Genomic DNA, 126,012 nt, shown 5'->3' with positions numbered 1-126,012 from the left:
CTGAACGGTCTCTCCTCAGTGTGAGTGCGCTGGTGGGACACCAGATCCTGAGAGCTTCTGAATCCGCTCCCACAGTCAGTGCATTTAATGGGTTTCTCATTGGTGTGAGTGAGATTGTGTCTGCGCAGGTGGGATGAATGAGTGAATCCCTTCCCACACACAGAGCAGCTGAATGGTCTCTCCCCAGTGTGACTGCGTTGATGAATTTCCAGTGCAGATGGGTATCTGAATCCCTTTCCACAGTCCCCACATTTGCACGGTTTCTCCATGGTGCGGGTGTCCTTGTGACTCTCCAGGTTAAACAATCAGTTAAATCTCACACAGAACACGGGTACAATCTCTCCCCGCTGTGAATGCTGTGATGTATTTTCAGGCTGTGTAACTGGTTAAAGCTCTTTCCACACTCAGTGCACTGGAACACTCACTCGGGTGTGTGTATCTCAGTGCATTTCTAGTCACACCGATGTTTACAATCTTTTGAAGCCAAGAGGCCAAACAAACATTTCTCCTGTTAGATTCAAAGGCCGATGATATTCAGGTCCCAAGAAATCGAGTCACTCTGTCAGATCTCGATGTGATGTTGGAGATTTCTGTCTGATTTCTCCTTGTCTAATATCCTGTAAGTCAAATTGGAAAAAAAAAAAATCGCAATTCAGAATATGATCGAAATTCAAATCTACATTTCTAGTTTCTATGGAGCATTCATTAAAGACACAGTCATGGAGCATTAAACTTGCCGAGCAGGGCCTCCCGTATCAGCACACAGGCAGCTGCTTTGTGAGACTGCCAGCAGTACAGACAAGTCAGAGATAAGGGTGTCCTCAGAAGTGGGATTCATTGTGAAAGCTCAGGGACGGTTGATAAGATGCAGCAATTCTATGATTCCAATGAACATTCTTTCCTCTCTCATTCCCCAAAAGCTGTAAATCTCCATCCCACTCACTCTCCCTCCATTCTCACTCTGCTGTATCTAATATTCACCCTCCCAATTCTCCTGAAGGTGCTGATTGAGGCTGATTGACAGATCCATGCTCACTGCTTCCTGTCCAGCACAGAAATCAGAACAAATAGGAGCTGCAGTCAGCATTCGGCCCATCGAGTCTGCTCAACCATTCATTGAGATTATTGGTTGATCTACCTCTGCATTATTTTCCCCACACTGTCCCCCATATCCATCGATATCTTCAATATCTAGAAACCTATCAATCCCTCTCTTGAAAATTTTTGATGACTGAGGCTCTATAGTCCTCTGGGGTAGAGAATCCAAAACATCACCACATCCTTGAGTGAAGAAATCCTCATCTGAGCTTTCTCTCCATTTTCCAGCCTGTTCCCAATAATTATTGACTCCCTTGTCATTCAAAAACTGTCTAACTCATCCTTGAATATATTCAATCCCTCCACTGGTCCCTATGGAAGAGAAATCTAGATACTAACAATTCTCTGAGGGAAGAGATTGTTGGAAATATATAATATAGCTGCAGTCCAAAATTACACAGCCAGATATAACAAGTGTATTTCATTACAGGGCTATAAATAATATATCTAATCTGTACCATATAACAACAGGGGAGTGGATAGCCTCGCGGTATTATCGCTAGACTATTAATCCAGAAACTTAGCTAATGTTCTGGGGACCCGGGTTCAAATCCTGCCACGGCAGATAGAACATAGAACATAGAACATTACAGCGCAGAACAGGCCCTTCGGCCCACGATGTTGCACCGACCAGTTAAAAAAAAAAAACTGTGACCCTCCAACCTAAACCAATTTCTTTTCGTCCATGAACCTATCTACGGATCTCTTAAACGCCCCCAAACTAGGCGCATTTACAACTGATGCTGGCAGGGCATTCCAATCCCTCACCACCCTCTGGGTAAAGAACCTACCCCTGACATCGGTTCTATAACTACCCCCCCTCAATTTAAAGCCATGCCCCCTCGTGCTGGATTTCTCCATCAGAGGAAAAAGGCTATCACTATCCACCCTATCTAAACCTCTAATCATCTTATATGTTTCAATAAGATCCCCTCTTAGCCGCCGCCTTTCCAGCGAAAACAATCCCAAATCCCTCAGCCTCTCCTCATAGGATCTCCCCTCCATACCAGGCAACATCCTGGTAAACCTCCTCTGCACCCTCTCCAAAGCCTCCACATCCTTCCTGTAATGTGGGGACCAGAACTGCACACAGTACTCCAAGTGCGGCCGCACCAGAGTTGTGTACAGTTGCAACATAACGCTACGACTCCTAAATTCAATCCCCCTACCAATAAACGCCAAGACACCATATGCCTTCTTAACAACCTTATCTACTTGATTCCCAACTTTCAGGGATCTATGCACACATACACCTAGATCCCTCTGCTCCTCCACACTATTCAAAGTCCTCCCGTTAGCCCTATACTCAACACATCTGTTATTCCTACCAAAGTGAATTACCTCACACTTCTCCGCATTAAACTCCATCCGCCACCTCTCGGCCCAACTTTGCAACCTGTCTAAGTCTTCCTGCAAACTACGACACCCTTCCTCACTGTCTACCACACCACCGACTTTGGTGTCATCAGCAAATTTGCTAATCCACCCAACTATACCCTCATCCAGATCATTAATAAATATTACAAACAGCAGTGGCCCCAAAACAGATCCCTGAGGTACACCACTTGTAACCGCACTCCACGATGAATATTTACTATCAACCACCACCCTCTGTTTCCTATCCGCTAGCCAATTCCTGATCCAATTTCCTAGATCACCCCCAATCCCATACATCTGCATTTTCTGCAGAAGCCTACCATGGTGAACCTTATCAAACGCCTTACTAAAATCCATATATACCACGTCCACTGCCTTGCCCCCATCCACCTCCTTGGTCACTTTCTCAAAAAACTCAATAAGGTTAGTAAGGCACGACCTACCTGCCACAAAACCATGCTGACTATCACCTATCAATTCATTACTCTCCAAATAACTATAAATCCTATCCCTTATAATTTTTTCCAACATCTTGCCGACAACAGAAGTGAGACTCACCGGTCTATAATTCCCGGGGAAGTCTCTGTTCCCCTTCTTAAACAATGGGACAACATTCGCTAACCTCCAATCTTCTGGTACTATACCAGATGGTGCAATTTGAATTTAAAAACAAAATCTGGAATTAAGAATCTACTGATGACCATGAAACCATTGTCGATTGACCAAAAAAACCCATCTCGTTCATTAATGTGCTTCAGGGAAGGAAATCTGCCGTCCTTACCCAGTCTGGCCTACATGTGACTCCAGAGACACAGCAATGTGGTTGACTCTCACCCAGCTTCTGAAATGGCCCAGCGAGCCATTCAGTTCAAGGGCAATTAGGGATGGGCAATAAATGTTGGCCCAGCCGGCAATGCCCGTGTCCCAAGGATGAATTTTTAAAAAATCAACATCAGACACGTCTCTGTCCTATATTAGTTTACTGTCCCCTTTAATATATTTCAGAAATTAGATGGGCACATGAATGAAATAAACTTGCAGGGGAAAGGGAATATAGAAAGGGAATGGGACTGACTGGATTGTTCTATAGAGAGTCGGCATGGATTCGAGTTACTGAATGGACTCCTTCTGTGCTGTAATGACTCAATGAGTGAAAATATATAACATAGCTTCAGTGTTACATTACAAGATGAGAAATAATAATAAATGTACTTTGTTACAGAACCATAAATAATATATCAAATCTACAATATAACAACACTAGGCATATCTCTGTCCTATATTAATTTATTGTTCTCTTAAATGTCAGCCATCTCCTGGGGAGACCTGCCCTTTAATTGTGAACATTCGGAAAGGGACCATCCTTTTAGCCAGACAAATCAATGTGTCAAGCTGAGGGAGCAAAGGATGTCAATGTCTTTAAGAGAGAGAGAGACCTGGGCCAACCTTTCCAGAGTCTGCAGCCTCCCTGGATTCACTTCCTTTCCCTTCAGTTGCTGCAAGTCTCCAATTTCCCCCAGAATGAGAAAAGAATTGGAAAGGGGATAAAAGAAAGTGTTTTACTCACAGATGTGGGAGACAGAAAGAAGTTTGAGTCTGTGTCTGAAGCTCAATCTTCATTCGGCGAGAACAGCAGCAGCAGCTTTGCGGGTGAACAAACTCATTGTCTGGTTTCCGCATTCAGAAAATGGGGGGCTCTGGTTGGCTGCAGGAGAAAAGTACTTCCGGTCCTCCAACTCTTCCCATTGGTCAATACCTCAGCGTGCTGGTGGGAAGGGGCGGGCAGCCCTCCGCACATGCGCAGCTTCCCCTCTCCCTTGGACATGCGCAGTCCTTGGCCGGGGGGTGGGGGAGATCACCGAGCGGCTTCCCGCTCTGGCCGGAGCCGCCAGCCGGTTGCCTGGAAACCTTGGCTCGAGGAGGTGCAAGGGGAGGGGAACAATGGGTGGGTGCGGGTCTCCCGCGTCCGCTCGCCGAGCCTGCGCACTGGAACCCCAGGACGTCATCGCGGAACAGGCTGATGTCTATTGGCTGATTCAGGTAGGGCTCCGTTGTGACGTCACCGTGCGGAAGTTGTCCAATGAGCTTCAGAGTGAAACTTCCTCCTCTGCACGCGAGGGGAAATGGCGGCGCAGATCTCCAAGAAGCGAAAGTTCGTGGCAGACGGCATCTTCAAGGCCGAGCTCAACGAGTTCTTGACCCGCGAGTTGGCCGAGGACGGCTACAGCGGTGTGGAGGTGCGAGTCACACCCACCAGGACCGAGATCATCATCTTGGCCACCAGGACTCAGAATGTGCTGGGTGAGAAAGGACGTCGAATCCGTGAGCCGACTGCTGTTGTTCAGAAGCGGTTTGGTTTCCCAGAGGGAAGTGTTGAGCTCTATGCCGAAAAGGTTGCCACTCGAGGGCTTTGTGCTATTGCTCAGGCAGAGTCCCTGCGTTACAAGTTGCTCGGAGGCCTGGCTGTACGTAGAGCCTGCTATGGTGTTCTTCGCTTCATTATGGAAAGTGGAGCCAAGGGCTGTGAGGTGGTAGTTTCCGGAAAACTCCGAGGCCAGAGAGCCAAGTCCATGAAATTTGTTGACGGTCTGATGATCCACAGTGGTGATCCAGTGAACTACTATGTTGATACAGCTGTGCATCACGTACTGCTAAGGCAAGGTGTGTTGGGAATTAAAGTTAAGATCATGCTTCCATGGGACCCAAGTGGTAAAATTGGACCCAAGAAACCTTTGCCTGATCATGTCAGCATTGTTGAGCCCAAGGATGAGATCTTGCCAACTACACCCATTTCAGAACAGAAGGGAGGCAAACCAGAGCAGCCTGTGATCCAGCAGCCTGGACCAGTTCCAACTGCATAGTTGGTATGTCAGCGTCTAAAGAAACTTTTAATTTTCTGTATTTTGTTTGAATAAAACAAAAGAAAAACCATCTGGGAGGAAATCAATGTTTCCCCCTTTCCATTTCATTTCTCACTCTGGGGGAAATTGGGGACTTGCAGCAACTGAAGGGTAAGGAAGTGAATCCAGTCTGTACATTCCACACATTGTTACTCCAGTCAGATAGACATATATCTGTCTGGCCGCCTGCATGGAGATTTCCAGCTCTCTGTGTCCAGGACAGGCGATTCCCTTCTTTTTGAGGTCTGCCCCTTTTGATCTATCCCTCATTTAATTTAATTTGGTTTACTTGTTTTGCCAAAAAGATTAACAGAATGTTTATTTGTCCCTCAGTTGATTTGATTTAGTTTAATTGTTTTACCGAAAAGATTGACAGGAAGCCGTGAGCATGGATCTGTCAATCAGCCTGAATCAGCACCTTCAGGAAAATTGGGAGGATGAATATTAGATACAGCAGAGTGAGAATGGAGGGAGAGTGTGTGGGATGGAGATTCACAGCTTTTGTGGAATGAGAGGGGAAAGAATGTTCCTTAGAAACTAGAATTATCTGTTCTGAATTTCTATCTTGTACTGAGTGATGACTTTTGTAAACTTCTTTTACAGGATATCAGGTGATGAGGATTTACAGACAGAAATCTCAAACCAAACGTCCTGTCCTCACTCAATTCATCAGGATCTGATTATCATTGGCCTTTGAATCCAGAAGAAGAAATGTTTCTCTGTACCGTCTGCTGCAGAAAGTTTTAAACATCGATGTGAGTGGCAAATCACCGAGACACACACATACTCGAATGAGAGTGTTCCAGTGCACTGACTGTGGAAAGAGCACCTTCAGGAGAATTGGGAGGGTGAATATTAGATACAGCAGAGTGAGAATGGAGGGAGAGTGTGTGGGATGGAGATTCACAGCTTTTGGGGAATGAGAGAGGAAAGAATGTTCCATAGAAACTAGAATTGTCTGTTCTGAATTTCTATCCTGTACTGATTGTGATGACTTTTGTAAATTGTTTTTACAGGATATTAGAAGAGGAATCACACCGATAAATCTTATCTATCACATCTCGATCTGACAGAGTCACTCGATTCCTTGGATACTAAATATCCTCAGCCTCTGAATGGGAAGGAGAAATGTTTGACCGGTCTGTCCACTGCAAGATTTTAAGCAGCAGTGTGACTGGAAAAACACCGGGACACAAACACACACCCGAGTGAGAGTGTTCCAGTGCACTGACAGTGGAAAGAGCTTTAACCAGTTACACAGCCTGAAAATACATTGCAGCATTCACAGCAGGGAGAGACCATACCGTGTTCTCTGTGTGGACAAGGCTTCAAATGATTGACCTGCAATGATACAAGGAGACCGACAATTTGGAAAAACCGTGGAAATGTGAGGACTGTGGGAAGAGATACAAAGCACCCTCTCTACTGGAAGCTCATCGGCGCAGCCACACTGGGGAGAGGCCGTTCACCTGCTGGGTGTGTGGGAAGGGATTCACTGATTCATCCACTCTGCAGAGACACCAGCAAGTTCACACTGGTGAGAGTGCATTCACCTGCTGTCAGTGTGGGAAGGGATTTACTCAGATATCAAGCCTGCAGACACACCAGCGAGTTCACACTGCGGAGAGGCCATTCACCTGCTCTCAGTGTGGGAAGGGATTCACTGAGTCATCCAACCTACAGAGACACCAGCATGTTCACACAGGAGAGAGGCCATTCAGCTGCTCTGCATGTGGGAAAAGATTCACTCAGTTATCTCAATTGCAGGCACACCAGCGAGTTCACACTGGGGAGAGACCGTTCACCTGCTCTCAGTGTGGGAAGGGATTCACCCAGTTATACAACCTGCAGACACACCAGCGAGATCACACTGGGGAGAGGCCATACAGCTGCTTTCAGTGTGGGAAGGGATTCATTCATTTATCAAACCTGCAGACACACCAGCAAGTTCACACCGGGGAGAGGCCATTTACCTGCGCCGTGTGTGGGAAGGGATTCACTCGGTTATCCACCCTGCAGTCACACCAGCAAGTTCACACTGGGGAGAGGCCATTCACCTGCTCTCAGTGTGGAAAGGGATTCACTCAGTTATCTAATCTGCGGAGACACCAGCGAGTTCACTCTCAAGAGAGGCCGTTCATCTGCCCCGTGTGTGGGAAGGGATTCACTCGGTTATCCACCCTGCAATCACACCAGCGAGTTCACACCGAGGAGAGACCATTCACCTGCTCTCAGTGTGGGAAGGGATTCTGTGATTCATCCACCCTGCTGACACACCAACAAGTTCACTAGTGAATATGGGGATTAGATTCTGCTGTTATTGTTTCTGCTCTCAATTACATCCAGGACTGCATTTTGTTCATTCTTGGCCAATGGGGAGGGTCGGAGGGTTTCTTTCTGCTGGACTGGCCGGTCTCATGACTTTGCCTCCAGTGGGCTGATGCTCTTCGAGTCTTGTTGCGAATCCCTGGTTTCAAATTTCACAAGGGTCACAGAGTGACAGGGTGTTAGGAAATTCAGAGATATTTCATCAGCATTTATTTTTGAAATCCCCCAAATGCCCATCCAATTTCCTTTGTAATTGTTTATAGTCTCCACTTCCCCCACCCTCGTAGGCAGCGAGTTGCAGGTCATTACCATTCACTGCATCAAAATATTCTCCCTCACATCTCTTCCTGCATCTCTGACCCAAAATCTTCAATCTATGTCCCCCTCGTCCTTGTCCCGTCAGCTAATGGGAACAGCTTTTCTTTGTCCACCTTATCTAAACCTGTCAGAATCTTGTCTACCTCTATCAAATCTCCCCTCAACCTCCTTTGCTCCAAGGGGAACAACCCCAGCCTGACAGCGACAATAAAGAACAAACTAACAGAATATGTTTAAACCTGAAATTAACTGTGGAGGTCGAATTTCTGTTTTAAAAATATTGCAAACATATTGTCCTGGACAATAAAGGAATTTGAATAACTCACCTTGAATGTGGGTGAAATGTGTTATGATCCAGGTCAGAAATCCAAGGTGTTTTAGAAAATCAGCCTCGCCATAAGATTTGCACTCGAGTGAGTGTAAGGTGTTTCACTCCAGGTACGATTCAAGTGACCCACTAGGAAGCTTTTATCAAACAAAGTTAATTTAAGAACACAGTTAAAATATAATTAGAAAAAATAGCATAACTTTTACCAATTGCAATAAAAAGCAACCATGATCTTTCTTATATCAACCAGTGCAGCTTAGTGTTCCAAATCAAATAATCCCTACAAATATACACCCCATTCTAGGTTTTGCACAGAAAGCAGGTATGCTCACGTGATGCTGGATTTGGCAGCTTTTTAACACCTGCTGTGAATTAGCGCTTAAAATGTTGAATTCAAACTCTGCCTTCCCTGTCCTGGAACTTCCAAAACCGAGAGAGAGAGAGACTGCTTGCTTCTATCTTCCAGCTGGCAACTCTCAGGCAGCGGAATCTTCATTCTAGAGAGAGAGACGACAAACACTGCTTTCAGTTTGCAGTCCAGACAGCTTGTGACAAAATGAAACTAAAACTTTCTCCTGTTAAAAAAAAACTGTCCAAAGACAGCACTGACCTTTCAATCAGGCTCCACCCAACAATTCCAAAAGGATCATAAAACGCCAGGTCACTGTATTAGCCCAGGCTGAAAATAAACAAGATGCCCATTACATTAGCTTCATTATATTCATAGAATAGAATCCCAACAGTACAGAAGGAGGCCATTCAGCCCATCAAGCCTGCACTGACAATAATCCCAGCCTTTCTCCGTAACCCCACCTGTTCACCCTGCTAATCCCCCAGAAACTAGGGTCAATTTCGCATGGCCAATCAACCCAACCCACACATCTTTGGACTGTGGGAGGAAACCGGAGCATCTGGAGAAAACTCACGCAGACACAGGGAGAATGTGCAAACTCCACACAGACAGTGACCCAAGCCAGGAATCAAACCTGGATCCCTGGTGCTGTGAGGCAGCAGTGCTGACCACTGTGCCACCGTACTGCCATGTTGTTCTTTGTATTAGCTGAGTTGTAAATCAGTGAAGGCCAGCATAATATTTGGTCTGTGAAACACTCCGACATCCATGAACTTTGTTTTAAAGAAATCCACATTTGAAAGCCTGGTTACTGCATGAAATATCAGACCATAACAGGGGGAGATAAGAAAGACAGACACTCACTTTGATCCTTTCGTCAGCACATCTGAGAGTTAAGAATGTGCGACATGATTTTGGGATACCGGAGTGAGTGTACAGATGTGATTTGTTACATGTGAAAAATAACAAGCCTAAATTCATGGTGAGATGGAGTGAAGAGCGGGTCCCAAACACACACACAGCTACTTGAGACACAGCAGGAGATGAAATGGTTAAAGTGGCCAGGGGATTGAGACAACATTGTGACATCATCAAGGCACTGACACACACTCCAGAGAGAAACTGAGTTCAAAACAATCAGGATCCAATTAAACACACTGCACAGGGACACAAAGTGAGGAAAATTAAAATAAAATGGATAATATTATAGATTAGGACAATTAAGGGCTTGGAAGAAATAATACTGAGTAAGAACTGTCCACAACTCGGATAGGGGTAAAGAGAGAGTTGGAGAATCTTTTACATCCATGCTTGATCTGTTGCTTGAAGCATCTGTCCTTATGTACGAGTAACCTAGAACTCACAGTGCTCCTTCAGAAGAAAAAAAGATCGATCAGATGTTACCCCAGGCGGGGCCAGAACAGAACTGGAAAATAACGGAGTGAAATTGAGTGAGGAGTCAGCGACATAATTTTCCTCCCCTTCAAGGTGTGGACTTTAAGAATCCTGGGAGATCCCCTACTTGGGATTTTCTTGCTAATTAGTGAATCTATGACTGGCTGTGCATTTATATTGAATTTGATTGTTACACTTCTCCTGTTTTTATTCCTGTTGTGATTACGCTCTGGGTAAGGATGGTTGACAGGTGACAGGATGGGAAATTGTGGTTTGGGTCATTGACCAAATGTTTTATTGATCTGAAAGGTGTAAAAGGGGCCAAACTTCAGCAGAAATCCAGCAGAGCTGAGAACAGATGACTTGCTGTGTGGGAACAGGGAGATAAACAGCTCCCAGAGGACAGAGAAAACAAGAGTGCCTTGAATCCTGGATGACACCTGGGTGTCAAGGCCACCATGTTTTCACTGTTTGGCATGGGAATGCTGACTCCCTGTACCAGGGACGGAGCGTGGGAAGACAATTGTTTGAGAGTTTGACGTGGCTTGGGTAGGTACAGATGGTTCAATGACAGGTTTTGTAATTGATCCGTTCAAACGTTGGCTCGGCAATGATTGGGTTAAATCAGTCTTCATAGTCTTTGTGATGTAAAAAAGTATAAGAAGGGATTCCCCGAGCACAGAGATTTGTCGAGGTTTTACATATTGCATTGACTGGTGCCATGGCATCTGGGGCAGAGCAGGGAGCATTTCCGTGGAGATGCTGCTTCTACCCAGAGTGTAATGGTAATGCTGCTGCACTTTGATACGACTGCTCAGACATTAGCCTGTGTCAGCTCTTATTGATACTGAATAAAATCTAACCACTGTCACCAATAAGGGTTATCACTGGGAATCATTTCAGAGTTTGGGAAAAGGGGAGAAAGGGTTAATTGACTCCCTGAACCCCATTTTCTAACATCACTGAGTCAAAAATAAAATCCCATCTCCCCCTCTGGCTCCTTTGCCAATGACCTTAGAGGGACTCACTTTCTGTTAAAGAGCCTGCCAACCCCTCTCACCCACTTTCCCTAAAGTGCATCAATCTCATCAGGAAAAGTCCAGAACAATCAAATATTTTTACTGATAAAAGTTTATTAATGAAACAGAACATGGTTAAAACAAACAGAAAATGACTTGAGGATCAAAGACAACCAGAGTAAAAGGATATTCACAATGTTCTGGACACAACTGGATTCTCTTCAGCTCCTCTGTCCCCTGTTCCTGTGACTCCCCGCTTTGGACACAGGGACACTGAACCCTGGGGGTTCCGTCACCATCAGCCCCGGTCACCCCCTCCCGAGCCCCGATTGGTTGGAGGCCCATTTCCCAGTCAGTCCTCCAGCAGCTTCCTGTCTATTAGTGCGACGCCCAGGGCAGTTTCCCAACTGACATGCAGGCCCGTTAATCTCAGCTCCGTCGCCTGGCTGTCATTGACACGAGCAATAGGGAGACAGAAAGGAGCCCCAGGCTCAAATGGAAAGTCGAAACTTGTGGCTCTAAACCTTCAACATTTGTCAGTCAAATCCATCTTATTTATACTGGAGTCGTTACGATGAGATTAATTGAAGTGTTCGGCCAGTCAGCAAGCTCGAGAAGCACTGATTCCAGATTGTTCAATACTTCTACCTTGAATCACAAAAGCTTCTCACTTTATCCCCTTCCTGAACTGAATTCCATCATCCTGAGCAGCTGTGGGTGTCACCTCTCTGTGTAAACTCCTGCCCCTTTTTATAAGGCTCTCTCATTCCTTATTGTGGGTCAATTCTTTAATGGTTGAGGATCGCTCTGTGATGCAGTGAGTGTTTATCCGGTCAATCAATGTTTCTGATGTCAGTCGGAACGTCCATCGTTACTTTTCACCTGTTTCTTACTCTGTGTTTTATAAAAATAAAGTTTATAAACTTTTACAGAATGGTCAGCTTTAAGTTTCTGTAGTTGGTGATGAGGTCATCCAAAGGTCAAAGCCTTTCTCTTTTCTCCTTCCTGTTTAACTCAGAGTTATCTGGAATATTCCATTCGGGGGGAGGTGGTGGGAATGTCGCTGGCCAAGTAATGCAGAGACACAGCAAAGGATCCGGGGACAGGCAGCTGGTGGGATTTGAATTCAGTGAATCAATCTGGAATTATATAAAGTTAGTCTCAGAAACGGTGACCATGAAACTATCGACTGTTGTAAACACCTGTCCAGTTCACCCTCTTCATGCTCCCTATTAGGGAAGGAAATCGGCCATCCTTACCCGGTCTGGCCTACATGTGAATCCAGACCCACACAGCGATGTGGGTGACTCTTAACTGTCCCTCTGAAATGGCCGAGCAAGTCACTCCGTTCAGGGGCAATTAGGAGCTGAGCACCGTGTGCTGGGGCTTTGCCAGCAGTGTCCACATCCCAGGGAAGAATAAAGAATATTCCACGGAAAGTGATGGGTGATTTGAAATGAATTGAAAGTAGGTCAGGAGGTGCTCGTATCGTCCAGAGCTGCTTTTCAATGGATCCTCCTGTTTAAAATAAAAACACATCAGTGTGCCCCTTTCCCAGACACAGTTGACCTCGGAATATCACAATGCTGTTTTTAAACATTCCTTTGTTAAAGAATCAGTCATTTAGAATTGTGAAACAGACAGAAATTAAATGTTCCGTTTTTCCTGGGATCCTCCTGTGCCTGGCACCGGTGTCCTGAACAAGGTTATTAACATTCTCTGGGTTAAAGGTTCCTCCTGGTTCTTGCTGTCTGTTGTGTCCTTTGTCACAGTCGGTACCAGGACATTTCTATTGAAAGGTTGTTAAGAAATTCCAGTGAATTCCAGTCCCTTGTGTAACGTTCCATTTGGTGTGTGTCAGATTCAGAGATGTCCACGTGTGTGTGAAAAGGGTTCTGGGTAAGGGTTTTAACCCTTCTTTCCCCGTTAGTAACAATGAGCCCTGTATTCAATTCTAAAGTATAAAGTCCTCATTAGATATCAATTCTACCTGTTATCTACATTTCACCAACCAGTCTATATTTTCATCACAAGACTGCAGTGGGAGCACCGTCAACATCTTACTGACTTGATTGATTTTATCGAGGTGATGATGAAGGTGATCGATGAGGGTAGAGCAGTGGATGTTGTGTACATGGATTTTAGTAAGGCTTTCGACAAGGTCCCTCATGGTCGGCTCATCCAGAAGATTAAGATGCATGGGATTCACGGTGACTTGGCCACTTGGATTCAGAATTGACTTGCCCATAGAAGTCAGGGAGTAGTGGTGGAGGGTGTTTTTCTGGCTAGAGGTCCGTGACCAGTGGTGTTCTGCAGGGATCCGTACTGGGACCTGCGCTATTTGTGATCTACATAAATAACTTGGTTGAAAATGTGGATGGGTGGGTTAGTAAGCTTGCAGATGACACAAAGCTAGATGGAGTTGTAGATAGTGTAGAAGGTTGTCAAAGGATACAGTGGGATGTAGATCAGCTACAGATATGAGCGGAGAAATGGCAGATGGATTTTAATCCAGACATGTGTGAGGTGCTGCACTTTGGGAGATCAACTATTAAGGATAAGTGTACAGTTAATGTACAGAGGGATCTTGGGAATCAAGAAAGTTCAAAGGAGATGTGAGGGGCAAGTTTTTCATTTACACACAGAGAGTGGTAGGTGTCTGGAATGCGCTGCTCGGAGTGGTGGTGGAGGCAGATACGATAGGGGCGTTTAAGGGGGTTTTAAATAAGCACATGAATATGCAAGGAATAGAGGAATATGGACCAAGGCAGGCAGAAAGGAATAGTTTAATTTGGCATCATGTTGGACACAACATCGTGGGCTGAAGGGTCTGTTCCTGTGCTGTACTGTTCTATTTGTGATAGTGTCATAGTTGTCATAGTGGCGGCTCGTTGGTCTAGGAGTATGATTCTCACTTTGGGTGTTAAGATTCGCGAGTCTGCGAGAGGTCCCGGGTTCAAATCCCTCATTTCTTTGTTGTGCACACGGCAGGATTAGTTTGCTACGGTTTGGTGCGAGAACCTGACAATGCAGGTAATTTAATGGGCAGCACAGTGGTTAGCACTGCTGCTTCACAGCTCCAGGGACCTGGGTTCGATTCCTGGCTTGGGTCACTGTCTGTGTGGAGTTTGCACATTCTCCTCGTGTCTGCGTGGGTTTCCTCCGGGTGCTCCGGTTTCCTCCCACAGTCCAAAGATGTGCGGGTTAGGTTGATTGGCCATGATAAATATTGCCTTGAGCATCCTGAGATGCGTAGGTTAGAGGGATTAGTGGGTAAATATGTAGGGATATGGGGGTAGGGCCTGGGTGGGATTGTGGTCGGTGCAGACTCGATGGGCCGAATGGCCTCTATCTGTACTGTAGGGTATCTATGATTTCTATGATCTCTATTTAGAAAAAGGAAATAGAGGCACTGGAGAAGGGGCAAGAAAGATTCACAAGAATCATCCCAGAATTGTAATCACTTGTGAACTCACTGGTGTTTCACCAAGTTTGCTGACCGAGTGAATCCCTTCCCAGTCAGAGCAGGTGACCAGCCTCTGCCTGGTGAGAACTCACTGGTGGGACATTAGTTCCCGAGAGCATTTGAAGCCACGCCCACATTTAAAGGGTCTCTCCTGGGTGTGATGATGTTGTGTCTGGGCAGACTGGATAACCGAGTAAATCCTTTCGCACACACCAAGCAGGTGAATGGTTTCTCCCCGGTGTGAACTCACTGGTGTTTCAGCAGTGTTGATGATATTCTAAACCTCCTTGAACAGTGAGAGCAGCTGAACGGCCTCTCCCCGGTGTGAATGTGCTCGGGGATCATCAGTTCCTGAGAGCTTCTGAAGCCGGCCTCTCGGGTAGAGCATTTAAAGGGGCTCTCCTTGGAGTGAGTGGCTTTGTGTTTCTGCAGGCTGGATGAAGTAGTGAATCCCTTCCCACACACCGAGCAGGTGAATGGTCTCTCCCCAGTGTGAGTGCGCTGGTGGGACACCAGTTCTCCAGAGCTTTTGACTCCGCTCCCACAGTCAGAACATTTAAAGGTTCTCTCATTGGTGTGAGTGACATTGTGTCTGCGCACGTGGGATGAATGAGTGAATCCCTTCCCACACACCGAGCAGGTGAACGGCCTCTCCCCAGTGTGAACTCGCTGATGTTCCCACAGGCTGGATGACGTTTTAAACCTCTTTGAGCATTGAGAGCAGCTGAACGGTCTCTCCTCAGTGTGAGTGCGCTGGTGGATCATCAGTACCTGAGAGCTTTTGAATCCGCTCCCACAGTCAGAGCATTTAAACGGTCTCTCATCGGTGTGAGTGAGATTGTGTCTGCGCAGGTGGGATGAATGAGTGAATCCCTTCCCACACACCGAGCAGGTGAACGGCCTTTCCCCAGTGTGAACTCGCTGGTGTATCTGCAGGTTGGCTGATGTTCTAAACCTCTTTGTGCAGTGAGAGCAGCTGAACGGTCTCTCCTCAGTGTGAATGCGCTGGTGGGACACCAGTTCTCCAGAGCTTTTGAAGCCGCTCCCACAGTCAGAGCATTTAAAGGGTCTCTCATTAGTATGAGTGACTCGGTGTGTCTTCAGGGTGGATGACTGAGTGAATCCCTTTCCACACACAGAACAGGTGAACGGTCTCTCCCCAGTGTGAACTCGCTGGTGTATCTGCAGGTGGGATGAAGTTCTAAATTTCCTTGAGCAGTGAGAACAGCTGAATGGTCTCTCCTCAGTGTGAATGCGCTGATGGGACATCAGATACTGAGAGCTTTTAAAACCAATCCCACAGTCAGAGCATTTAAATGGTCTCTCATTGGTATGAGTGAGATTATGTTTCTGCAGGCTGGATAACTGAGTGAATCCCTTCCCACACATAGAGCAGCTGAATGGTTTCTCCCCAGTGTGACTGCGTTGATGAATTTCCAGCCGAGATGGGGATATGAATCCCTTCCCACAGTCCCCACATTTCCACGGTTTCTCCATGGTGTGGGTGTCCTTGTGACTCTCCAGGTTAAACAATCAGTTAAATTTCACACAGAACACAGGTACAGTCTCTCCCCGCTGTGAATGCTGCGATGTATTTTCAGGCTGTGTAACTGGTTAAAGCTCTTTCCACACTCAGTGCACTGGAACACTCTCACTCGGGTGTGTGTATCTCAGTGCATTTCTAGTAACAGTGATGTTTACAATCTTTTGAAGTGAAGAGGCCAAACAAGCATTTCTCCTGCTAGATTCAAAGGCCAATGATACTCAGGTCCCAAGAAGTCGAGTCACTCTGTCAGATCTCGATGTGATGTTGGAGATTTCTGTCTGATTTCTCCTTGTCTAATATCCTGTAAGTCAATTTAGAAAAAAACATCACAATTCAGAATATGATCGAAATTCAAATCTACATTTCTAGTTTATGGAGCATTCATTAAAGACACAGTCATGAAGCATTAAACTTGCCCAGCAGGGCCTCCCGTATCAGCACACAGGCAGCTGCTTTGTGAGACTGCCAGCAGTACAGACAAGTCAGAGATAAGGGTGTCCTCAGAAGTGGGATTCATTGTGAAAGCTCAGGGACGGTTGATAAGATGCAGCAATTCTATGATTCTAATGAACATTCTTTCCTCTCCCATTCCCCAAAAGCTGTAAATCTCCATCCCACACACTCTCCCTCCATTCTCACTCTGCTGTATCTAATATTCACCCTCTCAATTCTCCTGAAGGTGCTGATTGAGGCTGATTGACAGATCCATGCTCACTGCTTCCTGTCCAGCACAGAAATCAGAACAAATAGGAGCTGCAGTCAGCATTCGGCCCATCGAGTCTGCTCAACCATTCATTCAGATTATTGGTTGATCGACCTCTGCATTATTTTCCCCACACTGTCCCCCATATCCATCGATATCTTCAATATCTAGAAACCTATCAATCCCTCGCTTGAAAATTCTTAATGACTGAGGCTCTATAGTCCTCTGGGGTAGAGAATCCAAAACATCACCACGTCCTTGAGTGAAGAAATCCTTCCTCATCTGAGCTTTCTCTCCATTTTCCAGCCTGTTCCCAATAATTATTGACTCCCTTGTCATTCAAAAACTGTCCAACTCATCCTTGAATATATTCAATCCCTCCACTGGTCCCTATGGAAGAGAAATCTAGATACTAACAATTCTCTGAGGGAAGAGATTGTTGGAAATATATAATATAGCTGCAGTCCAAAATTACACAGCCAGATATAATAAGTGTATTTTATTACAGAGCTATAAATAATATATCGAATCTGTACCATATAACAACAGGGGAGCTGATAACCTTGTGGTATTATCACTAGACTATTAATCCAGAAACTCAGCTGATGTTCTGGGGACCCGGGTTCGAATCCCACCACAGCAGATGGTGGAATTTGAATTTAAAAACAAAATCTGGAATTAAGAATCTACTGATGACCATGAAACCATTGTCGATTGACCAGAAAAACTCATCTGGTTCATTAATGTGCTTCAGGGAAGGAAATCTGCCGTCCTTACCCAGTCTGGCCTACATGTGACTCCAGAGCCACAGCAATGTGGTTGACTCTCAGCCAGCCTCTGAAATGGCCGAGCGAGCCATTCAGTTCAAGGGGCAATTAGGGATGGGCAATAAATGCTGGCCCAGCCGGCAATGCCCGTGTCCCAAGGATGAATAAAAAACAACATCAGACATGTCTCTGTCCGATATTAGTTTACTGTCCCCTTTAATATATTTCAGAAATTAGATGGGCACATGAAGGAAATAAAGTTGCAGGAGGAAGGGGATATAGAAAGGGAATGGGACTGACTGGATTGTTCTACAGAGAGTCAGCATGGATTTGAGTTACTGAATGGACTCCTCCTGCGCTGTAATGACTCGATGAGTGAAAATATATAACATAGCTTCAGTGCTACATTACAAAATGAGAAATAATAACAAATGTACTTTGTTACAGAACCATAAATAATATACCAAATCTACAATATAACAACTGATATATTGTTCTTTTAAATGTCAGCCATCTCCTGGGGAAACCAGCCCTTTAATTGTGAACATTAGGAAAGGGACCTTTTAGCCAGACAAATCAATGTGTCAAGCTGAGGGAGCAAAGGATGTCAATGTCTTTAAGAGAAATTGCAGTGTTAATATAAGCCTTACTTGTGACTAATAAATAAACTTTAAACTCTTATATACACCCACCCAATTCTCCTGAAGGTGCTAATTAATGCTGATCGACACTCACCATTTCATGTTCCTGACAGATCGTAAGAAATAGTTAGAAATTCAGCCCACCAAGCTGCTCAAGTGAATTTTTTTTATTCATTCAAGGGACATGGATGTTGCTGGCTGGCCAGCATTTATTACCCATCCCTCGTTGCCCTTGAAGGGCAGCTGAGAGTCAACCACATTGTTGTGGTTTTGGAGTCACATGTCGGCCAGACCAGTTAAGGATGGCAGATTTCATTCCCTGAAGGACATTAGTGAACCAGATAGGTTTGTCCAACAATCGACAAGGGTTTCATGGTCATCAGTAATTTCTTAATTCCAGATATTTTTAATTGAATTCAAATTCCACCAGCTGCTGTGGGGTGGGATTGTTGTCGGTGCAGACTCGATGGGCTGAATGGCCTCCTTCTGTACTGTAGGATTTCTATGATTCTATGACAGGATTCAAACCCGGGTCCCCAGAACATTAACTGAGTTTCTGAATTAATAGTCCAGCAATAATACCACAAGGCCATCACCTCCCCATCAAGATCATGGCTGATCTGATTGTGATCTTAACTCCACTTTTCCTCCTGTCACCCTTGACTCCCTTTTCGATCAAAAATCTCTGTGTTTTGAGTATATTTAATGATGCAGCCTCCACTGCTCTCTGGGGAAGAGAATTGCAAAGACTAACGGCCCTCTGAGGGAAGACATTTCTCCTCCTCACCATCAGAAATGGGGGACCCTTTATTTTGACAATCTGCCGACTAATTCTAGATTCCCCAACATTGGAAACATCCTCTCTTCATCTATACTAATCACTACCTCACAATCTGATGTCAATACTATGGTCACCTTTAAACTCCAGTCAGTACAGGCCCAACCTTTCCTCACAAAACAATCCCTTCATCCCAGCTATCAGCCTGCAGATCCTTCTCTGAACTGACAATGACAGAGAGGTGATCAGGGAGGGCAGAGGTGAAACAAAGCAATGGATGGACATGGATTCAGATCCACAGTAACGGAGTCACACCAGCCCCAGAGACGTGGAACCAGAGCACAGATAAGAGCACAGTACTGAAACTCTAAATTATAGGTTAATACTCACCTCTGGAACAATTTCACAGTTTTCAAATTTAAAACTTCCTGCAGCTGGAAAGATGTCAGAAGCACTGGAATCAGAGAAAAATCGCAATCTTCAAATATTCTAACTCCCTGTAAATGGAGATTGCAAGAGTCATGTGTCAATTGTGGTTTGAAATTAAGAGATACACATTTTTTGGGGGGGGTTTGAGATTGCTGTGAAAATCCTCCTCTTCTAACCCCCTGTAAAAGGAGATTCCAAAATCACAGAATCCTTACAGTGCAGAAGGAGGCCTTTTAGCCCATCGAGTCTGCACCAAGTTTCTAACAGAGCACCTTTACCCAGGCCCTATCCCTGTAACCTGATGTACGTACACCACTAATTCCCCCTTTCATTCTCCCTCATCTTGGGACACAAAGGGACAATTTAGCATGGTCGATCAACCTAACCCGCACATCTTTGGAGTGTGGGAGGAAACCAGAGACCCAGAGGAAATCCACACAGACATCGGGAAAATGTGCAAACTCCACACAGACAGTCACCTGAAGCTGGAATTGAACCCGAGTCTCTGGCGCTAGTGGTTTGAACCTTAAAACGTTATCCTGATCCTTCTCAGTGTGCAGGTTAAGAGGTGTATGTGAGAACCATCACCTCCAAATTCTCTCCAATTTTACACACCATCTCCCTGTTGGAGCAAAATTAAGACTGTGGCTTTTGAAAGCTAATACGTGCGTGACTGCAGGACGAACTGCAGTCCTGCAGGACGAACACTTATCTTGTGGTTAGCAAAGAACATCCTGTTGTTGACTTAAAAAAACGAACTAGAGGAACAAGATAAGCAGATGCATCCGGAGCAATAGAAGGAAGTAAAACTACGGAACAGACAAAAAACCAGACCGTGAGGTCCAGATGGTCAACTTAGCTTAAGATAAAGCGAAACCGAAACAATAGGTTTTTGTTAACGGTTGTTTTTGAAGGAATGTGATTGGAGGTCAATTGTTGCTCGGGGGGTATAATTGGCGAATGTGTAATTAACCAAGGCTAATGATATAATAACTGCTCATGTCTGTACTTGTCGACTCTTTGAAATGTATAAAAGCTCAGCTGCCATTTTAAAATTGAGAAGTTGACTGCGAGCGTGCGGGGTGTGCCAAGCACTTCTCCCAAAGCTTTGTTCAATAAGCTGCACGTTGAATCTTTAAGTCTGACTCCGAGTGATGATTTCCCACAACACTCCCTTGTCTGACACCCAGGACTGGATGAGTAGTAATTGCCTTCGTTAAATATTGGAAGATGAAGGCTATCGTCTTCAGCTTTGCAACAAATTCCACTTCCAAACCACTGACTCCATCTGTCCCCATTGCGACTGTCTGAGGCTGAACCGGAGTATTCACAACCTCAGTAACATGTTTCACTTCAAACTGAGCTTCCAAACATATCCTCACAGAATCTACATCACGGAGACAGGCCCTTCGGCCCAAACTGGTCCATGCCCACCAAACATGCCCATGTAAACTAACTCCATTTGGCCCATATCCCTCTAAACCTTTCCTATCCATGTATCTGCCCAAATGCCTTTTAAATGTTGTCAATGTCGCTGCCTCAACCACTCCCTCCGGCCGCTCATTCCACATACGTACCACCCTCTGTGTAAAAAAGCTGCTCCTCAGGTTCCCATTAATTCTTTCTCCTCTTAACTCTTCTGCCCTCTAATTCTTAATTCCCCAACCCTGGGAAAAAGTTTGGGCCGAAGGGCCTGTCTCCATGCCTCTCATGACCTTACACACCTCTATAAGATCACCCCTCAGTCTCCTACGCTCCAAAGAAAAACGTCATAGCCCGTCCAATCTCTCCCTGTAACTTGGGTACTGGCAACATCCTTGTAAATCTCTTCTGCACTCTCTCCAGTTTAATAACATCTTTCCAAATCAAGCTGACCAAAACTGAGCACAATATTCCAGGTGCAGCCTCACCAAAGTCCTGTACAACTGCAACATAACTTCCCAACTTCTATACTCAATGCCCTGACTGATAAAGGCCAGCATGCCAAAAGCCTTCTTCACTGCTCTATCTACACGTGACTCCACCTTAAGAGAACCGTGCACCTGAACTCCAAGGTCCCTCTGTTCCACGATACTCCCTGAGGTCCGACCATTCACCGTGAAAGTTCTACCTTGGTTTGACTTTCCATGATGCAGCACCTTACACTGATCTGTATTTAACTCTATTTGCCACATCACCACCTACACTACCTATTTCCACCTCAGTGACACCGCCCCACTTTGTCCTGTCCTCAGCTCACCTGCTGCGGAAGTCCACATCCATTCCTTTGCTGCCTCGAGATTTAACTCTCCGAACAAACTCCCAGCCGGCCTCCCACATTCAATCTCCCTGTAATCTTGGGTTGATCCAAAACTCTGCTGCCCGGGTGCTTATTCACATCAAGTCCGGTTCATCCATCACCCTTGTGCCAGCTGACTTATAAAGGCTTCCGTTTAAGAAGCAACAAAGCTTTAACATTCTCATCCTTATTTTCTGCATGGCTGCAATCATTGCTCTCTCTGGAATCTCCTTCAGGCCTCTTCAACACTCCCAATTTTGATCACTCCATCAGTGGTTGTCATTCTTTCAGCTGCTTAGACCCCGGGCCCTGCAATTTCCTCCTGAATCCTCCCCACTTCACTTTCCGCCTTGAAACCACCTCTTTGACCAAGCTGTCACCTGGCCTAATAATGTCCTTATGTGGCTCAGTGGCAAATGTTTCTTGGTAACATTTACTGTGAAGTATCTGAAAGTTTTATTGTATTAAAAGCAGAGTATAATTACAAACTATTGTCACTAAACTGGACATTATATCACTGTTGCTTCATCCTCACTGGGTGAGTAACCTGTAACTCCTTACCTAACAGTATTGTGGCAGCACCTTCACCACACGGACTGCAGCGGTTCAAGAAGGTCAAACATCATCTTCCCCACAGGTACCTGGGGATGGGGAATATTTGCTGCTGATCCAGTTAATGACACCCAAATCCCTGGGTATTTTTAAAATGTGCATAAGTACAATAGATAAAAAGCATCTGCAGGAATACTTATTCCTTAAGCAATACCCTTTTACATTATAAGGGTATTGTTTTCAACCTGATCTCCCCTAGAATCTGGCTCCCTTGACAATTTTACATTGTGAAACTGAGTGGGTTTTGAAGCCCTTAACGTTAAATCCAGCAGCTTCTCCTCCATCTCCACTTCAGCTCAAACTGATACAACAAAGGGAAGGAAATTGGACAAGACCCTGGAGAGAAAGAAAGCTATGAGAATAGGGCAGAGGAGTGAGACTGATTGGTTTGTTCAACCCAGAGCAAAAGCATTGGCCTAACAAGCTAAACAACCTCCTGTATTGTAATCATTCGATGGCTGCGTGACAAATGAGTTACACAAGATGCCATCTGCAGCTTTCAATTGGTCCATCTCTCTTTCTAGAATTCCTTCTGTGAGAGACATAACAGTGGCAGAGTGGTTAGCACTGCTACCTCACAGCACCAAGGACCCAGGTTCGATCCCCAGCTTGGGTGACTGTGCGGAGTCTGCACGTTCTCTCTGTGTCTGTGAGTTTCCTCCGGATGCTCCAGTTTCCTCCCACAGTCCGAAAATCATGCTGGTTAGGTCCATTGGCCGTGCTAACTTCTCCCTCAGTGTACCCGAACAGGCACCAGAGTGTGGCAACTGGGGGATTTTCACAGTTATTTCATTGCAGTGTTAATGCAAGCCACCTTGTGACACTAATAAATAAACTTTAAAAAGACAAAAGCAAATACCATTGTGATCACACTTCTGACAGGTCATAGGGAGAAGGCAGGAACATGGGGATGAGGAGCATATCAGCCATGAACGAATGACGGAGCAGACTCAAGGGGCCGAATGGCCTAATTCTGCTCCTATATCTTATGGACAGACTTCTCTCCATCCTTCTCAGACCAGGACATGAAGAAATGGCTCCGAAAACATGGATAACTTGTCAAGTCAACACCTCTGTGTAGGGCACAGTGGTTTGCACTGCTGCCTCACAGCATCAGGACCTGGCTTGGGTCACAGTCCACAAAGCCTGCACATTCTCCCCGTGTCTGTGTGGGTTTCCTCCGGGTGAGAACAAAGAACTAAGAACAAAGAAAATTACAGCACAGGAACAGGTCCTTCGACCCTCCAAGCCTGCACCGACCGTGCTGCCCGACTTAACTAAAACCCCCTACCCTTCCGGGGACCATATCCCTCTATTCCCATCCTATTCATGTATTTGTGAAGACACGCCTTAAAGTCACTGACGTAACCGCTTCCACTCCCTCCCCCGGCAACAAATTCCAGGCACGCATTACTCTCGGTGTAAAAAATCTGCCTCGTACATCTCCTTTAAACCTTGCCCCTCGCACCTTAAACCTGTGCCCCCTCGTGATTGCCTCTTCCACCCTGGGAAAAAGCTTCTGACTATCCACTCTGTCCATGCCTCACATAATCTTGTAGACTTCTATCAGGTCGCCCCTCAACCTCCGTTGTTCCAGTGAGAACAAACCAAGTTTCTCCAACCTCTCCTCCATACCAGGCAACATCCTGGTAAATCTTTTCTGTACCCCCTCCAAAGCCTCCACATCCTTCTCGGAGTGTGGTGAACAGAATTGAACACTATATTCCAAGTGCGGCCTAACTAAGGTTCTATAAAGCTGCAACATGACATGGCAATTTTTAAACTCAATACCCCGGCCGATGAAAGCAAGCATGCCGTATGCCTTCTTGACTACCTTCTCCACCTGCATTGCCACTTTCAGTGACTGTGTACCTGTACACCCAGATCCCTTTGCCTATCAATACTCTTAAGGGTTCTGCCATTTACTGTATATTTCCTATCTGTATTAGACCTTCCAAAATGCATTGCCTCACATTTGTCCGGATTAAACTCCATCTGCCATCTCCCCGACCAAGTCTCCAACTGATCTATATCCTGCTGTATCCTCTGATGGTCCTCATTATTATCCACAAATCCACCAACCTTTGTGTCATCCGCAAACTTACTAATCAAACCAGTTACATTTTCCTCCAAATCATTTATATATATTACAAACAGCAAAGGTTCCAGCACTGATCCCCGAGGAACGCCACTTGTCCCAGCTCTCCATTCAGAAATGTACCCGTCCACTGCTACCCTCTGTCTTCTTTGACCGAGCCAGTTTTGTATCCACCTTGCCAGCTCACCTCTGATCCCATGCAACTTCACCTCCTGCACCAGTCTGCCTCGTACACCTACACGGGTGCTCCGGTTTCCTCCCACAGTCCGAACGACTTGCTGGTTAGGCGCATTGGCCATGCTAATTTCTCCCTCAGTGTACCCGAACAGGCGCCTGAGTGTGGCAACTATGCGATTTTCAGAGTAACTTCATTGCAATGTTAATGTAAGCCAACTTGTGACACTAGCGCATCAAGGTAGATAAATCCCCGGGACCTGATGAAGTGTATCCCAGGACATTGTGGGAGGCTAGGGAGGAAATTGCGGGTCCCCTAGCCGAGATATTTGAATCATCGATAGACACGGGTGAGGTGCCTGAAGATTGGAGAGTGGCAAACGTTGTGCCTTTGTTTAAAAAGGGCTGCAGAGAAAAGCCTGGAAACTACAGGCTAGTGAGCCTCACATCTTGGTGGGTAAATTGTTGGAAGGTATTTTGAGAGACAGGATCTACAAACATTTAGAGATGCAAGTACTGATTAGGGACAGTCAGCATGGTTTTGTGAGTGGAAAATCATGTCTCACAAATTTGATCGAGTCTTTTGAAGGGGTAACCAAGAAGGTAGATGAGGGCAGTGCAGTTGATGTTGTCTACATGGACATCAGCAAGGCCTTTGACAAGGTACTGTATGGTAGGTTGTTGCATAAGGTTAAATCTCACGGGATCCAGGGTGAGGTATCTAAATGGATACAAAATTGGCTTCTTGACAGAAGACAGAGAGTGGTTGTAGAGAGTTGTTTTTCAAACTGGAGGCCTGTGACCAGCGGTGTGCCTCAGGGATCAGTGCTGGGTCCACTGTTATTTGTCATTTATATTAATGATTTGGATGAGAATATAGGAGGCATGGTTAATAAGTTTGCAGATGTCACTAAGATTGGTGGCATAGTGGACAGTGAAGAAAGTTATCTCCAATTGCAACGGGATCTTGATCAATTGGGCCAGTGGGCTGACGAATGGCAGATGGAGTTTAATTTAGACAAACGCGAAGTGATGCATTTTGTAGATTGAACCAGGGCAGGACTTACTCAGTTAATGATAGGGCGTTGGGAAGAGTTACAGAACAAAGAGATCTAAGGGTACATGTTCATAGCTCCTTGAAAGCGGAGTCACAGGTGGACAGAGTGGTGAAGAAGGCATTCGGCATGCTTGGTTTCATTGGTCAGAACATTGAATACAGGAGTTGGGACATCTTGTTGAAGTTGTACAAGACATTGGTAAGGCCACACTTGGAATACTATGTACAGTTCTGGTCACCCTATTATAGAAAGGATATTATTACACTAGAAAGAGTGCAGAAGAGATTTACTAGGATGCTACCAGACTTGATGGTTTGAGTTATAAGGAGAGGCTGGATAGACTGGGACATTTTTCCTCTGGAGCTTAGGAGGCTGAGGGTGATGTTATAGAGGTCTATAAAATAATGAGGGGCATAGATGAGGGGCATAGATCAGCTAGATAGTCAATATCTTTTCCCAAAGGTAGGGGGAGTCTAAAACTAGAGGGCATAGGTTTAAGGTGAGAGGGGAGAGATAGAAAAGTGTCCAGAGTGGCAATTTTTTCGCACAGAGGGTGATGAGTGTCTGGAACAAGCTGCCAGAGGTAGTAGTAGAGGGGGGTACAATGTGGTCTTTTAAAAAGCATTTGGACAATTACATGGGTAAAATGGGTATAGAGGGATATGGGCGAAATGCGGACAATTGGGACAAGCTCAGGGGTTTAAAAAAAAGGGTGGCTTGGACAAGTTGGGCCGAAGGGTCTGTTTCCATGCTGTAAACTTCTATGCCTGTTTGCCCTGGATCAAACTGACACCCAGGAACTCCCAAATGCTGCAGCTTGAATGTGTACTAATAAACTATTTATTTTATCCAATGATAATTTATTTTTGTTTTTAAGTATTCTATTAACCTTACCACCTATACTATTTTGATCTTTAGGAACAGAATAAATCTTAGTCACTTAGCAGATACTCACCAAAAATCTAGCCTCTTCTCCTGTAGAAGAGTAAGATCACTTCCTAAAGGCTGAGAAAGTTAGAAAGTAAAACAGCACCTCTTTTCCTTCCTTCCCTAACTCCCTTAATTACCCAACTCTCAGCACTCTATTCTAAGCTGCTCAAGTGATGCCGGTTCAGAGCTGCTTCTGAGCTGTCGATCCAAGACAATACTCACTTGCTGACAAGGCCTGTATGGGTCTCCAGGCCATCATGCACACCATCATGATAGGGAGGATGGAGATGGTGTTGCCAGCCATGTACATGATGAACAGATTCATGGGCAGCTGTTTCAATGGGCCCAAGACAATGTCTCAGCAGCGCTGAAAACAGAAAGTGAGCAGGGTATCAGTAAAGGGGGCCGGTTAGGGGAGGCCATATGCTGATCTTATACCCAGGCCTGGAAGTAAGGATGACGATTAACCCTTTATCACACAGGCTGCTGTGGTTCACCAAGGTACTTCACCACCGTGGACAATCCAGGGGCATTGTCAGCCACACACTAAAGACACATTCAAATCCAACTTACTTTCTCAACCAGGATCCGGTCTGTTTCTTGGACGCAGATGTCCGGTAGCTGTTTGTCCGAATATGCGACTGGGTACATGGAGTCTCTCTGGCCACACTGTTGATCACGGCTCCTGTGAGAAACAGAAAACACAAATTGGTCACCCTTTCAAGACCTTCTTTAAGGAGGGAGTCTCTCTGTTGAGGACCCCAACGTGGTGGCAATAGTGCCAGCATGAACTAAAGCTTGGGCAAACCTCAGACACACGCTGCCGTTGTGTCCACTGAACTGCCACGGGAATGGAGGATGGCAGAAGTGGATTAGTGTCAATTGATAATCAGGGTGCCAATCCACTTGCCCTCCATTTAGGGACAAAGCAAAAAATCACCTAATGTACCAAATTATATCTTGAAAACGAACACTGCGGGACATTGAGAGAGATCCAGTTCAGCACCCGGCCCTGGAAACGAGCAATCGTTCCTCCAACCAGCACCGCAGTTGGCACCTGATCAGGTGGAGGGGCTGAAACCAAAAGGGCATCTCAGGGTCATGACCTGGGGAAAAGATGCCAAGTTGGGTCCGAGTGGTTTCTGGGGGATTTGAGGGGCTGCTTTGTGATGAGGAGTGTAAGAGATAATCATTAACATAGAAAAAGATAATCACTCCCTAAGAAGCCCTCACATATCATCACATATCTTATTAAGCATACACTTGTACCCTTTTAAGTGCACATTATCTTACCAGGCCAATACACATGGATACTCACATGGATGAACATGAAGGCTAAAAGAAGTCAAGCAAACACACAGAAGCTGAAAGTAATTTCCTAAATGAACCTAAGATAGTCAAACAAACACACATCTTCAAAAAGGACTGAGCTTATCAGGATGCCCCACAATGGTTGAGCAAACGACAACCTTGGAAATGGATAACAAACTTCAGACAAAAAGGCAAGATGAAACCACAATGATATCATAGCACATTCATGAGTGACCAATCAAAAAGAAGACAGATAAGGTAGGTCTAGTAAACAATGGCGACTGACGAAAAGTGGCCTTGGGTCTGCAAAGATAGCCTTGAATGTAAGATAAGAATGATGAGATATGAAGCTAAAAGGTGTATAAAGAGACTGTAAGCACGCTGGTTCTTTGGATTCATCCGGAAATCCCGGCTTTGTTGACTTGTATTAGAAAATAAAGCCTTGCTGCCTGGAAGATCAAGACTCATAGAAATAGAAACCCTACAGTGCAGAAGGAGGCCATTCGGCCCATCGAGTCTGCACCGACCACAATCCCACCCATGCCCTACCCCCACATATTTACCCGCTAATCCCTCTAACCTACGCATCCCAGGACTCTAAGGGGCAATTTTTAACCTGGCCAATCAACCTAACCCGCACATCTTTGGACTCAGACTCTCTATTCTGATTGGCGCACTCTCCTTGCCGTCCACGGGGAACCACGGCAGGAGCTCGGTGAGGGGTAAAAGAGACGTGAAAAACCCGGGGTTGGGGAGTTTTGGGTTGGTTCCACATCCCCAGGTCAGTGTGCGGTGGCCTCCCCTCAGGAGAGACGGGCTGACCCGGCTTGCCTCCTACTCGAGCCCCCGGCTTCCCGCGCGGCCTCCGCACCTGCTGCTGCTGCTGCCGCTCAGGTTGAGCTCGAGGGTCCACTTGTGCCAGCGCGCGCGGTTGACAAGCCCCGCCCCTGCCGCCGACCGTTAATCGTCCCCGCTTTCAAATCTGATTCCGATCAAGAGAAGAAGCCGCGCGCTTCCGTCAACAAAACACTCCCGCTCCAATGCGCGTGTGCAAGCCCAGCCGCCTTCGCGTTCTGCCGGCACCGCCTAAAGTCCCGCCCCACACCGTCGCCATCTTTGTTAGGGGCACATCTGTTCCGACTCTCCACCTTCTGTCCAAATGGAGCACATTTGCCCCGCACAAAGATGGACATCACTTAATGTCAGAGATATTTGCAATATTGAGTCCAGATGACCTTTTGTCAAAGCAAAAAGACATAGAAAGTGGGATATATTTATACTGCAGGGTGAGGGAATGAAAGATGAGCTATAGCCACAGAAACCAGGGGAAAATACTGCTAATGGCCGTCACATTCTCTCTTTGGACAGCCATTACAGCACCAGGGACTCAGGTTTGTTTCTCGGCTTGAGTGACTGTGCGGAGTCTGCACGTTCTCCAGGTGCTCCTGTTTCCTCCCACACACCACCTTTTTCTTCTCATGAAAATCCAGTATTTCCGATCGCCCTGAATGAATTTTGAGGTTCAGGTCAGAGCGAATAAATAAAAGCAAAAATCTGTGGATGCTGGGATCTGAAACAAAACTGAAAATGAACCACTGTGGTAAATGCATCATTCTCAATCTATTTTACTAGGTATTTGTTTCATTATTCAACATTTAACATCGATACATTTATTTATTCTGCATCTCCTGATTCTGAATTGAATATCTCTGACATATGCAGCATTGAATTGCAAATATGACTGACCAACAAAACAGATCGAGTCACTGGTTAATGCACATCCCATGATGCTCATTTGAGATTGACCACAATCAGTTTATAAACAAAATCAAATATCTTTAATGGGAAGAGATTTAAGAATGACCAGTTAGTTTATTCTGGGTGTGAAATATCCTGGTGCCTAAATCCCATTCATCTATAGGAAAGTCCAGTAGATCCGCACTGAGCCTCGATTTCCTCATCAGCGTGAATGGCTTTCCCGATATCTTTATTATGAAAACCGATTTAAAAAAGATGTTTCTGTGCAATGTGCACCAATTCCTCGAGTTCAGTTACAGTATCACTTGTGTCTGTCTTTATGAGCACACACTACTATTAGACATGTTTCAGATGGTGATTAACTATGTTGATCTACATCTATAAAGCCATGCATTGAACAAGTTGCTAATATATGCACGGTGTCAAAATACAAACATTTCTTTCCTGCAACTGCATCTAAACATGCAGCATTTCTGATTTTCCTGAAAGCATTTGAGACCGAGGTCAAAACAAACATAATATGGCAACATCGAGAATTGGATAATGTTCAGCAAATAACCAACATTATGCATACTTCCTGAAATGATAAAGTTTCTGTCTGGTTTTGAACCAGGGACTGCTCACGCGTGAAGCAAACACGATAACCACTACACTACAGAAACTACCAGCAGTTAGGTGCAGCCAATCGACCTGTTTGCAAGGTTCAACTCTGCTGTGTTGCTGCAGGTTCTCATGGTTAGACTATCCACCAGTACCTATTACAAGCCCACCGACTCCCACAACTATCTTGGCTGCAGCTCTTCACACCCCACATCCTGAAAGGACTCCATCCCATTCTCTTCATTCTTTCACTTCCGCCGCATCTGTTCTGATGATGCCACTTTCCTAAATAGCGTTGCAGATATGTCTTTCTTCTTCAACAGTTGAGGTTTTCCACCCACTGTTGTTGACAGGGCTCTTGACCATGTCCGACCCATCCCCCCGAGCCACTGCTCTCACTCCCTCCCCTCCCTCCCAGAACCAGGACAGGGTTCCCCTTGTCTTCACTTTTCACTGCATTCAGAGGATCATCCTCTGCCATTGCTGCCAATTCCAGCATGATGCCACTACCCAACACATCTTCCCTTTAACCACCCCCCCCCCACCAGCACTCCACAAGGATCGTCCTCTCTGGGATACCCTGGTCCACTCCTCCATCCCACCCAACATCCTATCCCCTACCCATGGCACCTTCCCATGCAATAGTAGAAGGTGCAACACCTGCCACTTTACCTCCTCCCTGTTCACCTCCCGGGTCCTGAACACCCTTTCAAGTGAAGCAGCGCTTCACATGCACCTTCTTCAATCTGGTCTCTTCAATTCACTGCTCCCAATCCAGTCTACTCTACATTGGAGAGACCAAACACAAATTGGGTGACCGCTTTGTTGAACACCTTCAGTCCGTCCGCAAGCAGGACCCAGAACTTCCTGTCACTTACCCCTTCAACACACCACCCTGCTCTCCTGCCCACATGTCCGTCCTTGGCCTTTTGCAATGTTCTAGTGAACCCCAATGCAAATTGGAGGAACAGAACCTCATCTTCCGATTGGGCACTTTACAGCCTTCCAGACTGAACATTGAGTTCAAGAACTTCAGACCATGATTCTCCCCTCCACCTTCACCCCATTTCCATTTATTTTATTTCATTTTGTTTCTTCTTTTCATCTCATTCATCCATTTTATCATACTGCTTTCTCACGTCCATTTTACAACTTCTTCATTCGTGCTCTCCTTCTCGCCTGCACCCGGTGTCCTCTCCAACCACTCCCCTCTCTCCGCCCCACCAACCCCCCTCCTCCCCCCCCACCAACCCCCCTCCATTCAGGGCAAACCATCTGTACCTCTGCTGTAACATTCTGATTAACACTTTTCACACCTCTCTCAGCCTTCCGCATTCTGCTTTTCATTCCCTTTGTCCAATTACAGCACCCCCCCTTCCACCATCATAATATAAATCTTGTCTGATTTTCTTTGCCCTTAGCTCTGATGAAGGGTCATCCAAACTCGAACCATTGGCTAGTTACTCAATATTTGTTTCGTTATTCAATATTTCAGATATGTGGATAATTGGAACACATTCTGGGGAAGGTGGGACCTGTACAAACAGGATGGGGTGCACCTGAACCAGAGGGGCACCAATATCCTGGGAGGGAAATTTGATACGGCTCTTCAGGGGGGTTTAAACTAATTTGTCAGGGGAGTGGGAAAAGGAGTTGTAGTCCAGAAGTCAGTGTTGAGGGTGGTGAGGTATTGGGGAAGATATCAGGGTCAAGGGTGGGTACCGGTAGACAGGAAGGTGGGTTGAAGTGTGTCTACTTCAATGCAAGGAGCATCCGGAACAAGGTAGATGAACTTGGGGCGTAGATTGGTATTTGGGACTACGATGTTGTGGCCATTACGGAGACGTGGGTAGAACAAGGACAGGAATGGTTGTTGGACGTTCCGGGGTATAGATGTTTCAGTAAGTGTAGGGAAGCTGGTAAAAGAGGTGGAGGAGTAGCATTGTTAATCAAGGATAGTTTAATGTCTGCGGAAAGGCACTTCGAGGGGGATCTGCACACTGTTGTAATATGGGCTGAGGTTAGAAATAGGAAAGGAGTGGTCACGTTGTTAGGAGTTTACTATAGGCCCCCAAATAGTAATAGAGATGTGGAGGAAGAAATTGCTAAGCAGATTATGGATATGTGTGGGGGTCACAGGGTAGTTGTCATGGGGGACTTTAACTTTCCAAATATTGATTGGAACCTTTGTAGGTCAAATAGTTCGGATGGGGCAGTTTTTGTGCAGTGTGTGCAGGAGGGTTTCCTGACACAATATGTGGATAGGCAGACAAGAGGTGAGGCCACATTGGATTTGGTACTGGGAAATGAACCGGGCCAAGTGTTAGATTTGGTTGTGGGAGAGCACTTTGGAGATAGTGACCACAATTCGGTGTATTTTGTTATTGCAATGGAGAGGGATAGGGCCGTACGGCAGGGCAAGGTTTACAATTGGGGGAGAGGTAATTATGATGCGATTAGGCAAGAATTAGGGGGCATAAGTTGGGAACAGAAACTGTCAGGGAAAGGCACTAATGAAAAGTGGAACTTTTTCAAGGAACTAATACTGTGTGTCCTTGATAGGTATGTCCCTGTCAGGTAGGGAGGAAATGGCCGAGTGAGGGAACCATGGTTCACGAAAGAGGTGGACTGTCTTGTGAAAAGGAAGAGGGAAGCTTATGTAGGGATGAGGAAACAAGGTTCAGATGGCTCGATTGAGGTTTACAAGTTAGCAAGGAACGAGCTGAAAAAGGGGCTTAGGAGAGCGAGGAGGGGACATGAGAAGTCCTTGGCGGGTCGGATTAAGGAAAACCCCAAGGCTTTTTACTCTTATGTGAGGAATAAAAGAATGACCAGGGTCGTTAGGGCCGGTCAAGGACAGTAGTGGGAACTTGTGTATGGAGTCAGTAGAGATAGGCGAGGTGATGAATGAATACTTTTCTTCAGTGTTCACCAAGGAGAGGGGCCATGTTTTTGAGGAAGAGAAGGTGTTACAGGCTAATAGGCTGGAGGAAATAGATGTTCGGAGGGAGGATGTCCTGGCAGTTTTGAATAAACTGAAGGTTGATAAGTCCCCTGGGCCTGATGAAATATATCCTAGGATTCTTTGGGAGGCAAGGGATGAGATTGCAGAGCCTTTGGCTTTGATCTTTGGGTCCTCATTGTCCACGGGGATGGTGCCAGAGGACTGGAGAGTGGCGAATGTTGTTCCTCTGTTTAAGAAAGGGAATAGAAATGACCCTGGTAATTATAGACCGGTTAGTCTTACTTTGGTGGTGGGAAAATTGATGGAAAAGGTCCTTAGGGATGGGATTTACGACCATTTAGAAAGATGCGGATTAATCCGGGATAGTCAGCACGGATTCGTGAAGGGCAAGTCGTGCCTCACAAATTTGATTGAATTTTTTGAGGAGGTAACTAAGTGTGTTGATGAAGGTAGGGCAGTTGATGTCATATACATGGATTTTAGTAAGGCGTTTGATAAGGTCCCCCATGGTTGGCTTATGATGAAAGTGAGGAGGTGTGGGATAGAGGGAAGGTTGGCCGATTGGATAGGTAACTGGTTGTCTGATTGAAGACAGAGGGTGGTGGATGGAAAATTTTCGGATGGGAGGCAGGTTGCTAGCGGAGTGCCACAGGGATCAGTGCTTGGTCCTCTGCTCTTTGTGATTTTTATTAATGACTTAGAGGAGGTGGCTGAAGGGTGGATCAGTAAATTTGCTGATGACACCAAGATTGCTGGAGTAGTGGTTGAGGTGGAGGGCTGTTGTAGGCTGCAAAGAGACATAGATAGGATGCAAAGCTGGGCTGAAAAATGGCAAATGGAGTTTAACCCTGATAAATGTGAGGTGATTCATTTTGGTAGGACTAATTTAAATGTGGATTACAGGGTCAAAGGTAGGGTTCTGAAGACTGTGGAGGAACAGAGAGATCTTGGGGTCCATATCCACAGATCTCAAAACGTTGCCACTCAAGTGGATAGAGCTGTGAAGAAGGCCTATAGTGTGTTGGCTTTTATTCACAGGGGGTTGGAGTTTAAGAGCCGTGGGGTTATGCCGCAACTGTACAGGACCTTGGTGAGACCACATTTAGAATATTGTGTGCAGTTCTGGTCTCCTCACTATAAGAAGGATGTGGAAGTGCTGGAATGAGTGCAGAGGAGATTTACCAGGATGCTGCCTGGTTTGGAGGGTCGGTCTTATGAGGAAAGGTTGAGGGAGCTAGGGCTGTTCTCTCTGGAGCGGAGGAGGCTGAGGGGAGACTTAATCGAGGTTTATAAAATGATGAAGGGGATAGATAGAGTGAACGTTCAAAGACTATTTCCTCGGGTGGATGGAGCTATTACAAGGGGAGCATAACAATAGGGTTCATTGTGGGAGATATAGGAAGGATATCAGAGGTAGGGTCTTTATGCAGAGAGTGGTTGGGGAGTGGAATGGACTGCCTGCAGTGATAGTGGAGTCAGACACTTTAGGAACATTTAAGCAGTTATTGGATAGGCACATGGAGCACACCAGGATGATAGGGAGTGGGATAGCTTGATCTTGGTTTCAGATAAAGCTCGGCACAACATCGTGGGCCGAAGGGCCTGTTCTGTGCTGTACTGTTCTATGTTCTATGTTCTATATTAAATATGAATACATGTATTGAATACATGCATCTTCATTCTGAGTTGAATATCTCGGGAATATGCAACATTGCATTGCAAACATGACTGACCAATAAAAGAAATCGAGTCACTGGGTAGTAAACATCCCATGGTGCTTATTTGAGATAGTCAGCTTTTAAACAATATCAAATAACTTTAAAGGGAAAAGGTTTAATAATGATCTGCTAGTTATACTTGATCCCTCTTTATTCTGCGCGTGAAACATTCTGGCGCCTAAATCCCGTTCATCTATAGAAAAAAGTCCAGCAGATCTACACTGAGTTTCGATTTACTCATCTGCCTGAGTGATTTTTTCCCATTTCTTTATTCTGAAGAACAATTTAAAAAATATGCTTCCAGGAAATGTGCGCCATTTCCTCTAGTTCAGTTACAGTTTCACTTGTGTCTGTCTTTATGAGCACACACTACTGTTCGACATGTTTCAGATGGTGATTAACTATGTTAGTCTGCATTTATAAATCCATTAAATTCTGTTATGGACTGAGCAAGTTGCTAATATGCGCACGGTGTCAAAGTACAAACATTTATTTCCTCATTGCGTCTTAAAATACAGCATTTCTGATTTTACTGAGAGCATTTGTGGCCGAGGTCAGACCAAAGATAATATGGCTGCAACATCGAGATTCGGAGAATGTTCAGCAACAACTGAAACCATGCAAAACTTCCCGCATACAAAATGAATAATTTCAATAAATGTTTCTGCCCGGTTTCGAACCGGGGACCTTTCGCGTGTGAGGCGAACGTGATAACCACTACACTACAGAAACAACTACCAGCATAGCGCCGCCAATTGGCCTGACCACAATGTTCAACTCATAAGAACATAAGAACATAAGAAATAGGAGCAGGAGTAGGCCATCTAGCCCCTCGAGCCTGCCCCGCCATTCAATAAGATCATGGCTGATCTGACGTGGATCAGTACCACTTACCCGCCTGATCCCCATAACCCTTAATTCCCTTACCGATCAGGAATCCATCCATCCGCGCTTTAAACATATTCAGCGAGGTAGCCTCCACCACCTCAGTGGGCAGAGAATTCCAGAGATTCACCACCCTCTGGGAGAAGAAGTTCCTCCTCAACTCTGTCTTAAACCGACCCCCCTTTATTTTGAGGCTGTGTCCTCTAGTTTTAACTTCCTTACTAAGTGGAAAGAATCTCTCCACCTCCACCCTATCCAGCCCCCGCATTATCTTATAAGTCTCCATAAGATCCCCCCTCATCCTTCTAAACTCCAACGAGTACAAACCCAATCTCCTCAGCCTCTCCTCATAATCCAAACCCCTCATCTCCGGTATCAACCTGGTGAACCTTCTCTGCACTCCCTCCAATGCCAATATATCCTTCCTCATATAAGGGGACCAATACTGCACACAGTATTCCAGCTGCGGCCTCACCAATGCCCTGTACAGGTGCATCAAGACATCCCTGCTTTTATATTCTATCCCCTTCGCAATATAGGCCAACATCCCATTTGCCTTCTTGATCACCTGTTGTACCTGCAGACTGGGCTTTTGCGTCTCATGCACAAGGACCCCCAGGTCCCTTTGCACGGTAGCATGTTTTAATTTGTTTCCATTGAGATAGTAATCCCATTTGTTATTATTTCCTCCAAAGTGTATAACCTCGCATTTCTCAACGTTATACTCCATTTGCCATATCCTCGCCCACTCACTCAGCCTGTCCAAATCTCTCTGCAGATCTTCTCCGTCCTCCACACGATTCACTTTTCCACTTATCTTTGTGTCGTCTGCAAACTTCGTTACCCTACACTCCGTCCCCTCCTCCAGATCATCTATATAAATGGTAAATAGTTGCGGCCCGAGTACCGATCCCTGCGGCACGCCACTAGTTACCTTCCTCCAACCAGAAAAACACCCATTTATTCCGACTCTTTGCTTCCTGTCGGATAGCGGCACGGTAGCACAGTGGTTAGCACTGCTGCTTCACAGCTCCAGGGTCCCGGGTTTGATTCCCGGCTCAGGTCACTGTCTGTGTGGAGTTTGCACATTCTCCTCGTGTTTGCGTGGGTTTCCTCCGGGTGCTCCGGTTTCCTCCCACAGTCCAAAGATGTGCGGGTTAGGTTGATTGGCCAGGTTAAAATTGCCCCTGAGATGCGTAGGTTAGAGGGATTAGCGGGTAAATATGTGGGGGTAGGGCCTGGGTGGGATTGTGGTCGGTGCAGACTCGATGGGCCAAATGGCCTCCTTCTGCACTGTAGGGTTTCTATAGCCAGTCCCCAAACCACTTTAACACACTACCCCCAACTCCGTGTGCCCTAATCTTCTTCAGTAGCCTTTTATGGGGCACCTTATCAAACGCCTTTTGGAAATCCAAAAACACCGCATCCACCGGTTCTCCTCCATCAACCGCCCTAGTCACATCTTCATAAAAATCCAACATGTTCGTCAAGCACGACTTTCCCCTCATGAATCCATGCTGCGTCTGATTGATCGAACCATTTCTATCCAGATGCCCTGCTATCTCCTCTTTAATAATGGATTCCAGCATTTTCCCTACTACAGACGTTAAGCTGACCGGCCTATAGTTACCCGCCTTTTGTCTCCTTCCTTTTTTAAACAGCGGCGTAACATTAGCCGTTTTCCAATCAACTGGCACTACCCCAGAATGCAACGAGTTTTGATAAATAATCACTAACGCATCCACTATTACCTCTGACATTTCTTTCAATACCCTGGGATGCATTCCATCCGGACCCGGGGACTTATCCACCTTCAGTCCCATTAGTCTACCCAGCACTGCCTCTCTGGTAACATTAATTGTATTAAGTATTTCTCCTGCTGCCAACCCTCTATCGTTAATATTTGGCAAACTATTTGTGTCCTCCACCGTGAAGACCGACACAAAAAACGTATTTAAAGACTCAGCCATATCCTCATTTCCCACTATTAACTCCCCCCTCTCGTCCTCCAAGGGTCCAACATTCACTCTAGCCACTCTATTCCTTTTTATATATTTATAAAAACTTTTACTATCATTTTTTATATTAATTGCTAGCCTAGCTTCATAGTCTATCCTTCCTTTCTTTATCGCTTTCTTAGTCTCTCTTTGTTGTTTCTTAAATTTTTCCCAATCACTTGTTTCTCCGCTATTTTTGGCCACTCTGTACGCAGCTGTTTTTATTTTAATACTCTCCTTTATTTCCTTCGTTATCCACGGCTGGTTCTCCCTTTTCTTACAATCCTTGTTTTTTGCTGGAATATATTTTTGCTGAGAACTGAAAAGGATCTCCTTAAAAATCCTCCACTGTTCCTCAGCTATCCTACCTGCCAGCCTGCTCTCCCAGCCTACCTTAGCCAATTCATCCCTCATCCTATCATATTTCCCTCTGTTCAAACAGAGGACACTGGTTTGGGACCAAACTTTCTCCTCTTCCATCTGAATCAGAAATTCGACCATATTGTGGTCACTAGACCCAAGAGGGTCCTTCACAATAAGATCCTTAATTCTACCTACCTCGTTACACAATACCAGATCCAAAATAGCTCGTTCCCTCGTCGGTTTCGTAACATGCTGTTCAAGGAAACTATCCCGACAGCATTCTAAGAACTCTTCCTCCATTCCACCCTTACCGACTTGAGTCTGCCAGTCAATGTGCATGTTGAAGTCCCCCATGATTATTGCCGTTCCGTTTTTACATGCATCCCTTATCTGCTTGTTTATAGCCCTCCCTACCTCAACATTATTATTTGGGGGCCTATATACCACACCTACTAGTGTCTTTCTCCCTCTACTATTCCTCATCTCTACCCATAATGATTCCACGTTTTGTTCCTCAGAGCCTATGTCATCCCTCAGTACTACCCTGATATTATCTCTTATTAATAGCGCGACCCCACCACCTTTTCCTTCCTGTCTATTCTTCCTAAACGCCTGATACCCCTGGATATTCATCTCCCAGTCCTGGTCACCTTTCAGCCACGTTTCTGTAATGGCCACTAGATCGTACCCACTCGTGCTGATTTGCACCATCAACTCATTTACCTTGTTCCGAATGCTTCGTGCATTCAGGCAAAGTGTCCTTATTCCAGCTTTTATCTGGACCCGCTTTGATGAGTCACGAACACCCTCTCCCTCTACTCCCTTATCCAAATTACCGCCTTCATTCACTTGCACCCTCTCCTCTACCATTAATTTTGTAATTCCCCTTACCCCTGCATCCTCCACCCCATCAATTAGTTCCTTGATCCTAGTCAACTCTTCTAGCTCCCCTCCCCCCAACCTATCTAGTTTAAATTCTCCCCAGTAACCTTAGCCAACCTACCGGCCAGGATATTGGTCCCCGTGTGATTCAAGTTCCACCCGTTTTTTGTATACAGATCACCCCTGCCCCTAAAGAGGTCCCAATGGTCCAGGAACCTGAATCCCTGCCCCCTGCACCAGTCCCTCAGCCACACATTCATCTTCCACCTCACTCCATTCCTGCCCTCACCTTCCCGTGGCACAGGCAGTAATCCTGAGATTACTACCTTTGCTTTCCTCTTTCTCAGCTGTCTCCCTAATTCCCTGTGCTCCCTTTTCATGACCCCTTCTCCCTTCCTACCCACATCAGCGGTACCAATATGTACCACTACCTCAGGTTCCTCTCCCTCCCACCTCAGGATTTCCGGGACGCGACTAGCGACATCCTGGATCCCGGCCCCAGGGAGGCAGACCACCATGTGAGAATCCCGCCTACCTCCGCAGAAACGCCTGTCTGTCCCCTTCACCATCGAGTCCCCGATTAATACCGCCTTCCTCCTCTTTTCCTTAGCCCTCTGAGTTACAGGGCTGGACTCCACTGCGGAGACACGGCCACTGCTGCTTCCCCCAGGCGGGCTGTCCCCCCCAGCAGTACTCAAGCAGGAGTACTTGTTGTGCAGGGGCAAATCCACTGGGGTGCTCTCAACCACCCTAGCCTTACCCTTCCTGGCCATCACCCACTTGGCCTCCTCCCGTTGCCCTGGTGTGACCACCTGATGATAGCTCTTGTCTATCACCTCCTCATTCTCCCTCATCAGCCTAAGATCCTCGAGATGTAGTTCCAGCTCCCTAACACGGTCCCTCAGGAACCGCAGCTCGACACACCCCTCACAGATGTGGATGTCCGGGAGGCCAGATGCCTCCAGGACCTCCCACATCCTACACTGGGAACAACACACTGGTTTCACACTCATACTGGACACTTTATGTCAAGTAAGACAGTGAAAAGTTAATAAGAGTGTAAGGAAACAAAAACTCACCCCTGCTCGTCCAAGCCCTGTGAGCCAAAGCCCTGACAGCTCACTCAACTTCCCACTCACTGTGCTGCCGGCTACGATGCTGCCCGCTGTATACTTTGGTGCGCTTTTAAACCCTCCAAAAACTTCCCCAGGCCTCTCCTGGCCCGACTTCCGGTTTTGAAAAAAACCTCCGATTTTAAACCCAAAATTAACTGAAAAAATAAATAATTAATTAAAGTCAGAAAACCCACTCTCTTACCCTCAGCCTGCTCCTGGGAACAAATCCCTGATATTAACAACTGATATTAAACCCAAACAACTGAGATTAAACCCAAACAACTGAGATTAAACCCAAACAACTGAGATTAAACCCAAACAACTGATATTAAACCCAGAACAACTGAGATTAAACCCAGAACAACTGATATTAAACCCAAACAACTGAGATTAAACCCAAAACAACTGAGATTAAACCTAAACAACTGATATTAAACCCAAACAACTGAGATTAAACCCAGAACAACTGATATTAAACCCAAACAACTGATATTAAACCCAAACAACTGAGATTAAACCCAAACAACTGATATTAAACCCAAACAACTGAGATTAAACCCAAACAACTGAGATTAAACCCAAACAACTGAGATTAAATCCAAACAACTGAGATTAAACCCAAACAACTGATATTAAACCCAAACAACTGAGATTAAACCCAAACAACTGAGATTAAATCCAAACAACTGAGATTAAACCCAAACAACTGATATTAAACCCAAACAACTGAGATTAAACCCAAACAACTGATATTAAACCCAAACAACTGAGATTAAACCCAGAACAACTGATATTAAACCCAAACAACTGATATTAAACCCAAACAACTGAGATTAAACCCAAACAACTGATATTAAACCCAAACAACTGAGATTAAACCCAAACAACTGCTATTAAATCCAAACAACTGAGATTAAACCCAAACAACTGAGATTAAACCCAAACAACTGAGATTAAACCCAGAACAACTGAGATTAAATCCAAACAACTGAGATTAAATCCACAACAACTGGGATGAAACCCGAACAACTGAGATTAAACCCAAACAACTGAGATTAAACCCAAACAACTGAGATTAAATCCAAACAACTGAGATTAAATCCAAACAACTGAGATTAAATCCAAACAACTGAGATTAAATCCAAACAACTGAGATTAAATCCAAACAACTGAGATTAAATCCAAACAACTGAGATTAAATCCAAACAACTGATATTAAACCCAAACCACTGAGATTAAACCCAAATAACGGAGAGTAAACCCAAACAACTGATATTAAATCCAAACAACTGAGATTAAACCCAAACAACTGAGATTCAATCCAAACAACTGAGATTAAACCCACAACAACTGAGATTAAATCCAAACAACTGATATTAAACCCAAACAACTGATATTAAACCCAAACAACTGAGATTAAATCCAAACAACTGACATTAAACCCAAACGACTCGACTGTGTTGCTGCAGGCTCTAATGGTTATACTGAGAGCCCATGTCACTTAATACAAGACAAAAATAGTTTCTTTCAACCTGATTTCTCAACTCATCCTGAACTTCAACATTTATAAGCGGTCGTCCGGCAAATATCTAAGGGATCAATGATTTCTGCTCAATAATTAATGCATCGATAAGTCGCCTGGGCCTGATGAAATATATCCGAGGATTCTTTGGGAGGCAAGGGATGAGATTGCAGAGCCTTTGGCTTTGATCTTTGGGTCCTCACTGTCCATGGGGATGGTGCCAGAGGACTGGAGAGTGGCGAATGTTGTTCCTCTGTTTAAGAAAGGGAATAGAAATGACCCTGGTAATTATAGACCGGTTAGTCTTACTTCGGTGGTTGGTAAATTGATGGAAAAGGTCCTTAGGGATGGGATTTACGGCCATTTAGAAAGATGCGGATTAATCCGGGATAGTCGGCACGGATTCGTGAAGGGCAAGTCGTGCCTCACAAATTTGATTGAATTTTTTGAGGAGGTAACTAAGTGTGTTAGAACATAGAACATAGAACATAGAAAGCCACAGCACAAACAGGCCCTTCGGCCCACAAGTTGCGCTGATCATATCCCTACCTCTAGGCCTATCTATAGCCCTCAATCCCATTAAATCCCATGTACTCATCCAGAAGTCTCTTAAAAGACCCCAACGAGTTTGCCTCCACCACCACCGACGTCAGCCGATTCCACTCACCCACCACCCTCTGAGTGAAAAACATGCCCCCCAATCCAGGCAACATCCTTGTAAATCTCCTCTGCACCCTTTCAATGGCTTCAACATCTCGCAGGTGGAGGATGCGGTCAAGAAGGCGTACGGCGTACTGGCCTTCATTAATCGAGGGATTGAGTTTAGGAGTCGGGAGATAATGCTGCAGCTTTATAGGACCCTGGTTAGACCCCACTTGGAGTACTGCGCGCAGTTCTGGTCACCTCATTACAAGAAAGATGTTGAAGCCATTGAAAGGGTGCAGAGGAGATTTACAAGGATGTTGCCTGTATTGGGGGGCATGCCTTATGAGGATAGGTTGAGGGAGCTTGGTCTCTTCTCCCTGGAGAGACGAAGGATGAGAGGTGACCTGATAGAGGTTTACAAGATGTTGAGAGGTCTGGATAGGGTAGACTCTCAGAGGCTATTTCCAAGGGCTGAAATGGTTGCTACGAGAGGACACAGGTTTAAGGTGCTGGGGGGTAGGTACAGAGGAGATGTCAGGGGTAAGTTTTTCACTCAGAGGGTGGTGGGTGAGTGGAATTGGCTGGCGTCGGTGGTGGTGGAGGCAAACTCGTTGGGGTCTTTTAAGAGACTTCTGGATGAGTACATGGGATTTAATGGGATTGAGGGCTATAGATAGGCCTAGAGGTAGGGATATGATCAGCGCAACTTGTGGGCCGAAGGGCCTGTTTGTGCTGTGGCTTTCTATGTTCTATGTTAACTTCTTATTGTCCTGATCACAGGACGGTCATTTTGAACCTTTGACTGAAATCCGCCAATCACCATATTCATTGCCCATTTCCATCTCGAGGTGATTATTCCGTTGTTGTTACTCCTTCTAACCCGCTGCGTGTCTGTTGTCTATTTTCAGAGATGAGTAACGGTGACTCAGTGTCCCAGTCAGAACCAAGAGTTGAAGCAGCAGAGGGTGAAGATTCAGCAATACCCTGCAGTTACTCTGTATAGGGTTTAGCGACAGTCTATGTCCTGTTCTGGTATCGCCACTATCCACACCGAGCTCCTCAGTATCTGCTCAGAGCCGAGAGTTATGGATTTACCGATACGGCTCCCGGCTTTAAGCATTTCAGCTGGAATCTCAGCGAGACACAAAGCACTTTTCACTTGTCCATGAAAGATTTGAAGATGACAGATAACGCCGTGTATTACTGTGCACTGAGACCCACACTGAATGAGGATCCCGCGGGCTTCGTACAAAAACTGGCGCAGGTCCTCAATCAATGGTTCCTTGTCCGCAAAACACATTGCATTGAATTTCAGAGAAAATGTACAGATGATGAACCTGACAATGCAGCCCCAGCTGAGTGGCTTTCCCTCCCTAACGTCAGTGATTGTCACTGTTGGGGAAATGTGACATTTGGCGCTCAGATTATTCCTGGATAAATCCAATCATTTCCTGGTCCCAATCACAAAACCCACAGATGTCCCGAGTGAATAACTTAATAAATCAGTACTTCCAATCTTTCTGTATCAGATGCCTATCTGTCAGGGGAACCTGTTAAATGTGATCCAATATTAAAGGCACACTGAGAGTTGTCACATTTTGAAGTTTCTGGACAGAAATAATGACTGATTGAATCAGTACTTTCCCAGTATAAGAGTAATCCCAGTGGAAACGCAAGTCAATGTGGACTTGGGTGATTACTTATCCCCGGTATAAATAAAGCAGTAACTACTATTATGTTCATGCAGTGGATGCACTCATTAATACCCGCAGAGTAAATGAGGGTAAATTATTTATTTCACTTTTAACTTTATTTAGAAAGATAATCTATCTATAAAAAGGGGGACATTGAGTTCGAACGAAAGAGGGTTAACCGAGAAAGAGACAGTGTAACTGATAACGTTATTCACCTTTCATGGAGAGAGAAGGAGAGTGAGAAAAACACACACAGCCCGGGATGGAATGTGTTTGGAGGGAGCCAGCTGTGTTTAGTCCACCACTAACAGTGTTTGGTCCACAGCTGACGTCATCTCAAGGGGACCAGCCAATTGCAACACTGAGAAAACCCCCCAATTTGCCAATTATTGAAGCTGCCTCTGATCTGAGTTTACTCCGTGATATAAGACTAGAAGCAACAACATATTTGAAACAGTGTCGCTGTTCCTCTCCAGTCAGGAACCACATGTTCCCTGCGTGTTCTACTGATGATAATGGACATGCTGCCCCGTGAGTCTGAGCTCAAATCCTCAGTGTGTGTTCAATGGGTTATATTCACTCACAGATTTCTCACACAGTCTATATGTTGTTACAGGAACTAATGGCCAAACTTCAGTTTCCCAGGAGCCGCCTGAATGAACGGTTCAGGAAGTACAGACGGTAATTTTGAACTGCAGTTATAAAGATAAATACATTGACCAAACTCTATTCTGGTACATCCTGTATCCCGGAGAAGCTCCGAGATATTTATTGAAAAGTTACGGCAAGGGGAAGGGGGATAAGTCTCCTGATTTTTCGGACCAGTTTTCTGCTAATTTGGACAGAGACAAGAAAACAGCTCCATTAAATATCACCGGGGTCCGTGTCTCTGACTCTGCCGTGTATCTGTAACAGTGTGCGCTGAACCGCAGTTACAGAGACACAGTTAGTCCGTACAAAAACCAGCAAAGGCATTCTCACCTCCTCTCACTGAATCCGATCTCTGAGCTGGATTGTGAACAGTTAATAGAAACAAAATCATCTCATTAAAACCAATTAAACCGAATGATCAGGTTCTTTGTGCTGAATGTCTGTCAGTGTATGTAAAATCCCTCTTTATAGTAGTTTCTGTCGTTTACGAGCAACTCTGAATAGGAGACTCTGGTGCTGTTATTACAACATGAAATAAAACTCATCAGAGTCATATCTCAAAAATCATCTCAGTCAAAAACCATACATTCGCTTTAATGCACTCTATGTGTCAAAGAGAGCAATGATTGTACAGTCGTTTGATTTCTTGATTTGTGGATATTCAGGGAAATAACGGATATGGAAGTAGTCATAGAGTCATAGAGGTTTACAGCATGGAAACAGACCCTTCTGCCCAACTTGTCCATGCTACCCTCTTCTAACCACTATGCAAGTCCCAATTGCCCGCGTTTGGTCCATATCCCAACAAAATATTTGTCTGAGCATAAAGACTTGTCCCGCGGATTCGATTTCCCAAAGCACTTCTGGTGATTACAGCAGACCTTTAAAGAAAGACTTTCGGGCATGTGGGCATCGCGGGCGAGGCCGCTATTTATTGTCCATCCCTAGTTGTCCTTCAGGAACTTTCTGACGCTCTTCTCAATTAGGTTTTTGCATTCAGTCGATTTTCTTACCAAATGTTCCAGTGTCTAGAGTACACCAAACCTGTTCTTAGAGATTATTAATAGAGATATTAATCATTGTTCATTGGATTCTAAGCATGCATTGAAATAAACTTTTGTACCTTTACTGTAAAGAATTCTTAGTTTTAACATGTGTCAAGTGTTCATTGTGTTAATATGAGTCACATTCTTCCGAACTCTTTCCAATGAAGTTTCTCTTCGATTCCCAGTTGATATTTTTATTTCATTACTGTAACATTGAGAGATGTTTAATCAGGCTGTTGTGATTATGAGGATTTGCCGCAGCAGGCGGGCATCAGTTTACACTATTGACTGACATATCAAACCGAACAGTATTGGTTTCTTTGCCCCGAGTGTTCTTTGAAACATCAGAACAAGGGTACAACTAGTTCAAGGCTACCCTGCAGCATTTTGAATTCTCAATATTAGTGCCGATTTCCCGGTGATTCCAAATAAACAACAGCTAATTCTTCCCTCGCACAGCGAATGTAATAATCAGACGGATTCTGCGAACGATTTTAGATGGTGTTTGTGTGAATTGTGGTCTGGTTTGCGTTCACAGGAATGTATTGACGTGTTAGTGTATAACCCGCTGTTAGAAACAGCTCTCGACAGACAGCAGCTGTGACTCAGAAACTTGCGGCAGTTTTTGTACGAGGAGTTCACTCGTTCTCATCACTGTGAGACTCTTTGCACAGTAATAGACCGCAGTGTCAGACAACCGCAGCTCCGAAATAGTCACTCGGTACAAATTGTCTGACTGCTGGACTGAATCAGAAAACCGGGTCCGAGCGAAATCCGCCTTTAATTCAAAACCGCCGTTCTTGTCTCTCCGGACTGCAAACTCGGGCTGTTTTCCTGGGTATTGACGATACCAAATAAATAATAAGCATCGTCGGTAAAGGTGCAGTTTAAAGTGACATCTTCTCCCTCTGTCCGTGTGAGTGAGGATTCCCGCTGAGTAACAGAATCTCCATCGTTCAGATCTGAAACACACGGTTAAAGAAAGGAAAAACATTGATTAAAAGTTCAATTGAACTAAGGGAGAAAATTCACTGACAGTGTAACGTAAAAATATGTATTGAATGTATTGAATCATACCACATTCTCTCCAACTGATCTATGTTCCCGTTTACAATCCCCTGGAGATTCCTCCCTCTCGCCTCTTCTCAATGCATCTGTCCCTTTCTTCCTCAGCTGTTTAGTTTAGTTTACCTTTAAATTAGTCTTTGCTCCTCTCCTCAAATGTTCATTGTGTTAACATGAGTCACATTCTACCCAACTCTTTCTAAAGCTGTTTCTCTCCGATTCCCAGTTGATCTCTTTGTTTCATTGGAATTGTGGGACATATATTTGGATTCCTCCCACAAGTGGAATCATCCTCTCCCCGTCCACCACACCAATCCTCGTTATCATTATAAATAGATCAGTCAGAGTTGCGTTAGTTTCCTTGGTCAGTCGAGAAAGTAATCATAATCTTGTATTCTGATAGCTCTCATCTCCCAATCCGAGTACCATTTCTCGAAATCGCCTTTTCAGTGTGCTTTTCGAAACTATTTTCAAAAGACTAAAACCACTCGCAAGGATTCATTTGTGTTCTACGGCATGTCCAATGCCTGTGTAACACGAATGTCCTGCTTTTCAACTTTATCTCTCCAGAAAATAACTCATTTTTAAAGTGTTAAACTTACCAACAATGAATGTCACCCAGATCAGAGTGAAAACGAGGAGCCGCATTGCTGTTGCTCCTGGATTCCAGGGACCTGTGTCTCCGACAGCTGCAGAAGATCGAACAAGATAAAGCTGAGAGCATTGGCTGTGGCCGGTCTGACGTCACATCCTGCAGAACCGATGGTCGGAAGAGTGGAGATCACTGAATAGAGAATAAAGTGCTGATTGGATATCACAATCCACAAGTTGATTTATTCCTGACAGCGTCATCAGGTGATAATCCAATAAGCTCCTGGGCTCTTTACTCTGGATTCATCCAATCAGCCGAGAGCTCCTTTCGGCTCTAATTCATGACAGTAAGAAGCCTCACAACACCAGGTTAAAGTCCAACAGGTTTATTTGGTAGCACAAGCTTTCGGACCGCTGCTCCTAGAATCAGACAAACTGTGAGCACCAGCTCAGTACAATATATTTTCAGCATTCTTAATATCGCAATCCGTCATCATAGTTTAAAATTTAAGAAAATGCTAATTAGAATGAATGCCTCTATTTCAGGTTTTATTTCTCTCATTGTTTTTCTGAATTAAATAACTGAATATTGTTTCAAAAGATGTGAAGGAGGAATTGTCTTGGGTTTGGGTAAATTTGATTTGATTTGATTTATCATTTTCACATACACTGGTATACAGTGGAAAGTATTGTTTCTTGCATGCTATACAGACAAATGCTATACACAGAGAAAATAGGGGAGAAGGACAGGAGAGGGTGCAAGATGCTGTGTTACAATTAACGCCAGGGTGGAGAGAAAGAAAAGCTTAATGTATGTTAGGCCCATTTAGAAGTCCGATGGCCGCAGCGAAGAAGCTGTTCTTGAATCGGTTGGTATGTGATCTCAGACACCTGTTTCTTTTTCCCAACGGAAGAAGGTGGAAGAACGTATGTCCGTTGTGCGTGAGGTCCTTGATTATGCCGGGCGCTTTTCCGAGGCAGCGGGAAGTGTAGACATAGTCAATGGATGGTCGGCTGGTTTGCGTGATGGACTGGGTTTCTTCAGAACTCTTTGTAAAGAGCAGAGATGTGGAATTATTTGGATAGCTCATGCGAAGTCCTGGCACAAGCACAATGGGCCAACAGACCCCTCCTTGTCTGTACGGTGCACAGATCTCCGTCTGCAACTGAAGTGACTGAACTAATAACTGCTGCTGGTGCAGACCTGGCTCAAGATCGCTGTGTTGATATTAATTTGGATTAACCTTTCCCGCACAAGTGTCAAGAGCTAAAGGGTAACAAAATGCATCGAAATAAAGAGATGTAAAATACTGACAGGTTTCAAACGGCCCGAGTAACAATTTTCCTGAGGAATGGCTAGCACCATAGAGTCATAGAAGTTTACAACATGGAAACAGGCCCTTCGGTTCAACTTGTCCATGCCGCCCTTTTCTTTTAACCCGGAAGCGAGTCCCAGTTGCCCGCATTTGGCCCATATTCCTCTATACCCATCTTACTCAATCAACAGTCCAAATGCTTTTTAAAAGACAATATTGTATCTGCCTCTACTACTACCTCTGGCAGCTTGTTCCAGACACTCACCAACCGTTGTGTGAAAAAATTGCCACTCTGGACACTTTTGTATCTCTCCTCTCACCTTAAACCTATGCCCTCTAGTTTTAGACTTCCCTAACTTTGGAGAACGATATTGACTACCTAGCTGATCTATGCCCCTCATTATTTTATAGACCTCTATAAGATCACCCCTAAGCCTTCTACGTTCGAGAGAAAAAAGTCCCAGTCTATCCAACCTCTCCTTATAACTCAAACCATCAAGTCCCAGTAGCATCCTAGTAGATATTGTCTGCACTCTTTGTAGTTTAATAATATCTTTTCTATAATTGGGTGACCAGAACTGTACACAGTGTTCCTACTGTGGCCTTACCAATGTCTTGCACAACTTTAAGAAGACATCCCAACTCCTGTATTGAATGCTCTGACCAATGAAACCAAGCATGCTGAATGCCTTTTTCACCACTCTGTCCACCTGTGACTCCACTTTCAAGGAGCTGTGAACATGTACCCCTCGATCTCTTTGTTTTATAACTCTCCCCAACGCCCTACCATTAACTGAGTAAGTTCTACCCTGGTTCAACCTATCAAAATGCATCACCTCACATTTATCTAAATTAAACTCCACCTGCCATTCGTCAGCCCACTGGCCCAATTGATCAAGATCCCGTTGCAATCCGAGATAACCTTCTTCACTGTCCACTATGCCACCAATCTTGGTGTCATCTGCAAACTTACGAACCATGTCCCCTATATTCTCATCCAAATCATTAATATAAATGACAAATAACAGTGGACCCAGCACTGATCCCTGAGGCACACCGCTGGTCTCAGGCCTCCCGTTTGAAAAACAACCCTGTGCAACCACCCTCTGGCTTCTGTCATCAAGCCAATTTTGTATCCATTTAGCTACCCACCCTGGATTCCATGAGATTTAACCTCATCCAACAACGTACAATGCGGTATCTTGTTAAAGGCCTTGCTAAAGGCCATGTAGACAACACCAGCTGCACTGACCTCATCTACCTTCTTGGTTACCCCTTCAAAAAACTCAATCAAACTTGTGAGACGTGATTTTCCACTCACAAAGCCATGCTGACTGTCCCTAATCAGTCCTTGCATCTCTAAATGCCTGTAGATCCTGTCTCTCAAAATACTTCCAACAACGTACTCCACACAGGTGTGAGGCTCAGTGGCCTGTAGTTCCCAGGCTTTTCCCTTCAGCCTTTTTTAAACAAAGGCATAACATTTGCCACCCTCAAATCTTCAGGCACCTCACCTGTGACTATCGATGATTGAAATATCACTGCTAGGGGACACACAATTTCCTCCCGAGCCTTCCACAATGTCCTGGGATACACTTAATCACGTCCCGGGGATTTATCTACCTTGATACGCTTTAAGACTTCCAACACCTCCTTCTCTGTAATATGTACACTCCTCAAGACAGCACTATTTATTTCCCCAAGTTTCCTAACATCCATGCTTTTCTCAACAATAAATACTGACGAGAAATATTCATTGAGGATCTCACCCATATCTTGTGGATCCGCACATCGATGACCTTGTTGATCCTTAACTGGCCCTACTTTCTCCCTTGTCACTCTTTTGCTCTTTATGTATTTGTAGAAGCTCTTTGTATTCACCAGTAGTTCACAACTTATTGAAGGGAGTAGCGGTATCTGTGGGGATTGTGTACTCGCAATGACTGGGACGCTGTGTTTTTTGCAAAAAAAAACTTATTTATAAAATATCTGAAAGTACATTACACGATATTTCAAAATGGCCATAACAGCAAGTGCAATAACATTCAAGTTTTCGACAATGAAGCTGTTGCACTCTGTGTACAATTAAAGGAACATTACAGAACGTTTCAGAATAGTCTTTACAGAAAGTACATTGACGTTCAGGTTTCGTACACAGATAATTTTGCACGCTGACGTGCTTCAACACATTCAATGAAACATTACAAAACTTTGCAAAATGGTAATTTCAGAAAGTGCAGTGATACTGAAGATTTCTGCAAAGGTATTGTTGCGCATTGAAGATGTTCAGTGGAACATAATACATATTTTAAGATCGTCAATACAGGAACGACGTTGTCATTTAGGTTGTCTACGTTGAACAATGTGCACGCTGAGGTGCTTCACTAGAATTGCGAGACGTGTAATATTCACTGCATTCCTTCAATGTGAGTCCTACAGCAAGAGGGGCTCAGAATGAGTTCTGCTCCCCTCAGTTCACAAGGGCCGAATGGTCTCAGTCAGCGGGTTTTCCCCATTGCGCCTTTGCAGCAACTGCCCCAAGGTTTAGTGCGTCCCTCAGCAGGTAGTCCTGCGCCCTGGAATGTGCCAGTCTGCAACACTCGCTCGAGGACAATTCTTTGCACATGAAGATCAACCAGTTTCGAGAAGGCAAAGAGTATATTTTACCGAGTTGAAGATTTTCCAAACAGCAATTGGTGCTTGTCTCGGTTTGTGTCCCTGGGAACAGTCCGGAGAGCACAGAGTCCTTCGTCACAGAGTTGCTTAGGATGAACATATACAAATAAAAAACTTCTCATCACCTCGGGATATAAATGGATAGTTTATCTGCTACGTTCGGGTTTGATGTCTCAGTGACTCACAGCCACAGTAATACACCCCAGCGCCTGATACCGATGTGCTGTCTCCATTAGGACTGGTCAAAGGTCTTGTTGAGTGAATGAAGAGTTTGAAGAGTCTGTGGCGTTTCTGCTAACAGATGAAATGACAAATTTCAGGCCACGGTCCTGTGGCATGTTGAACGAGCGGATGCTCTCAGGGCATCAGGTGATTGTATTTCATTGGATTTCAATCGATTGTCACTCTTGTGTTAATATGTGCTGTCATTGAGAGATTTCAGACGCTCAACCGATAATTGTCCATGCAAAAGAAAGTTATTATATTCAACACTCTCCTTCAAAAAATACGCACTTAAAATCAAAACGTGAAGCTGCAATTCCACTGATTGCCGTTTCCTGGTTTCTGCATTCCCTGGATCCAGAATATTAAAGGAGAATGGCGTCAATTAAGGTTTAATGGAATACGTAATCATGTATATAACTTCCATGGTAAATACCTTGCATATCGTCACCGAGGACAAAGTAGAAATGCAACACTGATGTGCGGTTTTCGATTAGTTGCCTTGGGACAGAATTTTCATATATCCTTTTCAGTAAAAGGCAGAATTATCTCCTTTGCTCAGCCAACTCGGAGCTTCAACGTCGCAAAAGTTTAGCTCAGTTTCTCTCTCCACAGAGTCTTTACAGCAATTTTCTGTTTTTATTTCAGATCTCCCCTATTCCCGGTATTTTATCATATGTACACATAGACATCCATTATTTCATATTGGCACCGAGAACATTCCCGTCGGTTTAATGTTGCAATTCCTCCTGTTTTTCATTATACCCAAGGAAATTACTAATAACGGCTTTTGGTGTGGAAATTAATATTTGATATTAACGCGGGAGTGTTTGAAGTCTGTCGATATGTTGGGCGTTGGATATACATGATTTGCACGATGTGTATTGGTTGCAAGTTGTTGATTAATCTCATTCCTTACAACAGCAACATGCATCACATTCTGGAGTACTTCCATGGAGTGGAATGTAAAATGACCACTTGGATTTTTTCAAAGTATCAAAACATTACGGTGGACCTGAGCACCAGCTGATGGCCCATTATGCGGGATATTTGTTATTGAAACCTGTAAGGGAGAGACAAGGGAGAAATGTAGGTGGAGATATGGGAAGAAAACAAGAGGTATTGAATAATTGGAAATGGAGGCGAGACCTGGAATTAAGCAGAGCAAGAAGCGGTGATATAAATGAATGAGACAGGAATAGATTTAGAGGAAGTTATAATCAGAGAAACAGCTGCAGCAAAACAGACAAATACGAACTAAAACATGGGGAATATTTGTTCCAAGTGTTATTTTCACTCCCAGATATTTGATACATTCTGTGTTTTGTTGCAGAAACCAATAGTGATGATTCTGTGTCCAAGGATCAATCTGAAGATAAAGAAACGGATGTCATGGGAAGATAAAGAAACGGATGTCATTATACACATTGGTGGAAATGACGTAGATAGGAAGAGTAGGGGGGTCCTAAGAGAGCAATTCAGGGAGTTGGGAAATAGGTTAAAAAGTAGGGTCACTAGGGTGGCCATCTCTGGGCTGCTCCCAATGCCTCGTGCCAGTGAGGATAAGAATAGGGAGTTGGTTCAAATGAATGCCTGGCTAAAGGACTGGTCCAGGAGGGAGGGCTTTATTTTCATAGACCAATGGGAGGTTTTCAGGAGAGGATGGCACCTGTACAAGAGGGAGGGGTCACAACTAAGTTGGAAGGGCACAAATATCCTGGCTGGGAGCTTTGCTAATGCAGTTCGGGGGGGTTTAAACTAGTATGGCAGGGGGGTGGGGATCAAACTATTAGGTCTATAAGTGTGGTGGCTGGGGACGAGCTTGGGGCTGGGACAAGGCTGGCAAAGAAGAAGAGCACTCTGGGGGAGGACGACCTCACTGAGCCTGGGGGTCTGGAGTGCTTATACTTCAATGCAAGGAGCGTAGCAGGTAAAACAGACGAACTTGGGGCCTTAATGCGCACGAGGAATTTGGATGTGGTTGCGGTGACAGAGACTTGGTTGAAAGAGGGACAGGACTGGCAGCTGAATATTCCAGGGTACAAGTGTTTTAGGCGAGACAGAGGAGGGGCCAAAAGAGGTGGGGGAGTAGCGGTATTGGTTGGAGAGCATATTACAGCGGTGCAGAGGGAGGACAATTCGGAGGAGTCGTGTAGCGAGTCACTCTGGGTGGAGCTTAGAAACAGGAAAGGCGCAGTCACTATGTTGGGGGTGTACTACAGGCCCCCCAACAGCCCAAGGGAAGTGGAAGAATGGATATGTCAGGAGATACTGGATAGGTGCAGGAAATATAGGGTTGTTGTAGTGGGAGACTTCAATTTCCCTGGTATAGACTGGAAATCGCTGAGGGCAGGGACTCTGGATGGTGAGGCATTTGTAAAATGTGTACAGGAGGGTTCGTTGGAACAATATGTGGACAGCCCAACTAGAGAGGGGGCTATACTGGACCTGGTGCTGGGGAATGAGCCCGGTCAGGTCTTCAAAGTTTTGGTTGGGGAACATGTGGCAAATAGTGACCACAATTCTGTTAGCTTTAGGATAGTGATGGAAAAGGATGAGTGGTGTCCCAAGGGTAAGGTGTTGGATTGGGGGAAGGCTAACTTTATTGGGATCAGGCAGAAATTGGCAGCTCTTGATTGGGAGAGGCTGTTTGAGGGTAAATCCACATCTGGTATGTGGCAGTCTTTTAAGGAACGGTTGTTAGGGCTACAGGACAAGCATGTGCCTGTAAAAAAGAAGGATAGGAAGGGTAGGATTAGAGAACCATGGATAACCAGGGAAATTGAGGGACTGGTCAATAGGAAAAGAGAGGCGTATGTTAGGTCCAAGCAGCTAAAAACGGAGGGAGCTCTGGAGGAGTATAATGAAAGTAGGAAAATACTCAAACGGGGAATTAGAAGAGCAAAAAGGGGTCACGAAATGTTCTTGGCAGACAGGATTAAGGAGAATCCCAAGGCATTTTATTCATACGTTAGGAACAAAAGGGTTGTTAGGGAAAAAATCGGACCTCTCAGGGACAAAAGTGGGGACTTATGCTTGGAGCCCAAAGAGGTAGGGGAGATCCTAAATGAATACTTTGCGTCGGTATTCACTAAGGAGAGGGATGTGTTGACTGGGAGTGTCTCGGAGGGGAGTGTTGAACCGTTGGAGAAAATCTCCATTACAAAGGAGGAAGTGTTAGGTTTGTTAGAGAATATAAAGACTGACAAATCCCCAGGGCCTGATGGAATCTATCCAAGGCTGCTCAGGGAGACGAGAGGTGAAATCGTTGGGCCTCTGACGCAAATCTTTGGCTCGTCACTGGACACAGGTGAGGTCCCAGAGGATTGGAGGATAGCCAATGTGGTCCCGTTATTTAAGAAGGGTAGGAAGGATAACCCGGGTAATTATAGGCCGGTGAGCTTGACGTCTGTGGTGGGGAAGTTGTTGGAGAAGATTCTTAAAGATAGGATGTATGCGCATTTAGAAAGGAATAAACTCATTAACGATAGTCAACATGGTTTTGTGAGAGGGAGGTCATGCCTCACGAACCTGGTGGTGTTTTTTGAAGAAGTGACCAAAATGGTTGACGAAGGAAGGGCCGTGGATGTTGTCTGTATGGACTTTAGTAAAGCATTTGACAAAGTCCCTCATGGTAGGCTAGTGAAAAAGGTTGGATCCCATGGGATAAAGGGGGAGGTGGCTAGATGGGTGGAGAACTGGCTTGGTCATAGAAGACAGAGGGTGGTAGTGGAAGGGTCTTTTTCCGGCTGGAGGCCTGTGACTAGTGGTGTACCGCAGGGCTCTGTATTGGGACCTCTGCTGTTTGTGATTTATATAAATGATCTGGAAGAAGGAGTAACTGGGGTGATCAGTAAGTTTGCGGACGACACAAAACTGGCAGGACTTGCAGATAGTGAGGAACATTGTCAGAGGCTACAGAAGGATATAGATAGGCTGGAAATTTGGGCAAGGAAATGGCAGATGGAGTTCAATCCTGATAAATGCGAAGTGATGCATTTTGGTGGGAATAATGTAGGGAGGAGCTACACGATAAATGGAAGAAGCATAAAGGGTGTAGAGACGCAGAGGGACCTGGGTGTGCAAGTCCACAGATCTTTGAAGGTGACGTCACAGGTGGAGAAGGTGGTGAAGAAGGCATATGGCATGCTTGCCTTTATAGGACGGGGCATAGAGTATAAAAGTTGGGGTCTGATGTTGCAGATGTATAGAACGTTGGTTCGGCCGCATTTGGAATACTGCGCCCAGTTCTGGTCGCCACACTACCAGAAGGACGTGGAGGCTTTGGAGAGAGTACAGAGGAGGTTTACCAGGATGTTGCCTGGTATGGAGGGGCTTGGTTATGAGGAGAGATTGGGGAAACTGGGGTTGTTCTCCTTGGAAAGACGGAGGATGAGGGGAGACTTAATAGAGGTGTATAAAATTATGAAAGGCATAGATAGGGTGAACGGTGGGAAGCTTTTCCCCGGGTCGGTGGTGACGTTCACGAGGGGTCATAGGTTCAAGGTGAAGGGGGGGAGGTTTAACCCAGATATCAGAAGGACATATTTCACACAGAGGGTCGTGGGGGCCTGGAATGTGTTGCCGGGCAAGGTGGTGGAGGCGGACACACTGGGAACGTTTAAGACTTATCTAGACAGCTATATGAACGGAGTGGGAATGGAGGGATACAAAAGAGTGGTCTAGTTTGGACCAGGGAGCGGCGCGGGCTAATTGTTCCTGGTTTCTCGTTTCAAGGCTTCATTCTATGATCATCTTGCTGGTGCCAGTACAGAGTGAGACTGCGGATAGTTGGGAACCTGTCTCGGGGGCAGGGAATTCATATGGTGTTCGTGGAAGTGGAAATGACTAGGGTTGGGAAGCATTTTCCGATCGGGGCCATTGTGATCTCCTGGACTCGTTTCGATCACCTCAGGGGGTCGGAGAGGAATTTCCCAGATTTTCTTACCCCAAATTGGCCCTGGGGTTTTTCACTCTGGGTTTTCGCCTCTCCCTGGAGATCACATGGTCTGGAATGGGGGGGTGGGGGTAAGTTAATAGGTTGTAATGAACAAAGCATCGTAGCTGTGAGGGACAGCTCGGTGGATAGGATATTGGTATGTAGATAGGCTGGAAAATTGGGCGGGGATCCTGGATTCAGGATTCAATCCTGGACCGGGGAGCGGCGCGGGCTTGGAGGGCCGAAGGGCCTGTTCCTGTGCTGTATTGTTCTTTGTTCTTTGTTCTTTGTTCTTGAATTTAGGGTTCTCCAAGTACAGAGCATAATGTTGGATTGTAAATACTCGGACAGCGATTCTCCCTATTCTGTTCTGGTATCCGGGCGAAACTCCGAGATATTTAATGAGGATTTATAGCTCGGAGGATGTGAAACAATATTGTCTACTTTGTACAAAGGAACACTGTTCCTCAAATGTCACCAGGACGCTTCTCTCCGGTACCGCCTTATGTTTCTGGTGCAGAGATAGAGCGGATCACCGCACTGATAGTTCCAGTTAGTGATCAGCAGAGGGCGCGCTCACTCCGAAAAGCAGAAATAATAAGTGAGAGTAACAGAAATGTATTATAATTTCCTGTATAATTCCGACATGCATTGGACCTTCCAAAATGCATTATCTCACACTTGTCCAGATTAAACTCCATCTGCCATTTTCCCGCTCAAGTCTCGAACCGTTCTATATTTTGCTGTAGCTGTATCCTCTAACAATCCTCTTCACTCTCCGCAACTCCACCAGTTTTTGTGTGGTCTGTGAACGTACCAATCATACCAGCTACATTTTCCTCCAAATCATTTATAGGTCCCAGAACTGATCCCTGTGGATCATGGCTAGTAAGAGTTTTAACAACACCAGGTTAAAACTCTTACTGTGTTCACCCCAGTCCAACGCCGGCAACTCCACATCATGACGATCATGGCTAGTCACAGCCTTCCAGTCAGAAAATCACCCCTCTACCGCTACCCTCTGTCTTCTATGGCCAAGCCCCAGTTCTGTATCCATCTTCTCGCAGAGAACATAAGGCGCATGTGCAGTTCCGCCTTCGGCATCTTTTATATTAAATTAACAATTGTATTTTTATTTACATATCAATCACCTCCCGGTGGCGTGTCTGGGTCAGAATTTCAGTCACCTTCTCCATTTCTGAACAGTGTTTTTTTTCTTTTAAAATAAACGGTGGGTGTCGGGGCTGGTGGTGACGTCACCGAAACAGGACGGCCCGTCCTTCCCCGCCTCTGGCTGCTGATGTTCCGCCAAAGAGCTGCACCTAGTCCAGGGTGCGGCCAAGATGTGACACTGTGAGGAGCAGCAGCAGCTGCTGCAGGGAGTGGTCAAGTGGCCCCTGGCGCCCCGAGGGGAAACAGCAGCAAGCAGAGTCTCTACCCAATGACTTCCCCAAGTTCAGTTGTTCAGTGACACTGGGAAGCTCTTCAAATCTAATCTTTTACATCTCAGATTCATCCCTCCATCCATCACTCCTTCCCTCGATCGGTCTCTCGATTCATCCATCCGTCCATCCCTTCCTCCCTCCATCCATCCCTACATGTGTCCCTCCATTCACACAAGAAGAACTATTCAGTCTGCACAGCAGCTTCAGTCTCATTCCCCCAGTTTGTTTTCCACCCTTTATCACTCCAATTCTTCTCCCACATACTTCACATCATAACATTATAATTCAAATTTGATAATCTCTCCAATTTGACATTTGTTCAGGGGTACAGACAGCAGATACATTATCAATTACACCCCAACCTGGGCTATGGTGATACATTTACACATGATCTCATTTCACAATAAAACCCACACACCGGTTTTAAGTTTGCTTCCGTTATTGCTGTTGTGCCCAGCAGGTTGATTAAAGTGAAATTGACATCAACACTTTATGGTCTCTGTCTCTCTCTGCGTTTGTGAGACTGCCCGTAATAGTGTGTGTGTGTGTGTGTGTGTGTGTGTGTCTGTGTGTGTGTGTGTGTGTGTCTGTGTGTGTGTGTGTGTGCGTGTGCGTTCTTCTGAAAGTATATGTTTTTGGTTTTATTTTATTTATTACTGTCACATGTATTAGTATACAAAGAAAAGTATTGTTTCTTGCGCGCTATACAGAGAAAGCATACATTTCATAGAGAACAATAAGAAGTCTCACAACGCCAGGTTCAAGTCGAACATGTTTATTTGGAATCACGAGCTTTCGGAGCGCTGCTCCTTCATTAGGTGAGTGGAGAGGTAGGTTTTACAAACACAGCATTACACGTACATGGAGAAGGAAAGGAGCGAGTGCAGAATGTAATGATACAGTCATAGCTAGGATGTAGAGAAAGATCAATTTCATTAAAACATTGTTATAGAGTTCAAAAGAGTTAGAATATCGTTTTAAAAGCATAGACCAAGAGTAAAAGATAGCATTAGAGAGATGATGGGCACAGCTTGCAACAAGTAGCCACGGTCCGACGCCATCTTGATTTTTTTGGTTTGTCTCTGTGTTTATCTGAGGGTGTGTGTCTGTGTTTGTTGTCTGAGTGTTTATGTGTATGTGTCCATGTGTGCGACTTTGCTTGTGTCTATTTGTCTGCAATCGTGTGACTGTTTTGCCTGAGGCTGTGTGTGTGTGGATGTGTGCCTGTGTATGTTTGCTTGTCTGGTCATGTGTGTATATATGTGTGTGTGTTATGCTGAAAGTGTGTGTCTGTGAGTTTGCGAGTTTGCCTATGTTGTTTGACTGAGATCATGTGTTGTGCCCATGTTTGACTGTGTGCATGTGTTGCTGTGTGCGTGACTGTGTTTGCCTGAGTGTTTGTGTGTGTGTTTGTGCGTGTGTGTTTTTCTGTGATTGTATGTATGTCTGAGTGGTTGACTGAGACTTGTGTCTAAATGTGTTTGTTTTGTCTGAGAGTTTGTGCATATCTGTGTGCTTGCATCAGAGTGAATTTGTATGCATATGCGTGTTCGTTTGATAGGACATCTGTGTGTGGGTCTGTTTCTGTATGTTTGTCAGCGTGTGTGTGTGTGTGTGTGTGTGTGTGTGCATGCATGTCTGAGAGCATATGTTTTCTTTGTGTGTTTGTCTGAGTTTTTCTCTCTATATGTCTATGTTCACGAGTTTGCTTGTGTGTGTTTGTCTGAGTGTGTGCTTATGACTGTGTGTTTGTCTGTGAGTGCATGTGTATGCCTGTGTTTTTCTGAGACTGTGTGTCTGTGTGTTTGCAAGATTTCCTGTGTCTGTTCGTCTGCGAAATGTGTGCCTGTATTTGCCTGACTGTGTGTTTGTGTGTGTGTTTGCCTGGACTTGTCTGAATGCGTGTGTGTGTTTGTGTCTGTGTGATTGGCTGTATGTGTGTGTGTGCTTGTCTGACAGCCTGTCTGTGTGTCAGAAAGAGAGAGAAAGTATGTGTGTGTCTGTGTGTCTGAGCGTGTATGTCCATGTATGTGCCTATGCGTGCGAGTTTGCCTGTATCGGTTTTTCTGAGATCCTGTGTGTGCGTGCTCGTGACTGTTTGTTTGTCTGTGTGTGTGTGTGTGTGTGCTCGTGACTGTTTGTGTGTGTGTGTGTGTGTGTGTGTGCGTGTGTGTTTTTCAGAGGTGCATTTGGCTGTGTGTGTGTATGTGTTTGCGAGTTTGCTTGTGTCTGCTTGTTTCAGAACTTGTGTGTTTGTCTGAATGTGCGTGTGTGTATGTTTGGGTATGTGAGTTGGTCTCGGATTGTGTGTGTGTGAACATTTAAAATAAAAATGGATGATAGAAAAGCTACAGCACAAACAGGTCCTTCGGCCCACAAGTTGCGCCAAACATGTCCCTACCTACTAGGCTTACCTATAACCCTCTATCTTACGAACTTCCATGAACTTATCCAAAGGTATCTTAAAAGAACCTATAGAATCCGCCTCCACCACCACTACCGGCAGCCGATTCCACGCACCCACCACCCTCTGAGTGAAAAACTTACCCCGAACATCTCCTCTGTACCTACTCCCCAGCACCCTAATCTCAAACCATCAAGTCCTGGTAGCATCCTAGTAAATCTTTTCTGCACTCTTTCTAGTTTAATAATATCCTTTCTATACTAGGTTGACAAGAACTGTAAACAGTTTTCCAAATGTGGCCTTACCAATGTCTTGTAGAACTTCAACAAGACGTCCCAACTCCTGTATTCAATGTTCTGACCGATGAAACCAAGCATGCCTTCTTCACCACTCGTCCACCTGAGACTCCACTTTCAAGGAGCTATGAACCTGTACCCTTAGATCTTTTTGTTCTATAACTCTCCATAACACCCTCCCATTAAATGAGTAAGTCCTGTTCTGGTTCGATCGACGAAAATGGATCACTTCGCATTCATCTAAATAAAACTCCATCTTCCATTCACCAGCCCACTGGCCCAATTGATTAAGATCCCATTGCAATCCTTGATAACCTTCTTCACTGTCCACTATGCCACCAATCTTGGTGTCATCTGCAAACTTACTAACCACGCCTCCTAAATTCTCATCCAAATCATTAATATAAATGACAAATATCAGTGGATCCAGCACTCATTCCCGGAGGCACACCGCTGGCCATAGGCCTCTAGTTTGAAAGACAACCCTCTACAACCACCCTCTGTCTTCTGTCATCAAGCCAATTTTGTATCCATTTAACAACCTCAACCTAGATCCCGTGACAGTGTTTCCAGCTTCTGCTCCAACCGAACCATGCGGGTTGTGAGGAGCTGCCCCTGGTCACACAACGCGCAAACATAGCCGCCAGGGACACTAGGAAGTTCCCTGATCTCCCACATCGAGCAGGAGAAACATATCACGGCCCTAACTGCCATCTCTGCACTTGGACACTGAAAAAAAATAAAAGAATAAGAATCTTACTTGCTTTTGACAAAGAGGGACATTCCCAAACTCTGGGTGGCAACAGCCAGAGGGGTCGCGGGACGAGATTCTGGGGTCGGGAGCTCCGAGGCAGCGATAACTATGGAACCTCGACTGAATGTTCATAGCTTTCCGCCACCTTTAGATTCTCGAGATTTATTTTAAACAATGGGCGTGGGCTAAATTGACGACGTTCGGGCCTGATGTCTTTCAGTTCAGCTCTGAGATCCAGTGTCCCAGAGGAGTCCAGCTCTGCAGTCTCCAGCTCCCCGTCATATAAACCATCAGCTCCGGGCAGCAGAGCGATGGGCATTCTTCTTGTTTTCAGCTTGTGTGTCTATTTACCCAGTGAGTACTGATCACACTAAACTACATTGTGTGGATTGAATATAAAGCTGCCCCAGTCCATCCCAATTACAGACATTGTCTGGAGTTTTAGCCCCGTTGTGTGGTTCAGCTCTGATGGGCCTTTAAACTCTCTGTGTTTAATTTCCAGGATCTTTCAGTCAGTCAGTGGTACAGAGCCCGGCAGCGGTGACCAGAAAGGAATGTCAGTCCCTCACCATCACCTGTGTTTTCTATGGTGGATTCTACGCTCGTGCTTTGGAGAGGGCGGAATTCTTCAGGCAAACACAGGCTGGGACAGAGCGGGAGCGGATCTCCGGCGGAGGGAGATTTGTTGAGTCGGTGAATAAAGCAGAAAAGACATTTTCGTTGGAAATTCGGGATGTGAGAGTTGAAGACGCCGCCACCTATTACTGTAAAGCTCATTACAAAGGAGACGGCACAGTGATGTGTCTCGGCTTCCCGCCATACTAAAACTCTCACTGAAGATTTTCACATAAACAAATGAAAAAGCGGAGTTAATCTTCTCTGACACCCGCACAGTTCCATCGCACACCGTCAATCCCACAGTCAAGTTTATAATGAGGATTTGATTATTACCGTTAACATTCTGAGTGTTATAAACATGAAGTGTGTGCGGAAGCTGATATCTTTCCGGGATCAGCGGTGATGAATGAAGAATGGAAATGACTGATCCCAGTTACAAACCCAAACAAAAGATGGGATCATCGTCTCTCAGCTGGAACTGGGAACCGCAGTCCCCGCTGTTTAATTAATGTCCCTACATCTCACACAGTATATGGGGTTTTGATGCTGAATTATAACACTGTGTAGTGGTTGGGACAGTCACAGTGAAAAGGAGCTGAGCAAATACCTGTGCACAATTACCTTATACATTCGCAGGGCCCAGAGAGAGAATTATGGGTTGATGTTATTAGCGCTGCAATCTGGATTAATTACATTGCACTTTCCGTGACTCACATCTTTCTTTGATATTTTTCTCAGTTAATATGAAGCGACTATCTCCTACCTGGAGATATTTACTGAGAACGCGGGGCCTCAAAAAGAACAGTTTGAACTGACAGAGACTTCAAAACATTGAATAATATTTATTGATTTAAATCCCCCGAATAATGGGAACTTCCAAATGACTGTGATGATTTCCCGTCAAGTTGAGCAGTCGGTAGTTCTTGTACGGGGAGTCTGAGATCGGTATCAGTGTGTACGACCTGGTATGAAGCCGATGGATCAGGGACGGTGGTGACTGTCACAGCCGGTAAGTTACTCCAACCCCGCCGTGTTACAAAATGTATCGTGTAACGCTCACCGTCATTTTATTATCGTGATCTGTATCGTTTCAGTCCAATTGATACGGATAAGGATCTGTTTACAGATCCGTTACAGATTTTGATTTGGGGGCAGGACGTGATTTGGGAGTCACTCATCTGAAGAAGGGGCTTGCAGCTCCGAAAGCTTGTGTGGCTTTTGCTACCAAATAAACCTGTTGGACTTTAACCTGGTGTTGTTAAACTTCTTACTGTGTTTACCCCAGTCCAACGCCGGCATCTCCACATCATGACGGGTGTATCTAGGCAGACATCAGTGAGTTAGGCCGAATTGCCTGTTCCTCTTCTGCAGTTTCTATACAATGTAAAACTTAGAGAAAATTCCGCCCAGAGAGAGCAGAAGAGAATCAGTTAAAGAGCAAAAAAAGAATTGAAATTGTCAGAGAGCCAGAAGAGGCAGTTCCCAGTGAGTAACTGTAAAACCACTGCAGGAACTGAACAGAATAAACCCAACTGACAACTGAGAGACTTTGGGAGAACTTTCCACGATTGCAACGAACCCAAACAGCGCAAAATAAATGTTGAAACAAAATAAAACTGACTGTAAATATTTCCAAGTAAAGAGAAAAGGAGAAAAGATGTTCCTGATAGTTAGATAGCAGAAGAAAACCAAATAGATGAATAAACAGAGATTCCCGGGAAGTGTTAAACAGATATAAAGGAAAGGGCGGCACGGTAGCACAGTGGTTAGCACTGCTGCTTCACAGCTCCAGGGTCCCGGGTTCGATTCCCGGCTCGGGTCACTGTCTGTGTGGAGTTTGCACATTCTCCTCGTGTCTGTGTGGGTTTCCTCCGGGTGCTCCGGTTTCCTCCCACAGTCCAAAGATGTGCGGGTTAGGTTGATTGGCCAGGTTAAAAAATTGCCCCTTAGAGTCCTGGGATGTGTAGATTAGAGGGATTAGTGGGTAAAATATGTGGGGGTAGGGCCTGGGTGGGATTGTGGTCGGTGCAGACTCGATGGGCCGAATGGCCTCCTTCTGCACTGTAGGGTTTCTATGATTTCTATGACATTTGAGCACCGATGTTCAACATCATTCCATCCCCATTGGAGCTGATGAATCACAGTCATTCCCTGTTGGATCTTGCTGTGCGCTTCGACGTAGCGCAGCTGGGTTAGTCACTTGGAACGGATTGCCTCACTGATAATAAAATGTTCCCTCGTGTCTGTCTCTTAGGAAGGGAAATAGAAAGTGAAATGTAACATACATCATTGAATCCTGGAGAGCGAAAGGGTGACCCTCGAGTAGATGCAGCCCTTTATAAGTGAAATCCAGTTCTTCCCCTCAGTCATGAATTTTCCCCATAACCCTGTTTTATTCCTGTTCCGGCGCTTGACTATTCCCGTGTGTTTGTCACTGTTGATTCAGCTCCCACCATCATTCTGACATTGCATTCCAGACCGTTGGATCTTGTTGTGTAAAGAAAACCTCATTTTCCACTGGTTTACAATAATAATAACAGTGAATACAGTTCCATCAGATTTAAAGTGATAATAACACCGAATAAAACTGAGCTACTCCCGCAATTGACACATTCCCCTGGTAAACAATGACTGAAACACAGAAGAAAACGCTGTTTCTTTTTTTATCCTCCAGATTCTAGTTCCCTGGTGTCGAAAAATCCGCCTCTCCAAACCTCTGCTGCTGGTGACACGGTTGCTTTAAGCTGTGAATATTCAGGGTTCTGTCAGTACACAGTACACTGGTACAGTCAGTCCGCAGGGCAGGCTCTGAAATACCTGCTTCAGACACACACTTCAGGAGAGGAGAATAAAGAAAATGCTGCCGGGGGGAGAATTTCTGCTTCTATCGATTCTGCCGAGAAAATCAGCTGGTTAAAGATCTCCAAACTGGAACTGAGCGATTCCGCTGTGTATTACTGTGCACTGAGTCGGAGCACAGCACAGTGATACAGAACATGGAGAGAGCTGTACAAAAACCTGGACATGGTGCGTATTACAGACACAGTGATACAGAACACAGAAAGAGCTGTACAAAAAAATGAACATGGTGAAAATCACAGACATAGTGATACAGAACACAGAGAGAGCTGTACAAAAACCTTAAAATGGTGAGGTCTGCAGTGAGTAAATTGTTAGAAGGTATTCTGAGAGACAGGATCTACAGGCATTTAGAGAGCACGGACTAATAAGGGACAGTTACCATGGCTTTGTGAGTGGAAAATCATATCTCACGAAATTGATTGAATTTTTTGAAGGAGTAACCAAGATGGTAGATGAGGACAATGCAGTGGATGTTGTCTACATGGACTTTAACATGGGGCGGCACGGTAGCACAGTGGTTAGCACTGCTGCTTCACAGCTCCAGGGCCTGGGTTCGATTCCCGGCTCGGGTCACTGTCTGTGTGGAGTTTGCACATTCTTCCTGTGTCTGCGTGGGTTTCCTCCGGGTGCTCCGGTTTCCTCCCACAGTCCAAAGATGTGCGGGTTAGGTTAATTGGCCATGCTAAATTGCCCCTTAGTGTCCCGGGATGCGTAGATTAGCGGGTAAATATGTGGGGATATGGGGATAGGGCCTGGGTGGGATTGTGTTCGGTGCGGACTCGAGGGGCCGAATGGCCTCTTTCTGCACTGTAGGGTTTCTATGATTTCTATGGTACCACATGGTGCATTGCTGCATAAGGTTCAATCTCACGGGATCCACGGCGAAGTAGCCAATTGGATGCAAAATTGGCTTGATGAGAGAAGACAGGGGGTGGTTGGAAAGGGTTGTTTTTCAAACTGCAAAATGGTCCAGAGTGCATTTTTCTCACTCAGAGGCTGGTGAGTGTCTGGAAAGATCAGCCAGAGGTAGTAGTGGAGGCGGGGACAATTTTTACTTTTAAAAAGCATTTAGACACTTCCATGGGTAAGATGCGTATAGAGGGATATGGGCCAAATGCGGGCAATTGGGACTAGCTTAGTGGTAAAACCTGGATGGCATGGACAAGATGGGCCGAAGGGCCTTTTTTCAACGCTGTAAAGCTCCATGACTCGAGAGCATTAACACTCCAGTACCGCAGGAGGAAACTGTTACACTGGTACCGACTCATCCTGAATCATGCTGGAACCAGCGTCTTGGCAAATCACATAGGTAGGGCTGCAGATATGGCATTTAACTGAATAATGGGCAGGGGGGAGACCAGGACCTGTTGCATGAAATTTTTTTAAAAATCGAAGATGAAGGAGAAGGTTGGACTGCAGGTGAGCGAACATGAAGGCACAGAACATTTGAACATCATATTGCACCAAAATCGTGCAAGAATGGGGAAATTTGAAAACAGAACAAACTTCAGGGCTTTGTATCTTTGAATGCGTGAAACATTCTGAATAAAATTAATGAGTTAACAGCACAATGAGAGACAAATGGACATGACTTAGTAGCGATTCCTGAGGCGTGGTTGCAATGAAAACCAGATTTTGGAATTGAAGATCCAAGGGCGCTCAATACTTCAGACGGATAGACAGAAAGGAAAATGAGATGGTGGAATAATGTATATGTCCCCAAACAGTCGGTCTGTAGTTGGGCACAGGAGAAATAAGGAAATTTTGGGGGCTTGTGAGAAAGGTGTTGCAATAATTATGGATTATTTTAATATGCATATACATTGGATTTAACAAATTGGCAAGGCAAGCCCCGAGGGAGAGTTCACTGAATGCATTAGGGATTGTTTGCTGCAACAATATGTTGTGGAACCAATTAGGGAGCATTCCAATCGTGGATTTCCACCCACTGTGGTGGACAGGGCTCTTAGCCATGTCCGACTCATCTCCAGGGCTACTGCTCTCAGCCTCTCTCCTCCCTCCCAAGACCAGGATATTGTCCCCTTTGCCTTCGCTTTTCAGCTCATCAACGTCCTCATTAAAAGAATTATCAGCTGCCATGTTTGCCAACTCCAGCATGACGCCACCATTCAAGCTATCTTCCCTTCACTCTCCCTGTCAGTACTCCACAGGCACCGCTGCCTCCATGACACCCGTGTCCACTTCTTCATCACACCTAACAACTCGCCTATCGCCAATGGCAATCGTAGAAGGTGCTGCACCTGCCCCTTCACTGCTACCTCCTCGGCATCCCAGTGCCCAAAACATTCTTTTCAGGTGAAGCAACGCTTCATGTGCACTTCCTTTAATCTGGTCTATGGCATTCGCTGCTCCCGATGCGATCTCATCTACATTGGAGAGTCAAATGCAGACTGGTTGAACGCTTTGCAGAATACCTATGGTCAATCTGCATGCAAGACCCAGACATTTCTGTCGCTTATCGTTTGAACACACCACCCTGGTTGCCTCTCCACACTCTCAGCACCATTCTCAGCCTTTATCATCACATTTACATTCACTTTGTTGTTCTCTCTATGCCATTCGTTTCAACTACATACCGCCCACCCCCCCCCCCACCCCCCCCCCCCCAACCCCCCCCCCCCACCACCACCACCACCACCAGAAAACAAACCCATCCTCCCAGTACAAATCTTGTCTAGATTTCCTTGTCTTCAGCTCTGAGGAAGGGTCATCCTGACTCTAAATGTTGGCTCGATTCTCTCTCTACATATGCTATCAGACCTGCTGAGAGTTTTCAGCATTTTCTGTTTTTCTTTCAGATTCCTGCATTTGCAGTACTTTGCTATTATTATAGGGAGCAGACTGTTCTGGATTTGGTATTGTGTAATGAGCAGGGATTAATTGATGATCTCATAGTTAAGCATCCTCGAGGGAAGAGTGATCTTAGCATGATATAATTCCAAATTCAGTTTGAGGACGAGAAACTCAAGTCCCACACTAGACTTCTCGTGTTAAGCACAGGGAATTACGTAGGCATAAGGACAGAATTGGCCCGAGTGGACTGGGCAAGCAGACTGAAAGGTAAGACAGTTGATGATCAGTGGCAAATGCTGAAGGAGGCAAACAATTCCTCCCAGCTAAAATACATTGGTGAGACGAAGAAAGATTGTAAGAGGGGAAGAAACATCCATGGCTAAGCATGGAAGTTAAAGACAGCATAAAGAGAATATCTAATGCATACCATATTGCAAGGGCAAGTGGCAGACTGGAAGATTGAGAAACTTTTAAAGATCAACAAATGGTTACTAAAAAGTAAGAAAAAGATCAATGTTAAATTGTGAAAGAAAACTCGCACGGCGTTAAAGAAAACGTGTAGCAAAGGCATCTGTAAGGATCTAAAAGTGAGGAGTGGAGCTAAGGTGATTGCTGGACACTTGGAGTATTCCACTGGGGAGTTAACAGTGGGGAGAACAGAAAAGGTGGAAACGCTTCATCGATATTTTGCCTCAGTTTTCACGCTGGACAACACGAGTACCATCACAATAGTAACAGATAATGCAGAGGTAATAGAAAGGAAGGGATTTCGAACAATTATGATCAATAGGGAAAAAATGTTGATCGAACAATTGAGATTGAAGGTAGTCAAGTTCCCAGAGCCAGATGGCTAATATCTTATTGTCTTAAAGGAACCGGTAGTGGGGATAGTGGGTACATTGGTTATAATAATCCAAAATGTCTTGGATGCTTGAAATGTTCCAGTGGTTTGGAATAAATGATAATATAATGCCCATATTCAAAAAGAGAGGGAGGCAGAAGGTGTCAAACTAGACACCAACTAGTTTGACATCTGTCTTTGGAGAATTGTTAGAATCCGTTATTAAGATTGTAGTAACGGGACATTTAGAATGCCACAAGGCAATTCATTAAAGTCAGCATTGTTTTACGAAGGGCAAATAATTTTGACTAATTTGCATGGAATTCTTCGAAGATGCAACAAATAAAGTGGACAATGGGGATCCTGTATGAAGACGGGAATGGGTTAATGAACTTGTAACACTTAAACATTGAGACACGAGCTCTGTGATTTTGTGATAAACACTGTAGAGCTTATGTTTACGTTAGGGCTCAGTGTTTTCATGTCTGTGGAATTTGTTTTCATGTATCCAAACCAGATAAGAGAGACAGCTGTCCTTGCTGTTCCCAGCTAATAGCGTATCAGGAATGTGGCTGAGCAGAATTAGCTAAGCAGACTCCATTTTATGTTCCTTTCTATTATGTACCTTTGTTTAACACGGTGGAGCTGACATGTATGCCTTCTGTCATTGTATAACAATAGATTCATATATATTCATTATATATGCTGTTCATCTACACTATTTATACTGATATAAAGTGCTACGTAGGCACCTGTATCTTAGTTAACCTGTTGATGCAAACTTATAATGTTGTGTGATGGATAAACAACGCACAGGTGGCGACAAAACAGATATTCGCAGCTTTGAGGATGGCCACATTTACACGGAAAAGACGGAACTTGCCGAGACAGCAATAATCGTGGGAAGATGAGGACGTGACCAGGGGCGAAAATATATGTACAAATGTTTGCTCTTGACCTGAATTCAGTAAGAAGTCTGAGACCGTGTTAGGGAGGACCTCTTCCACAGCTCTGCAAATAAACCACTGTACTTTGACTCTAAAACTAGTCTCAGAGATATTATTTTACCTACAACAATTGGTGCCGAAACCCGGGATCTGATTACGGGTCCGGTCGAATGGCCACGACCGGGACACCGGAATAGATTACCGAACTTAATACAGTGGGTCAAAGTACAGTGGGTGATCATCTGTGATGAGAGATTGTCTGAACTAATGAAAGATGGCTGAACTGATCACATATGGACAAGGAGGCAATTGACTCTAACACCCAGCCTTAGATTGAATGTTAAGAGGTGAAATCTCCCACGCTGAGAGCAGGATTTGAAATGGGTGTTAGGGTCTAGAAAAAGGTTGCCTGAGGTGTGACGTTCAGACGTGAGTGAGAAAGAAACTGTCTGAGTGATCGCCGGAGTTGAAGGAAAAGCCTTCATGTGAAAGCCGGCTTAATAAAAGTATAGTATAAGTGGTGGTACGGAGGGATCTGATCACCCCTGACAGGTATCACCGAACTCGGATAAGAGCAACCTAGGAGGGGGAGAGTGTGAAAGGAGAATAGAAGACTCCAGGTGGTTAGTATAAACTTATCGATGTTATGGCGGGACAAGGACAATGGGGGGCCCCGGGGTCCCTGATAAACGAATATATGGCTAAGAGGGACAAAGTCATTAAACAGATGAACAAAGGGGGTGGGATTTAGACCACCGACTAGACCAACAACGAAAATGGTTGAAAAAGGAAAAGAAAGACAGAAAGACGGAATAATTGAATAGGTCGCAGTCTTGGGTAAGAAATGGGCTGATGACAAAGCGAAAAGAGAATTAGAAAATAGAAACTAATGTTTAGAGGACCCCGGCTGGGGATCCTTGCCTCCCTATGGGCCGGTCGTAGAACCCACGGCACCAGTGGGAGACCCCGATGAGGAAGAGGTCCATGATCTCGGCCCATAACTCGGGGCGGGACATTACAGAGTCCCACTGCCCGATACAAACCCTTCACCCCAGGAGAAAGACAACATGTTTTGGCATCTCTGGGAAGGCTCCATTTACATTTGCAGGATATACACCAGTTGATACGGGCCGCTTGCCCACAGGATAAGTGGAGACTGAGTTACGGAGCGGGTAACGCACCAACCAATTGGTCCAGAATTACCCATATTAAACATTAAAGGGGTGAAGGAGCCTCCGAATTTGGGGAGCGACTCTTTCGAGTATACCATGAATGTTCGGGGATGCCCAAAACTGCCCGAACAGAGAGAGCCTTTTTACAAGCATTTAAAGATGGGCTGTCGCCAGCTCACCAAAAAATCCTTAAAATGGGAGTTCTCAATACCCAGACTTATGATGAATTAGTGGAATGGGCATCTGGAATTAGAGACGGACCAGATGAGAAACCATACCCAGAAATAAAAGAGGAAAATGTTAGTGCAAACAGTGGAGGAGCTAAACCAAAGGATGCGTGCTATAATTGTGGGAAACCGGGTCACTTTGCCAGAGTCTGTGGGGTTCCAAAGGGAGGTAGAAGGAAGGACCCTGCCGGCCAGTTTTGCAATAAGTTGGGGGGGGGGTGATGCAGAGGGGCAATAAGGGGCCCCCGCAAGTTAGGGTAGGAAGGAAGGTAGAATCTACGTGTCTGCACTGGTAGGGGAGCCTCCAAATCTATCACTGACCTACCCTTACCCATAACGAATAAAATGATCTATGTGAAAGGAATTAACGGACAAAACACCCCTGCCTACTAAAGAGAAACAAGACAAAGAGGATAGGAGTATTCTTAATACATCAGTTAGCTGGACTAATTGAGCAAGATAAAGAAAAGATTAGAGAGTTAGAATCCAGAAGAAGGGAACAAGAGAAACAAAACCACGTATTAGAAGACAAGCAATGGAGAGGGGAAAGTGCTCCTCTACCTCCTAATGAGTCCATACAACAGGGACCAACCGCTCCTCCTGAGGAGTAGGAAGTGCTAGAACACAACTTAGTGCCAATACCCCGAAGGGGAACAGATGCGCAGCGAAAAGCAAATTATAAACCCTTCACCCAGTTTAAAACAGAGACTCAGAGGGAATGCTCCCACTTACTGGAGCAGAATTACCACAACAAAACAGTTAAGAGGGGGGAAGAATGCACGCAGAAGAGGGATCAATGTATGTGATAATGAGGGAAACCCTAAGACTTGGGAAATGTTGAAATGGGAATGTGAGAAGAATGAGAAGGACAAAAGAGATAGAGCAGAACAGGAAAGACTGCAAAGGAAAGATAAAAACCCGGAAGTATCTGGCTTGCCAATGTTGTTGCAAACTACCGATACAGATGAACAGGAGGGGGATTGGTGGAATCGACCCAGTGTAGATAATTACCAGAAATCTAAGGTAGCCGTCATTGCCCCGATTATAATAACGCGCCAGTGCCACTGCAAAGACAGAAGGGACTCAAATCAGGTAAACTTGGTTCGCTTGAAGCATGATCGAACAAAGAGGGGAGTAAAGGGTCAAAAGGAAACAAGCTGTACGATTCTGTATGGTACAGAGTGAGACAGAGAGGATGTAATTGTGCAATCGAGAGCCTCATGTGATGGAATAGTGTATAGCAGATCAAAGTGAATTGCTTCTCTGTGTGCGAGTTTAATAAATTATTTTCGGGGAAGTGTTAAAACTGTGAGAGATTAAAGTGATAAGATTTCTTGAATTTACTTCTGTTTTGAATTTAATTACAGTTTGGAAGACAGAAGAATAAAAGCGAATGTTAATCAACGTTCTGTATTGTCAAGTGTTTTACTTTCATCGCAGTTTAAGATGTTAAGTTTGAATGAATGTTGGAAGCTTCCATGTGTATCCATATTTAACAAAGTGGATGTTTTGTTGTTGTTTGCTTTAATGTTTTAATGTTAAGGAAGGAGTTAAACCTTGGAAGGACCATGTGCTCTCTCCTTTGACTTGAAGTTGAAATTATAAAAGAGTTAGTTGAGAGAAGAAAATAAGTAAATTTGTGGAGAAGTAGAAAAGCAGGAACAAAAGAATGAGGTGAATATATTGTCTATGCGTCAGTTTAAAGTATATCAAGTTCGTGAAATGAATCGTAGTTCTGATTACTCCAAGTTCCAGCGGGAGATTAATTGATTAAAACCTCAGTTGTCAATGCAGATAAAGATGTTGTCATTGAATATGTTTAATCTGCATTTGTTGCCAACCATTGAACACCATGATCTGTTGGAACATGAGTTGCCAGTTAGTTCTAAATAACATTTGGACCAATATGAAATGCAAGGCTTGTATGATGTTGTTTCGTTAACATGCAACAAATTACATCACCTGACATTGACGATAGTTCTGGCTAGCCCATCCAGAGGAAAACCTGACTACAGTACTAACTTCTGGAGACCAATACCAATACAAATTGCCCAGTAAGAATACAGTATTAAGATCCACAGAATAAAGTGATTTACGAACGTCTGATAGTTTAGTATTCTGCAACTGGTTAAAATTATAAACTGCCTTTAGAATTTCATGTGCCATCTATTATTCAAGGTTTCCCAAATATAAAAACACTGCAGAGCTTAAAGACTAGCCAGTTAAAAATCAAACCAAAACATTTCTAATCAATTAACTATTGTTATTGTTATATGTATTGTGCCTGTTATTTTTCTAAAAATGCAGGGATTTTAACCTGGAACTCAGTTTAAAAATAGACAAGACATAAATTAAAAGGGTTTGGATATCACAGTTATGATATGTAAAGTGGCATGATATAACTGCCGCTCGATTATTATACAGTATAAGCACTGCCATGTAGACCCGAGAATAAAATCAAATCCTGAAAGGCCTTAACCAGTTTTATGGTATATATTGTGTATTGATAAAACATAATTCTGTAGGAGAAAAGGCGATTTATTCCAAGCTAAATGTTTGTGTTTTAGTGGTACTTTGTGAAGTACTATAATGCTTATGCGCAACCAAATTATCAAAATAAATCTAATGTAAGAATACATCACATAAAACTCAGAGCTGTATGGCATGTGATTTTAATGGAGAAAGCGATGTCTTTTGATAGGATTATATACAAATGAATGGATGTCCAGCTGCAGCCAGTGCAAAGTGTAATTTGATTCAAACTGAGCTTTCTATGGAAGGGGGACATGTAATTAAATGTATAATGCACGAGCTAAAGCCATACAGACATTGGGAAAAATGTGGACAAATGTATTGCCCACCATACTAACCACAAACGGGATAACCGGATTAACCCCTTATGAACTAATGACAGGACGGGTGATGCAATTACCAGAAAACATCGTAACAGGTGGGACTGATGTAGGTCCGCTCAAAGATAAAATCAGGAGATATGATTTGGAACTAAGCACCCAACTAAAAGGAATGTGCAAATTGGTAAAAGATAATCAGGAAATAAGAGACGCAGAGAGAGATCTTGAAATGCTCCCTGACGTCCCAACAGTGCGACGTCCTAGTGAAAACACTACCTGACAAACCAGGGTTTGCACCAAAACGGAATGGGCGATATGAAGTTATAATTAGTGGAGTCACCTGTGCCTCATAGACATAAGAGGGAAAGGTATATAAGAACATAAGAAATAGGAGCAGGAGTAGGCCATCTAGCCCCTCGAGCCTGCCCCCCCATTCAACAAGATCATGGCTGATCTGAAGCGAATCAGTTTCACTTACCCGCCTGCTCCCCATATCCCTTAATTCCCTTATCGATCAGAAATCTATCTACCCGTGATTTAAACTTATTCAACGAGGTAGCCTCCACCACTTCAGTGGGCAGAGAATTCCAGAGATTCACTATCCTCTGAGAGAAGAAGTTCCCCCTCAACTCTGTTCGGAACCGACCCCCACTTATTTTGAGGCTGTGCCCTCTCGTTCTGGATTCCCTTCCAAGTGGAAAGAATGTCTCTACCTCTACCCTATCCAGCCCCTTCATTATCTTATAGGTCTCTATAAGATCACCCCTCAGCCTTCTAAACTCCAACGAGTACAGACCCAATCTGTTCAATCTCTCCTCATAAGCTACACCCCTCATCTCCGGTATCAACCTGGTGAACCTTTTCTGCACTCCCTCCAAGGCCAATCTATCCTTTCCCAAATAAGGGGACCAAAACTGCACACATTACGCCAGTTGCGGCCTCACCAGTGCCTTGTATAGTGGCAGCAAGACCTCCCTGCTTTTATATTCTATCCCCCTCGCGATAAAGGCCAACATTCCATTCGCCTTCTTGATCACCTGCTGCACCTGCAGACTGAGTTTTTGCGATTCGTGCACAAGGACCCCCAGGTCCCTCTGCACAGTAGCATGATGTAATTTTTCTCCATTTAAATAATATTCCAATTTACTATTATTTCTTCCAAAGTGGATAACCTCACATTTGCTGACGTTATATTCCATCTGCCAGATCCTCGCCCACTCGCTCAGCCTATCCAACTCTCTCTGCAGACTTACCGCTTTCCCATTCATCTTCGTGTCATCAGCAAACTTTGATACCCTACACTCAGTCCCCTCCTCCAGATCATCTATGTAAATGGTAAACAATTGAGGCCCCAGCACCGATCCCTGCGGCACGCCACTCGTCACCAACTGCCAACCAGAAAAGCACCCATTTATTCCAACTCTCTGCTTCCTGTTAGATAGCCAATCCCCAATCCAAGCCAACACATTACCCCCAACTCCGTGTACCCCAATCTTCTGCAGCAACCTTTTGTGAGGCACCTTATCGAATGCCTTCTGGAAATCAAAAAACACCACATCCACTGGTTCCCCTCTGTCAACCGCACGAGTCACATCTACATAAAAATCCAGTAAATTCGTCAAACACGACTTTCCCTTCATGAATCCATGCTGCGTCTGCTTGATTGAACCATTCTTATCCAGGTGCTCTGCTATTTCCTCTTTAATGATGGACTCCAGCATCTTCCCAACTACGGACGTCGAGCTAACCGGCTTGTAGTTACCCGCCTTTTGTCTACTTCCTTTTTTTAAACGGCGGCATAACAGTAGCTGTTTTCCGATCAGCCGGCACTACCCCAGAGTCCAGCGAATTTTGATAAATAACTACTAACGCATCTGCTATTACCTCAGCCATTTCTTTGAGTACCCTGGGATGCATTCCATCCGGGCCTGGGGACTTGTCTACCTTCAGTCCCATTAGTCTACCAAGCACTACCTCTTTAGTAGCAGTAATCGTATTAAGGACCTCAACTCCCACCATTAAGGACCTCATCTCCCTCTCGATCTCTCATATTCGGTAAACTATTTGTGTCTTACACCGTGAAGACCGACACAAAGAACTTATTTAAAGTCTCAGCCGTTTCCTCGTTTTCCATTATTAAATCCCCTCTCTCGTCCTCCAAGGTTCCAACATTCACTCTAGCCACTCTATTCCTTTTTATATATTTGTAAAAACTTTTACTGTCATTTTTTATATTTTGAGCTAGTTTAGTTTCATAATCTATCTTTCCTTTCTTCATCGCTTTCTTCGTCGTTCTTTGTTGTTTTTTTAAAGTTTTCCCAATCCACTAATTTGTTTTCATTTTAATACTCTCCTTTATTTCCTTCGTTATCCATGTCTAGTTATCCCTTTTCTTACAGTCCTTCTTTATCACCGGAATATATTTTTGCTGAGTACTTAAAAAAATCTCCTTAAAAATCCTCCACTGTTCCTCAGCTGTCCTACCTACCAGTCTGCTCGCCCAGTCTACATTAGCCAATTCCGCCCTCATCTTATCGTACTCCCCTCTGTTCAAGCAGAGGACACTGGTTTGGGACCCTACTTTCTCACCCTCCATCTGTATCAGAAATTCAACCATATTATGATCACTCAACCCAAGAGGATCCCTCGCCAGAAGATCCTTAATTCTACCTGTCTCATTACACAGTACCATGCCTAAGATAACTCGCTCTCTCGTAGGTTCTGTAACATGCTGTTCAATGAAACTATCCCGACAGCATTCTAAGAACTCTTCCTCAAGCACTCCATGTCCAATTTGAGTCGACCAATCAATATGCAGGTTCAAATCCCCCATGATTATTGCCATTCCGTTTTTGCACGCATCCATTATTTGCTTGTTTGTAGCCCTTCCCACCTCTAAGTTATTATTTGGGGGCCAATAGACCACGCCTACCAGTGTCTTTTCCCCTCTACTCTTCCTTATCTCCACCCACAACGATTCCACGTTTTGCTCCTTAGAGCCTATGTCGTCTCTCACTACCGTCCTGGTATTATCCTTTATTAAAGAGCTACCCCACCTCCTTTTTCTACCTCTCTATCCTTCCTAAATGTCTGATACCCGTGGATATTCAGCTCCCAGTCCCGGTCACCATGCAACCACGTTTCTGTGATGGCCACTAGATCATAGTCATTTGTATGGATTTGTGCCATCAAGTCATTTACTTTGTTTCGAATGCTTCGTGCATTCAGGCAAAGTGTCTTTATGCCAGTCTTTATCTGGACCCGGTTGGTTGAAACGCTACTAACATCTCCCGAGCCCTCTACTCCTTTAACTCGTTGAATGTCCTCAACATTAACCTGCACTTGTACTCTCTCCTTTACCTTCGATTTTGTAATTCCCCTTACCCCTGCACCCTCCCCCCGATTTAATAGTTTAAATATGGAAACATTAAACTCTGCTGAAAGAGTATGCTGAAACTAATTGGGAAAATATGTGATATACTCCCATTGCAGGAATGTACAGACAACGACTGACCTCCAAGCAAGCTGAACGGGTTCGCGGGAAGTTGTATAACGGTCGCGCGGGTTATTAGTAAGAGATAAGATGCTTTTCACGCTGCTTCTCACGACCCTGGCCCTGTCAACAATCGCGGGAAAGTATAGATGGAATTATGAGGATTTAGGGGTAAAGCACAGTGATCATCTCTGTAATGATGACTCTGTCTATTGTATGAATACCTTTGTGTATATGTCTTATCTGTATGCATCACAATCGAATCTGAGCAAGTGCTGGGTCTGTTCACACATTCCCATGCACGGAAGAAAGGGAGGAATTCCTTTATTCCCTATCCCTTTATCAGCTCTGGAAATAAAGAATGTATTTTAAATCAGAATGGAACCCAGGAATGGAAAAGGAAACTACATTTAAAACCCCATCGGGTACCACCATGCAGGACACGTTTAATATCAGCAACAGTGATGTTGTTTTCGGGCTAGGGGGCGGAGGGTGCACTTTATCGACCTTTAAGAAATATTACCAACCCAGCTACGACAGATCAGGATCTCCACCCTACTTCGTTGTGAAAAATCAACAAAGGGGATCTACCTGCCTGACAAGAAATGGAACGATACCTGCTGGCCGTCGCTACTGTATACAAGAGACTGATATCACGAATGACACTTGGGCCATGGTACAGGTCACAATCCAGTGCCCCACAGCCACCGTCCCGGTTAGTCTCTCCTCCGCTTATGTGAGCAGGATGACTGCATATAATGGTACCTATTTTGTCTGTGGAACCAATGCCTATCCATGGCTTCCCTGGAATTGGGCAGGATCATGCTACTTGGCATATGTGGTGCCTCATATTCACCATTACACTGACTTACGGGACCACCCCGAGATACACCTGCTTAGGGCTAAGCGAGCCATTAGTGAGACAGAACGGTTCTTCATGATAGCCTACCCACTTTATGGGACAGAAAAGGCTGCACAGGAACTGATACGGATGGCCTCGACCCCAGAGAGAATTGCAAATGAGACTAAAGATGGGTTCGAGGAGGTGAGCACGGCCATCTCTGAAATATCAGCAGAGGTCGTAGCTATTCGGACTGTGGCGTTACAGAACCGATTGGCACTCGATTATGTGCTCGCCTCCCAAGGAGGAACATGTGCTATAGTTGGCTCCGAATGCTGTACGTATGTTCCCGATGCTTCGGAGAATATAACTCGCTTGGCAGATCACATTAAACGTGTGGCGAAAACAATGCAGGATGAGGGGAACCAATATCACAATTATAACCCTCCGGGATGGCTGGGGCAATGGTTTGGGTCGTGGTGTGCATAGCTGATGCATGGATTGATTGTATTAATTGTAATTGTAATTACCGGCTATGTTTGTATGGCATTGTTGAACACCTGTTGCAAAATAGGAACAGCGCGGATTATGCCGGGCACAAGTGTACAGGCAGAGGGGGCAGACCACCTGACAAAGGAGGTAGGCCCATTCGCTGGTAACATATGGTTCTGAATTGGTCATGGGGCCATGTTTGGACCATGTTGTCTGACCAACAGGGGAGAGTGAATACGGGAATGGGTTAATGAACTTTGTAACACTGAAGCATTGAGACACGAACTCTGCAATGTTGTGAGAAATACTGTGGAGCTAATGTTTACGTTAGGGCTCGGTGTTTTCATGTCTGTGGAACTTGTTTTCATGTATCCAAACCAGATAATTGAGACAGCTGTCCTTGCTGTTCCCAGCTAATTGCGTATCAGGAATGTGGCTTAGCAGAATTAGCTAAGCAGACTCCATTTTATGTTCCTTTCTATTATGTACCTTTGTTTAACACGGTGGAGCTGACATGTATTCCTTCTGTCATTGTAACACAATAGATTCATATGTATTGATTATATGCTATTCATCTATCCTATTGATACTGATATAAATTGCTATATACGCTCCTGTATCTTAGTTACCTTGTTTATGCAAACTTATAGTCTTGTGTGATGAATAAACAACGCACAGGTGGCGACAAAACAGACACTCGCAGCCTTGAGGATGGCCACGGTTACACGGGAAAGACGGAACTTGCCGAGACAGCAATAATCGTGGGAAGATGAGGACGTGACCAGGGGTGAAAATATATGTACAAATGTTTGCTCTTGACCTGTATTCAGTTAGAAGTCTGAGACCGTGTTCGGGAGACCTCTTCCACAATTGTGTGCAAATAACCCACTGTACGTTGACTCTACGACTAGTCTCAGAGGTATTATTTTACCTACAACACTGTAGATGTGAGCTAACTTTACTTTCAGAGGACGTTTGTTGAGGCACCGCGCCTTGAAATGAAAGAGTGTGTCTGTGTGTGTGTGTGTCTGTTTGCTTGAAATAAAGAGAGGGTCCAACAGAGGGAGATGGCTGGAAGTGGGAGACTCTGTCTGTGTCTGTGCATGTATGCTTGTGTTTGAGTATGACTCTCTTCTTGCGAATCTCGCCTTTTCTCTGCAAGTTACCTTCTGCACCATGTGGCTATTTAATGATCACAGCCTTGTTTCTGCAGTGTCCTTCTGAAAAGATTTCAGAAGTAACTACTATCCTCCAAAGCAAAGCAGGAAATTGCTGATGGAGAATTTCTTATTTCTTCCATCAGGTGGCAGGAAAGCCTACTAAATGTCCACCCCCACCTCTTGGTCTCACTGTTTCACTGTCCTCGATCACACTGTTATCTCTCAATGTCAATGCCTGTATCAATGTGCTCCGTCTCACTTTCATTACAGTCGACACCGTGACAACCCAGTCTCAGTCGGTGCTCCTAATTCCAGCTTCTTAATTGATTCATTCAGTAGCTTTTTCAATTATTGTTGCCTTCTCCATTGACTCCACTCTTGTTAGCTATGTTTTGGTAACACCTCGTGTACAAACAAGCTGGATTTATTGTTCCTATTTCGGTGGAAGCCTAATAACTGCACTTCCTCTTCGGTTCTGCTCCTCACTATAAAGAAGCAAGTCAAGATATATTGCACTATTCTAACCATTGCAAATACAATTTGCAGATGGATCACCCACGAGAGTTAAATGTTTTCATTCTAGCAGCAATCATCTCAGGTGAGTAACACTTCAGATTCGCATTGATTACCTCGCAATACAGACTTTAATTCTTCCACATTTAATGTTGCTTTTTGGAGAAAAACTAGAGCAATATTCGCAGTTGTTGAATTGGCGGCATTTTGACATAATGTTTAGCATTGCTGCCTCACAGCGCCAGGGACCCGGATTCGATTACCGGCTTGGGTCACTGTGCAGAGTCTGCATGTTTCTCCCATGTCTACATGAGTTTCTTCTGGGTGCTCTGGTTTCCTCCTGCAGTCCGAAAGATGTGCTGATTAGGTGCGCTGGCCGTGCTGATCTCTCCCTCAATGTAACCGAACAGGCGCTGGAGTGTGGCGACTCGGGGATTTTTACAGTAACTTAATTGCAGTGTTAATATAAGCCTTGTGACACTGATAAATCAACTTAACTGAATTATTCTCATTGATTTCCTTTCAGGAAATTATTTTACATTCTTATATTTAATGTTGATCTTACGAGACAAGTACACAACAATATTACTGGCGACTGATTTTTTTTAATTATTGGGATTTTACAAATAGTTGTTTAAAAGCTTCAGCAGTGAGAAAAGGCAAACCTATCATAGATATGAACAGTTCACCAAACACTTCTTCGACATACCTTCCAGACCCAAAACATCCAGCACTTGGAAGGAAATTTGCTGCTGATGGACACGAAGAGCATCGCCCGCAGTATTCCCTCCGATCCACACATATCCATGAAGCTAGAATCACCTTTCTATGACTGTCGCTGTGTTAAAACCATTGGGGACATCACCTTCCCTCTGAAAGTACTGTTGAGTGTACCTTGTGCATCTGCACACGCAGCACTCCAGGAAAACAGTTCCACACTCTCTTCTCAAGGGCGGCAAATTAGCATGGGCAGAAATCCTGGCTCAGTCTCGCGACTCTCATATCCCAAGACAGAATAAATCACAGAGTCGTTAGTGTGGGATTTAGGCGAAGCCTTTTTATTTCCATAAGTGAATGGTGAGAACGTGGAACTGTTGAACATGGAATATGTGACGTGAACGGTGTTTATGTATTTCAGGGGGCTATCGGGTGGAGAGAAAGAGTAATAGGCGGCTCATCTCATAGTGTGAGAAGAAGTGGGGTTGGGGTGAAGAAACGCCAGCAACAGCCCATGGGCCGAATGGCCTGCTACTGCGTTAACAAATTTGAAATGATTCTATCTAATTAAAAACATGGCCTGTTATCAACTCAAATTCTATCCCACGCCTCATTAGGTTTTGGATACATGTTGCAGATATTGACCTAGCCAGATCTTAAATCTCCAAGTCTCTGGCCAGGCGGCACACCAAGAGGCTGGAGACGCATCACCCTGCGCCTGCAGCACCGCCCTCCAGCTCAGCTTCGTGCAATGGTACTGATGCACTCACAGGGCAAAATCGCGACTGCTGGCTACCTCCAAGGGCAGCACGATGCCTACAGGCGGAACTGGGGCCGCCCTCCATTGGGCCCACGATCCTCCCCCTCCCCCGCGCCTCCCCAGTTTCAAATCGACATAGTGCCTGGAACCTCCACTTAATTCTAATTTTCTCTCCCCTTCAGGTAGCCTGGCTGCATCCGCAGTCATACACCAGCCAGAGGCAGAAGTGATGGTCCAGCAGGGAGCCACCACGACAATCACCTGCTCCTACACAGAGGTGGAGAGGGCTTGCTTGGTCTGGTACCGGGAACCTCTCCACCCAGCCATGGGAGGGAGTCCCGAGTATATTCTCGTCCGCTGCACCGACGGTTTCAGCGACAGCGCCACATTTTCCAGGCGTCGCTTTTCCTCCTCCCTGAGCAAAACTTACAGAAGCATCAGTCTGACAGTTGCACCCGTGACAGCTGAGGACTCCAGGAAATACTTCTGCGTCTTAAACACACACACTGGCATATTCCGGGCAGCAGTCTCTGCATAAACTGCAGGTTCCTCTCCCAGGCAATGGAAGGTCTCGGCATGATGTGTAGTCCCATTGTCCAATGTCGGTGTTGTAGAATTGCAGCATCAACACAGAGATGGACAGGCAAACAGATGTGAATTAGATTCTTAGACACATCAGCTGATTCAGTAACACATAAAACAGATATATGGTCACTGGACAGCTAGCAAGATAGATTGATAGACACAGGAACTGATGCATTAACACACAAGGCAGAAATATGGTCACCGGACAGTTAGATAGATGTATAGACACACGAACGGATGAATTAACAGAAAACAAATAAATGGTCACTCGATAGTTAAATGGATAGATTCATAGACAGAGCTAGACTAACATACAAAACATACACATGGACACGAAGACGTTAGATAGTTTGGAGCCACATCAACTGCTGGACGAGCAGGCAAAATGGATACATGGTGACTAGCTTACTTGAAACTAACTTACAGGTGATGAACATACAAATAAGCAGGAAGGCACAGTGTGATCAGCTCTGAACAACAGATGGATACACGCAGACTTTTAGACATGAAGAGAGACTACGAAGGATGTGATTACACTAGAGAGGGTGCAGAGGAGACTCACCAGGATGTTTCCTGGGCGAGATCGTTTCAGCTATGAAGGGAGGCTGGTTAGGCTGGGGTTGTTTTCCTTAAAGCAGAGATGTGGGAGGGACCTGATTGAGGTGTACAGAATTACGAGGGATATCGATATTGTGACTAGAAAGGGACATTTCCCCTTAGTTCGGAAGTCAATAACGAGGTGACATAAATTTAAGGTAGGGGGCAGCAGATTTAGTGGGGATTTGGGGTCAAAGCACTTTCATCCAATGGGTGGTGGGAATCTGGTACTGACTGCCTGATGAGACGGCGACCCCTCACAACATTTAAGAAGCATTCAGGTGAACACTCGACACGCCGTAGCATGCAAGTCTACGGAACAAGTGCTGGGAAATTCGACTAGAATAGCTGGGTGTTTGGTGATCCTCAACCACAGTTCTTGCCTGCAGATTGGAATGTCGCCTTTCGTATCCAGTGGACAGCGGCCAGTGGCAATGTCGGCCAAGGATTTGCGTCGCCTTGACTTTCCCCAGTACAATGCCCATGGATTGAAAACAGGATTCTGTGTGTGTGTGTGTGTGTGCCTGTGTGTGTTAGTATGTGTCTGTGTGCGCGGCGCAGTGAGTTCTGTCAATTATTTGTCACAATCATCATGACCATTGACATTGTAATTGATGCCGCTCCCCGCTGCTGCTGTGGATAAATTTAAATCCAAGCTAAGCACAGCTGCTGATCGTTCCGCACAGGTGGATATGAGGCACCTCAGTGACTCTTTTTTCAATGTGGATTGTAACACAAACAGGTTATTTACCAGGCTTGGGTAGGATTGGATTAATGAACGTTGTGTCAGTCCATCGGCCATCTCGGCCTCTGCACACAGTACAACTGGAACCAATGTGTGTGAGGTCCTCAGCACAAGGACAAGAGTCATTTTGTTTTCACGAAGACTGTTGCACTTAGTCCCTTAGCATATTGCTGGCGTGATCCGACTGAGTGCCACTATTGCTGAGGGTAAGCGGCGAATCTCGAGGTGCTAGAGACAGGAATCAAATTTGCTGCATAAATGAACATTTGTAACATTGAAATGATTCAAGTCTTGGCACTTGCTGCTAATAGAGAAGGCACCATTATTAATGGTTCTAAAGATTGTTATTTATTGCAAGTTCTGGTATTGTTCTTGCAAGAATACTATTGTTGTTGCAAAGGGTCATTGGTGTCCTCCCACACCAGTTACTGAAAGCAAGAATGCAGCGTCAGCAAGTAGTTAGAAAGGCATATGCTATGTTGGCCTTCATTGCAAGGATGTATTCATACAGCTGTATCGGGCCTTGGAGAAACCATACCTGGAGTATTGCATGCAGTTTGGTCTCCTTATCTAATAAAGGATATACATACCATAGAGGGATTGCAGCAATGGTTGACCAGACTGGTTCCTGGGAGAGAACGATTGTCATATGAGGAAGTGATTGAGTCTACTGGGCCTATGTTCACTGAAATTTAGATGAATGAAAGGGCATCTCACGGAAACGTATAAAAGTCTAAAAGAGCTGGACAGCCAGATGCAGGGATGTTGTATTCCCTCTGAAACGATTATTAATAACCCACAAGTGCATAGAACCAATGATCGTGTCTTCAACACACACACACATCTGTGACACAGATTGGTGAGTAAAGGATCTTTTCAGTCTGCGATATTCGATGGTGATTCCTGCCCTTTTATGCAAACTTTACAACATGCATGAAATCCATTCCATTTCTCCTCCTTTTCTTGGCCATGGCCAACAATGTTAATCAGTCTATTGGAGGATTCCATATGCAGAGTGGCTTGACAATTCTCCCAATGCCTCGTATGTGTGTGTGTGTTTGTGTTTTCCACTGTGCCTCAACTCAGTGGTGTCAAACCGGCAGGAGTCATCATAGAATCCCTACAGTGCAGAAGTCTGCACCCAGATCCACAACCCGCCCTTTCCCCTAACTTCGCCAATCAAACAATCTAAACGTCTTGGGACACTAAGGAGTAATTGAGCATGGCCAATCCACCAAAACTTCAGACATGTTTGGACTATGGGAGGGAACCGGAGCACCGAGAGGAAACTTACACACACACGGGGAGACCGTGCAAACTCCATATAGTCAGCCAAGGCTGGAATCGAAACCTGTTCTGTCGTGTAATGCGGCAGCGGTGTCAACCAATGTGCTACCGTGTCGCCCTTCACCATGACTGATGTCTCTCTAACTTTAACAGATGTCAAGTTGGAAGTATCGCTGACGCAGTCAGAGGCAGAGATGGGGCTCCCAGGGTAGTTCCTGCCCCTAGCCTCCAAAACCAGTTGCTTCGACTTCAGTGGCCAGTGGCCATATTAGAACCAGAAGAGTACCGGGAAGAGGCAGGACCAGCTAAATATCCAACAGTGAGGAGTCTGAAGGAAGAGTCACTGCTTCCAATGACCTTACACACAATATATTTGCTTTCGATGTCAGGAGGGTGACGATGGAGGACACCCTGCTTATGTCAGTGCACAGCTAACACAGTGAGGCTAAAGCAACATGAAATCGGTCACCTAGTGAAACAATATTCCAAATGGAAATGTTAACGGGAACATCAGGAATAGGGTTCAATTCATCGTGAGTAACAGTGAGTCTTTGCAGACTTAATTAACAATGAAGATTTGTTGACGCCCATTCTGTATTAAGGTGGGTGTCATCATGTGATGACAGCGTCTTCCATTCCAGGCAGCCAATAGTCGTTGTCTTGTCAAGGCCTTCCCCCGCCCATTGCACAAATCCTTGTGACTGACGATCAGAATCTAACGATCAGCTTAGTACTTTGTTCAGTGAGTGACTGGAGGTTCTGTCGGGGTGTCTAATTTAACACAGGCTCCATGAGCATGATGCTAGCGATATTTCTCTGTGTGTTCCTTGTCATCTTATCTTGTGAGTAGTTGGATATTATCAGAAAATTTGCACAGTTTCTGTTTGACATCAATCATTCCCTGTGGAATGACACAAACTGGATTCACCTCACCATAATTATTGTTTCTTCCCTTTAGCAGGCGTCCAGTCGGATGTGGTGTTGACCCAGCCAGAGGCAGAAACGGGGGTAGTAGGGCAATCCCTGACCCTAACCTGTAAAACCAGCGGATTTGATCTTGGGAGCTACACCATGCTCTGGTACCGGCACAGTCCTGAGACGGGACTGGGATGGCTGCTTTCGTACAATAATTAAAATAGAAAGGATTACAATCAGCAGCTTGGTGGACGATTCATTGCATCCAAGGACCTTTCCAACAACGTATTCGATCTCTCTGTCAGCACGTTAACAATAGCAGACAGCGCGACGTATTACTGTGCACAGCAGCACACTGATATAGATCACATCCAGACTTGTACAAAAACCCACAAGAGGAATTGCAGCCATTTCCCTGCTTTTCTTTCCATTCATGGGATGCCCACGCTTAATTTTCCATGAATTGAATGGTTTCTTAGGTCATTTCAAATGGTGCTTGAGAGTCAACCGCATTGTTGCGTGGATAGGCCGTCACATGTCGGCAAGATGAAGTAAGGAAGGCAGATTTCCTTCCGTAAACGACATTCGTGAATCAGATTATTCTTCACGACAATCGACAATGGTTTCATGGTCGTCATTAGATTTTTGCTTTCAGATTTTTATTGAATTCAAATTTCAGCATCTGCCTTTGTGGGATTCGAGCCCCCTTTGCTCAGTAATTATTCCATTGCTCTGTGGTTCTTATGTGGAACTTGCTACCACAGGGAGTAACTAAGGCAAATAGACAGATGCATTTAAGGCGAATCTAGTTAAGCATACGAGGGAGAAGGAAACCTAAAAATATATTGATCGGATTGGATGAAGAGCTTTGGGGGAACGGTCATCCGGGGCAATAATATCAGTATGTTGGAACAACCGAATGACCAGCATCTGTGTGTCGACTCTATGAGTCGATGTTCCTGTTGCATTGATGAGTGCGTTCTGTTCACTGTGCCAGCAGAGAGCATTGGGAGAGCAATGACAATGAGAGCATTGACAAGCAAGTAGATTAGCTACCGTTTTTTTCTTCCACACGCGAGACGAATGAAACAACCGAGAAGGGCGACTGGCCCTTCCTGATCCCGTCTGACAGAATTACACAGAGCTGTTGATGAAGGACACTCACGCGGAGTTCAAATCAGATAGCTGATCATTGAATCTGCATGCACCCTGTGAATCTTGACCAGGGGCCAGAATAGACGAAAGAAAAGCAAGTTTCTTTTGAAACAGAAATTCCAAAGATTATTCCTTACGGTTAAACATGCGGATTATGTATGGAAACGTTTCTGATTGTCAGACGCAATGTGACAATGTGTGCTCTTCACTCACACTAAGTAACTGAAAGCAGCAGATCAGTTCGATGGCTATTGAGATAATCATTGTCCCAGTGTGAACTTAGGTTCGCTCACCATAGTGGGTCCATGAGCATCCTTTTAGCCACATGATTAATGTCAATTTCACATGGCGCATATTTCATGCACGGTTGTTTCAAACAAATAAAAACTGCACAAATACCTGCTTACAAAGCTGTTTTGATTTGCCCAGGATGGAACAATACAACAAAACTTACAAACATTGGTTCCTTCATACCAACAAATGGTTTGAAGTGAGGATCTCTGCTTATGACTGCACAATGTTTAGCATCATTCGCAACTTCTCAGATGCCGACGCACTCTATGTCCAAATGCAACAAGACCTGGACAATATCCAGGCTTGAGCTGACAAGTCACAAGAAAACATTTACGCTGCACAAGTGCCAGGCAATGTTCCTCTCCAACAAGAGCGAGTCGGACAGTCGCCCTTTAAAATCCATCCACATTACCATTACTGAATCTCATTCAACATTCCCTTCCAAGCTTCTCACCATCCTGACTTGGAAATGTATCACCATTCCTTCACTGTCGCTGAGTTAAAATCATGGAACTCCCTCTTTCACAACACGGTGGGTGTAATTACACCACATGGACTGCAGTGGTTCAAGTTGGTACTTCACCGCCTCATTGGACAATAAATGCTTCCCGACGCAGTAACGCCCACAAACCTATAAATGAACAATAATAAGTTGGAACATGAAATCTTTGCAAATGAATCTTTCATACCCTCCACCTTATCTCAGATTTTGTACTTTATTTTCTTCCCGCTTTGCCCATTCAGTTGCTCAAAGCCGATTAGATTTCTAACTTTCCTGATGCAAGGTCACAGTCAGAAACTGGGAACTCTCTTTCGATCTCCAAACTGTTGTCTGACCTGCTAGATATTCCCAATATTTTCTGTTTTGATTTCAGATTTGATCGTGCACACCAGATAAATAGAATCACTAAAGTGCAGAAGAAGTTATTAGGCTCGTGAAATCTGTATCGACTCTGACAGAATACCCCTTGCAACCCAACGCATTTCAAACGCAGGTTGTAGCGAAATGTCAACTTAATATGAGTTAGGTCCATTCAAGAGTCTGACAGCAGCAAGGAAGAAGCTGTTTTTGAGACGGTTGATACGCAACCTCAGACTTTTATATCTTTTCTCAACGGAAGAAGGTGCAAGACAGAATGCCCTGGGTGCGTGTGGTCCTTGATTATGCCGGCTGCTTTGCCGAGGCAGTGGGAAGTGTAGACAGAGTCAATGGATGGGAGGCTGGTTCGCGTGATGAACTGGGCTTCGTTCAGAATCCTTTGTAGTTTCTTGCGGTCTTGGACAGAGCAGGAGCCATACCAAGCCGTGATGCAGCCAGAAATGATACTTTCTATGGTGCACCTCTAAAGGTTGGTAAGAGTCGCAGCGGACATGCCGAATTTCCTTAGCCTCTTGAGAAAGTGAAGGCGTTGGTGGGCTTTTTTAACTGCAGCCTCGGCGTGGAGGGATAAGACGGGTTGTTGGTGATCTGGACACCGAGAAACCTGAAGCTCTTGAGCATTTCCACTTCATTCCGTTGATGTAGACAAGGGCGTGTCTTCCACCACGCTTCCTGAAGTCGATGACGAGATCATTTGTTTTGTTGACACTGAGGGACAGATTATTGGCGTCGCACCAATTCACCAAATTCTCTAAATCTTTCCTATGCTCTGTCTAATCATTGTCTGCGATCCGCGCTACGACAGTGGCATCACAGCAAAGTTGGAAATCGAGCTTGAGTCGAATTTGGCCACAGAATCTTAGGTGTATAAGGAGTAAAGTAAGGGACTGAGGACACAGTCTTGCGGGGCACTCGTGTCGAGAATAATGAACACCTTGAATATATTCCATTCTCAACGAACGTTAGCCCTCAGAAAGCATCCAACACCCATCCATGTCTCCGCCTTCAGAGCAAAGCTGTGTAAGGACAACATCCTGCAGTTATGTGTGGAGTCTGGAGAAGCTGAGCTGACACAGTATATTCGCCATCCAAATTAGTATTTATATGGAATATTCAAGGAGAGACAATTTCATTGTCAGGAAGGCAGGTGCCAAAATCACGCAGATTTAAATGATTTGCACTCTTTTCGAGTGGTTCAGGAGCGATTTAGTTAGAGTGGGGGAGCCAGTTCCATAGTGACTTTCAAAGGGGAGTACGTTCAGTATTTACAATGTCAATATTGTAAATATTATGTCTCAATTGCAGGGAGGTGGAAATATGTCGAAAAAGAGGTTGAGTGATGGAATCTCCCATCCTGGCGGAACAGAAGGTTTATAGGAATAGCACCACTTTGGACTTCTCCATTTCTGATCTCATTCTGAGCTAACAACATGTGTCCGCTCATTGATGGTTGTGGGATTTCAATATTGGGACATGGGCAGTTGGTAGCCCACTGGTTTTGTCACGAGATAAGCAACTCAGGCACCTGGGTTACTGATACGAACGGGTATCCAAGTTCAAATCCGAACAAGGCTGATGATGAAATTTGAAGTCAATAAAAATATCTAATGAACCATTGTCGATTGTTGTCAAAACCCATCTTGTTTACTAATGCCCTTTTAGGGAAGGAAATGTGCCTTAATGTGACTCCAGAAACACAGCAATTTGGTTGACTCGTAAAGGTTTCTGGTCAATGGTTGCCCCCAGGATTTTTAAGCTATGAAAGAACCATTTTGATGACCACCTGACACGCCTTATTTACAAGGCTATTGATCAAGAGCTGGAAGATGTGATTGGAATGGATATATGTTTGATAGCTAGCACAGACAAGATAGGCCGAAGGTCTATAAAAATTTACGACTCTTTGACTAACTCGACAGCTCTCCTTTCAAATCAGCCATGGGACATTAAACGCCCATCAGACAAGACAGATTATTTGATACGTCTAAACATGGATGAGTGACATTGCAGAACTTCCTCAACACAAACAGAAAATGCTAGAAAATCTCATCAGCTCTGACAGCATCAGTGAGGAGCGAATAGTTCAAATGTTTCGAGTCTCGATGACCCTTCGCCAGTTCTGATTAAGGGTCCTCCAGGCTCAAACCAAAAGCAGAAAATTCTGGAAAATCCCAGCAGGTCTGATGGCATCTGTGGAGAGAAGCCACGTTTTGAGGCTGGATAACATACAACCAAGCTTACCTGGTCTGACTCCAGATGCACAGCAATGGCTTGCCATCTGGAATAATCGAACAATTATCCGGTTTCCTCCCACAGTCTGAAAGACGTGCTGGTTAGGTGCATTGGCCATGCTCAATTGTCCCTCAGGGTACCCGAACAGGCACCACAGTGTGGCAACTAAGAGATTTTCACAGTAACTTCATTGCAGGGTGAATGTAAGCCTACCTGTGACACTGATGAATAACTTTAAACAATCCATTCAATTCAGGGCACTTAGGGTTGTCAGTGAAGCCCTCACCCCATGAGATAATAAGTAAAACCAAAAACATTTGGCTTCGAGTTAAACATCACGATTCACCTACTTCTCATCAAATCCTTCGATGGATGCTCTTCTCATCATCTCTGGCGTCTCCAAACTGTGTTATTGTTCAATCTGCTGTTTCTACAGTTTTGGCCTTTTGATAGTGCCCCTAAAGAACAATACAGCACAGGAACAGGCCCTTCGGCCCTCCAAGCCCGCGCCGCTCCCTGGTCCCAACTGGACCATTATTTTGTATTCCTCCATTCCCACTCCGTTCATGTGGCTATCTTGATAATTCTTAAACGTTACCAGTGTGTCCGCCTCCACTACCTTGCCCGGCAGCGCATTCCAGGCCTCCACCACCCTCTGTGTAAAATACGTCCTCCTGATATCCGTGTCAAACCTCCCGCCCCCCTTACCTTGAACCTATGACCCCTCGTGAACGTCACAACCGACCTGGGAAAAAGCTTCCCACCGTTCACCCTATCTATGAACATAGAACATAGAAAGCCACAGCACAAACAGGCCCTTCGGCCCACAAGTTGCGCCGATCACATCCCCACCTCTAGGCCTATCTATAGCCCTCAATCCCATTAAATCCCATGTACTCATCCAGAAGTCTCTTAAAAGACCCCAACGTGTTTGCCTCCACCACCACCGACGTCAGCCGATTCCACTCACCCACCACCCTCTGAGTGAAAAACTTACCCCTGACATTTCCTCTGTACCTACCCCCCAGCACCTTAAACCTGTGTCCTCTCGTAGCAACCATTTCAGCCCTTGGAAATAGCCTCTGAGAGTCTACCCTATCCAGACCTCTCAACATCTTGTAAACCTCTATCAGGTCACCTCTCATCCTTCGTCTCTCCAGGGAGAAGAGACCAAGCTCCCTCAACCTATCCTCATAAGGCATGCCCCCCAATCCAGGCAACATCCTTGTAAATCTCCTCTGCACCCTTTCAATGGCTTCAACATCTTTCCTGTAATGAGGTGACCAGAACTGCGCGCAGTACTCCAAGTGGGGTCTAACCAGGGTCCTATAAAGCTGCAGCATTATCTCCCGACTCCTAAACTCAATCCCTCGATTAATGAAGGCCAGTACGCCGTACGCCTTCTTGACCGCATCCTCCACCTGCGAGGCCGATTTAAGAGTCCTATGGACCCGGACCCCAAGGTCCTTCTGATCCTCTACACTGCTAAGAATGGTACCCTTCATATTATACTGCTGCTTCATCCCATTGGATCTGCCAAAATGGATCACCACACACTTATCCGGGTTGAAGTCCATCTGCCACTTCTCCGCCCAGTCTTGCATTCTATCTATGTCTCGCTGCAACTTCTGACATCCCTCCAAACTATCCACAACACCACCTACCTTGGTGTCGTCAGCAAACTTACCAACCCATCCCTCCACTTCCTCATCCAGGTCATTTATGAAAATGACAAACAGCAAGGGTCCCAGAACAGATCCCTGGGGCACTCCACTGGTCACTGACCTCCATGCAGAGAAAGACCCCTCCACAGCCACTCTCTGCCTTCTGCAGGCAAGCCAGTTCTGGATCCACAAGGCAACAGCCCCTTGGATCCCATGCCCTCTCACTTTCTCAAGAAGTCTTGCATGGGGGACCTTATCGAACGCCTTGCTGAAGTCCATATAGACCACATCCACCGCTCTTCCTTCGTCAATGTGTTTGGTCACATTTTCAAAGAACTCAACCAGGCTCGTAAGGCACGACCTGCCCTTGACAAAGCCGTGCTGACTACTCTTGATCATACTAAACTTCTCTAGATGATCATAAATCCTGTCTCTCAGGATCCTCTCCATCAACTTACCAACCACTGAGGTTAGACTCACTGGTCGGTAATTTCCCGGGCTGTCCCTGTTCCCTTTCTTGAATATAGGGACCACATCTGCAATCCTCCAATCCTCCGGAACCTCTCCCATCTCCATCGACGATGCAAAGATCATCGCCAAAGGCTCCACAATCTCCTCCCTCGCCTCCCACAGTAACCTGGGGTACATCCCATCCGGTCCCGGCGACTTACCAACCTTGATGCCATTCAATAGTTCCAACACATCCTCTTTCTTTATGTCCACATGCTCGATCCTTTCTGTCCACCGCACACCAGCAGTACAACCACCCAGATCCCTTTCCACCGTGAATACCGAGGTAAAGTATTCATTAAGCAGCTCCGCCATTTCTAACGGTTCCGCACAAACTTTTCTCCCTTCACCTTTTAAGGGTCATATGCCTTCACATCTCATCCTTTTACTCTTGACATATTTGTAGAAAGCCTTGGGATTCTCCTTAATCTTACCCGCCAAGGCCTTCTCATGACCCCTTCTCGCTCTCCTAATTTCCTTCTTAAGCTCCTTCCTACATCCCGTATACTCCTCTAAATCCTTAACACCTCCTAGCTCTCTGAACCTTCTGTACGCCTCTCTTTTCTTATTCACCAGGTTCATCACAACCTTCGTGCACCACGGTTCCCGTACCCTACCAACACCCCCCTGTCTCATCGGAACGTTGTCATGCAGAGCTCCAGACAAACATTCCTTGAAAATCCTCCACTTTCCTTCGGTACTTTTCCCCAAGAATGCCTCCTTCCAATTTACCCGTCTAATTTCCTCCCTGATGACACTGTATTTCCCTTTACTCCAGAGAAACACTTTCCTAGCCTGCCTGATCCTATCTCTTTCCAATGCTATCGTGAAGGAGATAGAATTATGATCGCTATCCCCAAGATGCTCACCCACCGAGAGATCCTCCACCTGTCCAGGTTCATTAGCCAGCACCAGATCAAGTACAGCCTCTCCTCTAGTAGGCTTATCCACATACTGTGTCAGGAAACTCTCCTGGACACACCTAACAAACTCCTCTCCATCCAAACCCCTAGCCCTAGGGATATTCCAATCTATGTTTGGGAAATTAAAATCTCCCATCATGACAACTCTGTTATTCCTACATCTCTCCAGGATCTGTTTCCCCATCTGCTCCTCAACATCTCTGTTACTATTGGGCGGCCTATAGAAAACACCCAGCAACGTTACCGACCCCTTCCTGTTCCTAACCTCCACCCACAGAGACTCCGTAGTCAATCCCTCCACGGCGTCCACCTTCTCTACAGCCGTGACACTATCCCTGATCAACAGTGCCACTCCCCCCCCCCCTCTCTTGCCTCCCTCCCTGTCCTTCCTGAAACATCTAAAACCCGGCACCTGAAGCACCCAGTCCTGTCCCTGAGACATCCAAGTCTCCGTAATGGCCACCACATCACAATTCGAAGCAGCAATCCACGCTCTAAGCTCATCCACTTTATTCACTACACTCCTGGCATTAAAATAGACACATCTCAGACCTTCAGCCTGAGCACTTCCCTTCTCCATCACTCGTCTAACCTCCCTCTTACCCTGTTTACATTCCTTATCTATTTGCGAGCTAACCTCCTCGCTCTCAGTCCCCTCATTTCGATTCCCTCCCCCCAACCTTTCTAGTTTAAAGTCTCTCCAGTAGCCTTAGCCAACCTTCCCGCCAGGATATTGGTCCCCCTGGGATTCAAGTGCCACCCGTCTTTTTTAAACAGGTCACACCTGCCCCTAAAGAGGTCCCAATGATCCAAGTACCCAAATCCTTGTCCCTTGCTCCAGTCCCTCAGCCACGCATTCATTCTCCACCGATTCCTGTTCTCACTCTCCCGCGGCACAGGCAGCAATCCCGAGATTACTACCTTTGCATTCCTCTTTCTCAGCTGTCTACCTAACTCCCTATATTCTCTTTTCATGACCCCTTCCCTCTTCCTACCTATGTCAGCAGTACCTATATGCATCACGACCTTCGGCTCCTCTCCCTCCCCCTTCAGGATTTCTGGGACTCGACCAGAGACATCCCGGACCCCTGCACCAGGGAGACAAACCACCATCCGAGAGTCCCGTCTGTGTCCGCAAAAACGCCTATCTGACCCCCTCACCGTAGAGTCCCCAATTAGCACTACCCTCCTTTCCTTACCCTTTTGCACTACTGGGCCAGGCTCAGCTCCTGAGACACTGCCACCGCTGCTTCCCCCAGGTGGGCTGTCCACCCCAGTAGTACTCAGACAGGAGTACTTATTATTAAGGGGCACATCCACCGGGGTGCTCACCATCAACTGAGCTTTCTCCTTCCTCACTGTTACCCAGTTACCCTCCTCCCGTGGTCCCGGTGTGACCACCTGCTGATAGCTCCTGTCAATGACCTCCTCACTATCCCTAACCCGGCGAAGGTCCTCGAGCTGCAATTCCAGTTCCCTAACATGGTCCCTTAGGAACCGCAGCTCAACACACCCAGCACAGATATGGTCGTCCGGGAGGCTAGGAGCCTCCAGGACCTCCCACATCCTACATTGGGAACAACATACTGGCCTCACACTCATAATTGCCCCTTTAAACACACAGGGAAAAAAAAAGTGAATGAAAATTTTAAACTTACCTTTCCTCCTCCTGTTTTCTCCAAAGCCCTGCTCTCACTGGGTCTTTTTTTTTAGGTTAGAGGAGGAGGGAGGGTGGGATACTCTACAAGTGTAGAGTATCGGGATTCCTCTCTGTTCCAATTTATTGGGGAAAAAAAAAATCTCTCTCTCCCAGACCTCCCTGCGCGACCACTTCCGGGTTTAGATATTTTTAAAGAAAAAACCCGCGAAAAAGTAAGTTAAAAATAACAGCGCTTACCCGCAGCACTCCACTCGCGAATCTCTCCCTCTCTGCTGCACTTCCAAGACGCAATGACGCAACAATGCCTTTCATAATTTTATACACCACTATTAGGTCTCCCCGCATCCTCCGTCTTTCCACTGAGAACAACCCCAGTTTACTCAATCTCTCCTCAGAACTAAGCCCTTCCATACCAGGCAACATCCTGGTAAACCTCCTCTGCACTCTCTCTAAAGCCTCCACGTCCTTCTGGTAGTGTGGCGACCAGAACTGGGCGCAGTATTCCAAATGCGGCCGAACCAACGTTCTATACAACTGCAAAATCAGACCCCAACTTTTATACTCTATGCCCCGTCTTATAAAGGCCAGCATGCCATATGCCTTCTTCACCACCTTCTCCACCTGTGACGTCACCTTCAAAGATCTGTGGACTTGCACACCCAGGTCCCTCTGCGTCTCTACACCCTTTATGGTTCTGCCATTTATCGTACAGCTCTCCCCTATGTTAGTTCTACCAAAATGCATCACTTTGCATTTATCTGGATTGAACTCCATCTGCCATTGCCAGCCTATCTATATCCTTCTGCAGCCTCTGACAATGTTCCTCACTATCTGCAAGTCCAGCCAATTTCGTGTCGTCTGCAAACTTAGTGATCACCCCAGTTACACCTTCTTCCAGATCGTTTATATAAATCACAAACAGCAGAGGTTCCAATACAGAGCCCTGCGGAACACCACTAGTCACAGGCATCCAGCCGGGAAAAAGACCCTTCCACTACCACCCTCTGCCTTCTGTGACTAAGCCAGTTCTCCACCCATCTAGCCACCTCCCCCTTTACCCCATGAGATCCAACCTTTTGCACCAACCTACCATGAGGGACTTTGTCAAATGCTTTACTAAAGTCCATATAGACGACATCCACGGCCCTTCGCTCGTCAACCATTCTAGTCACTTCTTCAAAAAACTCCACCAGGTTAGTGAGGCATGACCTCCCTCTCACAAAACCATGCTGACTATCGTTAATGAGTTTATCCCTTTCTAAATGCGCATACATCCTATCTCTAAGAATCCTCTCCAACAACTTCCCGACCACGGACGTCAAGCTCACCGGCCTATAATTACCCGGGTTATCCTTCCTACCCTTCTGAAATAACGGGACCACATTAGCTATCCTCTGGGACCTCACCTGTGTCCAGTGACGAGTCAAAGATTTGCGTCAGAGGCCCAGCGATTTCATCTCTCGTCTCCCTGTGCAGCCTTGGATAGATTCCATCGGGCCCTGGGGATTTGTCAGTCATTTTATTCCCTAAAAAAACTAATACTTCCTCCCTTGTAATGGAGATTTTCTCTAACGGTCAACACTCCCGTCCGAGACACTCCCAGTTAACACATCTGTCTCCTTTGTGAATACCGACACAATGTATTCATTTAGGATCTCCCCTACTTAGAACATAGAATATAGAACATAGAGCATTACAGCACAGTACAGGCCCTTCGGCCTTCGATGTTGCGCCGACCAGTGAAACCAATCTAAAGCCCCTCTAATCTACACTATTCCAATATCACCCATATGTTTATCCAATAACCATTTGAATGCCCTTAATGTTGACGAGTCCACTACTGCTGCAGCAGGGCATTCCACGCCCTTACTACTCTGAGTAAGGAACCTACGTCTAACATCTGTCTTATATCTCTCACCCCTCAATTTAAAGCTATGTCCCCTCGTGCTAGCCATCACCATCAGAGGAAAAAGGCTCTCACTATCCACCCTATCTAATCCTCTGATCATCTTCTATGCCTCTATTAAGTCACCTCTTAACCTTCTTCTCTCTAACGAAAACAACCGCAAGCCCCTCAGCCTTTCCTCATACGATTTTCCCACCATACCAGGCAACATCCTGGTAAATCTCCTCTGCACCCTTTCCAACACTTCCACATCTTTCCTATAATGTGGCGACCAGAACTGTACGCAATACTCCAAGTGCGACCGCACCAGAGTTTTGTACAGTTGCAGCATGACCTCTTGGTTCCGAAACTCAATCCCTCTACCAATAAAAGCGAACACACCATACGCCTTCTTAACAACCCTATCAACCTGGGTGCCAACTTTCAGGGATCTGTGCACATGGACACCCAGATCCCTCTGTTCATCCACATTACCAAGTATCTTACCATTAGCCCAGTACTCTGTATTCCTGTTACTCCTTCCAAAGTGAATCATCTCACACTTTATCACAATAAACTCCATTTGCCACCTCTCAGCCCAGCTCTGCAGCTTATCTATGTCCCTCTGTAACCTGCCACTTCCCTCTGCACTGTCAACAACTCCACCGACTTTAGTGTCATCCGCAAATTTATTAATCCATCCTTCCACGCCCTCATCCAGGTCATTAATAAAAATGACAAACAGCAGAGGCCCCCAAACAGATCCTTGCGGAACACCACGAGTAACTGAACTCCAGGATGAATATTTCCCATCAACCACCACCCTCTGTTTTCTTCCAGCTAGCCAATTCCTGATCCAAACCACTAAATCATCCTCAATCACATGTGTCCTTATTTTCTGCAAAAGCTTACCATGGGGAACCTTATCAAACGCTTTGCTGAAATCCATATACACCACATCAACCGCTTTACCCTCATCCACCTCTTTGGTTACCTTCTCAAAGAACTCAATAAGGTTTGTGAGGCACGACCTACCCTTCACAAAACCGTGCTGACTATCCCTAATCAAATTATTCCTTTCTAGGTGATTATAAATCCTATCTCTTATAATCCTTTCCAATACTTTGCCCACAACAGAAGTAAGGCTCACCAGTCTATGATTACCAGGGTTGTCCCTGCTCCCCTTCTTGAACAAGGGGATGACATTTGCTGTCCTCCAGTCTTCTGGCACTGTTCCTGTAGACAATGACGACACAAAGATCAAAGCCAAAGGCTCTGCAATCTCCTCTCTAGCCTCCCAGAGAATCCTAGGATAAACCCCATCCGGTCCAGGGGACGTAGCTATTTTAACCCTTTCCAGAATTGCTACCACCTCCTCCTTATGAACCTCAATCCCATCCTGTCCAACAGCCTGCATCTCAGTACTCCCCTCGACAACACTGTCCCTCTCCAGTGTGAATACCGACGAAACATATTCATTTAGTGCCTCTCCTATCTCTTCAGACTCCACGCACAACTTCCCACTACTGTCTTTGACTGGCCCTAATCTTACGCTGGTCATTCTTTTACTCCCGACATACCTATAGAAAGCTTTAAGGTTTTCCTTGATCCTACCTGCCAAAGACTTCTCATGTCCCCTCCTGGCTCTTCTTAACTTTTCTTTAGGTCTTTCCTGGCTAACTTGTAATTCTCAAGGGCACTAACTGAGCCTTCACGTCTCATCTTAACATAAGTTTCCTTCTTCCTCTTCACAAGAGATTCAACCTGCTTAGTAAACCACGTTTCCCTCACACCTCTACTTCTCCCTGCCTGACAGGTCTATATTTATTAAGGACACGTTGTAGCTGTTCCTTGAACAAGTTCCACATTACAATTGTGCCCATCCCCTGCAATTTCCTTCCCCAACCTAGGCCAGCTAAATCTCGCCTAATCGCATCATAATTTCCTTTCCCTCAGCTTTAACTCTTGCCCTTTGGTATATATCTCTCCTTTTCCATTGCTCAGGTAAACGTAATCGAATTGTGGTCACTGTCACCAAAGTGCTCACCTACCTCCAAATCTAACACCTGGCCTGGTTCATTACCCAGTACCAAATCCAATGTGGCCTCGCCTCTTGTTGGTCAATCTACATACTGCGTCAGGAAGCCTTCCTGCACACATTGGACAAAAACTGACCCCTCTAAAGTACTCGAACTATAGCTTTTCCAGTCAATATTTGTAAAGTTAAAGTCCCCCAGTGCAACTACCCTGTTACTTCCGCTCCTATCCAGAATCATCTTTGCAATCTTTTCCTCTACATCTCTGCAACTTTTCGGAGGTCTATAAAAAACTCCCAACCGGGTGACCTCTCCTTTCCTGTTTCTAACCTCAGCCCAAACTATCTCAGTAGACGAGTCTTCATCAAATGTCCTTTCTGCTACCGTAATACTGTCCGTGACTAACAATGCCACACCTCCCCCTCTTTTACCACCTTCCCTGCACTTACTGAAACATCTAAACCCTGGAACCTGCAACAACCATTCCTGTCCCTGCTCTATTCATGTCTCCGAGATGGCCACAATATCAAAATCCCAGGTACCAACACATGCTGCAAGCTCACCCACCTTATTCCGGATGCTCCTGGCGTTGAAGTATGCACACGTCAAACCACCTTCCTGCCTGCCAGTATGCTCCTACGACCTTGCAACCTCATCCATGACCTCACAACTCTCAACCTCCTGTACACTGGAGCTACAATTCAGGTACCCACCCCCTGCTAAATTAGTTTAAACCCTCCCGAAGAACATTAGCAAATTTCCCCCTAAGATATTGGTATCCCTCTGGTTCATGTGCAGACCATCCTGTTTGTAGAGGTCCCACCTACCCCAGAAAGAGCCCCAATTGTCCAGGTATCTGAAACCCTCCCTCTTGCACCATCCCTGTAATCACGTGTTCAACTGCTCTCTCTCCCTCTTCCTCCCCTCACTATCACGTGGCACGTGTAACAAACCAGAGATAACAACTTTTTATGTTCTAGCCCTAAGCTTCCACCCTAACTCCCTGAATTTCTGCCTTACATCCCCATCCCTTTTCCTACCTATGTCTTGAGTGCCTTTGTGAACCACAACTTGGGGCTGGTCCCCCTCCCCCTTAAGGATTTTGAAAACACGATCCGAGACATCGTGGACTCTGGCTCCTGGGAGGCAACACACCAACCGCGATTCTCTCTCGTTCCCGCAGAATCTCCTATCCGTCCCTTTAACTATGGAGTCCCCAGTGCCTAATCCTCTATTCCTCTCCCCCCTTCCCTTCTTAGCCACAAGGACAGACTCTGAGCCAGTGACCTGTACCCCATGGCTTTCCCCTGCTAAGTCATCCCCCCAAACAGCATCCAAAAGTGTACTATCCCCAATTTCTACTAAATTCTTTGTTTCTCCCCCAACTTGGATGGTTCCCTATACCTTGGTGCGGTGGTCAGTTTGCTCATCCTCCCTTTCCCTACCCTTCTGAGCTGCCGGGCCGGACTGTGCGCCAGAGGCACGGCCACTGTTGCTTCCCCCAGGTAGGCTGCTCCCGCCAACAGTACTTAAACAGGAGTACTTATTTTTAAGGGGCACAGCCACTGGGGTACTCTCTAGTACCTGACCTTTCCCCTTCCCCTTCCTAACCGTGACCCACTTGTCTGTCTCCCGTGGCCTCGGTGTGACCACCTGCCTGTAACTCCTATCTATCACTTCCTCATTCTCCCTCACCAGACGAAGGTCATTGAGCTGCAGTCCCTGTTCCCCAACGTGGTCCCTGAGGAGCTGCAGCTCGACACACCTGGCGCAGATATGGACGTCCGGGAGGCTAGCTGACTCCAGGACCTCCCACATCCGACAGTGAGAACAACAAACTGGCCTCACACTCATAATTCCCCCTTTCTTCCAATGACACAGGAAAAACTGTCTAAACCTACAGCACCTCTGCCTGTTTACGCCGAAGCCCGATGAGCCAAAGCCCGTCAGCTCTCACTCTGCTCCTTGCTCACTCCGCTGCCCGCTTAATAGTGCGGCATATGTATATATCTCGCGCGCGCTGAAGAAAAATTTGGACACTTCCCACAACACCCAGTGGCCTACTTCTGGGTTAGAGTTCAAAGTTTCTATTTTTTTTTAAAACACCCGCGAAAAAGTAATTTAAACTAAAATTAAAAGTATTATTTTTTAAATTAAAAGTATTTTAAAAGTCGATCTCTTACCCCAGCACTCCTGCAAAAAATCTCTCCTGTTTCTCACTCTGGCTTTGGGCTCTCAGCATAATTCCCCACTTTTGTCCCTGAGAGGTCCGATTTTTTCCCTGACAACCCTTTTGTTCCTAACGTATGAATAAAATGCCTTGGGATTCTCCTTAATCCTGTCTGCCAAGGAAATTTCGTGACCCCTTTTTGCCCTTCTAATTCCTCGTTTGAGTTCTTTCCTACTTTCTTTGTATTCCTCCAGAGCTCCCTCCGTTTTTAGCTGCGTGGATCTAACGTACACCTCTTTTTTCTTTTTGACCAATCCCTCAATTTCCCTGGTTATCCACGGTACTCGAATCCTACCCTTCCTATCGTTCTTTTTTACAGGCACATGCCTGTCCTGCAGCCCTAACAACTGTTCCTTAAAAGACTGCCACATGCCAGTTGTGGATATACCCTCAAACAGCCTCTCCCAATCAACAGCTGCCAATTTCTACCTAATCCCACTAAAGTTAGCCTTCCCCCAATCCAACACCTTACCCTTGGGACACCACTCATCCTTTTCCATCACTATCCTAAAGCTAACAGAATTGTGGTCACTATTTGCCACCTGTTCCCGTACCGAAACTTTGAAGACCTGACCGGGCTCATTCCCCAGTACTCGATCCAGTATAGCCCCCTCTCTCGTCGAGCTATCTGCATATTGTTCCAAAGAACCTTCCTGTACGCATTTTACAAATTCCTCCCCATTCAGACTCCCAGCCCTACGCGATTTCCAGTCTATAACAGGGAAATTGAAGTCTCCCACGACAACAACCCTATTTTTCCTGCACCTATCCATTATGTCCTGACATATCCGTTCTTCCACTTCCCCCTCACTCCGCAACTGTGCCTTCAATAGCCTTGTTCCTGAGCTGGGAAATTCTCTAGTTTATTTCCTCACCGCTCCACCTGCTACCCCCCACCCCCCCCCCCCCCCACCCGGTCCCCACATTTCCACCTCAGCTTCCTTATCGCCTTTCCTTTAATAATGTTCCTGATAAATTTCCCCAACCGCAAAACATCTTTCTGGTTTCTAACCCCTACAGGTGTGCTGTGCCAAACACTTTTAGCCAGTGCTCATGTGGAATCACATGGACGGTTTTAATCTGGTGCGGGTACTTCATAGGAATGGAATTGATAATTGTATCTAAGAGGAAGTTTCTGCTGTCGCAGCTGAGGTGATACATACGACAACAGCAGCAGCAACAGCTGCTGAAGAGTTTTTGTGCTGGCACGTATCACTGTGGGGATATCGTGGGACCACAGTAGTTGAATCTCCCGTAACGCCCGTACAATAACCTCACAGCCCCATGGGAAAACACCAAGCTCTCTCAATAGCACCCTCCCAACACCACTCCCCACCACCGCATTCCATCCCCACCGTGATATTCACCGAGTGTACACCATTACTGGTCTGACCCACCCCCAATCAAGGCACCGGGACACGGCAGAGGGGCAGAGAGAGATGGACGAGGCCACAATGGATCTTGTTATGGAGTCAAAGGATGTGTAACATATGGAGAGACTATAAAGCTCATCTTCGGCAATGGAACCAGGCTGATTGTGGAACCCAGTAAGTAACTAATCCTGGATTATGATTACTCAACATGTTATTTTTCCCCCATGGCTTCATTGAGACATACAGTCGCTGTGTTATTTCAATTATCACTGTTGTTGTATGGAACGGGTGAGCAGCTCTAATTGGGAATCTAAAAAGCAGCTTCACTTGGCATTGAGATGGAGCAGATGACAGCTTTATTGTTTCCACAATTCAAGATTGTTTCCTTAAAACATTTAACTGTCCTTCATCGTTCGGGTGCTCCGGTTTCCTCCCACAGTCCAAAGATGTGCAGGTTAGGTTGATTGGCCATGCTAAAATTGCCCCTCAGTGTCCTGAGATGTGTAGGTTGGAGTGATTAGTGGGCAAATATGTAGGGATATGGGGATAGGGCCTGGGTGGGATTGTGGTCGGTGCAGACTCGATGGGCCAAATGGCCTCTTTCTGCACTGTCGGGTTTCTATGATTCTATGAAAATCCACCTGTCAAGGAGATGTATTGCTGAAATGATTGTGTGCAATGCAATTAAATGATACATTGATACATAGTTAGAAGAGGAACAGCCCGATAGGGTCATAGAGTCAGAGAGATAGACTGTACTGTAAAAGTTGCTTCAGCCTAATGAGGAGCAGAGATAGAGTAGACAGGAAGACACCTATCCCCATAACGGAGGAATCAATGAGCAGTGCTTTTTGGGGGCGGTGCATTGAGTAAAAGTGCAGAGTAGGAGAGTTAGAGGGAATGTGAAGAGAACTTTCCCCCCAAAGGGTGATAGCAGCTTGGGACTCAGTGCCTGAAAGGCTGGTGTTGACAGAGACCCTCACAATATTTAAGGAGTATTTGGATATGCACTTGTAATGCCATTTCACAAACGGCAAACGGGCCAAGTGCTGGAAAATGGGATTAGAAAAGTCAGCTGGTTTATCTTTGGCGAGACAGACACGATGGGACGCAGGGCCTTTGATGTGCTGTCGACTTCTATTTTATTCCCTGGTGGGAGAGTCGAGGACCAGAGGCACAATCCCAGAGTAAGGGGTTGATGAAGTATTTCTTTTTTCGGATGGTTCCTAATCTGTGGACTTCTTTACCACAGAGGGCTGTCGTTAAGTATGATCAGTCCTGGGATAGACAGATTTTTAATCTGCAAGGAAATTGAGGGTTCTGGGGATGCGGTGGGAAAATGGAGTTGAGGATTATGACATCAGATCAGCCATGATCTCATTGAATGGTGAGCCGAATGGCCTCCTTCTGCTCAGGGAGAGATATCAGCGGAGATGGAAAATGTGAAGTCAGTCGATTTATTGATCCAATAACGTGCCTTTTAAAATTGTGAAAAACGTAGTAACTAAGATTGAGGGAGAGGAAACTGTTATATTTGGTTCGGGAGAGAAGCTAACAAGACGAGTAACATTAACTCAAACTGAATGTAAGCTAGCCCTGTGTTCATGTGGCTGGTTCTATGTTTTGTGGTAGCCGTTACCACTGTGTTATCTACCAAACTGAGAAGCTTGTCTTTGGCAAAGGGACAAAATTCACTGTGGAGCCCAATAAGTCCTCAACTATTTTCCATCATGATCTATTTACAGTAGTGGGATAATTGAAAGTTACAGTTCGAATATATAAATCACGATATCGTCTTTTGTTTCAATCCGTATCGACTTTTGGGGAAGGAGAGGTAATATAAAGGCCATTAATAAGTTGGGGACGTGCTGTGGCGTAGTGTGTTAAAGTCTCTGCCTCTGAGCCAGAAATGCCGGGTTCGAGTTCTAATCAATGTACTTGATGGCCAAGGAAGCTGAGTTTATAACACTGGTGGTAAGAGTGAGTGAGATTCCTGCTCAGCCACGTTTGTTATGGATCGTGGCTTCCTAAATCTCTAAGCCCCTGGCAACAGTATAACGACCTGTTCCAGAAATAGCTAGCTCTGGAAGCAGATTAATTGTGCCTTAGTGCACCACTGGACGCAGTTAGGGAATTTGGGGTTAGATGTCCTTAGTGTTATACAATCGTATAAGATTCATTGTTCCTCTGTTGGTGGTAAATCAATGTTAAGATGAACTCTTCGTACACCATAGCAGCTTTCAAGGCATCCCACCCATTAGTCAATATTCCAGTTTCCTTGCTATGTGTAATAGCCAGAAACTGAATGACCTTATGCATTGATAGCTTTCTGCTGGCAATGTGTCACGGCGCTTATTACTATGACGGTAGTTAGAAACTCACCTTTGGCAGCGGAATCCAATTGATTGTTGTGCCAAGTAAGTGCCAGCTGATTTCTCTGCATCCTTCGATGGACTTTTCTGCTGAACCCGTGTCCAACAAATGGTGACAAAGAGCGAAAATAATTGATTAATTCAATTTAATAATAAGTTGTTAGATGGATCAATGTATCATTAGAAGTTAAGTAGAGAGATAGCGATCCAGGGGATATAACCAGTAAATTCATAGATGACACAACAAGTGGTGGTGTGGTAAATAGCGAGGAGAAAATCCTTCAATTGCAGTACGATACAGAGGGATTGGTCAAATGGGCAGAGCTGTGGAAATTTTAACTCTGAAAAGTGTGGGATGACGCATTTAGGGGGGACTAACATGGCAAGAGAGTACAGAGAAGTTAATGAAACCCTGCATGGAAGGAACGTTAAACCTCTAGCTATGTGTTGTGCTTTTGTGAAATAGAGAAAATCAAATATAATTGGAGTTAGATGAGGGGTGGTTTCGGGGCACAGTTGCATTTTTCTCTTGCAACTTGAATCCGAATCTATGGTCAAAACAGCAAGCAAGACAATAAAGACTCTGGCGTTACTGTTCCCGATGTGGAGATGCTGGCGTTGGACTGGGGTGAACACAGAAAGAGTTTGAACAACACCAGGTTAAAGTCCACTCCATCTGACGAAGGAGCAGCGCTCCGAAAGCTAATGGTGTTTGCTACCAAATAAACCTGTTGGACTTTAACCTGGTGTTGTTATAACTCTTTCTGTGTTCACCCCAGAGTAACCGATATGTTTAGCATCTACATCGACAGTGTCACCCCCACCGATGAAAGGCTGATCCTTGGCACTGGAACCAAAATTACTGTGGAACCCAATAAGCACCCTCGCAAAATGTAATGGTGAAGCACTGTGGACGCAGAAAATCTGAACAATATTTACTGAGAATGAAATTCCCATTTGTAAGTGGATAGAAATATATGTCATGTGGAGCTAACAGACGAGAAGAAGGAATTGCATTTAAATTGCTGGATGTGGGGAAATATTTTCCTTTCAAGATATAACCTGCCCTGGCTGTTGAAGTCAGCAGAATCTGCAATTGAACTCAAAACTCAAACGCAGGAGAAATAAAATACAAATAAATCTTATATTTCGGCTCACCTTGTTCGGTTTAATTTTTTGTCACATTGTGTACTGATGTGCTAGCACCAGAACTTTAAAACTTATCTTTCGCAGAGCAACACATTCACTATGCAACCGAATAAGACATTTAAAATCTTCAGTTTGGATCTGGTTAGAATTAAAGTAGCTGAAGTTTCCTTCAAGGGTCTCAAGGGCTCTTCCGAATATGAACTTTGTATATTGCCCTGCCCCGGAATTAGTGGGTATGCTTCATCATGTATTAAATGATATCTGCATCTTCACTTCCATTGGAAGGTTTACGTCTGTGCCCTTTGCACTATGCATTATGACGATACCGTGAAGCTCACATTTGGCAGCGGCACCCAGTTGACTGTTGTGCCAAGTGAGTACGATTGGAAGTTACTTTCATTCTGTTTCATGTAGATTATTTTTTCGCAATGTGGTGTCTGACCAATAGCAAGTAGGCAACGAAGCAAAGTATTGCATGGGATGCAAGTGAAGGCATTTTGTCTGTGAGATGAGCTTCAAGAAGATAGGGAGCTACCTAGCTCAGCTCTCAATGCTTATTTAGACATGCTGCAGGTGACAAGCCAATCTTTGGGCCTCAGCAATGTGACACGCATTGATGGGTGCCTTATCGAAACATAGAAACATGGAAGATCGTAGCAGGAAGAGGCCATTCGTCCCTTCGAGCCTGCTCCGCCATTCATTACGATCATGGCTGATCGTCCAACTCAGTAGCCCAATCCTGCTTTCTCCCCAAAACCTTTCACCCCAAGTGCTATATCCTGCCACCTTTTGAATACATTCAATGTTTTGGCATCTACTACTTCCTGTGGTAATGAATTCCACAGGCTTATCACGCTTTGGGTGAAGAAATGTCTCCTCACCACCGTCCTAAATGGTCTATCCCGAATCCTCAGACTCTGACCCCTGGTTCTGGGCTCCGACCACCGGGGACATCCTCCCTGCATCTAACTGTCTAGTCCCGTTAGAGTTTTGTAAGTCTCTATGAGATCCCCCCTCATTCGTCTGAACTGCAGCGAAAACAATTCTAACCTCGTCAATCTCTCCTCATACATCGGCCCCGCCCGTTTCCGGAATCAGCCTGGGAAAGCTTCGCTGCACTCCCTGCTTCCTCAGAAAAGGAGACCAAAACTGCACACAATATTCTAGGTGTGGTGTTACCAAGTCCCTGTATAATTGCAACAATACATCCCTGCTCCTGTACTCAAAACCTCTCGCAATGAAGGCCAACATACCATTGTCCTTCTTAACTACCTGCTGCACCTGCATGCTTACCTTCAGCGACTGTTGAACAAGGACACCCAGGTCCCCATGTATACTCTCCTCTCGCAATTTACAGCCATTTAGGTAGCCATCTGCCTTCTTGTTTTTGCTTCCAAAGTGACTAACCTCACATTTATCCAAATTGTACTGCATCTGCCATTGATTTGCCCACTCATGCAACATGTCCAGATCAGGCTGAAGGATCTCTGCATCCTCGTCACAGTTCAGCCTCCCACCCAACTTGGTATCATCTGCAAACTTTGAGATGTTACATTTGCTCCCTCGTCCAAATCATGAATATATATTGTGAATAGCTGGTATCCCAGGACCGATCCCTGTGGCACTCCACGAATTACTGCCTGCCAATTTGAAAATGACCTGTTAATTCCTACTCTTTGTTTCCTCTCTGGCAATGAGTTTTCTGTCCATCTCAATACACTTCCCTCAATCCCATGCACTTCAATCTTCCACGATAATCTCTTATGCGGGACTTTGTCAAACGATTTTGAAAGTCCAAATATACCACATCGACTGGCTCTGCCTTGTCAATCCTACTCGTTACATCTTCAAAGAACTCCAACAGACTTGTCAAGCATGATTTCCCCTTCATAAATCCATGCGGACTCTATCTGATCCTGCCACTGCTTTCAAAATACTCCACTGCAACTACTTGATAATGGATTAGAGAATTTTCCCCACTACCGATGTTAGGCTTATTGGTCTGTAATTCCCTATTTTCACTCTACCTCCCTTTTTCAATATTGGACATTAGGTACCGTCCAATCTGCAGGGACTGCTCCAGAGTCTATAGAATCGTGCAAGATGACCACCAATGCATCCACTATTTCGACAGCCACTTCCTTAGTACTCTGGGATGAAGATTATCAGGCCCTGGGGAGTTATCCACATTCAATCCCATCAATTTTCCCAGTAGCATTTCTCTATTAATGTTGATCTCCCTCAGTTCTTCCCTCTCACTTAATCTTGCATTTTCCAACATTTCTGGTATCTGATTTGTGTCCTCATTTGTGAAGATAGAACAAAAGTATGTATTCAGCTGGTCAGCCATTTCTTTGTCCCCTATTATACATTCCCCCGGCTCTGTCTGTAGGGGTTCTACATTTAGAAACTCGTAGTATCAGTCTTTATGTTCCCTGCAAGCTTACGTTCGGACTGCATTTTCCCCTTGTTAATTAATCCCTTCATACTTTGCTGAATTCTAAACTGCTCCCAATCCTTAGACTTATTACTGTTCTTGGCCAATCTGTATGTTTCTTCTTTGAATCGGATACTATCTTTAATTTCCTTTGTAAGCCATGGTTTGGCCCTCTTCCCATATTGATTTTGTGCCAGATTGGAATAAACTGTTGCTGCAGTTCCCCCATGCGTTCCTTGAATGTTTGCCGTTGCCTATCCATTGTCATCCGTTTAAGTAAGTCTCCCCAATCTATGAAGGCCAAATGACGCCTCATATCTTCATAGTCTCCTTTATTAAGATTCAACACAGTAGTCTCCGAGTCAAATACTTCACTCTCCAACTTGATAAAAAGTCTCTCATGTTATGTTCACTCATCCCTAAGGGGTCTCACACAGCTAGATTGGCAATTCTTACGTTTTCACTACATTACACAGTCTAAGATGGCCTGCTCCCTTGTTGGTTCCTTCACATATTGGTTAAGGAAACCATCCCGTATCCACTCCAGGAATGTCTCCTCTACGGCATTGTGGCTAATTTGATTTGCGCAATGAATGTGCAGATTACAATCACCCTTGATCACCGATATTCCCTCATCAAATGTATCTCTAATTTCGTGTTTAATGCCATTTCCAATATCACCACTGCAGTTTTGGGGTCTATATATGACACCCACTGATGTTTTCTGCCCCTTGGTATCTCTCAACCCTACCCGTATAGACTTCACATTATCAGAGCTAATATCGTTTCTCACCAGTGTGTTAATTTCCTTTTTAACCAGCAGTGCCACTCCAACACCTTTTCCATTATGCGTGTGCTTCCTAAATACTGAATACCCTGGGACATTCAGTTCCCATCCCTGGGTACCCTGCAGCCATGTCTCCGTAATTCCAATTATAGCATGCCCATTTACATCTATCTCCAAGATTAGTTCGTCCACTTTATTGCAAATGCTCCGTGCATTAAGGCACAGAGCCTTTAAGCTTGTCTTTTTAACATTGATTGTCTCGCTCCCAGCATTTTTCTCTATGGCCCTTTTTGAATTTTTTCCTTGGTTTCTCTGCTTTCATTTTTCTTATTCCCTTTTCTACCTCTTGTTTTTGTCCTTGTTCCCTCTTTCCCTGACTCCTTACATAGGGTCCCAACCACCTGGCATATTAGTTTCACTGGGTGACCTTGCAATATTGTGAGGTGGTGAAACTGGGGGGAGGCGATGGCCTAGTGGTGTTATCGCTAGATTATTAATCCAGGAAATCAACTCGTGTTCTGGGGACGCTGTGTTCAAATCCCACCACAGCAGATGGTGGAATTTGAATTCAATAATCTGGAATTAAAATTCTACTGTTGACGATGAAAACCAGTGTTGGAAAAACCCATCTGGTTGAGTAATGTCCTTTAGAGAATGAAATCTGCCATTCTTATCTGATCTGGCCTACATGTGCAATTTGGTTGACACTCAAGGGCAATTGGGAATGGATAATAAATTCTGGCCAGCCAACGGTGCCCATGTCCCACGAAGGAATAAAAAATATCTCACTTTTGGAAACTGAGCCCGAGTAACTGTTGATACAGTGAAACAGAAACACATCTTTCAGACTCAACATTTCTGTTTACCTCTTGGAAATGACAATACGTACAGATAATGCTGGGACAAATCACAACAGGTCAGGCAGCATCTGTAAGGAGAGAAAGCTTAGCTAACAAATTAAATACCATTCGTTGAATTGCATTTCTTTTCTGCCAGGGGTTGAGGCGCCACTGGCAAGGCCATGTTGCAAATTTCTGTTATGCCATTTCAGAGATTGGCAGAGAATGCACAAAGGGCTGAATAGCCTTCCCTTGTTCCTATGTTACCTAACGAAGATTCAGAGGCAAAATATATTTGCTGCAGGGGGAGGACATGGATGGCTATATTTGACCAGTGGCTACCTTGGCTCAGAAATTCTTCACGTTGATAGAATCTTAGAGCATCCAAGGAGGCTATTCGGCCCATTTAGCCTGTGATGGCGGGGAGGGGGAAGATATGCAATATCTGTTACCTGCAGCGAATCAGTGACTGTTCCAGTTTTGTCTTTGCCGTGAATAGTCTGAAATCTGAAACAGCTAACTCAATAGAAGGTTTCTGTCTGAGAAATTGTTACTGTGCTACGATAAGCTAACGTTCGGCAGCGGCACCCAGGTGACAGTTGTACCAAGTGAGTGTGAAGTCAGTGTGTGTTTATCCTTTCACTCCACGTCTCCTCTGTGATCTAGTTTTCTGTTGTAAGTAGTCTAGTCAAGTTGGGCAGAGTGCCAATATAATATGTGGCATGCAGGCGAAGAGATTGCACAATTTTGAGTCAGTTTTGATCTAGTCCTGCCTACCCAGTCATTAGAGGTACATGGGATAGGAGTTGGGATAATATGGTATTGGTAATCGGTAATATGGTATTGAACTGAGAAGCAGATTTGTGTACTGTGAACGGGATAGAAAGATTCCACCCAGAGAGTTGATCAAAAAGATAGAGGGGAGACGAATAAGCACAATTGTTCTGTTTAAACCTTTGTAATTGTGAATTACACAGGCTTTTCATTTTCTTGTTGAAAAATAAATTCTCCTCATATCAGTCCCATATTCTTTGACTATGAACCCCGGTTCTGGACCCTGCCGCCATCCTGCATTTATCGTTTCTAATCCTGCATTATGGGTTTTAATGAGATCTTCTCCTCCTGCCTCCCTTCTTCTGAACCCCAGACAATAAAATCCTAACCGACTCAATCTCTCCTCATATGTCAGTCCTGCCACTCCAGTATCTGTCCGGTGAACCTTCGGTGCACTCCCTCTTTAGCCAGAACATCTTTCCTTGGATATTGTTTTGCATTTATTTCTGGCCGTAATAATGAACCAGCTGTGGAAGCAAATCGAATCTCAAAAACCTTAGCATGACAAACAATCCTTACATTGCTATTCATGTGGGTTATGTCGATTTTGTACCATCTGGAATCACTGTGCAAACTATGCAACCAGAAAGCTTACCTTTGGCAGTGGAACCAAACTCACTGTAGAACCCAGTAAGTGAAACTATTCTCTGCATTTTGTGTCTGGTTATAGTTTACGAAAGTAATGTCCGATTCTCATACACCTGTAAAGAATCTTTATCCTGTAATTGCTGCTGTTGAGTTGATTAGGAGGAGCAGGAGGCGAGAGGGTGGAGTGAAAAATTAAAACGTCCTCTGACAACTCTGTGTTAGAATTTACAAACAGCAAATTATTAGACTCCTGCAACGATGGAGGAGACCATTAAGCCCATCGCTCTTGCTTTGGGGACAGTAGAATCATCGTCATTGAATTTTACAGAACAGGAAGAGGTCCTGCGGCCCATTGTGCCTGCTCCAGCCATTATAACCATATCTATTCCAATCGCATTTTTCAGCACTTGGTTGTAGCCTTGAATGCTACGGCATAAATGATCTTTGGACTTGCATGCCAAGGTCCCTCTGGTCCTCTGCACTTTCTCGCGTCCTGCAGTTCATGGCGTATTCCCTTGCCTTCTTACCCCTCGCAAAATGCATCACCTCACACTTTTCAGGTTTAAATTCCGTTTGGCACTGCTCTACCTGTCTGACCAGCTCGCCCATATCGTCCTGTAATCTTTGCAAGTCAGTGACACTTAACCTCACACGAAAAACATGTGTGCATCCTTGGCTTGACTTTGTGTGAAATTTGTATACAGCGCTCCCGAAATAATGCAAATTAAATGTCTTTCTTCTGTCCTCTGTGAGGTAAATATGACTCAGCTGCTGCAATGCGAAGTTTCTGTCTTGGAAATTTTTCCTGCATATTTATTAATCACAGTGAGACACCCACATTCAGCAGTGAAATATGTGACCAGTAAGGATAAGCTTACTTAATGTCATTATCTGTGATAGACAGGGAGCCAGCATCATGTGGGAAGGTAATTGAGGACATTGCACTGATATAATGAATTTGCGCAGCTGAATATCCACCTCAGCTCGTCCTAAATTGCAGTGTACAGTCTTTGTAGCTCCAGTCCTTAGTAATGTCATATTGGACTAAAAAAATCATAATTTTACTTTTACTTCTTGGATGTGGGCATTAAATCAAAACAAATCAAATCAAATCCGAATTGCCCTCTGGGCAATTTCAGGTTCCATGACATTGCTTCTTGGATCCAAACCACTGGACGACATATTTCCTTCTCCAAAGGACATTGTTGATCTAAATGGGCATTTACAACCCATGGCAGAAGTCCTGTTTTCATTCGCAAACTTGGCAATAATAAATTCACTTCCCTCGTCCAAGTCATTATGTATATTGTAAATAATTGTGGCCCGAGCATTGATCGCTGAGGCACTCCACTTGTAACAGATTGTCACCCTGAAAATGCTCCTCTTATCCCAACTCTCTGTATCCTATCGATTGGCGAATCCTCTTTCCATGCGAATATATTACCCCAAACGCATAAACTCTGAATTAGCCCTCTGCCGAGATCTTATTCAAAGCTTTTTTCTGCAAAGATAAGATGCCAACCATTGAACGGCAATGTTTTTTTACGGCAATCGTCGATAGTTGCCGGAGTTTTTACTGGAGGCTACACTTCGATCAATTTATTTGAAATTACTCCGAGTGCTGGGGTGGGAATTGAACCCATTCCTTCAGAGAAATTAGCCCGGGGTTCTGCACTACTAATCCAATGACATTGCCATTTCGCTGCAACCATCCCACAATGTTGCATGAAGAATGTTTAGTGATAGTTTCAATCAAAAGTTTGTTACAGAGTCAGATATCACTGTGATTAATTTCGTCTTGTGAGTTTTATGAAAGAATTAATATTCAGCGCTATCACCCAGCACTTTCCTTCATGGACATATATAATATAGAGAAAGATAGAAAATAGGAGCACGAGTGGATCAGTCGACACTTAAACCCTGCTCTGCCATTCGATACGAACGTGGCTGACCCTGTAACTCAACATCATACTAGCCCTCTCCTCATAATTCTTGACACCTTTAGAGTATAGAAATATATATCATTTTAAAATATATTCACTGATTTCGCATCCACAAACTTCTGTGGTAGAGAATTACAGTTCTCCAGCCTCTGAGTCAAGACAAAATGTCCTCATCTCAGAATTAAATGTCCAACCCTGAACACTGAAACTTTGCTCCCTTTTTCTGGACCCCACCCCGCCAAAGGAAACAATATCCCTGCATCCAGTCTGCTCATCACTGCTAAAATTCTGTATATTTCAATGACATCGCCTCTCATGTTCTAAACTCCAAGTGAATACAGATGCAGTCGCCTCTCCTGAAACGACAATCCTGCCATCCTAATAATCAGTCTGGTGTACTTTTTCTGCACTCTTTCTATTGCAAGTGTATTTTTTCTTCGAAAGGGGACCAAAACTGCACACGATATTAGATTTCATCAAAAAAGGATTGGATTTAGGAAATGTCTTAATGGAGGAAAGTGAGGTATTAAGTTGAAAAATGTTTCCTGATTTCGCTCCTGAAAGTCTTAAACATTAAACATCGTCAAAAATCCAATTTGCTTGAATCTTGAACTCCCCAACCAGCAGCAAATGTTCCTGTTTATCAACCCTCTCCGTTTGGGAATGATTAAGTCACTCCTTAACTAAATTCCAGCGTTTTAGAGTTAAACATCATCTCCACTGTTAATCGGGTACTCTGAACATACATACAGCTTACAGAGTAAAATTTCTTCTCCTCCTGCTCTGTTCAAGGAATTCTTAAATGCTGATTTTTAATTTTATGAAAACCAGAACAAAAATGTTGCCGGTTCTGATTGCGGACTCTTCTTTATTTCAATCCTGATAAGACCATAAGACCATAAGACATAGGAGCGGAAGTAAGGCCATTCGGCCCATCGAGTCCACTCCACCATTCAATCATGGTTGATTTCAACTCCATTTACCCGCTCTCTCCCCATAGCCCTTAATTCCTCGAGAAATCAAGAATTTATCAATTTCTGTCTTGAAGACGCTCAACGTCTCGGCCTCCACAGCCCTCTGTGGCAATGAATTCCACAGACCCACCACTCTCTGGCTGAAGAAATTTCTCCTCATCTCTGTTCTAAAGTGACTCCCTTTTATTCTAAGGCTGTGCCCCCGCGTCCTAGTCTCCCCTGTTAATGGAAACAACTTCCCTACGTCCATCCTATCTAAGCCGTTCATTATCTTGTAAGTTTCTATCAGATCTCCCCTCAACCTCCTAAACTCCAATGAATATAATCCCACGATCCTCAGACGTTCATCGTATGTCAGGCCTACCATTCCTGGGATCATCCGTGTGAATCTCCGCTGGACCCGCTCCAGTGCCAGTATGTCCTTCCTGAGGTGTGGGGCCCAAAATTGCTCACAGTACTCCAAATGGGGCCTAACCAGTGCTTTATAAAGCCTCAGAAGTACATCCCTGCTTTTGTATTCCAAGCCTCTTGAGATAAATGACAACATTACATTTGCTTTCTTAATTACGGACTCAACCTGCAAGTTTACCTTTAGAGAATCCTGGACTAGGACTCCCAAGTCCCTTTGCACTTTAGCATTATGAATTTTGTCACCGTTTAGAAAATAGTCCATGCCTCTATTCTTTTTTCCAAAGTGTACGACCTCGCACTTGCCCACGTTGAATTTCATCAGCCACTTCTTGGACCACTCTCCTAAACTGTCTAAATCTTTCTGCAGCCTCCCCACCTCCTCAATACTACCTGCCCCTCCACCTATCTTTGTATCATCGGCAAACTTGGCCAGAATGCTCCCAGTCCCGTCATCTAGATCGTTAATATATAATCTCAGATCTTCACATTCAAACATGAATATTAAGCTCCGAATATATTTTTCGGTCTCTCAGTGTTTATGCATTCTGTCTTCTTTACCTGTCTAAAGAATTTGAATAAAGACATTCGTTGATCAATGCTTAGTCTTAGCATATGGACAATTATAAACAACATGGTTCATTGATTTTTAATTCTAAGGTGCGTTAACTTACATTTCCCTGCACTGAAAACATCCATTAGTTTTATCCATTCACAAAATATTAATATTTCTTTGCAATTTGATGCTTCCAGCTACGCTGCTTACAATGCTGTTTATTGTGTCATTTGCATATTCAGCATTCTATCACATTTTATCACATTGTCTTAATAAACACGACTACACTGCATATCATTCTGTATAGATATATATGTGCGTGCGTATTTGTGCGTGCATGTGCGCGTGCGTGTGTGTGTGTGTGTGTTTATGTGTGAGTGTGTTTGTACGTCTGTATGTCCATACCTGTCTGTGTGAGTGTCTGCGGCGTGTGTATGTATTCAAATCTCGAATCAACATAGAAGCAGGTATAGGCCATTTGGCCCATCAATACTGATCGAACATTCAAACTGATCATGGCACATTCACACACGTTCACAGACGTGCACACACGCACCCACCCATACAAAAGCACACACAGAAACACTCACACAGATGCACACAAACACACACACAAGCTACACGCACACTCACATTAATATTTTGTGACACAGAAACGTAGCATTTGCCTTCCTCATTGTTTGCTGTACCTGAATGCTAGCTTTTAGTGAACAGGTCTCTCTGGAAGTCAACTCTTTTCAACCTTGCACCATGTGGGACATATTCTGTATTTCTGTTTTTTTTCCCCCCAGCCAGAGTGGATAACTTCATACTTAGTTACTTTTTATTCCATCTGCCATGTCTTTGCGCATTCACTCAGCCTGTCCAAATGCCCTTGAAGCCCCCATTGCATCCTCCTCTCCATTATGTCTGTGCCATCAGCAAGGTTTTACCTATTTTATTTGGTCCCCACATCAAGTTTCTGGGTGTGTTCCAGTCACTGTGTTTGTTTCTGGGCATGTCTGTCTCTCAATACCTCCGTCTGATTGTCTCTCGATCTGTGCGTGGGTGTGTTTGTATGTGTGTGTGTGGGTGTGTGTACGCCTGTGTGCCTGTACGTCCATGCTTGCCTGTGTGTGTCTGCGGCGTGCAAAAGTATTTCAGTCTCAAAGGAACATAAGAGCAGGAGTAGGCCATTTGGCCCAAAAATAATGCTCCAACTTTCAAACAGATCATGGTACACACACACACACACACACACACACACACACTCTCGCGCTCTCGCGCTCCTATTTGATTCCACAAATATGTATCATTTGCCTTCCACATGTCTTGCTGTGCCTACATGCTAATTTTTGCTGACCCATGAACAAGGACATCCAGCTCTCTCTGGCAACAACCCTGTCCAATCTCGCACTGTTTAGGAAATACTCTGCCTTTCTGATGTCTTTTCTTTCTGCCAGAATGGATAACTTCACACATATTCAGTTTTATTTCATCTGCCATGTTCTTGCCCATTTACTCAGCCTGTCCCAACTCCCTTCAAGTCCTCCTTGTATCCTCCTCACCATTAGTTGTGCTCATCAGCAAGATTGGAAATATTTTATTTGGTCCCCAAATCCAGTCTCTCTGTGTTTGTGTGTGGTGCTGGGTGTGTGTGTCTCTCAATGTCTCAGTGTGTGTCTGTGTGTGTGTGTGGGGGGGAGGGGGGGGGGAGGGGGGGGAGGGGGGGGCGGGGCGGGGGTATGCATGTTTCCAGATGCATGTGTGTGTCATAGTGTCATAGAATCATAGAGGTTTACAACTTGGAAACAGGCCCTTTGGCCCAACTTTTTCATGGCGCCTTTTTCATAAACCCTAAGCTAGCCCCAATTGCCTGCATTTGGCCCATATCCCTCTAAACCCATCGTACCCATGTAACTGTCCAAATGCTTTTTAAAAGACAAAATTGTACCTCCCTCTACTACTACCTCTGGCAGCTTGTTCCGGACACTCACCACCCTCTGTGTGAAAGAAATGCCCCTGTGGACACTTTTGTATCTCTCCCTCTCACCTTAAACCTATGCCCTCTAGTTGCAGACTCCCCTACCTTTGACTATCTGACTGATCTATGCCCCTCATTATTTTATAGACCTCTATGAGATCACCTCTCAGCCCCCTCAGAGAAAAAAGTCCCAGTCTATCCAGCCTCTCCTTATAACTCAAACCATCAAGTCCCAGTAGCATCCTGGAAAATCTTTTCTGCACTCTTTCTAGTTTAATCATATCATTTCTATAATAGGGTGATCAGAACTGTACACAGTATTCAAAGTGTGGCCTTAACAATGTCTTGTACAACTTCAACAAGACGTCCCAACTCCGATATCCATTGAAACCAAGCATGCTGAATGCCGTCTTCACCAATCTGTCCACCTGTGACGCCACTTTCAAGGAGCTATGAACGTGCACCCCTAGATCTCTTTGTTCTGTATGTCTCGCCAACGCCCTACCATTAACTGAGTGAGTCCTGCCCTGGTTCAATCTACCAAAATGCCTCACCTCGCATTTGTCTAAATTAAACTCTGTCTGCCACTCGTCAGCCCACTGGCCCAATTGATCAAGATCCCATTGCAAACCGAAATAACCTTCCGCACTGTCCACTATGCCACAAATCTTGGTGTCACCTGCAAACGTACCAACCATGCCTCCTATATTTTCATCCAAATCATTAATATAGATGACAAATAACATTGGACCCAACACTGATCCCTGAGGCACTCCGCTGGTCACAGGCCTCCAGTTTGAAAAACAACGTCTACAACCACCCTCTGGCTTCTGTGATCAAGCCAATTTTGTATCCATTTGGCTTCCTCACGCTGGATCCTGTGAGATTTAACTTTACAATCAACCTACCATGAGGAAACTTGTCAAAGGCCTTGCCAACTTCCATGTAGACAACATCAACTGCCTTCTTGGCTATCCCTTCAAAAACTCAAACTCACAAGGCCATTCTGACTGTCCCGAATCAGTCCTTGCATTTCTAAATGCCTGTAGATCCTGTCTCTCAAAATACGTTCCAACAACTTACCCACCACAGATGTGAGACTCACTGGCCTGTAGTTCCCAGGCTTTTCCCTGCAGCCCTTTTTAAACAAAGGCACAACATTTGCCACCCTCCAATCTTCAGGCACCTCACCTATGACTAACAATGATTTAAATATCTCTGCTCGGGAACCCGCAAATTCCTCCCTAGCCTCCCACAATATCCTGGGATACACTTCATCAGTTCCCGGGGATTTATCTACCTCAATGCGCTTTAAGACTTCCAGCACCTCTTTCTCTGTTATATGTACACTCCTTAAGACATCACTATTTATTTCCCCAAGTTCCCTAACATCCATGCTTTTCTCAACAGTAAAGACTGATGAGAAATATTCATTTAGGATCTCACCTGATAAATGTGAGGTGATTCATTTTGGTAGGACTAATTTAAATGTGGATTACGGGGTCAAAGGTACGGTTCTGAAGACTGTGGAGGAACAGAGAGATCTTGGGGTCCATATCCACAGATCTCTAAAGGTTGCCACTCAAGTGGATAGAGCTGTGAAGAAGGCCTATAGTGTGTGGAGTTTAAGAGCCGTGGGGTTATGCTGCAACTGTACAGGACCTTGGTGAGACCACATTTGGAATATTGTGTGCAGTTCTGGTCACCTCACTATAAGAAGGATGTGGAAGCGCTGGAAAGAGTGCAGAGGAGATTTACCAGGATGCTGCCTGGTTTGGAGGGTAGGTCTTATGAGGAAAGGTTGAGGGAGCTGGGGCTGTTCTCTCTGGAGCGGAGGAGGCTGAGGGGAGACTTAATAGAGGTTGATAAAATGATGAAGGGGATAGATAGAGTGAACGTTCAAAGACTATTTCCTCGGGTGGATGGAGCTATTACAAGGGGGCATAACTATAGGGTTCATGGTGGGAGATATAGGAAGGATATCAGAGGTAGGTTCTTTACGCAGAGAGTAGTTGGGGTGTGGAATGGACTGCCTGCAGTGATAGTGGAGTCAGACACTTTAGGAACATTTAAGCGGTTAATGGATAGGCAGATGGAGCACACCAGGATGATAGGGAGTGGGATAGCTTGATCTTGGTTTCAGATAAAGCTCGGCACAACATCGTGGGCCGAAGGGCCTGTTCTGTGCTGTACTGTTCTATGTTTCTATGTTCACCCGTGTGTGTGTGTATGTATATGTGTGCGTGTGTGTGTGTGTTTGTGTGCATATGTGTCTATGCATGTCCGTCTATCTGCTTATATGCCTGGGCATGTGTGCGTGTGCATGTGAGTGTGTGAAGGTGTGTGTGTGTGTGTGTGTGTGTGTGAGAGAGAGAGGGAGAGAGAAAGAGAGGCGTCACTCCTCAGCCTTCTCTGTGCCAAGCGAAAAAGCCCTAATTATCCAGTCTCAGCATTCGGTAAATTCATGGAGAAACTCACATAGGGTTAAGACATAGAAAAAATGCGGGTCTAATCGAATGGCTCAGCAGGTTGGAGGAGGTCACTCTGTTGGATTCTGATTATTTCCTTTTATTTATTAAATTTTCAGAGGCGAAAGGCCCGGTGGAGCCTACATTGAGCGTCTTTTACCCGCCAGTGCCACGGGGAGCCACCGGCATCGACACAGCTGCAGTTTGCTTGGCCTCGGACTTCTCGCCCAACGCAATCATGCTCTCCCTGTACACGGGATCGGGCCAGGAGGCCAATGTGACAAGACCCAGTGTCCTATTGGAGAGCGGGAATTACAGGAGCTCGGGTTTTCTCTCTTTCCGCCAATCCGAGAAATCGCCAAACATCACGTGCAAGGCATTTCACGATAATCGAAATTACTCAGTAAACATCCCGCCCACAGCTGAAATTGGTAAGTTTATTTTATTTTCGTTCACGTGATGTGGGTGTCGTTGGCTTGGCCAACATTTATTGCCCGTCCTAAACTGCCCTTCAGCAGAGGACATTTAAGGGTCACTTGCCGGCCAGACCATGTAAGGACGGCAGATTTCGTTCGCTGAAGGAAGTTAGTGAACCAGATGAGTTTTAATGATAATCGACAATGGTTTCAGGGTCATCATGAAACTTTTAATTCCAATTTTAAAAAAAATGTTCAAATTTCGCAGCTGCCATTCCCAGGTCAGCATTCTGGGTCGTTGGATTACCAGTCCAGTGACAATGCCACTGCGCCACTGCGTCCTCTCAGAATGTTTTATGACAGGAAGAACTTGCACTAAATATTATCCATCCTCTTAACGACCTAAGGACTCTCGGTGTCATCGTCACTCAAAGTGTAGTCTTTTTGAAAGATTAGCTGACTAATGATTGACGGTCAATTATCCTAGTCTGGGGACTTCACTGCAGGAGTTCCTCAGTGTCTCAGGCCTAACCAGCTTCAGTTGCTTCATCAATCACCTTCAATCCATTGTAAGGTCAGAAGTTGGGATGTTCGCTGATGACTGAACAATTTTCAGCACCATTCATGACACCTCAGATCTTGTAGTAGTGCATTACAAATGCACCAATAGCTGGACAATACCTAGGCTTTGACTGACAAGCTGCAAGTAACATTTGCGCCACACATGTTCCAGGCAATGCCCAACTCCAACAGGAAAGAAGCTAACAACCGGCTCTTGACATTTAATGGCATTACCATGACTGAAACAAAGAACAAAGAAAATTACAGCACAGGAACAGGCCCTTCGGCCCTCCAAGCCTGCACCGACGATGCTGCCCGACTTAACTAAAACCCCTTTCCCTTCCGGGGACCATATCGCTCTATTCCCATCTTATTCATGTATTTGTCCAGATGTCCCTTAAAACTCACTATCATATCTCCTTCCACTACCTCCCCCGGCAACGAGTTCCAGACACCCACCACCTTCTGTGTAAAAACTCTGCCTCGTACGTCTCCTTTAAACCTTGCCCCTCGCACCTTAAATCTATGCCCCCGAGTAATTGACTCTTCCACCCTGGGAAAAAGCTTCTAACTATCCACTCTGCCCATGCCTCTCATAATCCTGTAGACTTCTATCAGGTCAACCCCCACTATCAACATCCTGAGGGTTAACGTTGCTCAGAAACTGGACTGGACTATCCATATAAGTGCTGTAGCTGCAAGAGAATGTCGGAGATTGGGAATCCTGTGGTGAGTAACGTATCTCCTCATCCCCCAAATTCTCTGCCCCATCCACAAGACATAATCATGACTGTGGTAGTGTATTCGCCACTTGCCTCGATGAATGCAGCTCCAATAACACTCAGACATTTGACACGACCCAGGACAAAGCAGCTCCGCTTGATTAACAGTGTGTTTATGAGTGTCACAAGTCGGCTTACATTAAAACTGCAATGAATTTATTGTGACAATCCCATAGTCGCCACACTCTGTGCCTGTTCGGGTTACACTGAGGGAGAATTTAGCATGGCCAATGCATCTAATCAGCACGTCTTTCGGACTGTGGGAGGAAACCGGAGCGCCCGGATCAAACCCACGCTGACACGAGGAAAACGTGCAGACTCTGCACAGACAGTCACCCAAGCCCGGGAATCGAACACAGGTCCCTGACACTTTGGGGGGGGGGGGGGGGGGAGAGGCGGGGGGGGGGGGGCGGGGGGGGCGGAGGGGAGTGGCGGGGCGTGGGGGGGGGGGGGGGGTGGCGGTGCAGCAGTACTAACCACTGTGCCACTGTGCGGCTCAAGCATTAAGTACTCTATTCACAAACATCCACTTCTTCCACCACCGAAGCACAATGGCAGCAGTGTGTGCCATCCACAAGATACACAGCAGTAACTCTCCAAGTCTCCTTCCGCTGAATCTTCCAAACTCACGACCGTTATCATCTCGGAGGACAAGGGCAGCAGATACCTGGGAACACCATCATCTGGACGTTACCCTCCATGTCACTCAGCATCCTGACTTGGAAATGTTTCGGCAGTTCCTTCACTGTCGCTGAGTCAAAATGGTGGAACTTCTTCCCTAACAGCACTGTGTGAGTACGTACCCCTGACAGACTGCAGAGGTTCAAGCAGGAGACTCACAACCATCTTCTGAAGGGGGCAGTTAGGGATTGGCAATAAATGCTGACCTGCCAGCGATGTCCACATTCCGTAAATGAATAAAAATAATAAGAGCTAACTATTATAATTCAGGGCAGTGTGCAGGGCCCGTAACTGCTGGTACATCACCGAATTTAGGAACGTATTAAATACTAACCAGGGTACTGGAGAATCCCGTTCCTCTGGAGAAATGCCCTGATATCATTTAATCCACTGCAGAGCTGAAATCAGGCCTCGGTTTCACGACGTTTTCGGAAGACAGTGAAATACTGCACTGATGGAACGGCCCTGGATCCTGGGTTTTAATCCCTGATGGGGAATCGATCCTGCACTCTTTGAACTCAGAATTGGGCCGAACTAAATGGCAGAGCTACCAATGTTTCTCCGTTGTGAATAATCAAGTGAACAAGTCCAATCGTGCTGTTTGATTCTTACTTTCTTCGTGGCTTTTGGTTATGACAACAACATTATTCAAAGTGATATTGAGAACAAACATGGTTACAGTAATGTCACTTGCTCACTTAATAAGTCAAATGTCATTTTTGCCCTTCCAGATAAACCTAAATGCCCTACAGGTCGAAGTGATTCCTTGACAGAATCAAGTGACACGGAAAACGGTATGTGCTTTATTCAACATTTATCAAAGTAAAAGGCACTGATGAAAAGTGGAACTTTTTCAAGGAACAAATACTGGGTGTCCTTGATAGGTATGTCCCTGTCAGGCAGGGAGGAAATGGCCGAGTGAGGGAACCGTGGTTCACAAAAGAGGTGGAATGTCTTGTGAAAAGGAAGAGGGAAGCTTATGTCGGGATGAGGAAACAAGGTTCAGATGGCTCGATTGAGGGTTACAAGTTAGCAAGGAATGAGCTGAAAAAGGGGCTGAGGAGAGCTAGGAGGGGACATGAGAAGTCCTTGGCGGGTCGGATCAAGGAAAACCCCAAGGCTTTTTACTCTTATGTGAGGAATAAAAGAATGACCAGGGTGAGGTTAGGGCCGGTCAAGGACAGTGGTGGGAACTTGTGTATGGAATCAGTAGAGATAGGCGAGGTGATGAATGAATACTTTTCTTCAGTGTTCACCAAGGAGAGGGGCCATGTTTTTCAGGAAGAGAAGGTGTTACAGGCTAATAGGCTGGAGGAAATAGATGTTCGGAGGGAGGATGTATTGGCAGTTTTGAATAAACTGAAGGTCGATAAGTCCCCTGGGCCTGATGAAATGTATCCTAGGATTCTTTGGGAGGCGAGGGATGAGATTGCAGAGCCTTTGGCTTTGATCTTTGGGTCCTCGCTGTCCACGGGGATGGTGCCAGAGGACTGGAGAGTGGCGAATGTTGTTCCTCTGTTTAAGAAAGGGAATAGAAATGACCCTGGTAATTATAGACCGGTTAGTCTGACTTCGGTGGTTGGTAAATTGATGGAAAAGGTCCTTAGGGATGGGATTTACGACCATTTAGAAAGATGCGGATTAATCCGGGATAGTCAGCACGGATTTGTGAAGGGCAAATCGTGCCTCACAAATTTGATAGAATTTTTTGAGGAGGTAACTAGGTGTGTTGATGAAGGTAGGGCGGTTGATGTCATATACATGGATTTTAGTAAGGCGTTTGATAAGGTCCCCCATGGTCGGCTTATGATGAAAGTAAGGAGGTGTGGGATAGAGAGAAAGTTGGCCGATTGGATAGGTAACTGGCTATCTGATCGAAGACAGAGGGTGGTGGTGGATGGAAAATTTTCGGACTGGAGGCAGGTTGCTAGCGGAGTGCCGCAGGGATCGGTGCTTGGTCCTCTGCTCTTTGTGATTTTTATTAATGACTTAGAGGAGGGGGCTGAAGGGTGGATCAGTAAATTTGCTGATGACACCAAGATTGGTGGAGTAGTGGATGAGGTGGAGGGCTGTTGTAGGCTGCAAAGAGACATAGATAGGATGCAAAGCTGGGCTGAAAAATGGCAAATGGAGTTTAACCCTGATAAATGTGAGGTGATTCATTTTGGTAGGACTAATTTAAATGTGGATTACAGGGTCAAAGGTAGGGTTCTGAAGACTGTGGAGGAACCGAGAGATCTTGGGGTCCATATCCACAGATCTCTAAAGGTTGCCACTCAAGTGGATAGAGCTGTGAAGAAGGCCTATAGTGTGTTAGCTTTTATTAACAGGGGGTTGGAGTTTAAGAGCCGTGGGGTTATGCTGCAACTGTACAGGACCTTGGTGAGACCGCATTTGGAATATTGTGTGCAGTTCTGGTCACCTCACTATAAGAAGGATGTGGAAGCGCTGGAAAGAGTGCAGAGGAGATTTACCAGGATGCTGCCTGGTTTGGAGTGTCGGTCTTATGAGGAAAGGTTGAGGGAGCTGGGGCTGTTCTCTCTGGAGCGGAGGAGATTGAGGGGAGACTTAATAGAGGTTTATAAAATGATGAAGGGGATAGATCGAGTGAACGTTCAAAGACTATTTCCTCGGGTGGATGGAGCTATTACAAGGGGGCATAACTATAGGGTTCATGGTGGGAGATATAGGAAGGATATCAGAGGTAGGTTCTTCACGCAGAGAGTGGTTGGGGTGTGGAATGGACTGCCTGCAGTGATAGTGGAGTCAGACACTTTAGGAACATTTAAGCGGTTATTGGATAGGCACATGGAGCACACCAGGATGGTAGGGAGTGGGATAGCTTGATCTTGGTTTCAGATGAAGGTCGGCACAACATCGTGGGCCGAAGGGCCTGTTCTGTGCTGTAATGTTCTATGTTCTAAAATACTTGCAAATAGACGGATTGATAAGTGGACAAATAGGCACGGATACAGACCCGGAGATTGAATGATAAACACATAGTGAGATGGGGAAAAAGATAGATTGTCACACAGAGTGAGGGAGAGAGATATATCAATCGAGGGGGATAGCGAGAGAGGAGGAGAGGCGGGGAGAGAGAGAGAAACTCAGAGTGAAAGAGAGATGAAGATAGATAGACAGGCAAGCAGACGGTCGGACGGACGGACTGACAGAGATGGACAGACGGACGGACGGACAGGGATGGACAGACGGACGGACTGACAGAGATGGACAGACGGACGGACGGACAGGGATGGACAGACGGACGAAAGTCAAGCTGTTAGATAATGGAAAAAATATCACATTAGAGGTATACAGTTGTTTTTCAATACCAAATCATATATCCATTAAACCAGATCTATCATTTGTTTCTCTTATTTTGGCAGATCGACTGAGGGTGAACTTTTTGTCTTTGACGGTGATGGGACTAAGAATTTTGTTTTTCAAGAGCATTGTCTTCAATGTCATGATGACGGCCAGGGTGTGGCTATTTTGAGGTAAGGTCGGTCACCTGAATGC

General features: G+C 45.1%; 2 protein-coding genes, 1 non-coding gene and 1 pseudogene across 8 annotated transcripts; 2 read left to right on the top strand and 2 right to left on the bottom strand.

Annotated features, from left to right (window-relative positions):
* The first annotated feature begins 4,592 nt into the window (after positions 1-4,592).
* LOC144484324 (small ribosomal subunit protein uS3 pseudogene) lies at positions 4,593-5,404 on the top strand (annotated as a pseudogene). The gene has a single exon (XR_013496077.1). The product of XR_013496077.1 is annotated as a small ribosomal subunit protein uS3 pseudogene (transcript).
* A 5,751-nt stretch (positions 5,405-11,155) lies between these two features.
* On the bottom strand, positions 11,156-28,876 carry LOC144484308 (uncharacterized). Of its 5 annotated transcripts, none has more exons than XM_078202843.1 (5): positions 28,778-28,876; positions 27,169-27,280; positions 26,818-26,962; positions 19,407-19,513; positions 11,156-16,428 (listed from the first exon to the last, which is right to left on the bottom strand). In XM_078202843.1, exon 5 carries the CDS (start codon positions 16,076-16,078, stop codon positions 14,828-14,830), a length of 1,251 nt encoding a protein of 416 aa, XP_078058969.1. In that variant the 5' UTR covers positions 16,079-16,428; positions 19,407-19,513; positions 26,818-26,962; positions 27,169-27,280; positions 28,778-28,876; the 3' UTR covers positions 11,156-14,827. The 5 variants fall into 5 exon arrangements, with proteins under 5 accessions (XP_078058969.1, XP_078058970.1, XP_078058971.1 ...); XM_078202844.1 differs by lacking the exon at positions 28,778-28,876 and adding an exon at positions 27,914-28,013; XM_078202845.1 differs by lacking the exon at positions 26,818-26,962.
* Positions 28,877-35,606: 6,730 nt separating this feature from the next.
* Positions 35,607-35,679, bottom strand: trnav-cac (transfer RNA valine (anticodon CAC)). Its single transcript has one exon. It is a non-coding gene; the product is annotated as a tRNA-Val (tRNA).
* A 26,087-nt stretch (positions 35,680-61,766) lies between these two features.
* Positions 61,767-125,989, top strand: LOC144484329 (T cell receptor alpha chain MC.7.G5-like). Its single transcript, XM_078202870.1, has 10 exons — positions 61,767-61,809; positions 61,958-62,245; positions 63,026-63,082; positions 64,748-65,041; positions 103,083-103,096; positions 110,888-110,938; positions 119,969-120,041; positions 120,173-120,484; positions 123,225-123,287; positions 125,880-125,989. Exons 1-10 carry the CDS (start codon positions 61,767-61,769, stop codon positions 125,987-125,989), a joined length of 1,305 nt encoding a protein of 434 aa, XP_078058996.1.
* Positions 125,990-126,012: the final 23 nt, after the last annotated feature.

Source organism: Mustelus asterias, unplaced genomic scaffold, assembly GCF_964213995.1.
Source record: "Mustelus asterias unplaced genomic scaffold, sMusAst1.hap1.1 HAP1_SCAFFOLD_100, whole genome shotgun sequence".
Classification (NCBI taxonomy): domain Eukaryota; kingdom Metazoa; phylum Chordata; class Chondrichthyes; order Carcharhiniformes; family Triakidae; genus Mustelus; species Mustelus asterias.
This window is presented reverse-complemented; position numbering and strand designations above follow the sequence as displayed.

Excerpts from the sequence above, each read along its gene's own strand:
- LOC144484308 (XM_078202843.1), bottom strand. The coding sequence starts at position 16,078 with ATGGAGAAACCGTGGAAATGTGGGGACTGTGGGAAGGGATTCATATCC.
- LOC144484329 (XM_078202870.1), top strand. The coding sequence starts at position 61,767 with ATGGGCATTCTTCTTGTTTTCAGCTTGTGTGTCTATTTACCCA. Across the intron at positions 62,246-63,025 it reads AGCTCATTACAAAGGAGACG|TGTGTACGACCTGGTATGAA; the intron begins GCACAGTGATGT and ends GATCGGTATCAG. Across the intron at positions 63,083-64,747 it reads GGTGGTGACTGTCACAGCCG|ATTCTAGTTCCCTGGTGTCG; the intron begins GTAAGTTACTCC and ends TTTATCCTCCAG.